Below are 121896 nucleotides of genomic sequence, written 5' to 3' on the forward strand. Positions count from 1 at the left end.
TGCACAAAGCAACACAGAGCATATAAATGACATGGTTTTCAAAAAGCACACAGCATTGGCCCAACCCTGTTCTCATTGAAAGAGTATATGAGTCTGAATAAGGACATAGTATTACCTCTATATATGGCATTTGTGAGACCACTGCTGGAATAGCGTGTGTCTGGTGTCTATACTTCAAAAAAGGACGTTGAAAAACTGGAAAGGGTTCAGAAAAGAGCCACAATAATGATTTGAAGTGTGGAAAACTTGCCTTATAATGAAAGACTTAAGAAGTTCTGTCTATTTAATTTACCCAAGAAAAGGTTAAGAGGTGATTTGATCACAGTCTACAAATACCTAGATGGGGAATTTCTGATAGTAGAATCTAGCAGAAAAAGGGACCTCAATATCCGGTTTTTGGAAGAAGCTAGGCAAAGTTACACTAGAAATGCGGGTTAAACTTTTCACAGTGAAGCTAATTAACATCTGGAACAACTCACCTAGGGATGTGGTGGATGCTTGAAGTCTTTAAATTGTTGGCTGTCTTTCTAAAAGAGATGCTATGACTCAAACAGAAGTTATGGGCTTGATGAAGAAATTATTGGATGAGGTACTCTGTTAGGTCTGGGTTATGCAGCAGGTCACACAAGAGGATCATAATGGCTCCTCCTGGCCCTAAAATCTATGAACTTATGTCTGGACAAGAATATGTGACATAAGGAACAATCAGAGATCAGATAAATGTCCAAAGAGTTGCATGGGATTTACCTCTTAAGGAGATCAGCCTGGTTGCTAAATTCAGAGCAACCCTTCTAAAAAAGCAGGTGTCCAGAAGTGAAAAATCCCATGTCATGCTTGCTAGTAATAACACAGAAAGAAAGAGATCCCCTTTATGTTGACCCCACCCGGAACTGTTAGTCATCAGAACACAGCTGCAGATAGGGCAAGCAAGATTGCTTAATTAATGCCATTCACATCAGATGAACAGTGTGTCTGTGAGAGTTTCCTCATGAGTGTCACAGTTAAAGGTTGGGATTTCACACATACACAGAGATGCAAAACGGGGGATTTTGGGAAAGAAAAGGAAGCAATACATTGATTTGATAGTCTGGAAATCTAGGGGTTTAACAACAGTATACAACATGCTGCAGAATACGATGACTAATTAGCACATTAGAAATGACATGCAGCGACAAGTTTCCCTGTTGTGCACACAAGACTACCTAGCAGTTACCTGTTCCCTCCATATTGTATGGATTATTAGAGGAATAATGGAAGCAACACAGATCAGCAACGTCTGTCCTTCAGAAATATATTAGGGGTGGGATTTTCAAAGGTTCTTAAAGGAATCAGGTGCCCAACTCCAATTAATTTCAGAGGTAAAATTTTCACAAGTGCTTAAGTGACTTAGGTGCCTAATTCCAAAGTCAATGGGAGGCTCTTAAGTGCCTGTGGGTCATATTTTGGAAGGTATTTAGGTACCTAAAGATGCAAACAGGCACCTAATGGGATTTTCAAAAGCACCAGACACTTAATTCCCATTGAAATCAATGCAAACTAGAAATCAGTGGGAGTTAGGTGCCCAGGTGCTTCAGAAATTCCTACTAGGCGCCTATCTGCACCTTTAGGTGCCTAAATACCTTTAAAAATCTAGTGCTACCCCTCTTTTGATATGAGGACTTTGGTGCTTTTGCAAATGTTACCCGACCTTTAGGTGCTTCTCACAATCCCAGCCTTGGCTGTCAAGTACCCATGGCTGACATGGATTATAATTGTCCCTTCAGCAACGCTTACGCATGCAGCTCATTACTGAAAGTCAGCGACATTCTCCTAGCCCCATCAAGAGTAGCGGAACTGGGAAAATGTCCTTCAATGTCCATCCACTCCACAGCCCATACCAAAATGTAGCTTCTTTCTAAATGTTACTGTTTTGAGTGAGAAAGGATTAAAATGAGATTACTCACCTGAGTCAGGGTTCAGCAGCATAAGGCAAGGATGCACAATCAGGGCCACAGTATGTACACTTCATTACAAGCAGGGTCGGAGCACCACTTGCTTGCAGTGCACAATGAGATGTATAGTGGGACATAGGGGTGGAGCTTGTTCAGAAAGGGCAGGTGTGGGGACAAACTAGAGGAGGCATTGCATTCTACATTGGGAATATATACACTTGTTTTGAGGTCCAGGAGGAGGTGAGAGACAAACCAGTTGAAAAAGTCTCTAGGTAAGATAAAAGGTGGGGGAAATAGGGGTGATGCTATGGCAGGGGTCTACTATAGATCACCAAATCAGGAAGGGGAGGTTGATGAAGCATTTCTAGAACTAATAGAAATACTCAAAAACACAAGACCTAGTAACGGGCGACTTTAAGTACCCAGACATCCATTGGAAAAGTAATATGGCAAAAATTAAAATGGCCCCAAGTCCTTCGAATGTACTGAAGCCAACTTTTTGTTTCAGAAAGCGGAGAGAAAAAACAGGGAGACCGCCATTTTAGATCTGATTCTCAGCAAAAGGGAGGAATTGGTTACAAATCTGAAGGTAGAAGGTGACAGGGTACATGAAATTGTAGATTTCACTAATCTAAGGAAAGGAAGGAGTGAGAGCAACAGAATAAGGACAATGGACTTCAAAAAGCAGATTTTACCAAACTCAGAGAACTGGTAGGTAAGGTCCCATGGGAAGAAAATCTGAGGGATAAAGGAACTCAGGAGAGCTGGCAATTTCTCATGATGACAATATTCAAGGCACAACTGCAAACTATCCTGATGTGAAGGAAAGACAGGAAGAACAGTAAGAGGACAACATGGCTCCATCAGAAAGCTCTTTAATGACCTGAAAATCAAGAAAGAAACCTACAAAAAGTGGAAACGTGGACAAATTTGCTAAGGAGAAGTACAAACGGAGCGCTATGGCACAAAATGAGAAACATCTAGCCAGGGACATAAAAGTCAAAAAGAGAGGTTCTTTAAATACCTTAGGAGCAAGAGAAAGCTGAAGGAAAGTATAGGTCCCACCTTAGTGGGGAAGGAGAGTGAATAACTGATGTCATCAAAAAGCCTGAGATGTTTCATGCCTCTTTTGCTTAGTCTTCACTAAAAAAGTTAAGAGTGACCAGACATTTAGCACAAATAATATCAATGAGGAAGAAGGAACACAAGCCAAAAATAGGGAAAGACAAGGTTAAATAATATTTAGATAAGTCAGATGTATTCAAGTCAGCAGGGCCTGATGAAATTCACCCTAGGATAACTAAGGAACTGGCTGAAACCAATCCTGGAATCATTAGCAATTATCTTTGAAAACTCCTGGAGGATGGGTGAGGTCCCAGAGAATTAGAAAAGGGCAAACATAGTAACTACTTTTAAAAGGGGGAACAGAGAAGAACCAGGAAATTATAGGACAGTCAGTTTAACTTCGGTACCTGGAAAAATACTGGAGCAAATTATTAAACAATCAGTTTGTAAGCACTTAGAGGATAATAGAGTGATAAGGAATAGCCAGCACAGACTTGTCAAGAACTAATCACACCAAACTAACCTAATTTCTTCCTTTGGCAAGGTTACTCGCCTAGTGGATGAGGAGAAGCGGTAGACAGGATATATCTTGATTTTACTAAGGCTTTTGACACAGTTCTACATGACTTTCTCATAAGCAAACTAGGGAAATGTGGTCAAGATGAAATTACTTTAAGGTGGGTGTAGAACTGGTTGAAAGACTGTATGTAAATTGTAGTTATCAGTGGTTCTCTGTCAAACTGGGAGGATGTATGTAGTGGAGTCCCACAGGGGTCAGTCCTCAGTCGTGTACTAATCAATATTTTCATTAATGACTTGGATAACGGAGTGGAGAGTATGCTTATAGAAAGTGCAGATGACACCAAGTTGGGAGGCGTGCAAGCTCTTTAGAGGACAGGATTAGAATTAAAAATGACGTTGAAAAATTGGAGAATTCATCTGAAATCAACAAGATGAAAATCAGTTCAGACAAGTGCAAAGTCCTGCACTTAGGAAGGAAAAATCAAATGCCCAACTACAAAATGGGGAATAACTGCCTAAGCTGTAGTACGGCTGAAAAGGATCTGAGGGTCATAGGGGATCGGAAACAGAGGAAGAGTCAGCAATGTGATGCAATCAATAAAAAGGCTGATATCCCCTCTGTTCAGACTTGAAGGAGGCCTTCGCTTTGTCTCTGCATCATCAGATGTTTCCTTTAACCCTCCGGTTTCTTTTTTTAGTATCGTTTACTCTGAAGCCTGCAAGAGTTACATGAATTGTGGCTTTACATGTAGTCTTGACATCAAAGCGGTGACAAGCAGTGCAGCCAGTGCGCCACTTCTCAAAGCACAGCAAAGGTCAGCTGTTTCTCTCTGAAGCACCAAGTAAATTCCCAACTGGCCTGGCACTGCTCAGGAATGCTTCAAACCACCAAAATCACAGTCCTGCCCCCTGAAAATGTCATTTCCAGAAGCAATTATTTATTTGGAGGTGGCACATCTTAGTAGTTAGAGCAGGGTAACAAGAATCACGACACCTGGGCTCTTTTTCCTACTCTGCCCCTGGCTCACACTGCGACCTTGCACAAAAACACTTAACCTGACTTTGGCTCAGCTTCCCCATCAATAAAAAATGGAAGGATACTTACCCACCTTTGTAAAATCAATTAGAAATCTTTGTAGCAAATGCTCTGTCTAAATACACAATGCTATTGCCTTTCAGGAATGATAACATGGAGTAAAAATATTGCAACATCTGTATATTTACAGTATTACTGTATATAACCCTAGCCAGTGTGCAATATGATCAGTGTTTTGTGCAGCCACTGTGCAATATTACCCTGGCTGGGCTCAGCAGAGGTGGAATATTTGCCAGACAGCATAGTGTAGAGGAATACTATTATCCCCCTCTGCATATCAGGGGTGCAGTTTTATTCAAGATAGTACTGAACTTGGGTGCAATTTCTCCGGTTGTATACTGCAAGGCTACAGCATTTATTCCCGTGCTGCATTCCTCAGGTGTGCAGGACCATACATGATGTACTGCAGGGGTATACTGTTTCCCTAATGGCAGTATTTTGCAATGCATGCTGCAGGGAGCAATATCGCTGGGTTGTAGCATACCTCCTATGAACAGGAAAGTTCTTAGAAGATTGTGGGAAATGGAGCAGAAGTGCATGAATGACTTTTCAGTAACATTCTTTCCTTCCTGAAACTGTCTTGTTGGCAAATGTTAAATCTATTTCCTAAAGATTTAGAGATACACCCACATCCCTGGACATTCATTCATTCATTCAACCACCACGTAGTAGTGCGCAGTGAATGTGTTTCCATAGCACTAGGCAAGAGCGAGTCAGAGTGAAACTGCACACTCAAGGTCTCAGATGCAAGGCTCTGCAAAACGGAAACCCAGGTAAACACAAAGCAGCATTTCACACAGAGGAGCTAGTTTCCTTTATGAAATGGACAAAGCACAGGCTCGTCCTGCAATCTTTGTACAAGAGGCCAAATGCTGCTCTTCGTTCCAACAGTGTAAATCTGGAGCAACTAGAGGTCAACCGTAACTGGGGGTAGATCTTCAACTGGTGTAATCAGACACAGCTCCACTGATTTCAATGGAACGGTAACAATTTACACCAGCTGAGATCTACCTCTGCCCTTTACATACCCATTAAGAGGCTTAATCCTGTTCCCATTGAAGTCAAAGGTAAATCTCTTTGTTGGTTTAAATGGTGCAGAATTGGGATTCAGACCTGCTCAAGGTCCCATCTCTAGGTAATGCTGCACAAAGAAACTACTAAAGAAAAATCAATAGGCTAACTACTTCCTCTGGGGCTCATGATCTGAAGCTAACCCGGACCTGGATACAGGAGACTCTCTGGGGCAGAGAAGCCTGTATTTGATAGAGTATGCATATAGTTAGGGCTTCCACTGAAATAACTAAATCATTTTTAATTCATGCCTTTTTGTTATTTTCGTGCAAGTACCTATGTGGACACTTATTCTGCAAGACTGCCCATACCCAGACTTGCACCAAACCAGCCATTCATTTCAGTGTAAGTTTTGCATATAAACCAGCCCTGAGACATTGTCTAAATCAGAAAGTTGCACTGTTTACCTTAAGGTGTAAATTTAAATTGATTCAATAAACTGGTGTTAATTCCCACACACTCATGTGTGGTTTAGCTTCAGTGGATTGGGAACAGGTTTAAGCCATCCCTAAGTAAGCTACTCAGACTGAAATATGAGTATCCACACAGGGGGGCTGCATTGGTTTAATGAATCAGTTCAAAAAGCTCTCTCCTGTAGGCAACATCTTAGATGCTGGTCATTTCTCTGTCCTCGTCAGCTTCCTCATTTCGTCTGTCTCTGGCTACGTCAGACCATGACTGACCTAAGAGATGATTCAGATTATGTCCAATGTCCAGGGCCATGATTCATTAGAAATGCCCCTGCTCTTGTCTTTTGAAAGTGTGTCACCCATTCAAAAAAACCCACAGGCATAGGTATCATCTCCATTAGAGGGGAAATTGGCAATCTTCCAATTCTCTGTTTCATTCCTAGTCAGTCATGCCCTGGGGCCAACAATCAATCTGCTTCCTTCATATGAATCTCCCTGAATTGCACAGATATTAACCTTCATATATAATACTTCTCATTAATAATTCTTTGGACTTCTCTATCATCTTTGATTTAGTCTCTCAAAGGGGTTTTCCAGCACAAACTAATTGCACTTCATAGAGAACTGTAGAACAGAGAGATGAAGTGACTTACCCAAGGTCATGCGATGAGTCAGGGCTCAGTAACAAAGTGGTTTTCAACCTTTTTTCATTTGCAGACCCCTAAAAAATTTCAAATGGAGCTGCGGATCCCTTTGGAAATCTTAGGCATAGTCTGCAGTCCCCCGGGGTCTGTGGACTACAGGCTGAAAATAGCAAATTGCTTCAAAACAACACCTGCCCTTAAAAAACAAAAAACAGATGTTAAGGTTATGTCTACTTTCTCTTTCCTGAATACAAATACAAGATGCTCAAAATAGTTGTCAGAACCTTTCTTGCAATGACTCAGCAAAAAACAAAAAACCCAACCAAAAAAAAAAAACAATAACAAAGAGAGACACGTCCTGGTAGGAAAGCGGAAACGGAAAGAAGTGTCAGAGGAAATATCTTCAGCACCGAAATGGTTATTTTTCTAACTGCCACTGTGATAATTTTCACGATGTGATGCCATTACACCCCAGTTCGTACAGCCAGCACGGAGTCACCGGTGTAAGGTTATTGTAAGGGTGTCCATTTCCAGGAAGCCAAGCAGGACTAAAGCAAGCCAGAAATGCAAATACACATAGCTATCAATGCATTTTAACCCCACACCTTAGTGCTAAAGCACAGGCTTCCATGACACATATGCCCAGTTGGTCCCACAGATGCAGCTGCCTGATGAGAAAACACTTGGGTACCAGCTCAATCATAACAAACAAATGTGATTCCTTACAGCCCATCTATGAAGCTGGTCCGGTTAGAATAAGACAACCCCACAATCCCTAATACCAAAGGTGCCACCTATTAGCAGCACCACAGTTGCAGTGCTGTTAATCTGGAGCCCAGTGGTGTTGGCAGTTCTGGTCTCTGAGCTGTTTTGAAGGTAAGTGTGTGACTGTTTGCAATGAAAGAAGCCATGGGTTATATTTATCCCTGCCATGAGCGCCTTGCAGGCAGTCCTCTGTACCTGCAGGGAGCCCCATTGAAGTCAACATGACTTCTCCCCTGTGCTGGATTGTAGCCTTATATTGGAAGCTTTCCAACCGAAGGAGCCATATTCATCTCTGTGTCTGTATGGCACACAGTGGAACGGGAGATGAATCCTGTGACTGTGGCCTTTGGAAGCAACCACAACAATGATGATTTGGATAATCTGGACACTTTACCTACAACGGCTCCCGAACTATTAAGAGTGGATTGATACTATTCTCGGCTCAGCCACTGACTGTCTGGGTGACCTTAGGCAAGACGCTGCCTCGCTCTGTGCCTCAGTTTCCCCATATGTGAAATGGCAATAATTATACTTTGTCTTCCTTTGTAAAGCTCTTTGAGAGCCTCAGGTGAAAAGTGCTCTAAGTGCTGTTGTTATGTTGGTGGAAATGAGAAACACGTCTCTAGTGCCTGGGATGCTCAAAATGTGTGACCCTCAAATAGCCACATTGGCAGCTAGCCAGGAGCCCAATAGTTGCACCTTAGCAAAAGTAAATGCAAGACTACCATCAAATGTCCTTTACAGATCTAGAGCTTTATTGAATTAAAACAAAATGCCATGAGCCAAAATTCTAACCCCCAAATAAAATCATTTTTATAAAACCAACAGAGTCTCCATTTATTCTGATCATGTGAATTTGTTCAAATGTATTTTTCCTGGGATGTCAAGCCATATCTTAGAGTACAGAAATCAGATGAGGTATTGTACTAGGATGGCCTTCCATCGGATATCCAAATCCTATATTTGGTCGCTTAGATAAAAATTTAAGTGCACAAATTGGACAATTACTTACCAAAGTGAGGATGATCCAAATGTACAATCTGGATGTCCTGAAAATAAGGCTCTATAGGCTTAAAGTATCCCTGGTATAACTCATTGACGTCATAGAGTTATAGCAGGGATCGGTTTGGCCCTATGTTTCTTAATTTTGCAAACTTTCTTTCTTTTTTTACTGTTGATTGAAACAGCATTTGAATTGCCAGATTGGGTCAGACCCATGGTTCACCCAGCTCAGTATCCCATCTCTGACAGCGGCCAGCACCAGATACTTCAGAGGAAGGTGTAAGAACTCCTGTAGCAGGCAGGTGTTCCTGTCATGTCAACTTCTTCCTCTGCAGATCCATTCAAAGCAGTGAGCAGCTCTTTATTTGTTCTTCAGTTCCCTTGAACTTCGCAGACACTATTTACATATCCCTGAAAAAAAAAAGAGACCAAAAACTGGTAGGTTCTTGCCAGTTTGTTCCCCTCATTTGTTCTTGTCTCATTAAACTAGTTTCCTAAAAGCTTCTGAGATTAAAGTATTTGCATAAGTCCTATATGCTTTGAGTGATAAATTTAAAACAACACAGAGCAGTGGCTTTAAAGGTGAAGGAGGAGTTGTCTTTAAATGTCAAAGAAATAAAGTTAACTAGAAGGAAAAAACATACATTTGTCGGTGGCATCTACAACAGATCCTGCATGACCTGCTACATGGTATTCCTGAAGTCTAATCACACATTTACTTGACTACCTCTGTCTGTATATTACAGATATAATGCAGCTAGGGTAACGGTATATATTAGTGACTGGCCCACACTATAAAAATAGGAACATAAGTATTGCCATACTGGATCAGACCCATGGTCCATCTAATCCAATATCCTGCCTCAGACACAGGCCAGAATCAGATACTTCAGAGGAAGGTGAAAAGAAAACTAGAAGTGGATAATTCTGAAATAGCCTGCTGTTAGGGTAAGTTTCTTCCTCAGCTGTCTCAGTTAGAGGTTGACTTATTCAACTCCAAAGTTGGAGGGTATTCATAACCAGGCTTCTGGTCCAGACCCATCTCAAATAACCTGCACATACTGAGAGGTTGCACCCCATAATGCTTTATGGAAATATGCTTATGAGTGTAAAGATGACATAACTGGAATAGATTTATGCTAGATATGCCGTGTAACATATCTTTGCAAAGGTTATGTTCTTCTGCATGTAATTCATCCTATTTGTATGCATGTATCATTTTTGTATTCAAAGTTATGAATACAACTGTGTACTTGTTTAATTTTAAGTAGCCTCAGTGATGCAGTTGGTCAGCTTCCTGAGAAAAGACTATTCTCAGTAAGTGTCCAATAAAGAAACACTTAAGCTAACAATAAACTATGAGACGCCAATACACATCTGAGCGTTCCTGGGAATGTGGCCTGGCTTGTAAGGAACTGAGTCATGCATGGACATGTGACTTGCCCATGTGACTCCAACATTCTATCTTGGAGCTGGATTCTGCATAGGAGAGGAGAAGGGGTTTCCACCCACAAAAGGAAGTCTATTTAAGCCCCTGGAAACCTTTCCATTTTGTCTTCAGCTGGCTCAAGAGATATCCTTTGGGGTGGAGAGGCTACCTGAAAGAAACTGGAACAAAGGCCAGTAACCACAGGGGTGAGAGTGATTGCTGGACCCAGACTGGAAGGAGCTTAGTCTGTAAAAGAAGCTTACTGGAACATCTCTGAGGGTGAGATTTCATCTGTAATCACTTTCTTACTGTATTAGGTTTAGACTTGTGTGTTTTATTTTATTTTGCTTGATAATACACTTTGCTCTGTCTGTTATTACTTAGAACCACTTAAATCCTACTTTTTATATTTAATAAAATCACTTTTTACTTATTAATTAACCTAGGGTATGTATTAATACCTGTGGGGGCAAACAACTGTGCATATCTCTTTATCAGTGTTATAGAGGGTGAACAATTTATGAGTTTACCCTGTATAAGCTTTATACAGGGTAAAATGGATTTATTTGGGGTTTGGACCCCATTGGAAACTGGACATCTGGGTGTTGAAGACAGAAACACTTCTTAAGCTGTTTTCAGTTAAGCCTGCAGCATTGGGGGATGTAGTTCAGACCTGGGTCTGTCTTTGTAGCAGGCTGGCGTGTCTGGCACAACCAGGCAGGGTTCTGAAGTCCCAAGCTGCCAGGGGAAATGGGCTCAGGGGTAGTCTCAGCACATCAGGTGGCAGTCCCAAGGGGGTTTCTGTGATCAAACCCGTCACACTTACCTCCTACAGGTTTTGCTTGAAAGTCTGGAAGATGTCAAAGTTATACAGGTTCAATGGCTTCATTCTTTGTGCGAAAAGCAATAAAGAAACTAAAAATGAGGTGGCTGAAAATGAAATAGCCTAAAGGTATGAGGAACATCCTTATTTTAAATGAGCAGAAAAGGGAAAACTATGAAAAATTTTAAAAGATTAATGGGAATAGCTGGTATTTATAAGCCTCTTTCACCCAGAAGCTCTTAAACTTTAATCAAATTCTCTTCAGTGACCCACACCGCAGTTCTTCCTTACAAATGCTGCGCTTATATAGAATTTGGGAATTGTATCTGAAGATTAGCAATCAGAGCCACTTCCATATTGATTTGAAGACAATAGGAAGACTTCCATTGACTTCAGTAGGCATGGGATCACACCCTAAACTCCCATGATGTTAATACTACTAAAATTACTATTACACATATTTATAAATTGCACATCACTGTGGTATCTGAGCATACACCAAGGGCCTAGCTTAGGGGTGGTGCAAACTACGGCCCGCGGGCTGGATCCGGCCCCTCGGGGCTTTGGATCAAGCCCGCAGGATTGCCACCCCCGTGGTGCCGTGCCGCTCTGGGAAGTGGCCACACCACGTCCCTGCAGCCCCTGAGGGTGGGGGGGCAGAGAGCTCCGCACACTGATCTTGCCTGTGGGTACCTCCCCCAAAGTTCCCATTGGCCAGGAACAGGTTACCGCAGCCAATGGGAGCTTCAGGGGAGGTACCCACAGGTGAGGGAAACAGGCGGAGCCCTCTGCCCCCCACCAGGGGCCGCGCAGGGACGAGGTGCCGGCCACTTCCCAGAGTGGTGTGGTGCGGTGTGGTGCGGTGCGGCATGGCGTGGCGTGGCACGGCATGGGGCCGGGGCCGGCAGGGAGCCTGCCCTGGCTCCGGTGCACGCCACTGCCACCCCAGAGCCGCTCTAGGTAAACGGCGCAGGGCTGGAGCCTGAACCCCTCCTTCACCCTGCACCCCAACCCCCTGTCCTGAGCCCCCTGCCTGCACCCCAACTCCCTGTCCTGAGCCCCCTGCCACTTCCTGCACCCCAACCCCCTCCCCTGAGTCCCCTCTGCACTCCACACCCCTCCTGCACCCTAACCCCCTTCCCTGAGCCCCTCATACACCCTGCATCCCTCCTCTGCCCCAACCCCTTGCCCTGAGCCCCTTCCTGCACACCGCCCCCACTCCCACACGCGACACTCCACCCCCGCACCCCAACCCCCTGCAAACGATTTCCCCACCCAGATGTGGCCCTCGGGTCAAAAAGTTTGCCCCCCCGGCCTAGCTGAATCCAAGAGGAGAATATTGTTGTAGATTGTCTGCATATGTGTAATAAAGACACAGGAGTTATTCCAGACACCCCTGCCATTCAATGCCCTGGAAGAGAATGTGGCAGCTATTTAACAGTGCACAGCAATGCTGCACAAAAGATGGTGCAAAGTGAAGAAGGTTACTATAAAGAATACTCTGTTCATTTGAAACAAACTGGGTAGCATATCTGAATGCTGAAATGGAGTTTTAGCAGGTTGCAATTACTACAAATATTGGAATTTAGCCAGATCATGAGTGCTAACATACTTTTTCCTATGGAAAAAGTCCGAAGGGGGGTTTTTAATTGCTCTGTATGGATTTCCATAAACCCTAGGTAAGACTTTATTTGTTATTTCCTCATAAGAACTTTTATTTGTTTATTGATAAAAGGATTATTTTCCACATTGAAATGTCCCGGAAATGGGAATTCATACTTCTTGGTGATAAGGGGTGAATATTTCCCTGTTCAAAAGGCTCAAATCCATTAAAATGACATTTGCTTGGTGGTGATGACCTAGAAAAATTCTAAAATTAGGTAAATGCATTACAGAGATTTAAAAATGGAAACACTTCCCCCTTCCCACACAGGTCTTTCATGTAAAAATAGAAAATACCCATGAGAATGCAGAAGTGTCCTCCATACCGCACCTTTTCATGTTCAAATTCTTTAGCCACATTCAAATTTACAAGAAACAAGCTACGTAAAAAAATGCAGCGTCTAACACAAACGATTTGATGGGGTGTGGAAAGGGGAGGGGGGCCAGAGCACAGGAAGCCTCTTACGGGAAACTCTTGTGACCTTTGGTTTTAATGAATGTTTTAAAACCCCAATATTAGTCCCCAGGAAATGGGAAAGGAAATTGAGAGCATGTCTGGAGAGTATAAAATCAGGAGCGCCATCAAGGTGAAGGCATTCAGATCTGGCTTTTTGCCTCTTGTGAAATTGAACTAATAACTGGACCACAAGAAAGAAACTCAGCTGAGAAATGAAACTTCTCACAGCACTCATTTTCCTAGCCCTGATTGCCAGCATCAAACATGCCAGCTGCCAGCTCTCTGAAGAAAGCTGCACACATCTCGCCAATCTCCTGCCCCTTCGGCTCAAAGACCTGCGGATTGCATTTGGTGAAATTAAAGATTATTTTGTGAGTATGACACCTGTCAAAGCCTGTCGCCTTCTGTCTACTGCTTTTGCACTTTCAGTGACTTGGCATACCCACACACAGGAGACAGGTTCCTTTGGGCAGAAAAGGTTTAGATGCAGGCACACTGTGTTTTGTGTTTGCTGCTGCAGGCGAAATAAATAGTTTAGTTTCATCACTTGCTAAGGGGAGAGAAAATGTGCAAAGATTTTTTGTTATCCAGACGCAATTACAGGAAAATCAACTGCTTTCACAATGAATTTTAAGGCATTTTAATTTTTTTGACATTGCATTGAAAGTTATTCCTTTACTGATGGGGATAAATTCAATGCTGGTGTAAGTGGGTGCAACTCCATTGCAAGTTAACGATGGATGAGATGGAAATATTTCACTATAGCTTTCAAGTTGTGTTAAAAAACAAACATTAAGATACAACCAAAGCCAGAAAAAAGTTATTCTGTGTCTAGAGAATTTACTGCCCATTTCCCTCTACTGCATGGGAATGTGGTCTGTGGATAGATTGCCAGGGTAGCATTAAATCTTTGTGGTGGGAGATGTATTAGAACGGTCTTGCTGACAGCTGAGCAAAGTAATCATGCAAAAAGGGATGCATAGCATTCGTAACTGTATTTGTACCAATATTGCCTTAAATGTATCTAAATTGCAATATAAAATCAATGGCATTATGTACTAATGATATAAAAAATTGAGATGTCATCCCTCTAGGTTAAATCACTGAATAATGGCATTGTGTTTGTATTATCAGCCAAATTAACATGACAGTTGGTAGGTATATAGGATTTAAGACTTTAAATCAAAGTTTGCTACAAGTCTCTGAGTGAAGTGCTGGTAACAGGATCACGTAGTTCCTTAATAGACCTGTTATTATATATCACAGTAATTTTGGTTGCTGTTATATGCACACTATCTGAAGTCAGAAGAAAGCAAGCAGGGTTTGAAAGGCAGGCTAAAAAAATTAAACGTGTCAAATAAATCACCCACAAATGTGATTTCATTTTTCCCTGTCTTCTTTTGACTTCAAACTAATTGCACAGGCATGTGGGACAGTATCAGCACTTGAATGTTATTACACACACACACACACACACACACACACACACACCCCTTCTGTATGCTCAGATGCTTTTATTTCCAATGTTTGCCTTAAGCCGACAACACACGTACTCAGGCAAACCAGACAGTTTGATGAACTGAAGTACTTTTACACAGTAGCAATGAAGATATTGTAGGCTGCCTACCTTGATACAACTGACACTTCCATTGCATACTTTTACAGCAAGCCAAAGACGATGAACTTGACATCTTATTGCTAAAGGAGGATTTACTGGAAGATTTTAAGGTGAGAACTTTGCTGTGCACTGTGAATCTAATTGTAAGCTAATGCCATTCTAACAGAGGCAGCTGGAAGTACTATACAAAGTTTAGGGTGTTTTTAAAACTGGTAGTAGCATAAGAATATCATACCTATAAAACTGATTTCATTGTATCTTTGCCTGTCTAACATCTGTCTGAGATAGTCACTCCCTTTGAGATTGCTCTGCTTCTGTTTTCGAGCTTGGTGTGGTCTAGTGGTCAGAGCACAGGACTGGGAGTCAGAACTCCGGATTTCCAGGATGCTGTTGCTGTCTGTGGGCTTGGGCAAATAGCTTCACCTCTCTACATCTCAGTTTCTCCATCTGTAAAGCAGGGATAATAGTGCTTATTTACCAACCTCATAGGATGGCAGTACAGCACTGTGGAAAGCACTCTGTAAGGTGCACAGCAGAACCCATAGAACCAAACCTCTGGCCAGTGATGACGACTGAATCTGACAGCTGCTTATGCCGTGTCCTCCAGTTGCGGTGGCGTGTCATTAACGCAACTCACTCCTCTTCCGCCAGGGTTATTTGGGCTGCCAGTCAGTGTCAGACATGATCCGATTTTACCTGGATGAAGTCTTACCGAAGGCGATCAACAGCAGCAAACACATCAAGCGGAGCGTGGGCTCGATTGGCAACATGCTGCTGGACCTGAGGCAGACACTGAAGCGCTGTGTAAGTGTTGGAGCTTCCTTTCGCAAATCACTTGCCAAGTTCCCAGGGAGCTGAGCACAAGCAGATATCAATATACGTATCCCAAGCAAAGCTGCAGCATGAAACCTCTGCAGCTTCTTGATGGAGAGCTTCTTAAAAGTTCTTTGCCACAGGGGCTGAGGGGCTGCAGTACCGGCCAACTGTGAAGAGAGGGGTCTGCAAATCCATCGGTGCCGGGACTCAACAAGAAGCTCAGGGTGGTGTTATAAGGGAGGAGGCCTACAAAGGTTTTGCCAAGCCACCTTCAGTCTGATCCTGCACCACTGAGGTTGATTGGAGCTTGGCCATTGATGTCAGTGTAGATAGCACAGCGACAGGCCCATTAAAAATACAGTCCAGCTGGATTCTGAGGACTGACATCCTGGTCATTACAGAAAAGGGAGGCAGAATTTTACTCATCATGGGGAAGGTTTCACCATATATAGACCAGAGATAGATAGACACACACACAGAGACTGCAGAGACTGTGTGACCCAAGCAGTCCCTTCAGGCCCCTGCTATCTAGGAATCTATGATTTGTATCATCAAGATTCAGCTGTAAAGTTTTAGAAATAATTATTTATTTTTAAAGGCCAGCCCGCAGCCCTGTAATAAACACTGATCAAAGATTAATTTAAAAGGGTTCATCTGAAGCCCTTACCTGAAAGGAGCTGCTCTCACAGGCTGGGGCGGCAGAATGAAAGCTGAATGCAGCCTCAGCTCCTGGAACTGCCTGGCGGTGGTGTCCTGACTCTGTCATCTGGTTGTGAAATGACTCAGTCAGTGAGCAAGCAATTCAGCAAAGAGGAGGGTGAACCCTCCCTGAGAGAACATCACACAGGCTGTTTGCTGAGCTGGTTACTAGAACTCCTCGAACATAATGGCTATGGGTATCTGCACAGGGGTAGCATCTGGAGGTCCCAGAATGGATCCAGCCATCTTTGTGTAGGCCATGGTAAAAAGTAGCCGAAGTTCCTGCTCCAGAGAGCTCACAATGTAAAAGACAAATGACGGCTGAGGGGAGGGGGAAAGGATCCAACATCCTCGCAAGGGGGCCACTGGGCTAGGCCCCCTGAGAATAAATATCTGTGAATGGATTTCATTTATATCTATCACAAAGGCTTAGTTTTGAAGGGCACATGTGACTGACATGGGGAAGATGGGTGGAATTTTGAAAGAAGTGAGTGAAATGGATGAGGGGAGAGGAAAGCTGGTAAAAAGGGGGAAAGCACAGCCTTGGTGGGGGAGTGGGGCTGGGGAGCTGAGGGGCTACTGTGGCAGGAGGAGTGGGGGTAAAGGACTCAATCATAGTTTCCCTAGCACACACCTGGGCTGCGGCAGCCTGTCTCTCACCCATCCAGAGCTGTACCGTAAAGGAAGGCTGTTTTGTTAAAAATCCCTGGTTGCTTTCCTCCACAGCACAGATTCTTCACCTGCGAGAAGAGGAGCCAGACCTTAAAGCAGATCAAGGAAACATACGATAAGGTAACTCTCCCGTCCAATTGCTAACCAGCCCCTGAAACCTGGCCCACTACTGAAACCAGGCTTTTTTTTTTACAAGGATCATTTACTTTTGCATTTCTGGCCTGGACTGGGACCAGAAATGCTGCAACACCATAACAATGGTCCATTTGAGCTCCATACTACACCCCCTCTACACACACACACACTTTTTCACATTCAAGAGAGTTAGACTTTTTGGATGAGGGTCACAGAAGTATCAAAAGTGACGGCTGGTGAGCCAAACTGAACCTGGACTCTCAACCTTCTCAGGTTTGGCTAACACCAATGCTAAAGCAAAGGACATGTCGACTCTAAAACAGTTAACAGATAGCCCCGCCTGGGATTTTGGAGACACGGGTTCCAGTTCCTGCTCTACTACAGACTCCCTGTAGGACCTGGGGCATTCTCTGGGCCTTGATTCCCTGTCTGAACAATGGGGATAAGAGCACATCCCTACCCCACCATTGTTTTGCCAGAATAAACACACTAAAGATTTTGGGGCACTCAGTAAGTGCATGACTATGCAATGGGGCTGGGTCAGATAGATAAAGTAACTGCACTAGCCAGAGCAACTTCAGGAAAACAGCTTAAATTGCAGATGGAATTATAATGTGTACAAATTATCTAAACAAGTATCTGTATGGTATATTATACATCCACAAATGAGTTAGGAATGAGTCTATCAGTTCACATTGTCCAAAAGCTGGTATTATGATTCCTATTGCAGCTGGACAAATGTTACGTTAAAAAAAAATCTGTAGAAGTTTATGGTTTTTTTCAAAACCATAGTTTGCTTTGAGTATGTTTGCATTACTTCTGTTTCTTGTCCTTGAATATTATGTCAAATGAAAGTATTTTAAGCAAGTCAAGCAGGATCATTGTGGGAAGCCAATTTTGAATTCCTAATCACAAGCATTCCCCTTGGAAATTGATCCTAAAAGTTACATTCAGCCAATCAGAGAACAGAAATATATCGTAAGAGCTACATCTCCAAATAAAGCTATTCAAATTTGCTTAATGAACTGCTTGCAAACTACATATCAATTCTCCCATCACTTGTGAGTTAGCTGTGATTCAACATTTGTGGTTTAATGAGAATCTGAGTAACATTTCCATGCGCTCTATGAACTGTGCATCTAGGCTTAACATGCTTTAACTTAAATTATCTTGTGATTTATTAGACACTTAATTACGAATGTGTAAATTAATTGATATTAAGTAATTTATTTTCTCTGCTCCTCCCCTTCCCCTAGTTACAAGAGAAAGGAATCTATAAGGCAATGGGAGAATTTGACATATTCATTAACTACATTGAAGAATACCTGATGACGAAGATGGGAAAGTGAAACCCAAAAACAAGGAAACTGCTGTTTTATAAAAGTAACGTTAGACTCTCCAAACACATGAGACATAGAATAATCTTATGGTTTGGGCCAACGGTTATGGCTGAACAGTATTAATACTGTACTTTAAAAAACATATTATACCTACCATATTAAGTATTTATTACCTCCAATACCTCAATGTTTACATTTACAGATGCCTTTTTTTTTTAAATAGGAAAAAGCAATGTCATTTTTAAACTATTATTTATTGTTTGATATTTGTACTTTGTATGATTGTGCTATTTTTACACTTAGCTTGGAAATACCAAAACTTATATTTCAGGAAATACTCTTGAGGGAGTAGATAATGAGTCATACTCATCCCTGGTGTAATTCCGCTGAAGTCAGGGTCTGTCTAATCAGGAGTTCTAGGCCTCAAATCCAGCAAAGCATTTATACCTATGTGCTTAAGGTTAAGCACATGCTTAACGGCTTTGCTGAATCAGGGCCCTACTCTCTGAGCTAAACATCTGTAGGCATGGTCTCTGTTCTGTAATTCAGAAAGGGAACTAACCTGTTCTCTAGAATCATAGAATATCAGGGTTGGAAGGGACCTCAGGAGGTCATCTAGTCCAACCCACTGCTCAAAGCAGGACCAATCCCCAATTAAATCATCCCAGCCAGGGCTTTGTCAAGCCTGACCTTAAAAACTTCTAAGGAAGGAGATTCTACCACCTCCCTAGGTAACGCATTCCAGTGTTTCACCACCCTCCTTGTGAAATCAGGGCTCTCAAGCCTTAAAATAGCCAATTAATCATAGCTAAAACAGAGGGCTTTTTCTTTCTTGAAAAGGCTTTTTGGTCAGCTTTTACATGAAATGAAATTTGGGGGTGCCGGGTTTATATTCATAACCTTGAATTTCTCTAGGAAACACCAGCAGATGATGTAACAAACAACAGACTCTGATCAACCTGACCTCAGTTTAAACTTAGCTCACTATCATAAGAAAAAACAGTATTTGGAATGAAATGCTTTGGTTCTAATAGAACTTAACTTTTAACTGCTACTAGCCATTTAATCACCTGACTTTCAGAGCTGCTGGGGCATCCACAGTAGTCCTTGAAGCCCACGGGAGCTGCAGGAGCTCAGCACCTTTGAAAGTCAGGCCACAGTGTCTTATCCTTCAGCCTTGGACGGGGATTAACTCACTGACTGGTTAGGGTTGCGGAGGATAGTTTAGATTATTACCCACCATTTTAAGGTGGATTTGGTAATTTGCATTCAAATGCATGAAGCTGCACATAGGGCTGGCAACGGTTTGTTTTGCTTTACGTCTCACATTATGAGCCAGGAGCTGCAACCGGCAACTGCTACACTAGAAATGTTACAACCAATGCTGGTTCTATATACCCAGAGAGTCAGTATTCTCTGTATGTCAGTATTTGATTCCACCTTGTTTCATGGGCTCAATATGCAGAGAATAACAGAGAGTGAACCGCAGTAATGTTTGGGAGCTGGGTTCTAATATTTAGAAGCACTAGGATGCTCCACTGTCATGAAAAACTGTCAGTTTGTCATGCGTGTTACTGTGCTTTGTAAGTTACCATTACGAAAAGAGGTAAGGAGATTTATACTTAGCTTGTATTTTCAGAGCTAACGCCACAAGGGCGGGGGTCATGTCCCCGTCCTGGGGATGCATTACAATGAAGCTGGTTATGCAACAGAAGTAACCAGCCCAACCGCAACAGTGCTGTTCTGCAACTCAAAGGGTTAAAATTCACTTAGAGATGGTACCTAAGTCAGAGTAAGGGCAGGCTTTGGTGTAAACGGGTCTAAAATTCAGTCAGGCTTCTGCAAAAGTCTGCCCCTTTTTGCATTAAACTCCTGTCAAGCCAACTCTGCACTCCTTATTCCAGCAAAACTCCCTTTGGCTTGAGTGACGTCACAGGGCTGTGAACTGGGCAAACGGGTTACAGCAACAGCAAACAGACCAAAAGTTCCATCTCGCCAGCTGCAATTTCAGTTCTGCAAGACGTGTTGCTGTTCAGAGGGCAGTGCCTTTGCAAGTGCTCTGTTGATGTGTTCATGTGCGTGGCTGCAGAATTTTCATCTGTTTTTATGTGAATGTAAAAATAAACTTTTTATGTTTTCTAACAGCAATCTGATCTATTCTATTCTTTCGATTTATTAATGTGGTTATGAATGTGAAATATTGCTCACCACCTAGAGGAATGGCATTTATTTTGGTGTTGTAAATAACATTCTGTCTTTCTTGAGTGGCTCACATTAGGATACATGATCATAGATAGTCCCTCCTCATGCAGAGGGATCTGACAGGGCACTCTGAATCAGTGGGACTCAGTGTGGACATAAAGGGATGAATCCCTTTGCAGAGCCTTTTTAGTAGCCATTGCGCACACGGGGCTCATACCTGAATTAACATGGTGATTAAAGAAACACGGTCAAATACAGATCCTTGTGTGACCTTGGCCAGGTCAATTAGGCCCTGATTCAAGAAACTCTTTAAGCACATGCTTAAATCATCCCTATTCAGGCCAGCACTCAAACAGGTATTGAATTATAGGCATGTGATTAAATTCCAGTGACTACAATTGGGATCTAATCTACCGTGCCTCCATTACTCATCTGTAAAACAGGGACTTCCTGTGTTTGCCTTGTCTAAATAGACTGTAAGCTCTTTGGGGTAGGGGCTGTCTCTTAGTATGTTTGTACCGCACCTAGCAATGCAGTCCCGATCGTAGCTGCAGCCTCTAGGCACTAGCACAATACAAACAATATTAACAACCCTTGTTGTTTATCTCATTTACAAAGCTACACCCATCGTCATAGCCTCTCAACACCTAGCTATAAAGAATATATGTACGCATACAGACGTAAGCCTCCTTTACCCCTGTTACTAATAAACCCAGATTAGAACAATACATGTCCATTTTGCATTCCGCCATTTAAGCCCAGCTATTTATGGATTTCAATCAGCATGCTAATCAGTTTCACTCTCAATTTCCAGTCACTTTCACTGGCATGAGGCTTCTTGTTTTTAGGCGCACAATGGTTCAGAACATTTAAAAAAAAACACGAAAATATTTGCAGGCAACGAGATAACATCTGCAGTGTTCTACCCACTCATCAACAGGGTTACAGGTCAATGTGGTTGCACAGAATTCGGCCAAGTTGATTTTAATCCAAACTGCATTTTTGGCACCATGCATCTGTGTCAGAGACTCGTTTTTATACTGTGAAGATACAGGAGTGGCCTGTACAGCAGAAGTGCACCTGGTGTGACTGCAGCTCCTGCATTTCAAGCAACTCCCTTATTTCATACTCCTTTAGCTTTGCTCCGGACAGATATTGCTACCCTGCTTCCTTTCTTGGACATATCATTCCCCTGTGATAGAACTTGTCCCTCTTCAGGGACCAGGGAGCGCAATAGGTTAGTGCACTAGCTTTTCACCACTGGGAATCTGGATTCATATCCCAAACAAGGTAGCCCCTGACACTCAGCCCAGCAGGTGATCAGCTTAATCCCTAGTTGGCATTGCTCTGCACTGCAAAACCACTATGCAAAGTAGCAGCGTGGGCAGCTTGTGTGAAGGAGACCCAAGAGGTTTTGCACACCAGTTTTGAGGTGCAATGATGGAGTGGTCGGGTGTATGGCACGATCCAGTACTTGAACAGCAAGGGCTATTACAAGGATATTGAAGTCGGAGAGGCACTGACTGAGATACAGTGGTGGGGACCCCAGTCCTAGGACACTGTGGGGTGCTGGAGATTAGGATTGAGGTATATTAGAGCTGAAGGGAGTCTGAAAGCCTGCACTGGAACCAGAGCCATAAATTAATCCTCTTGGTCTCTAATACATTTGGACTCCTCCCAAATGCGATTTCAGTTCTCCTTCCCACTCTAGCCTATTGGCACATTAAGGCTTTTGCAACCTGACTTGGATTCACTGATATTTTTGTTTAAATTATTAACAAGAACAATTCTGTTTAGCCAGGTCAACCGTGTAGAGGCAGGAGTCTGCCGAACAGTAGCCTCGGGGTGACAGAGATACTGGTGGATTCTCTCGATTGTTGCAAGCACTGAACATTCTGTCCTCTGCACAGAGAATGCCGCTTTTGTCTGCTAGGCTGTGGTCAGTTTTTCGGTAAGACTCAGTCACTATGGTTAAAGTAACCAAAGGAAGGAAGCAGACCGGATGCTTCTTGCTGTACAGATAAAAAAAGATTTCCAGTTACCTGGTGCCACAGGAGTCACTCAATGCAGAACGAAATGGAGACATTGCCATGAGCCTTTTTCGGGAAGGATGGCTGTGTGCAGTGATAGCAGGTGGATTATTGTTGAATGGGAACAGAGTAAAGTGAGCTGTGAGAGAGAAACGGACATACAGACCTCTGAGTTTCAGCCAGGGCCAGAAGCGGAAGTACTCCAAGAGATTCATCTTGCAGGATTCCCAGCTGAGGAAGCCGGTTGGCTGGGTGGATGATGGGAGATGAGCCCTAGCCACAAAATGGAAAAGCTGAGAGCTAAATCTGCATACAAACTTTGTTCCCAAGTTGCAGGGGTGTTTAGATCCAGGGATGATTGGAATATATTAAACACACACACTTGGTAAGCATAAACACACACATATGCATATTTGCATATACATTATCTCCAGAAGATTTCCGGACTGGTATTACTGAAATACAAGAGAAAGCCCTTGCCCTGTCATCTGGGCAGAGGAGGCACTACTGAAAGAAGCATTTGCTTGTGCAGGGTGGGGGGCAGGTGGGTACTGTGTGCCCATTCTGGCTATCCCTTAGGGCAGGCTAATTCAGGATGGGAGGGGACAGCAAGATCCCCGGCAGTCCCTCTTCACACGGCTGCACAGCTTACGGAGCAAGCTGCAAAGCTGACACACTTAGAGCACCATTAGAAATCATCCCCATGACTCACGACACCTACATCAAACCAGAATCACAGCACAAGCGTCTTCTAACCTTCCTTTTGGCTCGCCTTCATCTCACCTAATCTTTGTCTCAATCAGAGAGCGGCTTCACATGCTGGATGCGGATTACAGTTCCGTGGTTCCCGCAGGGCTTCCGGGCTCCAAGTGTGGCCAAGCCCTCTGACCCACAGTATACCTGCTCACACGTACCGAGAACACTAGAGATGAAAACAAACCGTCTCCCCAGCCTGGCACGCAACTGCAATTGCAGTGAGGCTGCGAGCATGCTATCTAGGTTAAGTTTGCAATGACAGCCTACGGAATAAGCTCACAGACAAGAAGGGTGACCTTGGGGTAAAGGCATTAGACTTGGATGGGAGAGACCTGGCTTCACAGTTCCTGGCTCTGTCAAAGACTCTCTCTGGGAATTTAGGAGTAGGGTGACCGTACATCCCACTGTGGCTGGGACAGTCCCTTTCTCAAGCCCTGTCTCAGCCATCCTGACCTTTTTGGCAAAAGTAGGCATTTGTCCCATTTGCTTTTGCCAACTGATCAAATCGGCATATGCCCACTTTTGTCAAAAAGGTGGGGTGCAGAGGAATGTGCTGCGGTGGGGGGAATCAGGGAGCCTCACGCAGGGAGGAGCCAGGGCTCAGGCAAGGAGCTGATATTGCTTGAGTGAGCAGTGACATCAGCTCCAGCTTTTACTGATCCACTGCTCATTCTTCCTGTACAATGGTCAGGCAAGGGGTGTGCTGACATTGCCACTTATTAAGCTAAGCGGGCTTCTTTCACTGCTTACCCCCTCCTCATTTATTGTTTTACCCATCACCGGTGGTTGTCTCTTAGATGTATAAACTGACCTCTCGGTGGGGCAGGGACTGTCTTTTTATTAGTTCTGCACAGTGCATAGCACAATAATCTGACCCCAATGGGACCTGTAGGTACTGGTGCAACAGAAATAATAAAAGTCATAATAATTGCATCTATTATGCTGCATCATTGCATGCAAGTTAAGTTCCTGACAATCTTCACCTGCCTTCCCTTGTTACAGTAACATCTGGCAAGTGTTACACAAATAAGAAATGGTGGTTTTTTATTTTTTCCCACATAGAACATGGTTTCTTGGCGGGGTATCTTCTTCCTGACAGCTAACCCTGCGCATGCTCAACTTCCTGACACTTAACCCCATTGCACAGCCAGCTAGCTCCAATTCATTCACTACATTTTGGCTACCACAGCTCAGCTAAATGGCCTGAAACACACTTGAAATGCTTAAACCCCTTCTGGCCTCTGTTACATACATCCTGAGCCCAACCCTGCAGTCATCACCGAGACAAAACTCCTACTGAAGTACTGCAAGGACTAAGGATTGCAGGGTTGGGCCCAGTTGAATCATTTTGACAGGAGGGCAGATGGGGGCAGGGACTAGGTTTCAATATTAGGGAAAACAGGGGTTGAACATTCGTTCTAGTTTTGCAAACCTAAGTACATAGTTCATGCAGTTGGGAAGCCATTGAGTGCCAAGAAGTTCACCAGTCCCTGCTGAAAACAATGTGGCCCTGGAACAAGCTGCCAAGCAAGGCATGGGTTCACCCACCAGGCTAGAATACACACCCATGAATGACAGACTACGTAGCAAGATCCACCCTGCCATAATGCAGACAGCACTAGACAGACAACCCCAAGAGCGGTCCTTTCGGACTCCAATGGATTGTGTGACTCACAGGTCCATGTGCCAAGCTCTGCCTCCCACCGGACATTAATGCTGAAACACGATTGACGGTTGTCACTCTCTTCTTGCGCATCCATCTGACACTCATTTCACGTATCATGCTCAGTCTGTGGTTTAAGCTGCACACTTCCTACAGCTGAATGTGATGGAACAAGCAGTGGGCTGACCCTGTGGCAGAATCTGGGGACAAGCCTCCTAAAGCAACAACAACAAAGTACAGACTTGCACAATTGTGCGGTCACGCCAGGCTGGGACTTACATGGTGAAGTGCGTGGCTGACATGCGGCGGATGAATCACTGGCGTGGGAGAGCTGTTTGGAAGGGCACGCTGGAGAGAAGGCCACAGTTGAAGTGAAGGGCAGGCTGAAAAGTGCCCTCAGTTAGTCAAACGCTCACAAGGTGTTGCCGCAAAGATAAATGTGTCAGCTGCTCCGTCACCCCTCTCAACATATTGCTCAGTTGGGGTGAAATTCACCCCAGCGCACTGGGCCTGCCTGAGACCGACACACCACAGGTGTCCTTCCTTCGAAGAAGCATCTGATGCTTCGTAGAAAAATAGGGCAGAGGCTCTGAAAAAAGAGGGGCTGCACAAGGCATTTGCACTGATTGAACAACCTAGGTTTCAAAGCTGCTTTTTAAATCACAGCCGACGAAACATCCGAGGACTTACGTAGCGCCTAGGCCTGGTGCTGTCCCTTTGCATGGAAGCATGTTTCGCCCCAAATGAAGAACAGATTAAGAGGGGTCACAGCTGACCATTCCAGTCATTGCAGGAGAAGCGTCTTCTGCTTTTTCTGTGGGAATGTGAAGAAATTTGCTTGAAAGCAATATCTGTCCTCGTACTGAACAACCTGTCCTCTCTGAGAAGGAAGCCATTAAATATCTTCGTCATCGCCTCATTGACAAATGTGGGAAAGGCAGCCAAGTGCGGACAGTCAGTGAAGGTTACGCACCAACCTGGCTGCAGCAGAGGGAAATGCAGCACAGATGAAGGATGGGGACATCCCTCGGCTTGTAGACGATCAGACTCAAAACGCCATCCTCTTCCTTCTTCTGAGAGAAAGGGGAAGCTGCTGCTTTCAGCTTAAACGGCAGATTTATCAGGAATTTGTGCCTTTCACTTAAGGTTATGGGTATTAAAACAAACTGTGCTTTTATTATTACTCTAATCATTAGTTTTCTTCTAAAACCTTAACTATAAACATCCCAGGGCCCCATAAAAAAAATGGCCCCAACTCTCAGTGGACTGTATTTGGCACAGGATAGGGAAGGAGGGCAAAGATGAATTTAAGCAGTGCTCCTCCAAGTCTGGCATTAGGCAGGGGCCTGCCTCAGCCCTCAATGTAAGGTAGAGCAGCCTCATGGCTGCTAGAATTGATGCTTTGCTTCCTATGGCCCCCAGGGACAGAGAATAGCCATAGTGCAGAGTAGTCCAGCTATTCTTCCTTCCTGCCACTGAGACGCCCGTTCAATGCTGGGGGAATGGGAAGCAGGCTTGTTTAGGGCTGATCTGGTAGCTCTATGCCAGCAGAGGAGTCCCATACGCAGCAGGTGTTTGCTGGGGGTCTTCACTTTGACAGAGTGGCATAAAGGGGCCCTAACACAACTGAGGATCAGGTACACGGTCTCTAGCAGCATCAAGGAGCTGGGGCAAGGGGATGGGGTATTCATTTTTTAAAAATCTAATGAAGCATTTTAATATTGCATGTTTGTTAAAATCATATTTATTTCATGGTCGTTTCATTTGAGGTCATTATTGCCTTTTAAATTGTCTGTGCCCCTGGCCCCAGGCGAACCTCTCTCCATGCCCTAGATTTTAATACAACTCTTCGAAAAGGCTGGGGTTTGTGGTAAAGGAGGTTGAGTGTAAAAATGAAAATGGAGCAGACAGTCCTGGTGTGGGTTTGGTGCATTCATTATGGTAACAGAGACAAGAGGAGGAGGCCCCATGCCATGCACAGCTTCACAGACTACCACTTTCCTCCTCCAGCTATGTCTCAGTGCGATGAGCCTGACTAAGATCAGTTGGTGAGGAAACAACAGGATTACTAAAGCCAAGAGTGCTTATGTTGCCACGGCCTCTCACAGCCACATTTACAGAAGTGTTTGCTACTTCTGAGCATCTCCCTTTCTGGGGCCCAGCCTCTGAATGTCCATTGAAATCAACTGAAGTCCATCGATGAATGAAAGAACCTGGCTGGACTATCAATGGAAGCTGGGAGCCTAAATACGTTTGAGGCTCTGGGTGCCCGAAGTGAGACCCCTATGCCTGATGCCCAGAGGTGCTAAGAGTCCCCGAGCAGTCCATCCTGGCATTGAAGGAAGCAGGACACCAGACACAATGGCCACTGTTCTGTTCCAGCGGGACAGGAGACAGGACACCAGATCGAACAATCCTTTGGTCTGTTTACATCTGGCAGTTCCTCTGGGTCTAGAGACAACTCATACCCTCTGCCCCAAGCCTCACTTTCAATATTTTGACAAATGAAAACTGGTTCCTGCACTTATTCATTTTTGCTCCCTCTCTACCCGTAAAGTGTCGGAGCAGCAGCCAACGCTGTCTCATAGCGAGACAGTAACACAGGTGCAGTACCTAGCCACAAGGTGGGTTCTGACGCATGTGAGGTGTGAGTGAGCAGCCAACCACAGAATTCTCTACCCCGTCTCAGAATTACTAGGGCTGTTTGCACTACCAGTTATAATCAGTCTCCATTTTAATGGATGTGATAATATTGTATTCTGGGCCCTAACGGCTTGCATTCTATGGTGACGGTCAAATAAACAACCATTTGTATTACTATAGCTCCTTGGAGTCCCTGTCATAGATCAGGACTCCCACTACGCTAGGTGCTGTACAAACAGCACAGAACAAAGAGACAGTCCCTGGCCCCAACAAGCTTATCACAGCAGCATTGACTTCACCTTTTTTCCCTCTAATAGCAAGACAGAGAACTGTGCAGTTTGCAGCATACATGGTTTTGTGCTGGGATCTTAGGGGGTGGGATTTCGAAAAGCTCCTAAGAGAATTATGCACATAACTCCCATAAGAAAGTCAAGGGAAGGTGGGTTCCTAACTTGCTCTAGGCTCCCATGAGAACCACAGTCTAAAAATCTAGCTCCAATCAGCTTCTTATAGACTTTAATATCCAAAGGCATATGATACAAACAGAGATTTGAGCTGGTGCCATAGGGCAAAATTTCCCATTTCTCCCCTTATGCTGTGTGGTGTTCTATGCACTGGTCCTTTTCTAATCTAGCCAGCTTCTCTCTCACACCCATCACTATGGTATCCAAGCTCCTGCTGTCCTTCCCACCCCGTATGTCAGTGGCACGGTAGGTCGCAAAGCACATCGGGATTCTCTGTGATTAAAAAATGCCGTATGCTGGAAAAACCGGATTGTTGTCCAGACACTGTGATGTCACTTATTTTCCACTTCAGTGTTACTGATGACACCATTTACCAATAGCCTTGCATGGTCCCTTTTGTAGCACTTCACAAACACTGAACCTCAGCAGCTGCTTTGTGAGGTCAGTCAGTGGCCGCAGCGGTCCCATGCGGTATCCATTAGATCGGTGCTCCCAACCTCGGAGTCAGACACAGGTTTCAGGATCTGATCTTCCCATAATAAATGGCACAGGGATTTTTGCACACTGGGAAGGGGCTTGTGGAGGGGCCCTGGTATGAAAACAGTGAAAACTACTCCACTCCACTAAGCCACGCTGATCCTCTAAGAACTGGTCGAGAATGAGAACTGAAGATGAATTGCAAATAGTTTGTGGGTCTGGGAAAGGGGCCTCTGGCTTGCAAGGCCAAGCAACTCCAACTAGCTACACCTGCTGCCTGTGAAGAGAGGCCATACAGGGCTGCTGAGACATTTGGGAGGCAAGTGGCAGCCTCTCAGGAAGGTATCTGGTTTCAGTGAAGCTCTTTTCTGGCGCAGTGAGCCATAGCTCAGCCTCCCCCACCCCAAAGACCTTGGAATCAAGCCCTGAGGCTTTGGTCCCCCACCTACCTTAACAGAAAGCAGAAGCATGTTGTGTCTCTCTCTCCTCTGGCCAAGGGAGGTTTCACAATGACTAGGGGAAGGTTACCTCAGCGAAAGGGACCTAGTGCAGCCCTGCGAGGCTGTTATCCCACCAAAACAAGTGCTGCTTGCTTTTCCTTTCATTACAAATTGCTTTATCCAGACATAGTATAAGACTCTCCAAGGACATAAATCCTGACGTCAAAGCTGGGCAACTGGCAGTTTTTAAAAGGTGTTGATTGGAAAGTGGGGGAGCAGATTGGCAAGATCTGCCCAGGAGAGATCCAGGAGCCCGGAGACATTTATTGTTCATATTACATATGTTAATTAATGGAATAATAATATTACATTTTACCTTGTCTTCAGCAGGTCTAATTAGTGCACCTCCATTGACTTCTTTGGAACTACACTGATTTATGCCAGTTGAGAATCTAGCTCAGGGTGTCAAGACCAAATCTGTTTTGGCCAAGGGCATGAATTAGATGACCCAAATAAGTTTTTTCCATCTTCGCCTTTTATGAGCTGCTTCTTTTTTCCCCTTCAGAGGTCTGACCTACCCTTTTATCGCTCAAGGCAGTAATAGAGTATTTCTTTGCTTTCAACAGTTTGCTATTTCCAAGCTCCAGCTACCAGGTTTATTTTCTTTCAGTAATATCCAAGCTCACTCTCCTTATGCTCCGATTTCCATATCCTGAATCTTTTACAATGCCGTCATCAGCCAGCCCCTGCTGCTGATACATCTCAGACACAGTTTCCCTTGCCAATGACGCTTAGAAGTACTTTGATTTCCTCTTCAAAGCAGCGAGGAAAGGTTTTGTCTTCCTTGCCTGAGAAAGATGCTGAGAACGTTTAAAATAGGTTTTCCAGTGGATATATTGTAAGATCTATTCTAGCCAGATGCATTTGGGGTTACCCAGTTTTCAGTGAAGAAAACCTCTACAGTTTTATGGTTTTACAAGAGTAGAATGTGAATTTGGTCCCATTAAAGTTGTAAATGATTTTATTTTATTTTATTTTATTTTTTTTTTTTACTACAAACTCACTGGCATACGCCCTGGTCTAATTCCTCAGAGGGGCTGCAACACATAATCACAATCAAGGGGTTACAGTGGATGAGAAGCTGGATATGAATCAACAGTGTGCCCTTGTTGCCAAGAAGGCCAATGGCATTTTGGGATGTATAAGAAGGGGCATTGCCAGCAGATTGAGGGACGTGATCGTTCCCCTCTATTCGACATTGGTGAGGCCTCATCTGGAGTACTGTGTCCAGTTTGGGGCCCACACTACAAGAAGGATGTGAAAAAAATTGGAAAGCATCCAGCGGAGGGCTACAAAAATGATTAGGGGACTGAAGCACATGACTTATGAGGAGAGGCTGAGGGAACTGGGATTATTTAGTCTGCGGAAGAGAAGAATGAGGGGGGATTTGATAGCTGCTTTCAACTACCTGAAAGGGGGTTCCAAAGAGGATGGATCTAGACTGTTCTCAGTGATAGCAGATGAAAGAGCAAGGAGTAATGGTCTCAAGTTGCAGCGGGGGAGGTTTAGGTTGGATTTTAGGAAAAACTTTTTCACTATGAGGGTGGTGAAACACTGGAATGCGTTACCTAGAGAAGTGGTGGAATCTCCTTCCTTTGAGGTTTTTAAGGTCAGGCTTGACAAAGCCCTGGCTGGGATGATTTAGTTGGGGATTGGTCCTGCTTTGAGCAGGGGGTTGGACTAGATGACCTCCTGAGGTCCCTTCCAACCCTGATATTCTATGATCAAGGTGGGAGGATGCATAAGAATGCCTGTAGGACCCCACTTGATTCCCAGGTACAGGCTTGGTAAATCCCATGCGAATACCCTTTGTGGTCCAGTTCAGGCTGTCTGGATAGTAGGGTTGCCAACCCTCCAGGTTTGGTCTGGAGTCTCCCAGAATCGGCATCAATCTCCCGGTGACTATTGATAGCAATCCAAGAGATTTTAATAGGATATTTTAAGAAAACGGCATTATGTCCTGTTGGGAGGGAAAAAAATCTCCCAGAATAGCTTCAGTCGGAGTTGGCAACCCTGCTGGATAGAAGTGCACAGTCATATGATTGGAGTGCACCAGGGGAAACGCTACATGAGGGGGTTTTTCCTCCCTTTTCTCTATCTTTTAAACTCCGGTTTGGAAATTTAAGTTCCGCTTGGTCTGGATGAATCAGCATTAAGAAGCCTAAATTATAGGATTTCATCCACAAATAGCACTGAGGACTTCGAGAAATACCCTGTGCTGCTTCATCAGAGTCATCCTTCACCACTTCTGCCTTTCAGAGAAACTACATTTAATCTAAATAAATAAGATAAATGATAAATGAGATTCATTAAAGAAAACTTCAGCTGGTCTAGAAAGCAGTTACAACAACTTCCATTGCGGGGAATAATGTAGCGCTGGCAAAAGATGCTGAGTTGATCACCTGAGATACTGCAGACCTCTGATTAGGCACAGGACAGGTATAGCACTGACAAGAGCAAAGCAAGCTTCTTCACACTTGTTAAGAGCTGGTGTAAAGAGCCACACAAAGGAAGCTATTTGGAGTGCACAACTTCAGGAAGTTGTACTGGTCCTACAGAACCTTGGCAGTGTACCATAGAGTTTTGAGCACCATCTACCGGTACCTTATTAAATATTTACATATATACAGACATAGAGCACTCTCGTAACATCACCCTTCCGCTACTGAAAACTGAATAATGTCAGTTAACTATATGGTCTTTGAAATTACTAAGCAACCTGATGACTCTCCCATTTGGTGTGGTTTTATTTTGAATCCCTTGCTTCTCTGGTTGATGGCCTTCAACATGACCGTCCTGTTAGATTTTCCAAAATCACCTTTGCCGACTTCTCAGGGTTGCCAGTAGCTGAGCATCCTTCACTATCATCACCACTCTCCCCTGAATCTACATCCACCTAGAGGGACTCATTTGGGTCATCCTTCGAGGGCAACTGTTCCTTACCACCGTTGGCCTTACTACTGTTCTAATGGTGGGGGTTGGGGAGAGTAGGGCAGCCTTGTCACAACACTGTTCAACCAATGTGCCCCAAGACTCCACTTAAGTGCTCAGCTGCTAGGATGACTGGGGAAATAAAATCCATGGACCGTTCAGTCCTTGGCCTCTCTGCCAACAAGACTGGTAATTACTGCCAGCAGTGAAAGACTAGAATTTCCCCCAATTCATCTTATGCAGATCTTAATGAACCTGGGATCAGATGGTAACAAACTGACTATCAGCCTGGGTTGGAGCCAAACCTGTGACCAAAAGCAACAATCTTTCACTGGTAGCGAGAAATGGATATTTTTACTGTGCAGGAAATTTGCTGCTAAAAATAAAGGAGTCGGGTGACAGGAGAAGCTCCTTTTTCCCTGCAAACTATTAAAAATTTTAAATGTTGCGATGAATCTTTCATACATTCCTCCAGAGTCAGCAGGTCACAGGTACAGTCCCACAGGTTTACTTGAGAAGTGCCATGTAGATGAATCACTGCACAGGCACACACCCCCCCAGACCCCTTTACAGAACTCACACTGGTTACATTTGGTGGGACTGGTTTTTAAGGGGCTCCCGTTCTACTGTCTCATTTCCACACCTGCAAGTCACTGTGGGCCCAAATGATGGCAAGTTGTCTAAACAATGCACCAACTATGAGGAAAGAGAGTGGTAGGTAGACATCTTCAAGCCATCATTTGCCAATGCAAAACAGCACCCACAATTATATGTAGGTGCAAAATGGAAGACTGGATCTAAATGCAAGTTTGTAATTAAATGTGGCCTGTGACAATGTGTGGAAAATGTCTTCCTGCCTTTAACGGTAGTTACCTGGAGCCTACTACTCGGCACACACCCTCCTTACATTACAGTCAGTTACTGCTGACCATTTCACCGCAATAAGAAACACTCTCAATTCACATATACAGCATGCCATAGACATTACAATCAAGAGTGTTTAGGGATAACCAAGTATCTCACAACGGAGTTATTTACGTTTGTTGCTTCAATGGATGCTCTGTTTGAGTAACAGTGTCCTAGGATCATTGAAAGCCTCTACTCGACGCACCAAGGCTCTCTATTAAGGTTAGAAACAAGCAACATTATTGAGTATCGCCTGACTTGGAGCTCTCCTTAGAACTAAAGAAAAAACTCACCGAGGGTCTGGTCCCTGTGTGCTCTGGGTCTTGTGCAAAACCTGGGAAGGAGCATTCTGGAGCGGTCTCCAAACTCCGGGTCCAGAACGGAGAGTGGAATGTCCCAATGGACGTTACAACGACCAATAGTCCAACAGCAGCATCACTGAGGCTATATTTGCTGTGCCGGGGGTTGACAGTTGAAAGGAAAAGTCACATCCAGTTTGCATAAATATTCCCAGCAGGAGAGGCAGGGTTTAGGGCGATATGCAAGTATTCCATGTCTCAGAAGAGAGAAGCCTTGTTTGGACAAGGCTTCGTCATATGGTACATGGCAATGCATGGAAGACTTATTCCTGCATTTAACTGTAGTTGCCTGCAACCCATTACTCTGCAAATGCCTTCCTTACGTTACAACCAGACCATCACTGCGCTCTCAGATGAAGTCACACAGGGAAATGATAAAACACAAGAGCACCCTATCACCTGTGGGCGAACACTTTCCTATCAGTCCTCATCCTCAAAGGAAACCCGCACAATGCTTACAAAAGACAAGCATGGGAGCATAAATTCATAACTTTGCTAGACACCAAAAACCATGTTCTTAATAAAGATACTGGATTTATGGCTTATTACAACAATCTGTAACCCCTTAGCCCCCATTTTCATCCTAAAACTAAAGGCATATTAATGGGATTGAATGGTTCTTAGAATATGTGATAAACTATTTATGCTAAACTATCTGTTTGATCTTGTACGCTGGGTACCTTTCCCACACCTGAAGAAGAGCTCTGTGTCACTCAAAAGCTTGTCTCTCTCCCCAACAGAAGTTGGTCCAATACAAGAGATTACCTCACCCACCTTCTCTCTCTCTCTCTCCTTGGACCCACACAGCTACAACCACCAATTCATACAGCATTGTTCACTGTCAGTCTCTTTGCAGAGAGAACCTGTCCTGTGTTGTTTCTGGTTGAGCCTTTCAGACTGGAGCAACAGAGGATGCCCCTTTTAAGCATGAAGGGAGTCCGAGATGAAGATGGTCTCCCTACATAGGGGTCATGGTGGGAATAGCTTTGTTGGCAGTGACTAATTAGTTCCTGGGCCAAGCCCTGAATTCTTCAGAATTGCATTGAGATTGGCCAAGTCACCCGGGCTAGGTAGGAAGGTGCCCATTACCATGTGGGCGATGTGCACATGCTGTGCCCTTCCTACAGAGCCATGCGATAATAATCGTTTATATCACAAGCCAGCATTCCCACAAGCAGCACTTCTCACCCACTCTGCAGAGAGGCCAACGCACTGGAGACCGCAGCGCTGATCGTCTGGTTGTGAAAGCACAGATTATCCTGTGATAATCTTGTTCCAGTCATAGTTGTAGGATAAAACATTTCATCAGAATTATCTGTACAACCACTCCTGGTTTCCAGTTACGCCTGAGGCATTTGCAAAAACAAATGTTAGCAACTGAGGTTGTCATGTTCTTATCTTACCGCCACTGATCTGTGTCTCAGATCGTGAACTTCCAGTTGAAACCAAAAAAGAATGGCTTCTTGTAAGGCCAATCAGAGGTCAGAGCAAACAAACAGGTATATTCATTAGGACTTGCTGTATTGCTATTAATCAGTTAAAGCAGCACAGTAAGCATTCGTAGCACTTGATGTAGTTCCAGTCATCTCCCCTGCTTGCAGGCTTAGGCTCGCTACACTGCAAAGTGAAGATGAATTAAGTTACGTTGACATGCTGCCATTGCTATAATTAAACTGCTGTTGCATGATCCTTGTGTCAGCGGCGCGCATCCACCACAGCAGCCCTCGCATCGACCCAGAAAGCCGTGCACCATGGATCGCTATCCCACTGTGCAACTGACCGCAGGGTGCTTTGGGAAAGGTTTGCAATGCCTCATGGGGGGACAGGTTCCGTGTCACTTGACACTGGTTTCTCGATCCCATTCCACGGGCTTCCTATTAGATTTCCAGCTGCTTTTCAACTGCCCTGGTAACCTTCCAGCCAACCATTGGGTCAGAAAGCCTGGATCCTGCACTGCTCTTCAGCACTGTGCTGTGTGTTATGAACACAAGGCTATAAGAGGAGCTGAAGGGCTGGGGGGAGGGGTCTATTCACCACCACCTTACCCCAGCCAGCCCCCTCCTTGTAGAAGTGGAACGTCTGCAGCTCTGCACCAGAAGCAACTATTTCCCTCCCTTGCCGCCTGCCGCAGCTCTTTGATGTTTACACGGCACAGCTGCGTGTCCCTATTGTAGCCCTTCTCCTCCAGGCCCCAAGCACGTTCCTGAAGCTGGAGCAGGGCAGGGCTGACACAGCTTCCTCTCCCCACAGACCCTCCTGTGTACTCCAGGCAAAGGAGCGTGTTTGCTGCATGGAGCCGGCCTGCTCAGCTGGGCAGTTGCTATGTGAGCTCTCCACACCGAGGAAAACAGAGAGAGCAAGTTTAAAACTTCCTGGGGCTTTAACAGGCTGGGGCGTTCACCGGTGTACCTGGCTGCAGAGCAGCAGAGTTCAGAATGGTGACCAGAGTGGTCAGTGTGGGCATTTGTGGGATGCCTCCTAGAAACCACTTAGGGCAAGGTAAGCAACGTAGAGTTTACACGGACCCTGCGTCGCTCTAACTACGTCACCCTAAGCTCTACACCTCTCCTTGAGGTGGTTTTATGTCGGCATCGCGGGAGAGTTAAATTGGCGGGAGGAGCATTGCAGTGGGCACACCTCCATAGTTAGGTCAACATCAGCTGCCTTATGTCGACAAAACTGTGTAGCGTAGGCACGGCCTAAGGAGCCTTCCCACCATCTGGCTGCCTAACAATTCATATAACTAGACCTGGCAAAAGTATTTGAGCTCCTCCCAAACACAGTAGTCAGTGGAGTTTACTTCAATTCACAGCAACAGACGGGTCTTTGCCAGGAGATCCCACCTCCAGCTGCCGCCACGGTCTGATATAGTGTAAACCCATCTCATTTATAGTAATGCAGTATACTAGAAAACAAAGGGCAAATTCTCAAAGGGATTGGTTTGGGGAACTATGGGGGAAAGTTTAGAAGCGCATCCACGTTTTAAAACATTTGTCCATCCCCCTTTGAAACACCCTCCAATGACTAATGTTCATATTATAATATTATCTACAGAGCCCACTGTGGTAGGTATGGTACAAACACATAGTAAGAGTCGGTCTCTGCCCTAAAGAGCCTACAGTCTAAACAGACAGTCATCATCTCCATTTCACAGACGAGGCATTACATAAGAACGGCCATACTAGGTCAGACCAAAGGTCAATCCAGCCCAGTATCCTGTCTGCCGACAGCGGCCAATGCCAGGTGCCCCAGAGGGAGCGAACCTAATAGGTAATGATCAAGTGATCTCTCTCCTGCCATCCATCTCCACCCTCTGACAAACAGAGGCTAGGGACACCATTCCTTACCCATCCTGGCAAATAGCTGTTACTGGACTTAACCTCCATGAATTTATCTAGTTCTCACGGACAAATTAAGTGCCTCATGCAAGGTCATATGGAGTATGTGGAACTGGGAATCAGAGCCAGACCTTATGAGGCCCAGTTTAATGACTTAACCACAAGACCTCCTTTCCCCTCACATCCCCTCTGCAGGTTTTCGCTAAAGCAGTTATATAGGTTTTGCCTCGTCTCTCCCGCAACCAACCCACTCATCCCATACAAACCAATGCACTGGGGGCGAGATACGATGCCCTTCCACCCACAGAAGATGTGGACAAGGGTATCCCTGAAGACCTGGGCTGGCCCTTTCTTTTCCTATTCTATTTATTTACCATGGTTTTGTTTGCTAGGGATTTTTTTCTTCTTTCAAACCAGGAGGAGAGCGCGATTGTGCCTTGCATGAGTAAGACTCTGTTCTCACCAACACCCACACATTGACACAGCAATTCCTTTTAATAGCTGCATCTTTACAGAAAACAGATCTGTGCTCTTTTTCTGGGCCCCCCCCCCGCAATACATATATATCGGGGCCGGGAGGGGGTGCAAGAATGAGAAGAGAGGCCTATCCGGTGTGAGGAAGGCATGGCCTTCCTGGAGTGATGTCTACACCACCGCTTTTGTTGGTAAAACTTTTGTCGGTCAGGGAGGTGAAAAAAACACACCACAGAGTGACATAAGTTTCACTGACAAAAGTGCTGGTGTAGACAGCACTATGTCGGAGGGAGAGCTAACGCCGCTTGTTGTGGGTGGTTTAATTATGCCGGCGCGAGAGCGGCTACACGAGAGACCTTACAGCAGCACAGGTGCAGAGGTACATGTCTGTAATGTAGACATAGCCAAATAGAGAAGGAGAAGCCAAAGCTGGGGGGTGGAGGGGAAGGAACTAGACTGAAGCTGAAGCTGTGGGTGAAGAGGGCAGTGGTGAAGACCCAGTAGGGTATGTATGGTTGGAGGGCAAATTGAGGGAAGGACCTATAAGACCAGACAGAGCCTGGCTGGAAGTGCCAGGAGGAAGAGATGAATAGAGCCTGGCTAGAGCCTGGGGAAGACAAGATGTTGCTGGGAGATGCAGTAGGGACAAGCAGGATTACATCAGGCCCCGGCAAGTGGCCCTGCTGTCAAGTGGCTACAAGATCCTCCCAGACTATTCCTGCATTTAGAGCAGTCCATCAGCGAGCACCAAGTTCCAGCCCACTTGCTGCAGAACTCACGTGGCCAATAAAGCCTCGGCTATTTCCCTTCGCTTCTTTGCCCCAAGCCTATTCCTCCCCCGACATACTGGAAATCTTCATGCTGGAGTTGAGATTTGTGCAAATGAGCGCTGTGATTTAAAAAAAAAAAAAAAAAGGCTTTCTGTAGGAAATGTGAACCTCAGACTCTCCCCCCAGAGCTGGGGTGGGGTTTTTTATTGCTCATTTGGTATTTGTTTATATGAAATAATTTTCCAAAATGTAGAGTTTGCGCAAGCGCTTCATGCTAACAGCAGCCGTGGGCCGAGACCCTGGAAATACCTGCCTACACTTCACACCTCTCTCTGTGCTGTGCGTTGGTACAGTCCCACATTTCCGCTTCAGTAGAGTAACCACAGCACCAGATCATCATACAAAAAGGACATGATTTACTGTTAGGGTTCGATTAAGGCCTCACCCTTTTGGAACTTAGCGACTAGAGGAAGTGACTCCTCCTCACACGTCTCCTGGGAGGAGCACTTGGAGGAGGTACATTACTGGTGCACTTCCCTTTGGTCCCCTCCCTTTCTGCTCAGCACAGCAGTACTGGCAACCCCTTTCCAGGAACCTGTGCAAGTTGACATTGTGCCTTTATTTCGTTAGCATTGTAATACATAGTACAAAGTGACAGCTAACATGTCCTGCCACCTCCTAGAATCAGAAAGGAACTGAAGGACTGTTCTATGGCTAAAGCCCTGGATGGGGACACAGGACTCCCGGATTCAATTCCTGGTTTTGTCACAAACTCCTTGGGCAAGTCACTTGATCTCTTTGTGCCTCAATTTCCCACTCATAATACTAATTCCCTAGGTCACAAGGAAGATGTAAGGGGAAAAAAATCGATTAAAATTCAGATACATAAAGCACTCGTCACCATTGTCAGTAGAAAGATCACAGATGGGCGTAAGCCAAATCTCAGACTTGGCGTGGGGGGAAGATGCCAAATCCTCATGCCATTCTACAGCCCTAGCTTAGCGCTGCTCTCGCCAATCTAAAATAAATTCCTTGTAACTAAAAGAAAGTCCTGCAACGAAAGCATTAAACTGGAAAAAGTAAGACATATAGCCAGAAGCTGCTGACGAATTCTTTCATTAGCCCCTTTTGCTGCTGGGATGTGAAACACATTCAGAAGATACAAGATACTGAGCTCAAACCACCATTGAATCTGACGCTGTCTGGGGTCTGATCTTTTAATACCACTCTCTCTCTCTCTCTCTCTCACACACACACACACACACACACAAAGCATGAGCATGCACAGGTTGGCATATTGTACATGCTCAAAACTAGACACAGGCATCAATTTAGTCCTGAGGGCACAACAAATAACCTGGTTTTGCACATGGAAAGTGTGCATGAAAAAAATAGGTGAAGACCACCAGCCTCTACTTTGTAACAATCAGGCCCTGGTGTATGCTCCTGGTAGGTCGGTTGCACACCCTACATTCCATAGCTCACCAAAGCAGCTAAAGCACTACGCCGGAGATCAGCGGACACCATAATTAGTTTGAGCGCTTGCAACAGCAAACACGAGGTTTCTCTGGCTGCCTGACTCCCGGGAAGAGAGTTCACTTTTGCACCCGTGTCAGATCTCGGGGTTCAGCTCATGGCCTCTCACTTTACATTTGACACACAGAGATTATGCAAATTTGAAATGTTTTGCTAGCTTCTTGCTTTCCGGGAGTGCAGCTCTAAACCACAATGTTTTCTGACAGTTTTAATATGAGTTGTCATCACAGTACATGGGTGAAACACTCCAAGGCTATCTGTGCAGCATCCGGTCTGCAAAAACCAAAAGCATGGGAATGGGAGAAGGAGATGCACATTGTGAGCGATTTCTAATATTCCCTCGACTTCCACTCCTGTCAGCATCCATCGCTTGGCCTAATGAAATCATTTGTACAGCAGAAAGCTAGGATGAAATGCTAACATGAAACATCACGCCCAGAGATTGATAGAGCAGGTCCTTTAGGGGCTCAGAAGTCACTGGGAGTAAGATGGGGCAGGATTGCTAAGGGAGGAGGTGTGTCTAATGGTTAGAGCAGGAGATGGCCAGTCAGGACTGTTAGGGCCAAGATTTTCAGAAGGCACTAGTAGTTTGGGGGGCTTCACTTGGGACATGTTAAAGAGGACTGACTTCCAGAAATGGCTGAGCTCCCACTCTGAAAATCTGGCCCCTTTCTGGTGTTTTAAGTTGGGCTCCCAAAACTTGAGGCCCCCCCGTAAATCACCTGCCACTTATGGAAATCTTGGACCAGGATTCTGGTCTCACATAGCAGCATTGGCCAAGCCACTTTCTATCTCTGTGCCCCTGTTTTCCCATATGTAAATTGGGGGTACATTTACCAATGGCACAGATGGGTTGTGAGACTTCATTTGTTAATATCTGACGATACTCCGAGGACAGGTGGTATGTGTGACATATTCTTTACACAGCAGGAATATTGCTGCTCATCTTCAAAGGGTGTTCAGTTAATGAGTTTCTACAAAGCATTGTGAGATCTGTCATTGAAACCCTAAGTGGGCCAGGTATGTGCCATCAGCAGCACTTAACGGTGACACCAGCAAGCCCCTCAAGTCAGGTAGAATCCAAGATTGGGAAACCTCTGTCTTCAACTGGACCTAGGTGTGAGAATGAAGCAACATTGCTCAGAATGGAGAAAATGCTGTGAAGAACCACAGTCCTCCCCTTCCATTGACGGTGCGTTGGGAAACTCCCCCCCCCCCCAACTTTCCCCACCCTACCCCCATTTACTCAAAAAGTCACAGGAACCGTTAGAATCCTTTTCAACTGAAGACCAAGCCCAGCCAAAAATGTTTTTCTACCTCCAGCTGGCTAGGAACCTTCTCCTCGCCCCCCTTATTGAGGACCTGAACACAGTAACTCATGATCTCCAGCGTAAGTTATTGCAACTCACTGCATCTGAGGCTGAAGGTGAAAGCAGTGCACCACTTGATAGATCACCAGCAGCATATGTGCTCCAGTCCCATGATGGGCAACCAAGTGGTCCAAGGCCTTGGAGAAATGATCTTCAAAGCCTTTGATGGGTCAAGCCCCAAAGCCTTTGATGGGTCAACCACCAAGACACCTGCCCTCTTCTGAGTCAAAGCAGAGCACAAAGCCCAGTAGGAAGCTTGAAAACTGGAACCATTCCCAGCTGGTCAAACTGGGTTGAAATGACCTCAGAGTAGGTCAGACTAACCCAGAGCTTGGCCATCTCTCAGGACTGAGAAAGATTTCCCCACCGTAACATTTATATTTAGATATGCCAGGCAGAGCTCCATATAACCAGGGAAGGCAGGAGGCTCTGTGGAGTTCACTAGATACCTTGAGCTGCTGATCTAATTTAGTTGGGAAGTGTTTAGTTACCGTGGTGGATGGGTGTAACAGAAAGACCTAAGTCAGATTTAGAGGAAAAAGATTCCATCCGTTATTTAACAGGTGATATCAGAACATATGTCAATCCAGTGGCGGATTAATGATTTTGCCGCCCCTAGGCCCAGAAATAATTGCCGCCCCCCAGCTCACCTCCACTCCAGCTCCGCCTCCTCCCCTGAGCGTGCCGCCGGGTCCTGCTTCTCCCCGCTCCCTGAGAGTGCTTGTGCTCAAAACAGCTTCGGGAAGTAGGGGGGAATGTGGCGCTCTCAGGAGAGGAGGCGGGGCTGGGGCGGGGATTTGGGGAAGGGGACCAATAGGGACAGGGAGGGGGCAGGGAATGAGGGCGGGGAAGGGATGGATTTTGGGCGGGACCGGGGGTGGAGGGCCTGAACCAGCACCAGGGGAAGCGGCCTCTGGCTATTGTTATAAATTTGCCACCCCTGCAAATTTGTCGGCCAAGGCATTAATACGCCGCTGCGTCAATCCCTGCTGGCTGGAACGGAAAAGAAAAAAGTAACCAGTCTCCAAAAGTGAAATCATACAAATCACGTAAAGCCCTTTGCGTTGCTTCCTCCCACCGTGTCTGCTCTCTGTGGTTTGGCAAAGCTCATGGGCAGCCCTTTCATGTACCCACGCCGGCAAGTGCTCGCCCACAACTACAAGACTTGGGGTGGAGACAAAAAACAAAAAATCATGCCAGGCAGGTACTGACGGCAACACCTCCAGAAGCTATGGGATGAGGAAAACGAACATGAGCTTGGCAGGTTAGCACTGAGGTGCAGTGACACAGCTAGCTGTGTTGGGGCCCAACAACAAAACCACAAGGGTGTGTAGGCTTGAATTAAGATGCATTAGGTGTCCCCTGATGACAGCATCTTGTTACTCTGGTCAAACTAGAGCTGCCTCAACCGCAGCTGTGCAAGGACCCAGGAATAGGATGCCAAGGGGTGCTGCAGGTCCAGGATTTAGATGGATTAACTGAGCTGTAGGGGCATTGCGGGTCAGAATCAAGGTGCAATGGAAAAGCCGAAGGGGTGGCCGGGGCTGGATTAGCAGGACATGCTCTGGGTCAGGTGCGAGACGCAGCGGCAGAGGTGCATGAAACAGCCCAGATCATGTTCTGAGTCTCTCTCAAAGTTCAGAGGTGTTCAGATCTGGAGGCTGGGTTTAGTGCCGTGTCTGGTTCGCACAGTGTGGGGAGCTCTCCCTGCACAGGGTCCAGTGTCCTGCACTGGACTGGCTGGGGGCCATTATGAGGAAAACCTCTCAAAAATAAACCCCCCCTGCGCCCCCCAACACTCTTGAGCCAGTGGGAAGCTGAAAGTCAGAGTGAGTGGGGGGCTGTTCTGGCCCATAGCCTTCTGCCGAGCTCATACCCACAGACCTCTGATAGTCCACAGCATTGTGCCAAAGGGCTCTCTGCCCTGCACCACAGCCATTGCTGCTCCCTGCACTCAACTTCTGCTTGGTACCGTCTTATAAAAACCCAGCACTGCCAAGCTGGCCTTTGTCCCATCAGTTTCCTCAGAATTTCCTGATGGAAGCAAAGAACCAAAGTGACAGGTTCAGATTAAAAAGCAAAGGTTGGGAGAGAAATAACCGTGCCTTGCATAGGTCACCCCACGTCCCTCTTAGGTACCTGTGTGCCTCCCAATACCCTAGCATCCAAGCGCCTCACTGTCATACATTTAGCCTCATCGGACTTTTATTGGCCGAAGCCCAGGAGGGTGTTGGTGAACCCCAGGACTTTCTCCTCCTTATGTCATTGGCCGCAGCAGGAGGACGCAGCAAACGCCGAAGAGAAGGGCGGAGAGAGCTGCTGCAAAGGCAGCCCCAGCGCTGTGTGCACGGGGGTGCCTGCATCACAGGCAGCGGCAGAGAGAGCTTCGAGCCGAGCAGCAGCAGCCTCCCAAGGGCTGAGAGTTTCCTAAGAGCTGCATGGCATGAGGGCCACATTCACCCACCAGCAAGGCCGGTCGCTTTCTTCAGACCCCCCTCAGCCCTCTCCCAGCCGAAGGAAAGACCAGCACCAGCTGCGCTGCTAATGGCCTTTTGCTGTCCCGTGATGTGTCCCCTCTCCAAAAACCAATACAAAGAGAGCTGGCAAATGAATCCCAAGGAGGAAAGGAGCTTTTCCCCACAGGATCTGCAGCTGGCCTGCGAGCATCTGAGGAGACCCCCTTCCGGTGCACAGTTAATCCCCCTTCCCCTTTCTATACCCCAGCTTCAGATGTGGCTGAAAAAAATCAAACTAACAATTACAGGCAGCTGAGCCAACATTGGATGAACAACTCCCTCTGCTGGCTCTTCCATGTAGTGCTCGATGCTACTTGCCAAAGCCATGTCCCATCAAGCTGCCACTCCGTCCGGGTCCAGCACCTGTCCCGCCGTGGGGTGGGTGAGCTAGGAAGCCACTTGCAAAGACTTCGTAAGAATGTGAGTGCATACACCTTTCCCCTCCCCACTCCCCCCATTTCACAATAATCGGATCAGAACTTCGCACTGGGCCCCGAGTCACCCAGCCCCCAACCCAAAGGGGTTTGGCAGCGCAATGTTCCATGCACAATGACAGGGGAAGGGGGTGATCCTGAGCTAACCCACCCGTGTAATTCTACTGCTTTGAGCACCAGCCAGGAGGACTGTCCTTGCCTCTGAGCAAAATCCATCCCCACTGCAGAGGGGGAGGGAGGGAGAGAATCAGAGTCCAGGGGCGCAGCATGATGCAGGAAAAAAAGAAATTTTTTTGAACCGGTATTTGTTTAGCCACAGTAAATGGCAAACGAAGACACTTTGGCCTGAAACCTGCTCTGAGCTCCACATGGGGTACTGGAGTCCCACTTGCACAGAGCAGTGGACATGGCCACATCAGGGTTTGATTTGCAGGAAAACCAAGCACCCACACAGCTCCAACTGAAATCAATGGAGTAAAATCCACCCCTGTGCAAACGGCCAGAGCAAGGTCAATGCACACTCCAATCCCACTCAAGTCGTCAAAATAAGTGGTGCATAGGCCCTGTGCCTGGAGAGCTGGAGCCGGAGTCTATGTGTTTTTCCCTGGACTTTACTCAGCTTTGGCTCAAACCCAGGAGGAATCCCACCCAGCATTGTGCTCAGCCCCTCTGTGGGAAAAAACGAAGCCCTGAGTTTTGCACCGTGAAGATCACCAGCAGCCAATCTGGAGTAACAGGCCGCTTGCCACTCTACCACACACGCAAGAAGGAGAAGACTGCACGACGCATGAAGTGTCTTTAATCCGAAAGAGGGAAAAGCAGGCCAGAAGGATTAGTATAAGCCAACAGACAAAAATAAAATAAAATAAAAATTAAAAAACTTGTCTTTAAAACAAATTCAAATTCCATACAGTGCCTAAAATGTCACCTAAAAACTAAACATTTCCATAAAAAATGTTTTTTGTTTGAACACATTAAAACGCAGTGAAACAATGTGACAAGGGGGCGGGGGGGGGGAATCAGACTAAAGACTTCAGGGTAGCTATTCTGCTCCCAGGAGCAGAGACCGGTTGCAAACACCAAACACCACCAGGAGCGGAGAGATGGCGGGGGCGTAGATGAAGTCAGGGACTGCCTTCCCCTTTGGTAGCATGTGGGCAAACAGGGAGGGGATTCAAGAGGGGAGCTCACCGTGAGCCCGGGGTGCCAGGCAGAGAAGGAAGGGAAGGGTCAGTGCTCAAATCCCAGCTGAAGCTCTGAACAAGACTGAAGCCCAACTGATCTTTTAGATACATTCCCCATTTCTCCCATCCATGCCTGAGTCAGCTGGTTTTCTTGGTGGGAGCTTGACCGGCTTCTTCCCATAGTGGCTTCTTGCCACGGGGGGAAGTAACGGCCAAAGAGTTAAGGAAATGCCGCAGCACTGCAGGCACCGAAATCCACAGCAGTCACCAGCCAGATGGCTCAGAAGCGGGGTAGGAAGTGTCCCATTTGACTCCTGCTTCCCCGATGCGGGGTAACTGTGTTTCCCACATCGAAGTGGGGCAGGAATAGGTTAGTTGGGGTAAGTGAAGGGGCTCGGCCTCCCACAGGCTCAACGGTAAGTGCTGGGGCCCCCCTGAGGAGAGAGGGACTTGCAGGGGGGCTCGTCCATGTCTGCTTTCACCTCCGCTGCAAGTTTTGAAGAGGTGCAGCTTGATGCTAAGTGGTAATTCTGGACTGCTGTGCTCAGCACAGCGAGCCAAGAGCAGGAGCCCAGAGAAAGACAGGGCAGGACCCTGCAACGGGCTCGGCCCTAACAGCATGGGACAGTCACGAAAACTGGACAATGGGGCATCTGCTTTAGGTGCTTCTGGTCTAATCCCACGAAGGCTGGGGTGGCTGTAGTGAATTTGTTAGAGGCATCGACATCCCTCCCCCACAAAGCCTCCTGAGATTAGAATTCAATTCCAGGCATGTTACAGACCCCACATATTCATCCAGAAAGAACACCCCCGTGCATGCATGTGCTCACATACAAACGACATGCCCCCCAGACGTATACATACACACAGCCCAAACACGCACAATGGTACTTGAAAATAACCCTGTGCATGCACCATTAGAGCCAAGGCTTTCTGTTTAGTGGGGATTTGTGCCACGACACCTTTAAAAAGAAATTTTCCAGGCCTGAAAAGGTGCTCCAGATCCACAGGCACACCCAAGACCCTCCCTCCTCCCCCGGACCACCAGCCCCTGAAGGGAAATTGTTAAGAAAAGGAGCGTGGAAGGGACTAAGTATATTCCTATCCCTGAGCCTCTTTGCTTCAGCCTGTGTTTACCAGAGGCTCACCTGAGGGGCTAATCCATCAGCACTAGGCAAAAAAGCCAGAAGCCTTCGTCTCTAGCCAGCACTTCGCATGGGGAACATACTGTCTGGGTTTCAGCTTTACAGTAGTTTTAAAAAATATTTATATATTATATACCCTAAAAAGGTCACCACAGGAATTTCCATGTCTTTGTAAGGAAGAAGGAAAAAAATATTTAACAAAAAAAAAAAATCCAAATTACCGGAGCTGTTCAACTCTCAGGCCAAAAATAAAGATGTCTCTCTCACAGGGGTCATCTCCTCACCTGCGCCAAAAAGGCCACAAACACGGGTGGGGAGCTAAGAAACAATACGTCTGGTATAAATGTCGGAATTCCACGTGTTTGATGAAGTCCGTCTTTGTCCTTTTCTTAAAAAATATATATATATATACTATTGCTTTCTCGACGGTCAGGCAGGGCTCAGAGGGGGCCCTCAGTGGGGGAGTGCTGTCGGCTCAGAGGGGTTCGCTTTCTTTCGTCTCTTCATGAGCAAAGGGTTGGAGGAGTCTTCGATTTTCTTTATCTTAATTTGTTCATAATCTACTCTCATGGTGGCCAAGGCACTCGTCATTTCCTCCTAGAAACACCAAGTAAAATACAGGGCCTGGTTAACGATGGGGGCACCTGACATTAGTGCTAAAACCCATGGGCTTGGGCCCATGCCTGTACCCATGTCCATTGTCCATGCCCATACACACGTGTACCCCTAACCAAGACATTCATAAATCCTAAGGCCAGACAAGCCCAGTGTGATCATCTGACTTCCCACATAGCACAGGTCAGAGACTTTCACCCAATGGTTCTATTCATGTCGTTGAACACACACATCATTTTAGAAAGGCACCCCAACCTTGATTTTAAGTCTAGAGATGGAGAATCCACCACGTCCCTTGGGAATTTGTTCCAATGGTTCATTGCCATCACTGTTACAAATCTGTGGTTTGTTTCCCACTTGAATTTGTCTAGCTTCTAACGTCCAGCCATTGGCTCTTGTTCACCCTATAATCTAGGTTTTGTTCCTTGGATCAAATGATTTCACACACCACTAAGCATTCCAACTTAGTGGTCTGTGGCTTGGTTGCTAGTGGACAAGTAGCCCTTTCCAACACAACACAGCGCCAGTCATTCCCCAGCCTGATCCCTGTTACTATCCAGCAGCAGTCTAGTGGTCCACAGCAAGTGAAATTAGGTGGTGGCCTTGATGCTCACATCACAGACAGAAGGAGGGGGAGCAGGGTACAGCTGGCAGGACTGGGGCCAGTGACCTGGCTCCAGTTCCCAAAGGCTCCCTCCCAGCCTTGCCAAGCATGATGTTTATGTCCACCGAGATGAGGCACTTGGAGAGCAGGCTGTACAAGCTGTGCCTGCTGGAACAGAGGTGGGTCAGGGGCAGAAGCGATTCAGAGTTTTTACCTTGACGTCCTCCCACAAGTCTTTCTCTTCTTTCAAGACTCGGCTAGTGTGCAGCGGCGTCTGGGGCACCTGCATCGATTGCTTTAGAGGGGAGGGTAAGAGAGACAAAGGATGAGCCTCCAATAAAATTCCCCGCAGTCCCGTTTCTCAGTTCCAGCTGTTGCCACATTTCTGAGGCTCCGTGGCTCGCCTCTAGAAAGCCGCACACTTACCATGATCCAGGGGTGGTTCATGAACTCCGTTATTGTCATGCGCTGGGTCGGATCTGTCTTCAGCAGGTTCCGGATCAACTGTTTAACTGTTGAGGGAGGTGGGAAGGTGTTAATAAAAAGTAGCACTTAGAATATATATTCTCCCCAAGGGTATGCAAGGTCCTAGCAGCCACCAGAACCTCTGCCGGTCTCTTCGGCCTCATCTCCACCAGGGATTTGCCCCAGTTAAAGCTACTGGTGCTGTTGCAGACGGATAGTATCTTGTAATATCCTCGACAAAACCTTATTAAATTAGGGTTAATACCTTTGGAGTCCATTGTTATTAAACAGGGAATTGTGCGAGTGTTATGGAGAATTGTACGTACCTTCTCTAGGAGGAGAGGGATGCTAAAGTAACACCTCTCCTTATCAGCCCCTTGAAGCCACCCCCATGGAGAGGTGCACCTAGACTAGTCCTGACTGGATTCTCAAGGGACCAAAAGACAAAGAAAGGATTTTTGGATAAATAGCTTCGTTTTAACCAGGCTCAGGGCCTTCCTCCTGATCCAGCAACCAGACAGGCCCCCTGGTCAACAGAGGGCCCCAATCCTTAGTGAAGAGTAGGAAGGACTGGGCTCACTGAGGGCTCATCAGACTGTGTGCTCGTTCTAAACTGTGGTGAACCTGAAACCATTTGGCTGGGGTGCTGGATTGGGGTGAACTCCGCTAAGCTTAATAGTAAGTGTGTGGGGGGAGGGGGAAATTGTTTTTAACATGTTTTCCCTGGAACATTTTTACCTTAAGAATAAAAGAGACTTGCATAACAAGAGCTGTGTGGTATTTCCAGCTCTGGGCAGCCACATTGTTAACCGTCCCTGGAGAGAAAGCAGACAGGTATGCTTGGGCAGCCTATCTCTGGGGGGAATAACATGATGAAGGCAGGGAGCCACATAGCCTGGAAATACCCTAGTCAGGAGGGAGAGAGACGCAGATCTTCTCAAGAGAGGTGTTGGCTGAGGAGCCAGGAACTGGAGAGGGGGTGCCCTTGGAGGACCATTGGGGAACACATTAATGCAGCAGCCATGAATTAACAGGTGCTACCCCTAGTAAAGCCACTATTCAAAGGGGCTATATGGCACCAGTGTAAGTCACAGCTTCCCCTGTCTACACTAGGGGTCTGTACCAGTGCAACTACACCGCTGGCTGCAATAGGGCCAAGTCCCACTTTAGGCAAGGCCTTGTTCTACAACTGGAGATCGCAGACACACACAGGCTGAGCTTTCCCATTGGGCATTATAGCTACAAGCCTGACACGCCCCAGGAAAGGGAAACCACACTGCCAGTATCGGAACCAGTCCTTTGGGATTTCACCGCAGGTGGTCCAGGCACGGCTTCTGCATGTGCCAGGGTATGGACACTTTTTTAAACAAAGCAATATGTTCGGGTAGCGGGGACACACACGGTCATGGAGCAGACACGCTGCCACAGCTTTTACCTTCTTCGGACACTTCTGACCACTCAGGGTTGGGAAATTCGTATTGGCCCATTCGGATCCGTTTTTTCATGCCTGGAGAAATGGCCAGACCATGGTTGGAATAGAAAGGGGGATACCCACACAGCCTAAGCCAAAGAGAGAGAAAGTAATGAAGTGATCTGCAGAGGGGAAATCCTTTACACTGCATTAGTAACTTACTAGATAAAGTTTCCTTGCTTATATTATAATCTGAAGTCAGTTCTGGCTAGCTTGTCCAAGAGCATCCTTGGATAGCTGAAGTGGGTTATCCCTACCTCTATGAGAGGGAGACAGCTGCAAAGGATTACACGGGTGACATCTGTCTGCATAACATGGTGGAGTGACAGCAAAGGAGGGGCAGGAAGGGAGAGGCAGTTAGGGGACTCTAAGGGTAATGAGATCATTCTAAGAAAGGGGAAATTTTAGGCCTAAAACAAGAAAAACGCACCAGCAGGGAGATCTGTTAGTCTCTGCAATACTTCCGCAAAGGACACGCGGGGACCCCATTGCTTTGCAAATAGGCAGGGCTAAGTACTGGACAGACACTGTACGACAGGGAACAATCCTGCACTGGCTTGGACCAGAGAGACTAGAGGCCAGATTTTTAAAGGTACGCCTACACAGCAAACAAACACCCATGGCTGGCACAGCTCAGCTGACTCAGGCTTGCGGGACTTGGGCTACAGGGCTCTAAAACTGCTGTGTAGATGTATGGGCTTGGGCTGAAGCCTGAGCTCTGGGACCCCAAGAGAGGTGAGGGGTGCCTGAGCCCAAACATCTACACAGCAATTGATAGCCCCGCATCCCAAGCCAGCTGTCCCCGTGCCACAGGTCTTTTATTCCAGCGTAGACGTGCGCTACGTGACCCACTAGGTTTGCCCTCATCTTTAATATCCACAATCATTTCACTGCTGCAGAGAGGCATTTGTCCTGGGTAGGACTGGGTCAGTCAGCATTCACTGAACACCAAGGTGGGGCATCCCAGGCTGGTGTCTTTCGGCAGCAGAGGAGGAGGAAGTCAGATGTTCACGACTGCACCTAGTGCAGCCTTCCCAGCATGCTGCTTGGCCAGACTCAGGGAAAAGGGCATTGTGTGCTTCACCCAGGGAGCGCCCTGCAAGCCCGCTTGGGGACAGCTACTGAGAGGGTGGAAGCTGCAGCCCTGGGTTATGGACGAGCAATGCTCATCAGGATGGTACAGGGGAAACTGCTTACTTACAAAATGTACATGATGACGCCCAGGGACCACATGTCACAGGACTTGTCGTACTTCTCCGGGCCCAGCACCTCCGGGGCTGGGGAAAGAAAGAAAGAAGTTCACAAGGCAGTCAGAGACGTTGTGCAAGGAGGCTATGGGGTTAAACACAGAAGTAACACCTCTGGAGGGAGGAGCTCCAATGTAGGCTGAGACCATGAGTTTGATGGACCAACCACCCCAATCCTGAGCCATTTGACAGTAGACACAGCTTAGCACAGTTGGCAGGGTGCTCCAGAGAGGCCCTACTCCTGGAAAGAACCTAAGTCCCCTAGCCATGTTGTGCAGTGGGGAGCCAGGACTAGACTAGCAAGGGGTGCTACACATTAGGCCAGAGGGGCATTCACAGAGCTGTGTGGGGCAAGTACAAGGGAGAGTCTCACGTGCCCACACTGAATTGTTTATACAATGCCCTGATGTGTGCTAGGTGCACTGCAGAAAGAGATACACACATGCCCCTGCCCTGCTTAGCCCACCTGGCACGGCACTTGGGATGGCATTTGCAATACACCTGGTTGTAATTGTCACCATCAGCTCCGGAGCAGGGACCACAGAGGAACAGATCTCCAGGGCATGTGCCATCAAACCCGTCCTCTGGGCTGCCCAGCTGAGGAGTTTGGATTTGAACATGGCAGCTGGGATCAGAACCCACAGCCCTTCCAGCTCTGGAGCCCAGACCTAAATTTCAGATCCGAACACCCCAAAGCAATGGTACTGTCTGGATCAGCGTTCTGCTTCTCAGGCCCAACCCTACACCTCACTACAGCTATAGTTCAAATTGAAGTTATGGGCCTGATGCAGGAATTACTGGGTACAGTTCTCTGTCTTGTGTTATATAGACAGCCAGACTAGATGATCACTGTGGTCCCCTACTGGCCTTACAGCCTCTGAATCCACAGCTCCTGGCCTTCCCTGCACAAAATAGCAGCAACAACAGGAGATTCCGGATGCCCGCAATCCCCATTCCCTGGCAGGGGGCGAGTCAGCTTCCCATGACTTACCCACGTAGTAAGGTGTGTAGCACGGTGTGGCCAGGGAGTTGTGGGTGGTGGTTTCTTTAGCAAAGCCGAAGTCGGTGAGTTTCAGTACAGTGTTGGGCCTTTTTGAGGTGTACAAGAGGTTTTCTGGCTGTGAAAACACAACGAATAAAAAGCAAACTAAGTGCTGGCCAAGTCCTCCGGGCTCCTACCTCCCGCATAGCCAAGGGCAACATTAGAACAGTGCTAGCATGTCAGAGTCACTGAAAATTTGACCATGAACATATCAATGGGAGCCGTGTGGTTCTAAGTGAGCCAAAGAGGATTCGATCCACCCCATTGCAGCTCAACTCTTGGCACCTTGCTGACTGATTTTTTCCCCCCTAGGGCAAGACCTGATTTGAAACAGCTGAAGTGGGTTCTGTACCAGAGATCCCAGAATCATCCCTTCTCCCCCCCCTCGCACCCCTGAGCCTTCCAGATCCTAGCTAGGTCCAGAAGCAGAAGTGTGAAGATATGGCATGGTTAGTGGGACTTCCAGGCCAGTTCTATAAACCCCAACACATAGTAAGGATCTACAACTTCTGAGATTTGTTACAAGCCAGTGAATGAGACCTGGGATATTCTGCAGAGAGCACTGTCTCCCACACCAATTGACACTGAAGAGCTAACAGGAGGGGTGCGGACACTGGCAGTGTGGAGTTGTATAATCATTAGGGAAGGGCAAGTCTCACAAAGCCTGAACCCATCCCTTGCCCCTGGGGCTTGGTACTATTCAGGCAACTTGCACTGATTTTCCCGACACAATTTTAGATCTTCAGTCTTCATGCTTTTGTTGACAGCTCTCTCTCCACCCTCTCCCACACCATAATCTGCTCAACCAGGAAGCTGCGTCTTTCAGGGAACTGCGTGCACCTTTGCAATTTGTAAATCTGTTGCCAACTGGGGGGTGTTTAGCCCCAATATCCTGGGGAAATTCCAATCAAAGTTACTTTATTCTGCTTCTGCAAAATTCCCCGTGGTTTCATTTGGACGTGGGACTCTTCTTCACTTCCTGCCCTAGGCAGCGATGCCATGTGACTGCGGAACAGCTGCTGTGGGGTGGCTGTGTTTCAGAGGTGGATGGAGGGTTTTTGTTTCTGAATGTCACCTGCTCCCCACACTCATCACACCCCAGTATACAAACCTCTTTGGGATGACAGATGCTATATGAAAATACAAGACCATATGAACAAGGAAGTCTTGCCTGCTTACAAGTGAATTCTAGAACAATTCAGACCTCGCCCTTTAAGAATTCTGCTGCTCTTGCAGAAAGGAAATGCCATTTTTACAAGAACTCATTGTTTCAATGGACATCACCCTGTAGGGCAGGGAAAATGATAAGGGCCAAAGGGCCAGGGCCATACACCAGAGTAGAGGAGACTTCAATTTCAGCAAATTATCCACTTCCCCCTAAGCCAAACCAGCCACCATCTCACCGTCTCTATCACAGGCTCTGACTGATCTCTGCAGGTAACCTGCAATGAAACCCCAAGGCCAGCCAGAGCTGAAGTGCATTGGCACTTTCCCCAGCTGACCTCTGCTTTCACGGAGGCCGTTCCCATAGACATGCACAGAAAGATGGTGCCCAGACCAAAAACCTATGGTCCAAACACCCTCACCCTGGAAGGGTCCAGCTCCTTATCCGAAGTGACATGTCCCCATACTGACGGAGGCAGGAGTACAAGAGTACAGCTGTCAGCTCTTGTTTGAAAGGAGCCAACAGGAGCCATGAGCCGCACTATTCCTCCTCCCCATCCCGCACTCTCCTGCCTTTCAAAAAGCACGAGTTACTTGAGGCCGGTTAACCTCAGTGGGCCTCTTAAATGCAAGCTAGGGAGTGGCTGCAGCACGCCTCTGGATTGTACAATTTTATGTGGGCCAGGGCACAGGGGGTCGAGCAAGCAGAGGGCAAAGACCTTGAAAACATGCTCTAGCATCCGCTAGGCACGCAGTACCTTAACATCCCGGTGCGCTATGTTAATCGAGTGCAAGTACTGGATGGCTTCTCCGATGCTCTTCATTATTTCTGAAGCCTCTAGAGGAGTTAAAGAAAATTTAAAAGTATTTAAAATTCAGCCACTCAAAGTAAAGCCACTCCCCCAGGTGATCCAAGTGCATCTCTGAAGGCAAGAGCTGGAGAGCACCACAGAGAGACCCTCTGAGCATCAGAAGGCAAAGAAGCACTTGTGCCGGAAGTCTCTCTTTCCAAGCAGGGTTCTTCACATGGGACCTGCCCATAAAGAGAGTAGACCTGCTACAATCACTCCCAACAAGAGGGATTTGGGGGAGCGCCAGCCACTGGCTTTGACCTGAGACTGTTTAATAGGCTGTCTCTCAGTACGCCTAACTGAGACCACTGCCTGCCACTTTGGGACATGGGGAGAGGAAGGGAACAGCTCAGCTCTCACACTTAGCTGCAGGGTGGCTGAAGAGTGCCGGAGCACACAAATCTGAGCTTCAGGCAGGATTAGAGCTGGCTGGGAAACCATCTTGCCTAGCTTCCCAAGGAAAAATTTCAGTGAAAATGGAATTTTTTTTCCTTTCCAACATTTTTCTGGGGAAAAGAATCAGGTTCTCTTAAAATTGCCCACAATATGTTAGTCAATGTTTGTGTGTGTGTGTGAAAACATTTCTTTGACCAGCTCTTCATTTTTCAGTGAAACGTCTGGTCACAGAAGTTCCAACCAGCTGTAAGGCAACAAGTTTTCATTCAACAGCAACCAACATAAAACAGCCAAGGGGTTAAAAAAGCCACCGGTCCACTCCGTACCCCGTTCCGTGAAGGCCTGGTCTCCCCTATCTTGAATTCGACTGAAGAGCTCCCCACCATCCAAGCTGAAATACAGAAACAAGTGGAGTTAAAGGCGTAGCCGCTACCTCCCCTCCCCCCCCACCCATCCGGCCTCTCCAGCGGGTCTTCAAGATCCTCACTGATCATTCCAAGCCAAGTGCGGCCAGGAGTCGCTGCACTGAGCTTTGGGGAGAAGCCCCAGTACAAACTGCAGGGAATGAGAGATCTTGCAACATTTCTGGCTTTGTTCCCAAGTTCAGGGAGATTAACCTCCCTTCCTCCCACCCCTGACTACCAAAAACACCCTGCCTCCAAGTTTGCCTCTTTTGTGCACCCTCCATTTCCAGCCCTCTCTCCCCTCTCCAGAAAGCAGCCAAGAGAGACTGCAAAGCAGAGGACTCCCTCTGCTGCAGGCAGGCAACGGGCCAGCCGCTGTGGGTTTCCTGGCCACATGAGAACAACTGTACAGCGGCACCTTTACAATAAAGAGAGCAGATTGCTCTGGAAACGCTAGCTGGCCTACTTTTCAGCAACAGCCACTGGAGCTACATTCAACCACAAAAGCAAGGAGGCATTGAACTCAGAGTTCCACCCAGCCTGTGTGCTCAGGTCACACACAGCACAAGCTCATATGCCAGTCAGTCACCTGACAAGCTGGGTGGCTGGCAGTCGGCAAACTTACTGAGCACAAGGGCAAATGGGACAAAGCCCAGCAGCACCCTGGTGCTCCAAGAGGTTCTGCCCCAGGCAGCTCCCACTGATTTCACAAACCCCAGGCCTCAGACCGGGGGCTTTGGTCTCTCTGAAGAGTTCTGGCTTTTGAAGCCACGAGCCCAAGTTATGCAGAGTCAACGATGCAGCTAAAATAGCTGAATACAAAGCTAACTTCTCTGTATCCACCTGGCTGTTGGAGGAATACAGGACGGACAGTCTTGGCTAAGGACTCAGGAGATCTGGGGTCCATTCTCAGCTCTACCAGACTCCTTGAGTGACCTTGAGCAAGCCACTTAGCCTTTCTGTGCCCGCGCTCCCCATCTACGGGAAACAACATTTCCGGGTTATTTCAATGGCAAACTCTTTGGGGTAGGGACTGTCTCTTGGTACGTGTCCATACAGCAATGAGCACAGTGGGGCCCAAATCTCAAACAGGCTTCTCAGCACTACCCCGATACAAATAACAAGCACAGAGCCAAGCTATGCGATCGAAGGTACGGAAAAGGAGAGAGAAACTGTGTCAATGCTAAGAGCTTCACAGCCACGTACTGAGTTACAAACGCCCGGATCTGAACGGAGACACTAACAGACCCAAGTCACAGGGATGTACGTTTCGTGTCTGTTTCCTCTTTGGTTACTTTCCATCTTATACAAGGTCCATCCTGGCAGTATCTCAGCCTATTCCAATCCATCACGCTCAGGCTAGCTTTAAAATAGCAGGTGGCTATTAAAACAATGCTTCAACTAGTTTCACACGCGCATTTGGCAGGATTCCTATTGCTCGTCTCCCCACGTGTACAAATGAGCTTCTCTGCCTGCGGACACCCAGGATCTCAGCACAATTGTCAGAAGCATCTTCCCACACAGAGGACTCAGAAGGCTCTTGTGCAACAGATCAGCAGCCAAACCCTTGCAAACCCTGAACTGCTCCTCCGTCGCCCCCTCCCCGCCCCCTGACAACCCGTTGGCCTCTGCCAGGGGAGAGGTTTTAGCAAGGCAGCTGCATTAAAAATCACAGCTGTGGTTGGGATGTGGTTTCGATACTTTCCCCTTCATTCCTCCCTCCTCGTATCAAATTTCTGAGACTCGCTCAGACGTTGCTGTGAACACCAGCCTGTGTCACCTGCTCCTTGCCAGTGGCGTACCGCTGGCCTGACAGCCACTGCTGCCCAACCACCAGCTCAGCCCCACACTTGACAGCCCGCCGGGCACTTCAAAAGCTACCAACACCTTTTTCGTGGCAAAAGCAGGTCCGGTTTATGAAGAACTCTTTGCAGGTGAGACTATGATGGGGTCTGTTACAACAAGAACAAGGACCCACGGACCATACACCTGCTTACCTAGCTCCAGATTTTCCAAATGACTCCACAACCAGCAGCTCACACTCCGGCCCCAGTTCTGGGTGCCGAGCACTTGGGAAAACCTTCCTACATCTCTCAGTGGCTTTGTTTTTCCCTTATCATAGAAGGCCATTTCCCCCCCTACCAATGCCGCCTCAGTCATTCCAAGAACTCCCCCTACACACTGAGGTTAGAATTCAAACAGCCCCTTCCCACCTCATCTATAACAATGCTCAAGGGCTAGAATAAAAAACATTGTGCATTTCGATAGCAAATTCTGTTTCAGTTCAAAGATCATGAAGCCTTCTACGAACGTTAAGGAATATTTTCACACCGTGAGGTGAACAGGTATTAAAAAAAAACCCATATTACAGATGAGGAAACTGAGGCACAGAGCGGTAAAATGACTTGCATAGAACCACCCGGGGTGTCAGAGCCCAGGAGTTCCTGGCCCTCAGCCACGTACTCTGACCAATAAGCCATGCTGCTTTCAAAATGGTTGAATTCATGTGATGGCAAGGTCAGGGGTAAATCCTGTGAATGCAGGGGACACTGCCTTTCCAAAAGGCACATGGCCTGGCCTTCAGACACCAATACTTAGACGTGTTGGCCGCCAACCATTCACGTGCTCAGAACACACATGGTATGAGGCAGTGGGAGCCTGGGCACCAGCTCTTTCTAGATGATCCCCGATATCCTAAGATTCCCCAGGCATTTCCCACAGGTTGCCCAGCTCTCTAGAGCGACGGTCTCCCCTGAGGGAAGTGAAGCGGTCAAGTGGGAGGAGGGATTTGGCTCGTTTCTCCTCTCACACAACAACACTTACCACTCCATGACTATAAGCAGGCACTTCTTCCCCTGGTACAGGTTTTCATAGACATCAATGATCTTTACAATGTGGGCACACTGCGATGCCCTCCAGTGGAGTTCGACTTCCCTGCGGGCTTTGGGGCAGTCCTGCAGCATCTGAAAGAAAGAAAGAAAATTCAGTCTTTTCTCCCCCCCCTCCATGCAGCAGAATTTCCAGATTCACCATTTTGTCCAAGACACTTGAACAAAAGGTTCTGGATTCAAAAGGTCTGAGATGTTGCCATTAACACCATGATATTCTGCTCATAAAGCTTTAATGTGATCTCTGTTAGACCTCTGCAGATAGATCAGGGAAAGATGCAACTAGGGGCATGAAGGACAAAGTAACAGAGACCCATGCATTCTCAGCCATTATTATTCGGTCTGAGGAAACGGCACATGAGTTAAGTCTAGCCCTCTACTATGCCTGGAGCGGACGATACAGGCAATCCCAGCCATTTGGTTCCTAGCCAACGCAAAACAAAAGCAACAGCTAGTAGAAGTGTATAGTTGTGTCAACAGCGTTAATTCCTGCTTGAGCGTAACTTGGGAAATAGGAGCCCTTAGATTAATCAGACTTGCAAGTAAAGGCCAAAGGCGTCGATACGAGCAGCAGAAGGCCTGCACTTACTACATATCAACTAGGAAATAATAAACAACAGCAGCCAAACTCTCAGGGAAAGCCAGACCCTGTCTGAGGGGTTATTTAATTTTTATTTGGGATAGACACTGCAACCGTTCACACCCAACAAAGGCAGACGACAGCGTTACCCCGGTACGTTCTGCTTTCTCTCCCAACACTTAGCTTTAAAGTCAGGGCCAGAAGTGCCACATCTCAGCCCGGCACTGGGACCCATCGCAGGATGAGTGCAACTGGACCCTTGGGTTCCACATCAGAGTGTGCCCCCCACCCCCCACACTTTGGCAGAGGGATGCTCAATGCTCCCTTCAATGACCCCACACATGCAAGGGGGGAGGGACAGCTCAGTGGTTTGAGCATTGGCCTGCTAAACCCAGGGCTGTGAGTTCAATCCTTGAGGGGGCCATTTAGGGATGGGGCAAAAATTGGGGATTGGTTCTGCTTTGAGCAGGGGGTGGGACTAGATGACCTCCTGAGATCCCTTCCCACCCTGATATTCTATGATTCTATGATGAGGGGAAGGAGGTTTGCTTGCGCACAGTATGCAACCCCCTCCCACCCACCCCCCATCCTTTTGGAGGCAGAGGAAGCTAGCAGCAGACTAAGGTTGGCCAGGAAAAAAAAAAACAAAAAAAAAAAACACTCCCATAACATCAGCACCTGGCATATTATCGGTGTTTACAATCTGCCCATGCGTTGGACTGATGGGCCTTTGGAGCCCATCCCCTCTGTGCAGCACATGCTGCCTAAAAGGAGTCCAGCAGGGAGCAGCTGTTTGCATTTTCTGGTCGATGGTGCCATCTAGCGGCAAAAAGTGGCTGCATAAAAATTCTTGCCATTCTGTGGACCTGAAGTACACACAAGAACATGCAGAGGAGCTGTTCATCTCATCACTCCCAGCGGCTTGAGCTTTGTATTGGTCAAAGAAATCAATCTATATTATGAAAAGGAGGACTTGTGGCACCTTAGAGACTAACCAATTTATCTGAGCATAAGCTTTCGTGAGCTACAGCTCACCTCATCGGAATGCATCCGACGAAGCGAGCTGTAGCTCACGAAAGCTTATGCTCACATAAATTGGTTAGTCTCTAAGGTGCCACAAGTCCTCCTTTTCTTTTTGCGGATACAGACTAACACGGCTGCTACTCTGAAACTAATCTACATTATAAACATCTGCAAAATCCTCTTGACTTTTTTTTTAAAATCACACTTTGCACTCATGCAGCACCTTTCCCCGGAGGACCTCAAAGAGCCATACAAACCAGAACAAGCTACAGCTATGTCTGCACTACTGTGGTCAGTGCACCTACGCTACACAACTCTAGCTATGTGAATAACGTCAGTAGATGTACCTTAGGTCGAGTTACCACAGGGTCTACACCGCAGGGCGTCGACGGGAGAAAATCTCCCGTCGACTTACCTTACTCTTCTCGTCAGGGGTAGAGTACAGGGGTCGACCGGAGAGCGATCTGCAGTCGATCTGGCAGGTCTTTACTAGAGCAGCTAAATCGACGGCCGGTGGATCGATCTCAGAGCGTCCCCGCTGTAGTGTAGACCTGCCCTCAAGCCTCCTCATGCTCCTTTGAGGTATGTCATGATCATCATCCCAGTCTTACAAATGGGGAAACTGAGGCATGGATAAGGAAAGTGATTTTCCCAAGATCGCACAGTAGGTTAGTGATACATGGGGGATGGTTTACACTTCTGACCTTATGAAACAGGTTTTTCTGCTGGGCTTATTCAGTCCATTGGATCTAAATTAGAGCAATGTTACAGACAAATCAACAGTAAAGGCCAATTGACAGATACTGAATCCATCAGCTACACCATTAAACACCTTAAAGAGGGTACAGGGAGAGGGTCAGAGGAGAGTGTTACTACTCAAAGACTTGAAAGGTCATCATGGATTGGTCCATTTAGGATCTTGCTGAGTTGCACGAGTCTGGTTTCCTTAATTACATCAATTTACCCAATAATTGCTCTTAATAAAATAGCTCTCTGGAGCACATTAACTAACTTCCTCATCCAATTACTGTTATTGGAGCACTGGCTATTGAATGACATTGGCTAAAAGTTGCCCTTCGTGCATTTATGAGGCTGGACCTAGAGTGGTGGAGGGCAACTATGCTTTTGGTACGTAGGAAATTGCGCTGGCATTCACTGAAATCAAAGGCAAAAAATGCTCCATCAGTTCAGTGGCAGAAGTATCAGGCCTCTACATAATAATTACAGCTGGTTAGAAACAGCAAAAAATGCTAGTGTGAATTTGAATTATTTTTATTGATTTTTCAAAGTTTCAAAAATACGGCAACAAAATATTTTGATCTCTGAGGCTGGTTAAAAAAAAAAAAACCACACACACACACACACACACACACACACACGCCAATAATGAAAGTTGGCATCTCAACGTTTTCCAAGGGGTTTGTTCTAGTCAAAAATTAAATTTTCCAGTTCCCATGGGACCTTTGAGGATCTGGGCCTATGCGCTCAGTGCTACTGCTGATGTTTCCTGGCTTAGAGGGACACAGGCAGGTTAACCATGCTTTTAAAAAACAACAAGTTATATAGATAAATAAGCTAGCATCACCTCAGATTATTAGCAGAGCAGGGCATAAGACCAAAGCTGCTTTGAGCAGTTATGCCCAGTAACTATTACAGCCTGCTACATTCTCACAGCTAAGTGGGAGGTAGCATGTTACACTGGACTGGGAGTCAGGAAACCTGGGTTCTTCTTGACTCTGTTGCCGTGAAACCTGGGGCAGATCCCTTTGAGAGACGCAATGACATGTACAATCATCTAGTGGAAGTGATAAACACCTGGGCTTTAGGGGTGCAAATGCTGCCAAGGAATGGCAGAAAGAATTAAAAGTTTGGAAGGGGAGGGAAGGATTTAATTTTAATTTTCTGAAGACACTTTCTATTGCAATTACAGAGGGGAAGTTTGAGAGGGTCCATTTAGCTGCTGTGGATCCCTTTAAAAATTGCTAGGCTGGATGTGGAACATTAAATCTCCACAATTAAGAGCCCTGGGATATCCCAACTGGGTGCTACGGACTCCTGAAACACACAGAATTAACGTTGGTTGGGGAACACGCACAGCATGACCTCACACCTGAGCACCACAAAAAGCCCATTAGCAACAAATCCCCCAGAGAGTCTAAAAAACCCATCCCATGCATGGGGAAGACAAAATAAACAAGCTCTAAAGAACAGTTTCTCAGCTTTTCCAGCAGGAGTCAACAGCTCTTTAAGGAGTCCCCTGATTTCCACAAAGGCTGCTCACAGCTCTCGGGTGCAGGAAAGATTTGCTCGTCTGCCAGAGTCTATTAATTACCACGTTTATCAGCATAAACAAACAGCCTTAAATACTGTATGTGCAGCAGTCTCCTAAATACAAGACAACAAATGTGTCTTACACAAAGCCACATACCCTCCCTCCCTGCCTCCAGCAAGTACCTCAAGGCTCGTTGCTGCATGCCTGCTGTTAAGTAGGCTGGATATTTGTCTCGCTGATTCTGCATCCAGGCTCTTGTTGGGGGTCTGCGTTTCAGTTTAATGGCAAAGCTAAGCACCAGGGCTGGGCAACCCAGGTGGAGAGGTATCTACCCACCCTTTCCTAGGGCACTCACCATATTTGACAGGTTTCAGAGTAACAGCCGTGTTAGTCTGTATTCGCAAAAAGAAAAGGAGGACTTGTGGCACCTTAGAGACTAACACATTTATTTGAGCATGAGCTTTCGTAAGCTACAGCTCACTTCATCGGATTTGGGCACTCAAACGCCTACCTCAGCTCTGCTCAGATTTACACGCTGCCTGTCTAATTTTATCGCCTTCGGCAGCACATGGCCTCAGATCGAGAATAAAGGCACAAGCTTCAGGCAAACAGTGGTTTGGAAAGGCACACACCAGAACATCAATGGTGTACTGGCGTGTGCTTAGGTGTGTAGCAACAAGCCAGACTATATTACACCCTTAAGGGAAAAGACTCCCTGTGGGGGATAGAACAAGGGAGTTCCAGCTCCCAACCGCCTGCTCTAACTACTAGGTTTCAGAGTAACAGCCGTGTTAGTCTGTATTCGCAAAAAGAAAAGGGGTACTTGTGGCACCTTAGAGACTAACCAATTTATTTGAGCATGAGCTTTCGTGAGCTACAGCTCACTTCATCGGGACTACTAGGTGACGCTGCCACCTACCTCTCTAGTTACAAGCCAAAAGTTTTCAGTTCAACGTTCTGCACAGAAGCCGGCTAGAAAAGCTTCCAAGAAACCCAAGCTGCAACTGGCAATTCCGTGTCAGCAAACGGCATGACAGCTCCTGGAAAGAATGCAGCACCAAGCCACAGCCTTCCCAGATACGGCCAGCCACCGTGTATACACACACTCAGCACAGAGCTAGGGGCCCCAGCTGAGGCCAGGCACATTCCACAGGCTGTCAAACCGGCATTCCAGGCTCAAAGACAGTCCACACCGAGGGGGAAGGGAGAAGAGGAGGAAACAAAGGAAAAGACACTAGCCTAGACTGGCTATTAGACAGAAGGGCCTGATGCATTCCTGGCTCAGAGGCCAGGGAGCAGCTAAGAAAACAAAAGAATCACTGAGGATTTCCCAGGCACAGTCAGGGAGCAGACAAATGTCACTCTCCTATGGCCAAATCCTCACGGATGTCACAGGATAGGAATCCTGAAGACCTATGGAGAGTGAGATCCTGGTTATGAGTTTTCAAATCATCTTACACAGAGTTCTAGAACAGGAATAAGATTCTCCATTAGCTGTGACAGGACATTTCCTCAAGAGGCAATTATTGTTTCTCTACTGTACAGACAGAGAAGGCAGCAACCCTTGGGCATGTAAACAAATGTGCTTTGGTTTTGTATTTAACCTCTCTCTCTCTCTCACCCACACCCCATATTTGCATGTGCCCTGATAGGTGAACGGGGCCACTCTACAAATATTTGCTGGCATAGCTGCGTCAGACAGGGGTGGGCAGAGGTGTGATCCCTGACTGACAGAGCTGTGCCAGCAAAAACCCCTACTGTAAATGCAGTTACACCGGCCAAACTCTCATTTTGCCTCTGTGGTTTATTTCACGGATGGAGAGAGAGGGGAGGGGTATGTGGAACAAGCTATCCTGCTGAAAGCACCATTTGGCCAGTATAAATGGAGTCCTTGCTAGGCGTGCTTTGCCAGGGTAACATACCAGTCTCCAATGTTTCGGGTTAGACAGACACCTGTCAGGGATGGCCTAGAATAGATAACACTTAGTCCTGCCTTGAGTGCAGGGGACTGGGTTAGAGGACCTCTCAAGGTCCCTTCCAGTCCTACACTTGTACAATTCTAAGAGGTGTGGGTTTTACACCCCCTGACTGATGTGTACATGCCAGTTTAAGTTTTAAATACAGACCAAGCCCAAGAGACCATCTCTGCCCCACTTTGGATTTCACCAGCGTGGGTACTATCTGGAATTGTTTCTAGCCCGGAAATAAAATCATATTGCGCCGCAGGGCCGATTCACAAGCCCCTTAGCACAGAAGCCTGCTGGGCTATAGAAAGGATACCCCATTTTTGCGATAAGCTCACCTTATCCTTGTAGGGCACTAGTCCAAATAACATTTAAAAAAAAAACTGAAACAAAGTTCACAGCTGCTCTTTCTATATGCCAGGCTGCCTCTAATTCATTCATGGAGTGTGTAAAAACATCACGCATGCTGGGGGATTTTAGCAGCAACTGGCACCAATAAAGTTCGCTGCCTCTAGGAATCAGAACACAGGAACGCTCCCCAAAGCATCTCAAGCCTGGGCTGAGCAGATCTCACTTTAAAGAACAGAAATGCACTCCAGCATGTGCTACTTTCTGAAATTAAATTTGGAGGTTTTTTGGTAGGGATTGGGGGAAAACCTCTGCCCATCCCCCTCCTCACCTTGTTCTCCCACACCATCAGAAAAGAAGCGTGCCCTTGCTGACAATCCATATGCATCTCATCACCAAATCCATGGTCGCTGACGACATCATGGCCACAAGCAAGTTCAGAACACTGATCCTCCTTCTTGAGTCAAAGGAAAGTCTCTGCTAGCAGTAAAGGGCCCATGCCAGCGTTCACTTCAGCTGCTCTGGTTCCAACCAGTAGAGGGTGAGAGACACCAGGCAAAACAGCTGTTTTGACAGTTTTTTGGCACCAGCCAAACTGGAAACTCAGAGCAAAGCTCTGGGAGGGGTGCAGGTCGCCCGGGTCAATTCTCATCAGTGGGGTAGTGAGCCCACCCCGATGACACGATACACACAGCTCTGGTATTTGTCCATTTCCTCTCTCTCTCACACGCTCTCTACCAATCCCCTTTATTGAGAAGAAAATCTCCCACACAGCACAGCCGGACTGGACTGGAAAGAGCATGAGATTTCCCCTGTGGGTGACCTGGTACCCTGGAGATATTGGGCTGGCTTGGGAACCTCCAGTTCTCACGTCACCACTGTCGGTTTCCCACAAGCACTCCGATACTGCAACAAAACCCAACTGGCACCTAACAAGCCCCAAGTGACAGGAGGGCAGATGCTGTTTTCTTTGCTCTCGTTTCTCTGAGGAGGCAGCCATGACGTTTTAAAATACACAGAATTTAAGGGGGCAACAGCCCACCCCAAAAAACCGTCATCACTTCCACCCCTCCCCCTTGGCTGCGCTCGCTCGGTGTGGTGCTGAGGCCGATAAAAGAACAGGAAGCACCAACCCTATAAAAAGCAAGGAAATAACAGAGTCATGAGAGACAAGAGGAAGTCATTGCTGAAGCTCCTTTCAGTGTCTGAAATAGATCGGTCCCCACCACCCACCCAACCAAGCCTGTGACCTTTGAAGATGGAGTTGCCCCGTTGCTATTAATGACTTACAGCGCAGAGCTGATCTTACCCTCCCCCCCGGCACACAAGCATGTGAAAACGGTGGGCCTGTGTACGTGCAATAGGGGTATTACAACTGGAGAGGCGCTAAAGAGGATTTGGGTTTTCAAGTTGCCTGGCTCACTGATGGGGTGGGGAGGTGTTCAATTGTGTTGTAGGTACTTGGGATTTTTTTTTGGTGAAGTTTTGTCAAGTGCACCCTGAGCCTATGGTTTCTCTCACATCTAAACACACACACACACACACACACACACACACAGAGGTGGCCGACTGTATCTCACGGTATATTTCACAGGGGCTCACACAAATTCATTTCATTCAATGCAGTTGCCTCGGGGGCAGAACGTGGCAGCCACTGAGTATCAATGCAGCGCAGGGGGTGAGGACAGAAGTGAAGCAGAATATTGTAGGACACTGGAAACACAAGGGGAATTTAAGGAGGCAAAATGAAACTTGGAATTTAGCCCAGATATAGTGTTTTAACAACCCTACGTTTGCAAAAAGGATCTACCATGAGCCTAAGCAGTCAGAGCTCAGAGCACAGCACTTGTATTCCCCTCTATGGCACAGCAAGGGCACCACCAATCAGGATGCTGCCCCTCCCCCCCCCCCCCCCCGCCTGGGTGGAGACACACATCTCTCGGCCTTCTGACCCGGGTATTCCCAAGCTGAACAGGTCCCTGCCTTCACTGTGTTGTTCCCAGCAAAAGACATTTTGCCTCCGCAGACCTGCTTTGCTTCTCACCTCAGACGGCACATAGTGTCACTGTACGAGGAAGCAATGAGAAAACATTGGTCAGCATGGCGGGCTGTGGCCTCAGTAGCCTACCCATAGCCAAGTTTGTGTTTTTTCTTGCAGGCATCACAGGAAAGGAGAAATTTAAGGGGAGATTTGAAGGACAATGAAGTCGTTTTGCAGATGTTTGCAGGGGAGCTCCTGGCCAGTATGAGGAGCAGCCCAGGAGAAAGACAAAGATACATGCGACACACGAGAGAGGGGGAATAGCAAGGGAACCTCCCTTTGAATTCTCCCAATAGTTTATTTCAATAAAAATCCGTCTCTTCTGACATTTTAAGAAACTACTATTTGCAGGACCCACAGTTAGACAGTGTGCTGTCTGCTGCAGCACTGCCACTGTGAGAGATGCTTCAAAAAATAATCTGGGCAAGATCACAGCACAATACAGAAGCTGTGACTTTTAAAAATAAGCTCTGTTCTTTACAGCTGTTCCCAAAAAGCCTGGTGGAGCGGCAGGAAAAGAAGAATCATCTGCAATTGCCAGCTAGAAAAGTTGGACAGCAGGAAATAATTTCATGTTAGTCTGATTATAACAAACCGCGGAGGGTATAAATAGATCTATCCTTTTAAAGCAGCTCAGTGTATTACTAATGAAATCAGAGCCGTGGCCCGTATAACCTGCACAGGTACAGCAAGACCACAGTGACATTTGCCTTTGTAAAAAGAATATCCAGACACCCACACAGGCAAGTAAACAGCTGCTCCGTGTCTTTCAAAACACCCTATCTGCAATTCAACTAAATAAATACTCAGGCCCTTCCTGTTTCCCTGGGGAATGGGGAGCAGTCCATTTCGGGATGGGAGAGGAGCATGATTAACCCTTGATAAGATAAATTTGTTCCATTTCAGGAGGTTTTTCTGACAGCAGAATGAAGGTCAAGCTGGGCCACAGCAGTGAGATGTTTAACAAAGGCCAGATTTAATCAAGTTTCTTTCACATGCAGGCTTTTATTGCTGGGGAATATGCCAGGCAGAGAGAGCAGGAGCCTTGAAACAAAAGGGAACAGCTCTGGTTCTGAGATTCAGGACATACAGAGGCCTTGTCAATGCAGAAGCCAGGCAAAAATCACTCCATGGCATCTGGCCTTGAGGCAGAAAGATCTCAAAAAACTTAGAGTTGTCCCTAATTCCCAAGTGGAAACACCTGGAGAGTAGGAGTATTTGGCAGGCCAGGGAAGGTCAGATTGAGCAGCTGGAAATGGGGGCGGAAGAAAAACAGGAGAGAGCGAGATCAAGGAGGGATACGTATATTACATGTACACTCGCACCGCATCTGCACTGCAAAGGGCTACAGTCACCTTTGACCAGCTGCATAGACCAGGGATATCAACCCATTCTGGGAGAGGGCTGAATTCTATTTTTAATTATGGTCCGGGGTTAAAGCTTCAGTCCCCATACTCCTCCCAACCCCCAGTGATTCTCGGCTGGTGCCAGTAGGTGGTTTGCGCAGAGCTCATGGGGAACTCCTTTGTTTAGTAAATGAACTTGGTGAGTATCATCGCTCGTTCAGTACCTTATTGCTGCCCTCAGCTTCACTCAGTGCAAAAATACGCTCACCTTCACGACAATCACAATTTCTGCCCTTGGGTTCTCCTTCTTCCACCCCCATCCCCCTTTCTGTTTCCCTTCCTCTTCTCCCTGCATTTCCTTCCCTACAGTAATTCTCAATTCCCCCCACTCACAGGTTTCATCCTCACCCATTCCTCCAAATAGTTCATGCTGACTTTTCAAGTGTCTTTAGGCTACGGAGTCCACACCCCAAAGAGACTGGTGACAGACCAGGGGAGTTAACACCTCTCAGCATCCTTGTCTCAGGCCATGTGCAGACTCCGGTAGACCACCCTGCATTGGTTACATTTGGAGGCCTCTCTCTGCAACCATGAGGTTACTTTAAAAAAAGGGAAAAAAAACTTAGATCCTAAATATTCATGTGGGCCACATGACTACGTCAGGCAGGCCATGGGTTTGACAATTCTTGAGGTAAGCACAGCACTGCCAAGATGCACCTATCTTTGGAATGGGAGGGGCGGGGGGGCCAGGGAAACGCGGCAGCACGCAACGTAACAGTAAGGAAAAGGGAGGGAAATTTTGGCCAGTGACAAGGACAATGCCCCCCTTGCATCCCACATACACCCTCTCTCGGGAGGCAGCGTCTCCTCTCCATCCTCCTTCCCCATGCTCCCAACAGTGAGAGCCATCACCATCAGAACCACGAGCCCCCAGCCAGTGCCCCACCTCAAGCGGAGCACCCAGCATGCAGCATTAGACCTCCCCTCTCCAGCCCACTTTCAAGCATGAGAGAGTCTAACACAGTTGGCATTTACATCGTCCTTCAGAATCAGCTCCGCCTTTCAACACTTCGGGAGTGTGGGGGTAAGGAGACAGCAGGGGACTCATTCCCTCCTTACCCCGCTGGCTGTAACTGGACCCAGAAAGGGCAGGAAACTTGCTAATGAGTTTCAGTGCTGTTATCATTCCTATTCTTAGTGTCACGTCTCATGCCTCTTCCCCGGGCCACTTACCCCAGTGCATTCTGAACGTGCACGTCAGGTGACGAATAGCAAACCCAGGCAGAGAGCTTCCATTAGTCTCCAGGCTGCCACCTGAGCACACTCCCACCCACCAGTAACAATTCTGATGAAACCGAGGAAAGATCTCAGGCAGTGACACTCAGATCTCGGTTTCAGAGTAGCAGCCGTGTTAGTCTGTATCTGCAAAAAGGAAAGGAGGACTTGTGGCACCTTAGAGACTAACAAATTTATCTGAGCATAAGCTTTCGTGAGCTACAGCTCACTTCATCGGATGCATTCAGTGGAAAATACAGTGGGGAGATTTATATACACAGAGAACGTGAAACAATGGGTGTTACCATACACGCTGTAACGAGAGTGATCAGGTAAGATGAGCTATTACCAGCAGGAGAGCGGGGGGGAGAGGGGGGGCGACCTTTTGTAGTGATAATCAAAGTGGGCCATTTCCAGCAGTTGACAAGACCCGTCTGAGGAACAGCGCGGGGGGGGGGGGGGGGGGGGGGGGAGAGATAAACCTCAGTGGTTCAGGTGCCAGATTAACAATCAACATTATCCAAAAGAGCCTCAGTAATGTGAACTCACGGTTTCATTTACCATTGACATATATCTCTCACAGCAAAATGACTGATCAAGTATTCTACAATGGGTTAATAACCTCGTAAAAGCATCCTGATTGGTTAATAACTAACTCACACATTGTCTTAATATCAGGTGCTTCAAAGAGCCACAGGAGACATATTAAAGACCCACTTGCAGCTCTCAAGCCTCAGTCTGAATATCACTGCTCTGGTAGGTAGGGCACTGGACTAGGAGTCAGGAGATCTGGGTTCAGTTTCCAGAGATGGCCTACTGTGTGATCATGGGCAATTCACTTCCCCTCTCTGTGCCTCTCTTTGACCCTCTTGTCTATTTATACTGTTAGATCTTCAGGGAAGGGACTGTCTCACCAGGTGCGTACACGGCCCCTAGCACAACAGGGCCCCCATCTCAGCTGGGGCCTCAGATTCTACTAGAATGCAAAGATAAATTAATAATAGATCGTGAGGACAGGGGGATGGGAGAAGAGGAGAGAAGCATGCTATGCCATTGCCCCACTCTCCTTTTACCAGTGATGTGTGTTTTACAGCCTGGGTAAAGGGAAAAAGACAGAGCAAGTCTAACACCCAGGGATGGAGAGACATAAAAGCATTTCTGTCTTTGTTCTGCATTGGCGGGTAGGGGTGCAACCCAAGTGCAGAAAGGAAGGGTAGTCTTGTAGTTACAGTACATCGTATTGTAAAGTCCTGTGGCATTTAAGCGGATGAAGCCAGTGGGTTTCTATGGAGATTACGCTGCAAACTTATAGGATTTGATCAAGAATTAGATCCCTTCTATTTTTAGTTATTTTACAAAATTCTACAGAGCGGATCCAATGATTAGTTTCCATCGGATGTTTCAACAACCTTTTAGAATGCAAGGTGGGTGAGGAAATATTTTTTATTGGACCAACTTCTGCAGGTGAAAGAGATGAGCTTTTGAGCTTACAGGTCTGAAGAAGAGCTCTGGGTAGCTCAAAAGCTTGTCTCTTTCACCAACAAAAGTTGCTCCAATAAAAGATATTCCCTAACCCACCTTGTCTCTCGAATATCCTGGGAGCAACATGGTTACAATGACACTGCAAAGAAGCCTGTAGATATGTTACATTCTACAGGATAATTTTTCCATAAGAGGCAGGGCTGGGAGTCAGGAGATCTGGGTGTGACGGGCTGGACTCTTTGGGAAGTCACTTGATGTGCTGAGATACCACTGAGTCTACCTGTTCTGCCAGCATGGGCCCCCTTTTACCGGTCTTGCTGAGCCAGGCTCTTAAAACCTTAACTAACTAACTAACTAACTCACACGCCTCTCTGAGAATACTCGATTTAAGGGACTTGCTCCAGCACTCAGATGTCCACCTCCCTTGGAGTGCAGATCCAAAGATGTATTATATTCACCTCTTCCCTCAATGTGGAAGAGGGTATGCACAAATTCTCAGCCCCTGCAGTTAAAAATCACATAAACTGGGTTATATTATAAACCAGAAATAAATGTATTAACTATAACAGGTGTATTTTAAGTAGTTAAGGAGGTAGCAGACAGAACAAGGCAGATTACTAAGAAAATAAAACACAGCACGCAAACTAAGCTTAATACACTAAAGAAACTGGTCACGTGTGAGTTCTCAACCTAAATGTGGTTCTAAATCTTCTTCACAGGCCAGATGCCCTTCCAGCCTGGGTTCAGTTCTTTCCCCCAGTTCACTCTTCGTTGTTTCCAGCAGTAGCAGGGGAGAACTGACACCAGGATTACCTCACTCCCTACCGTTAAATAGGATTTGCATAAGGCAGGAGCCCTTTGTTTCCTAGTTTGAACCCCCTTCCCTTACAGTGGAATGTTATAAGAAGTCCCAGGTAATGTTTCAGTATCAGGTGACAAGACCACCTGACTCTGTAGGACCCTCGTAGCCATTCTTCACAGGCTGACCCACAAGTTCACGGGAAGACTAAGCTCTTTTACAGTCCATATTTTCATAAAGAATATGGAACGACACGTCACTGGGTTCCATCCCCAGCTCAGCACATGGCAGGAGGAGTTCCACTAATTGCCGTGGGGATCCGTTTCCCCTCACATTAACAAACAGGGACCATAATACCCTACACTCAGACGATTAAAATCATTCACAATCTTAAGTATTTTGAAACCCTTGGGTGCAGGCTCGGTGCAATTAATAAAACCATCACCCCCTAGCAGGTACAGAGCTTTTATATATACATACTTGTATCAACGCATTTTATAAAAATACCACTTGGCAAAATAGCTTGCCACAGGTCACCCTACAGGTCAGTAAGGCAGAGCTGTGACTTGAACCCAGGTCTCCCAGGTTCTAGCCCGGTGCCTTATCCATTGCTCCCTCGTCACTATTTATGCTGCTGTATCAAGTGTGAATCAAAAATATTTTGCTGTCGCCCACAGCATGCTCTGATCACTTGGACACGGTGCCTAGTGTGTTCAGGTGTGTTGATTAGGAAGCACCCCCCCATGTCCTTAATTTGCAGCCTACAGCTGGGGCAATATTTGTACTTCCTGTTTGACCTTGAGCAGGCTGGCGGGAGGCGAACCCTTTGTGTTAGGTCAGGGTACAGAAAGGGTTAACTGATCACTGCCCACTCCTGTGTTTCAGCAGCACCCACTGACCACAGGAACTGCTCACCTCCAGGGTTAGGATGCTTTAGGTTGCAGGAGGGTTTGCGACCAAGATACAAGCCTTCGAAACACAACTTTGAAGAGAACGGCTGGTGTGAGGAGTAACTTTCCTAACTCAGAGTTTGGGGAAAGAGGAGTAGAGGAATAGCAAAGAGGAAGATAACCAATATGAAGAATGACAATTTGCAGTAAAAACCCTACAGGAAGCAGCTATTTTCACTTCAGCTTTTTCCACCTCTGTCATCTCTGGTTCCCTTTCTAAACTAGGGCTTTGCTAAGATCACACTCCTGATATGTCAAGTGGGAAGCGATAACCGGGGAATCCAAGGGGATCTCGATCATCTTCATAATATCCCCACGGTATTTAAGTTAGCAAGGACTCCAGCCTGCCCTGCCCTGCCCATCTACAAGGATGAAGACACATGGGGAACACATTCTAGTTTGCTGACTCCCCAGGGCTGAGATAAGACTAGAGACAACCAGCACAGCACATGGAATTGGTCTTGATGGCATGCACCAAGCATCAGCACTCAGTATACTGTCTCAGCAATGGGGGTCTCTATGCCCCATGCGCACAGTGGCACAGAACAACCTTCTCTCTCTTGCACTTCAAACCTTTGTTTGAATGAAGGAAGCAATGTTTGGCAGAATTCAGCTGCTCTCTCCTCCTTTTTCAAATCAACTCACAAACATTGGAGCGCTCCCACCATCTCCCGATTCCCTTCCCTAAGCTCAGTTTAATGGTCTCTGAAGCATGAATTGCTTTTACTCACTTCTGCTTTACTCCAATCGGCATGAGATTCAACAGTGGGAAATAGTGAGTAAGAAAGACAGTTGGAATATGCAGAACAAGTTGTTCTAAAAATGACCTCCAAGGTACAGAAGACTGATCCAATTTACTGGGTGCAGGAAGTATTTTTATGGCTAGTGTTTACAACAGAGGCACATCCAGTTTTTAAAAAGAGCCATAAACAGGGAGTGCTGCAGTGACAAACAGCCCCAGAGAAATCTGTAAATCATCAGAGAACAAGACAGTCACCCAACTTCAGACAATCAGATACACACACACAGGGGCATACTCCAGGGGGGAAAGCATGGGCACAGGGCCCCCCAATAATCAGCAGGGACACAGAACTCCTCCAGCCTCAGGGCCCTGGTGAGGAGAGCGAAATCCTCCGGCCTTGGGGCTGTGGAAGGACACAGAATGTGCTCCTCCAAAAGCTGGGGAATTCAAATTCCTGCGCACACGCGCACACACACACACACAGTGTCTCTACACTGGAAAACAGCAGGAAAAGCTCATTGATGGGCTGACAGGCCTGACAGGTTGCAGCTCCCAAAACTATTGGGGAAAGCCGACCGCCCACAGAGCTGTCTGCTGAGCAAAACCCCCAAAAGCAGGAAGCAGCAATGACAAAGCAAACCCTAGGAGGTTTTAGAATCACTTGACAAGAGGCCCTTGCCAGACTATATCAAAGGGCATCAGATAAGATGAAAGGTACAATAAGTCTCAGGAAGACAACCAAACCCTCCCCACCCAGGGCAAAAATAAAAAATAAAAAATAAACATTAACAGATAATTTATCTCTCTTCCTTCCCCAACTCTCTCTCCCCCACCCCTTCCAAGTTTTCTTGGCAATGCCAATATGATGGCTGCCACCTTGGCAGACACATGGGGGACCGAACTAGGGACCCCCCGAGCTAAAAACATAAGCTGGCTATTGCTAGAGCATCCCTAGCTAGAGCTTTAATTTACTCATATCCTCGGACAATTAGGCAGACAGTGGAGCCTCCAACTTTAAGAGACAGACACCCACATCACCTCTACCCTGGTATAACTGGAGGCGAGGTCATATGATCCACTGGGTTGTAGCAAAGCTTGGAGCCAAGCTCCAGATTTCTAAAACCACCATAGCCTTTAGTAAGTCACTTCACCTCTCCAACCCTTGGTTTATTCATCTGTAAAATGGGGATGTTGCCTACTTCACAAGGAGACTTTGTGAGTGAATGCTTGAGGAGCAAGGTTCAGAGCTGCATAGGCTCTTACCCAGAGCCTTTCATCGGAGGCTCAAAAGGGGGTGGGGGGAAGGGTAGTGCTGCGGACCTGTGGGATCGGTTGATGCTACGCACGGCTCACGTGGCGCCTCCTGGTCTCGGACACCATCCGATGGTTCAGGGACATCTACATCGAACACATCACCGGCCACCGACAGCACCAGGAGGCGTGAGCCGGAACAACATCGTGCATCAACTACGAGAAAGGGACTGAGAGACTTTTTCCATTGGACCAAATGAACTGGAACCATAAACTCACTGAACATTAAATCTCACCAAATGAGGGTAAATCCATCCTCATCATCGTATCCACTCATTATACTCCACACCTGAACATGGGCATTATATAAACAACATACCCTCATATCTCAATGTCTGTACTTTGACCCGTTAACCTTTTACCCCCAATCGGGGATATTGCAGATTATGTATCCCTTACGCCACCCGATCCTAAACCGAACTTCACACCCCTTGATAATCTGTACGTTATTGCCTGATAACCAGAAACTTCTATGCTTAAACTCTGTGCCCTTTTTTTTTATTTTGAACATCATCTTAATAAAATTATTAATTCTTCTTGTTCACAGATGGGGAAATTTGGCAGGGGAAGACTCTCAAGAGCTTTAACATCAGGTGTGGGAGTCTCTTCAGTATGAGCAAAAAGGCAGGTGACTGTCCAGCTATCCAGAGTGGCATTTGACATTCACTTGCTATCGAGGTAGGTGAATTCCAGGGCCAGGAGCCACGATCCTCTTTATAGGAAGGGACTGGTAGATACCAGTACTGCACCTTCCATGCCATACATTTACAATGTCCGACCTGGACAATGAAAGTCAATCATGTTCCAGTCTGGAACATTCCTCTGAAGCTACCAATAGGATTTGGAACAGGCGTTCACTCCCATCCTCTCAGAGCAGGCTGCACAAAGCCGGACCAGCAAGTTTCCCTAAACTCTGATATAAGAAGTTACTGTCGAACAACCTTGAAGCCGTACCAGAAAGGCAGGCATGACGTGCAGTAATTGGATCCTGGAGTTATGAAAGCATCTCCTTGATAGAGGACAAGGGCAGTGCTGCAGAGCAGAGGCTGAAAATATAATCATTCTACAGCCACAATGGTCTGAGAAAAGACAGAGGGTCACCAGTTTCTTCATGAACATCATGGTTTAGAGAAAGCCCTTGGCTGGAAGAGGAAATCAGGAACTTATTTGTGAATGGCACCAAAGTCGTACTGGTTTGCTAGTGGAGGTGCTGGACAGCTGGTGTTTGCTCCTTCAGGAGGGGTGGGATTTTTTTCAGTATAGTACGGAATGTCCCTATTTAGGAAGGACCGTTATTTTAATTTTTAGCACAACATTCGTTTTTCCTGATCCATCCTTCCCCCCAAATGCCCATGTCCCATTGAACCTCACTGGAGTCAAAAGGGGTAAACCTGTTTTTTTGCATTCCTGTGTGCAACATTCAGCTTTGTATCAAAAGAAACAGCACAGCACTCTCGTTCTCATAAATTGACCTCTGAAGCTCCATTTTAAAAATAAAAGCGGAAGGTCAGGTCATACTTTGGGACCAAACGAAATTTAAATCAAGGCCTTCAACTAAATGTGTGGACTTCCATGCTTGTGTTTTGCGAGACTACTTACAACCTATTGCCTCCATAAATATCCAAGACCCAGTTAGACAACACCCTCATTTTTTACTCTATTTTTCCTTTTCTACCATTGCAGGAAAGCATCTAAGGTATAAAAGACATACAAATATCTTGCTGGTCACCTTGCCACATACCATCAGAGACATCCAAGGCTAGTGTTCCATGCTGCAGTTTAGTCACACCAGGGAAGCAAAACTCCCTTGTAAAACTCTGGATTGCGGCCCCACTGAAGCAGTCAACCGGGGAAGGAGGAGGAGGCTGATTAGCAAAGTGAAGATGCTTTTATGTATACACAAAATATTTTGAAGAAGGTTTAAAAACAAAAGTAGGAAAGAAAATAGAGACAGATGGACAGAAACAAGTGTTTGCTGAAATACACTTGAAAACTGAAAAGGTCTCTAAGCAAAACCCACAGTTTCAGTAACTTATACCCATTACACAGAAGACACTATGAAAGAGACACTCATGCACTCCTCACATCAAGAATATTCATTTTCTTTGCTATCCTGCATCATCTTTGAAGGCATCTTCAAATCTGGGGTGGGAAGAGAGCTGGGGAGTGGGAGCTTGAAGGACTTCCTGGTACGTCAACCGGTGTGGCAACAGCTAGTTTAAAGAGAAGCAAGCCAGGAAGCCCATCCTCGTCAAAAATGGTTCTATTTTAGGAGATCCACAAGAATCCCTCAGGGGTTTGGCCTCAAACCACTGCTAGCACAAGTAACGCTTCTTGGCCAACTAGCAGCCTCAAAGGATTCAAGTGGGGAAATCCCTGTGCTAACTTCACTCCAGCTCCAATAGGGACTTCCAGCAATAGGCTCCTAATTAGACACAATGAGTAAGGAAGACGCTGCAAAATTATTCAGCCCATCCCACCAGATGCATCCCATCCCAGCAGTGTTCAAAGGAGAAAAAAATGCAGCTATTTTGATTATGCTAAAATTGTGCCAGATACATGGGTGGGGAATGAAATATTGGACAGCAATGGGGAAAAAAGTAGCAGCAAAGGACGACAAGAGATGTGCTCTTTAAAAGGAGTGGTCTGTGGGATAAAAGCAGGACAGCAAAAGACATCATCCCAGCGACAGATGAGTGCCTTGAAATTCACCATACTTACAGGAATTTTCTCATCATGTTCATCTCTAATATAATGCAGATTCCTACACCACTTAATCAAAAACAAATTAGGTTCCTGGTTTCTATCTAGGTATACGACCCCAGTGCTGCAGCATTTGAGTGCCTCCCAGGCATGAATGAATGTATCCTCACAACCTCTCTATCATTATCCCCACTTTACAGATGGGGAACTTGAGACAGAAAAAATTTAAGTCACTTGTCCATGGTCACGCAAGGAATCAGTAGCGGAGCTGGGAACCAAGCCCCCAGCTCTGAGTCTCAGTCCAGTGCCTTAACCACTAAGCCATCCCCTTCCTCATCTAGAAAATATGTACTTCTGGAAAGAACAAAAGATGGGGATGGAGAAGTGCATCCTTTGTCAGCATTAGGTGGTAGAGTAAAGCAATGGCTTACCTGTCATTGTCACACAAAAACACACACAGACACACACACAGTGTGAAGCAGATGGCTTTTGCTGATACTGTCTCTTTATTGGCTCAGTTTAGATCCCTCAGGAGCCATTAGGCAGCATGAAAGAAATTAGTTACACACCAAGCTAAATATACTTGCTAGCTTCACTGAAATCCTCAAGCTAGATGCTGGACGCTTAAATAAGCGCCATTGTCTGAGCTTCGAGACCACCGAACAGCTCAGCCTTCCCAACCACATTTATTTAGCGGGCCGCTTGGCAATGGGAGCTTCAGAGCCTGGTTTCCACAGGGGCCGAGTGCTCGCAGCGCCCGTGATTCCAAAAGGAGCTGTTGGTTCACTGCACCGTTGCAAAAATCTAATCAGAGGCCAACCCTGGCTCTCTTGCAGAGGTAGTTGAGAAGCCCACACATCACACCTAGCCAGTTGCTCCAGTTCCTTCCAGCTGGCCATGTTTAGAATGATGAGCGGGACTGGAGGCAGAGCGTAAGATTCCAGGAGGGATCCAGTCTGGTGTTACACCTGGAGCTCTGCACACAGGCTGGACCAGGCTGCTACTAGACAAAATACAGGCCTCTCCACATGCCACCCTGGCCTCTCAGCATGCTCAGCAGCGATCTTTTCTCCCGCTAGTCTGTCTGCGTGCCTCCCGCATCACTTATTGCCAACGACCGTCACAGTCCCTCCTGTACTTCACAGAACAGCAAAGCAATCTGGGTCTGCCCAGATGGTTGTGATAGAAAAGTATCAGCCCCCTCCCCAACTCCCAGCTATGAACATGGCGCCCAGAAGGGGCGTCCTGCATTAGCTCGGCACTTACCCGACAACCAGATTTTGAGCAGGGTTCTTAAAAGCCAGCGTCCCTACAAGAACAGTGCAGATCCCACCCGGCCCCTTCTCACCAGACCTCCACCGTGCATTTCAGGCACAGGCTGAAGCCTTTGCAATTCTCTTTGCACTGAAATCTAGGCAGGTGGGAAGGATACCAGAGAAGACAGGCAGCTGGGATTACACACAACAGTATTAGGAAATTAAGTGTACATACTCAGACACCACTGCACTGACTCAGTCTCACCTCCTCCTCAGGCTGTGATTTGCCATGAATCACGCCAGGACTCATCCAGGAAGTTTCCACCAATTCCACAAACTTTGATGCTCCAAAATTCTCTCTCTCCCTCCCCCCCCCCAGCACCCCGCAGCAACCCATTCATAGGTTACACTGATCCCACGCCCCATCCCCCAAGAACAGCACACATGATTTGCACAGAGAAGTGGATCAGCCAAGCAGAAGGGAAATCTGTCCTAAGGTCCGCTTTACACACACATGCGGGAACGAAAAGACCCTGACTGGAGAGTTGACAAGTGAAATGCCACTGACAGTCGCAATTTCACTGTGAACACATTGCTAGGCGAGGGGCAGACTGGGTGTGAGGTTAAGACCCATTGCAAATACAGGTTGCAATGGAGGCCCTGGGACAAACTGGGTCTGAGGGGCAGAGGGCTGTGAAGGCTGGTGTAGTGAAAGGTGTTGGTATTTGGCGGGGCATGGGGGAGGTGTCAATCACATTCTGGACACTTTAAGACATTCCCAGATTTCTGGAGGGTTTTACACCTTCCATTCACAGCACTGGCAACTGAGGGGCAGGCATTTCTTGTCCCATCTGGGAACAGAACAAGCCTCTGATTTGCTACCTTGCTCCTGATTGCCTACCTAACACTCTGGCTTCCTGCTGAATCTCAGCGGGGGCGGGGGGAGGCAAAGGTTTACCTAGACCTGCTAACATGTGAGAACTGCAAACTGCCTGTATTCACTTGGATTTTACCTCATAGTTGCTAAAATGAGGTAAGAACACACCTTTTTTCAGAGTGAAGACAAGGCCTCAGAGGCTTGCCTTTGCTAGACTTTACCTCAAGTTAACCAATTGCCAATTAACTCAACATACTTTACACATTAGTAAAGACTAGTTTGCTCTTCAGCTGAGAAATCAGCCGAGAGAGGAAATCAAAGAGATTTCCCGACATGATAATTGAGAGGCGTATTCAAATGACTTGGGCATAATCTGAGTTCTGCTACACGGAGTTCCAAACTGGCTGATGGTGACCAACCACGGAACTGCAGCACACAGAGTTGCAGGGAAAGGGATGGGGAGAAACGAGTCTAGCAGGGAGCCAAAGGGATGGATGTGAGCACAGGCCATGTGGGACAGCTTTGTTAATGATCCGGAAGAGAGCGCCAACTGGACACTAATGAAATTCACTGAGGAGATGCAAACGTCAGGGAGAATGGTGAAAATAATGCATAAAGGGAGCCCAAGAGAGGTTACAAATACAGGCAGGAAATGAAGGCCAGAGAGGGAAACCAAGCGAATACATCTGAGGGGGAATGTTCTGAAGTGAAGGTATTCCGTGCGAGGGAGATACACAGAAAGCAATTGATGGACATGCACACCAAAATATAGGCCCATGGGATTTTGGAATGCATAAACAGAGTGTTGCATTGCATAGCAGGGAAGAGGGGGCACCTCCAGATGGTTCCAGAATGTCCACAATTGGAATATTGGGTTTAAGATGTAGGCTCTGATATATATTCGAAATGAAGAGAGCAAGCACTCAGCCCTCTGACCTGATCCAGCAAACCCTGAACCACATGAAGTCACTCAAGTCAATGGACCTACTCATGCATTTAAACCTAAGCACGTGCTTGATGGCTAGGCAGGGATGGCTAAATATGCAGCTTTGGAAACAACTATCACAGCGTATTCCAGGAAGAACTGGAAGTATTAGTACATAAGCTAAATTATGACTTAACTGGCATAACAGACACTTGGGGGGGTGGGGGAGGGGAAGGGTGACAAATCTCCTAATTGGAATATTGGTATAGAGGGGTATGGCTTGTTCAGGAAAGACAGAAAGGAAAAAAAGGGAGGTGTTGCATTATACGTCAAGAATATATCCGTTTGTTCTGAGGTCCAAGGGTGATGAGAGGCAAACCAGTTTAAAGTCTGTGGGAGAAAATAAATGGGGGGGGGGGAAATCAGTGGAGATGTCAGGGTCTACTATAGACCAACAAATGAGGGGAAGGAGATGGACGAGACATTTCTAGAACAAATAACAGAAATATCCAAAACACAAGAGCTGGTAATAATGGGGGACTTGCACTGCCCAGACATCTGTTGGAAAAGTAATATGGCAAATATCAAGACACGTACTTGGACTGTATTGGAGCCAACTTTTTGTTTCAGACAGTTAGACAGTAACCACGGTAACAGCCATTTTCGACTTGATTCTGACCAACACGGAGGAATTGGTTGTGAATCCCGAGGTGGAAGGCAATTCAGGTGAAAACGATCATAAAATCATACATTTCATGATTCAATGGAAAGGAAGGAGTGAGAGTAGCAGAATACGGAAAATGGAAATCCAAAAAGTAAAGTAACAGCTTTGGAGAACTGGTAGGTAAGGCCCTAGAGGAAGAAAAATCCGAGGGCTAAAGGAGTTCAGGAGAGCAGACAGTTTCTCAAGAAGATAATATTAAAGGCACAACAGCAAACTATCCCAATGCGAAGGACAGCTAGGAAGAATAGTAAGAGGTCAATATGGCTCCATCAGGAGTTCTTTAATGACCTGAAAATAAAAAAGGATTCCTACAAAAAGTGGAAACATGGACAAATTGCAAAGGATGAGTACAAAAGAATATCATGAGCAGGTGAGACAAAATCAGAAAGGCTACGGCACAAAAAAATGAGTTACACATAGCAAGGAACACAAAAGGCAGTAAGAAGAGAATCTTTAAATACATTAGGAGTGAGAGAAAGACAAAGGAAAGTGTAGGTCCTCTACTCGGAGGCAAGGCGAGCTAATAACAGATACATTAAAAAGACTGAGGTGTTTAATGCCTATTTTGCTTCAGTCTTCACTGAAATTTAGTGGTGACCAGACACTCAACGCAATTAATATTAACAACAAGGGAGAAAGGAACACAAGCCCTCAGAGGACAAGAAGAGGTTAAAAGTATATTTAGGTAAGTTAGAAGTATTCATGTTATTTAAACAACTAGCTGAAGCATCTCTGAACCTTAGCAATTATTGTTGAGAAGTCAGAGGATGGGTGAGGTCCCAGAGGACCAGAGAAGGGCCAACATAGTACCTGTCTTTAAAAAGGAGAACGAAGAGGGCCTGGGGAATTATAGGTCGGCCAGCCTAACTCTGATACTAGGAAAAATACTTGAATAAATTAAACAATCAGTTCGTAAGCTCCTAGAGGTTAAACAGCCGACATGGATTTGGCAAGAACAAATCATGTTAAACCAACCTAATTTCCTTCTTTGACAGCATGACTGGCCTACTGGATAGGGAGAAGTAGCAGACATGATATCTTGATTTTAGTAAGGCTTGAGACACATTGCTTATGAGAATATCATGTGGGAAACTAGAGAAGTGTGGCCTAGTTCAGACCTCAGTGGCACAGGAGCCAAATTAGCAATCAGCATTATGCTGAAGAGCCACAGCAGTGTGAATTCATGGTTTCATTTCGTATTTATTTATATTTTATTCTCACAGCAAGACGACTGACCAAGTATTCTACAATTGGTTAATTACATAGGAAAAGCATCCCGATTGGTGAATAGCTTTGACTGGTTAATAATTCAGATCACACCGTGTTTTAATATCATGTGCTGTAAAGAGCTGCAGGAGACACATTAAAGAGCCACTTGCAGCTCCAAAGCCTCAATCTGAGTATCACTGGTCTAGATGAACTGACTGTAAGATGGGTGAAAAACTGGGTGAAAGACTGAGTAGTTATCAATTGTTCACTGTCAAACTGGGAGGCTGTATCTAGCAAGGTTCTACAAGGGCCAGCCCTGCGTCTGGTACCATTCAATATTTTCATGAATGGTTTGGAAAGTGGAGTGGAGAGTACGCCTATAAAATATGCGCCCTCCCACACCATGCTAGCACTTTGGAGGGCAGGATTAGAATTCAAAACGTCCTTGACAAATTGGAGAATTGGTCTGAAACTAACATGATGAAAATCAATAAAGACAAGTGCAAACAACCACCACCAAATGGTGAATAACTGGCATATTTAGATTATATTATATTGTACTATATTATATATTTTCTTACCTATCTTGTCGCTCTCATACCTTGGAACCAACATGGCTACAACACTGCCCAGAATAACTGGCTCAGCAGTAGTACTGCTGAAAAAGATCTGGAAGTTACAGTGGATCACAAACTGAATTTGAATAGGCTTAAAAGGATTTGATTTTTCTTGGTAAGTGTCATTAAATGTCAATATCACTGTTCACACAAAAAGTGGCAAAAAATATTTCCATCGGTAATCACTGAAATGTACAGATAGGTGAGGTGAGAAAAATGCTGCTGGAGTATTTAGAGTCTCATTTAACAACGACAGGTTTCAGAGCAGCAGCCGTGTTAGTCTGTATTTGCAAAAAGAACAGGAGGACTTGTGGCACCTTAGAGACTAACCAATTTATTTGAGCACGAAAGCTTATGCTCAGATAAACTGGTTAGTCTCTAAGGTGCCACAAGTCTTCCTGTTCTTTTTTCATTTAACAATATTTACTTTGTGTATTTTGAGGTGTGATGGTGACAATTTGTGTTCTAACAGTTATAAAGCTTTGACTTTTTGAATCTCAGCATCTACTGTCATTAAACAATTGTCTGACCCCCATAGTTTGACCCCTCATAATTTCCCACAATTAAAAATTAAAAAAAATATATTTTAAAGACGTTTTAAAAACAAACATTGATATTAACCAGCAAAATTACAAATCATCAGTCAAATTCTGCCAAGCCGAAATATGACTCAACAATGTGATGCAGTTGAAAAAAGGATCAATATTGAGAGGAGTGTTGTATGTAAGACATGGGAGGTAATTATGCGGCTCTACTCAGCACTGGCGAGGCCTCAGCTGCAGAACTGTTTCCAGGTTTGGACACCACAGTTTTGATGTGGACAAACTGAAGAGAGTCCAGAGGAGAGCTACAAAAATTATCAAAGGCTTAGAAAATGTGACCTATGAGGAAAGGTTTAAAAACACTGGGCCTGGTTAGTTCTGAGAAAAGAAGACTCACGGGGAACCTGATAAGTCCTTTGTCTGAGTTTTCACAGATTGTGAATGAGGCAAGTTCCAGGTCGGTTAGTCAGCAATTTCATCACTCTGGTGTTGCTTTAGAGAAAAGGTCACACTCTGTATTCATTTGTTTTGTATCACAGGGTAAACAGTGAAGTGGCAAAACTTTGCCGATAAGAAGTTATTTAGGTTAGTCAAGTCTTTACAAGACCGTGAGGAACTTCAGAGGCATCTCATGGCTTATCTACACATGGAGTTAATCTACTGGATTACTGCCAGCAGGGACAAGGCACCGTTATTCTGGAGTAAGAGCATCTACACATAGGGCATGGCTACCCTCGAAACTTCAAAGCGCTTCTGCTGCGAGAGCGCTCCCGCAGCAGCGCTTTGAAATGCGAGTGTGGTCACGCGCCAGCGCTGGGAGAGAGCTCTCCCAGCGCTCCTGCTTCTCCACCTCCACGAGGGGATTAGCTGAGAAGCTGCAGCGCTGTAAAGTGCCAGTGTAGCCACAGCCTTAAAGTTATTCAGGAACAGCCAATTCACAGCCTACCTTAGACCATGGGCAGCATGACAGCACAGGACGTGGTGTTGACAAATGCAAACGGTCACACATTGGAAGGAAGAATTTGAATCACGCAGCCACATTCTTGGGTTCTAAATGAATTGTAACCACTCAAGAGAAAGCCCTGGGTGTCACTGTGGATAGACAGACGAATGAAAACCATCGCAATGTGCAGCAGCAGTCAGGAAAACCCAGCCCTAAAATGCTAGCTTGCATACGGAATAGGATGAAGAACACTGCTAATGCATTTGACTGGGCACCAGGTCCCCTTGGTTCAATTTCCAGCTCCACCACTGACCCGCTGTCATTTCACCTCTTGGCGCCTCTGTTTCCCTGCCCACCTTCTCTCTCTCTGATCTCTTGGTGCAAGGAATATACAGTTTGTGGCAAAACAGCCCTCCCCCACCCTCCTGTAATATAAATAATATTTACCTCAGAGCAACTGGGGAAAAAATGGGACAGCAGGGGAGAGAGGCACCTATATAAGAAAAAGTTCCCAAAAATGGGACTGTCCCTTTAAAAACAGGACATCTGGTCACCCGACCCCCGAGGTACATCCTTATATGGAACATTGTTCAGCTTTGGTCTCTCTCAAGGATGTAGGAACAGCAAGGGTAGTTCAAAGAGTGATTAGAGGCATAGTGAGATCTCCATAAGAGAAGAGATTGAAAAGAATGGGATTGTTTATAACTTAGTGAGGAGATGAATCGGAGGGGACATGACAGAAGTATACAAAGTAATGAACAGGATGATCTCGTGTGGATGCTTCTATTCACCTTCCCATATAACACAAGAATAAGGAGACCTTCCGTGAAACTGAGAACTAACAAGTTGGTACTTTATACCCACTGTAGACAACCTGTAGAACTAATTTCCTGTGCAGGGAAATTATTCCACCATTGTCCAAGGGGGAGTTCCTTGCACCTTTCTCAAAAGCATCTTGTAGTCCACTGTCCGAGAGGTAGGAATACTGAAGATCACTATTCCATTAATTTAAAAAAAATCTAGCCCCTCTGATTACGTATGGCAAATGGGGCTTGCGGTTCTATATTTTTATAGCAATACTGCTACAGAAAGCTCCAGACACTGACCACAATATCATACAGTTAAGAATCTCGTCACCTGTCACCACAGTGCAGAGCTAGTAGACAATTTCACAATGAGGCAGCGGAGAAGGGAAACCCGAAGTGGACAGAGAGAAATGCAGCTGTTGCATGAGAATGCTTTCATAAGGAAGTCCGCATCCTGGAGGCCGAATGATCACTTAAACAGGAAGCGGCCCTGAGTCACAATGGTTGCACAATCTTCTGGTACCCTGCAAAAACTGGAGACAGCTTAGGGCCAAGGACACACTGTTTTAAGAAGCTGGCTGCGCCCATGGTTGGTGAAGACTCTTCAGCTCTGTATAAGAAACTCAGTCTCTGCCCTTTCCAGCACCCTGGACATACATTCAAAGCAGTATTTGCATAAAACTAGGAATTAAAAGTTTCCCGCCTTGAGACTTAAAATGGACAGAGGTGCTCAAAAGCCTATCGAGGAGTTGGCTGCAGGAAGACACTAGGTTTAGCTTTCCAGATCTTGTGGGTAAAGCCGGTAGGTAAATATCCCCATTTTACTGATGGGGACGGGGAGACAGAGGTGATGGAACTCTACCACAAACTCAGCGTGTGTGAACCAGGGTGAGTTCATTGCAGAACCCAGATTTCCTAATGCCTAGCCCACAAGATAATTCTGCCTCCTTTCACGTGGCCTCTGAAGAGCCACTTACACCTCCCGTGCTAGTAAAGAATCCCCACTGCACATCATAGGGTCCGGGCTTCCCTGAATGGTGAGCATCACCTGCCACTGACTGCAAAGCAAGTGCACTCACCACCCCACTTGCCGCACCTGCCTAAGAGGCAGCGTGGTCTAATGGATAGGGTACCACCCTGGTGTTCTAGTCCCAGTTTTGCTACCAACTGGCTGGCTGACCTCCAGTGAGCCACTACCCCTCCCTGGGCCTCTGGTTCCCCCTCCCATCCGGTCTGTTTAGACTGTAAGCTATTTGGCGCAGGGACCGCCCCAGTGGAGCCTGGATTTCAGCCGGGGCCACTAAGCGCTGCCAGAATAAAAAAGAAAAGGCGACTGCGAGCAACCCACCCTGATGGATGCTGCCTCCTGCCAGTTCTGAAATCCTCCAAATGACTGGCAGCGTAAGAGCCTGCTGCCGTGCATTTACGCTGGGTGAAGCCTGGAGAGGAGCACCTTCTCGCCAGCACATCTATCGGTGATGCTCTTCTCTCCAGCCAGCAGCTGCCAGGCCGTAAAATTGCATGCAGGCCCTTCCCTTAGATACACGTGGGATGCAGCAGGTCTCTGATCCCTCAGCCAGCCCTCGGCCAAGCAGGGCATCTGCCGAGTATTTATTCAAACACGCCCAAATGGCCGATTTCCTAGAATGACAGATGTGGGCCGCTATTTGGTCCTTTCAGATAGGAACAAAAGCCCTCTCCAAAAGCACAAAGGCAGACAGCGAGAGAGAAAGCCTGAGCTTAAACCGGAGCCACCTGCCAGAGGCCCTCATTCCCCTTCCCTGCACAGCCAAACCTGGGCCTGAGCATTGAAACGGTTTGTGTCAACAAGGCATCACTTCCGCCCAACCTGCCTCTGCTTAGGGAACTCACGTCATTGGGGGGAGGAGGGCAGGGGGGAACCACCCCTGCCTCCCAAGTGCATCCAATATTCCTGGCACATTTTATTTTCCCTACCTTGCTAAAAATAAAATGCACACCAAGCTTCCGACCAGGTAATCAAGAGCGCTTTCCTGAGACGCAGGAGAAAAGCACACAAGCCAGCGAGGCCACAACCTGTGAGCAACAACTTGCAAGAAACGTAATCAGAGGGGGCAGCAAGTGAGAGGGAGGGAGGGGAGGGATTGTGAAACTGAATGAATAGATCAAATCAGGTAAAGGGCAACATGGAGGCAGCACTAATAGTCTCCAGTGACTCACTGTTTCACAGTGAAAACAAACTGCAGGGTTGGGAGGGGTGGGGGTGGGCGGATTATGGTTATGTAGGAGATCGGCCTGAACTGCAAGTTTCTGATCAAAAAAATTCTGGACTATTCAGGCCCAGGGATGTGGTTCAGGATCATCCCATTCAGACTGCTTAAAAAAGTCTACTGACGGGGATTTTGGAGGCTGACTCATTCCTGTTCTTCCCAAAAGGTGGTGGGTTGGGTTGCAGAACTTTGAGAGGACGTGGCTTGGGAGGAAGAAAAAAGAAGTGGGGGGGTGGGGGAAGGCGGGGTGGGGGTGCAGGGAAGATTAAAGACACATGTATACTGGAGATATTAGTGCAGGTGTAGCTAGGCTCATCTAGTCACATCAGGGCTACAACAGTGCAAACCCCAAGCATAGCACACCCTGCACTGGTCTTATACAGGGCTTGCACCAGACACTTCGCCCTGAGTAAGCGCTGCTATACCTACACTGGTACAGATATCCTCATTATAAAGCCCAGACTCTGTCACACTTTCTTACACGGAGTACTGCCTTGCTTCATTCACAAACAGTCCCTCCCATTTCAGTGGGATGTCTAGCACTAATCAGCATAAGGAGAGTGGCAGAATCCACCCCTAAGCGAGCAGTGGGTTTGAGGTGTATTGCTGAGGAGTGGTTTTCTGAAGGCTAGGATGGAACATAGGCCAAGTGACGGCACAATAAATGCAGCAAGGACCAAGAACAGAAAGATCCAACAGGACTTGCAATCAGTCCAAATCAACTACATGCGACTTTTAAAGAATCCAGTTTGAGGTATGCCCAGGTTCACACACACACCACCAACTCCAGCAATTACTGCCTGCCAACCTGCCGTCTGCATGCACTTCCAGCTGGGCAAGTTACTCCCCTTCCTCTCTAACTCCTAAAAAATCCCTCCAGAGTAGGCTTTGCTGCAGCAGAATGCTTATTCCATTTCCACCCATGTGGAGGCTACATCTCTATACACACCACCCGTGAAAACACTTCAGGACTCTCTGGGATAAGAGGTGTTACAGAAAAGTAAGCAATGACCAAACAACAAAGCTCTTCCCCTGCCATTCAACTCTCACATCACAGCCACCGTCCTGCTGGCCAAACAGAACTCCCAACAGACACCCGCTGAGGATACCATTTGAAAAACAGCCAAAGGTGTTGCTGTTGGGATGCTCCCTGAGTTAGGAAGATAAAGAAAGGCAGGGAAATACACAGCCTTTGCAGCCTAGGGTGTCCGAGTCAGGGCACTCTTCTGAGACTGTAAGCACTTCTGTTATTTTAGAAGATTCATCATGCTATGCTCCAGCAACGTGATGAACATGGTATGGATCAAGAGAGACAAACAGGCACGGTCACCCTTAACACTTTGCCTGACATAATGAACATCCCACATGAGGTGTAGAAATCTGAGCAGAGAAGTGGGTGGATTGTGGTGTCACTGCTCCGTGCTTTCAGTTATTAAACGGTGAGAATTCTCCAGTCAGAAATGGATTAATTGGGAATCATGCCACCCTAAAAAATCCCCCTGTTGACCCTCTCACGCACCTCCAAAAAAGGCTGAAGAGGTAGAGTTCATTGCAGCAGCAGATTCAACTCTAAACCCCATCCTGTTCATTCTGGGTCGAGACAGAGAGATTACTATAGACAAGTACTTTTAAACTGGGTTAGGGTTAGAGATCTTCTCCATTTGAGCTAGCCAGCTAACCACAGCAGCCACTGTCATTACTCACTGGAACCGGTTGCAGGACTACATTATAAACTCTTTGGCGGCAAGGACCATTTCTTTGTTCTACATCAGTACAGTGCCTCGCACACTGGGGTCCTGGTCGATGACCATGCACGACCACAATACAAATGGTCGCTCTACGTAGCATTTGAGCTAGGAGGAATGAGACTCCATATATATTTCAGGATTTTCATAAGACTAGTTCTACTGCAAACAAGCCACTCTGGTCTGTTGCCTATTACAAACTGGCAGCGAAGTAGGTAAGTGAAAGTGTCCTGATCATGCAGCAGACAAAACAATTTTTGCAGCGTCAAAGAAACTCAGTGACAACTCCTGGATTTTCCTGAGTCACAGGAAGGAGGACACCCACTGCATCTGTCAAGTTCTTTACTCTTATTATACATGGGAGAGTCCCCTCTTCAGAGTGCACAAATAGCTCCTGACTTCAGAGAACACAGTGTCACCAGGAGATTAGAACAAACTTGCATCTGGCTCCAACAGCGAGTAACACCAGGTGATCGCTTCAAGGGAAGGCCTTATCCCAGCCTCCCACCATAATGCTACTAGCAAAGGTATGGACTGATAGAACTGACCTTGCTTTGTGGCCCAGGCTAGAGAGAAGGGGATGCTAAGCAACAGTGGCCCATGTTCTGTAGTCTCTTCTCTTCTATTCTGCATTCACTACCCTATTCAAAAAGCCCTAATCTGTTTGTCTTACCAAAGTTATTAGACTCAATTATACCATGCGGCACTGACCCATTCAGAGTCCATCGACCCCAAATGGCTCACATTGGGGCTTTGACCCATCGCACCACGCAACTGTGATGACAAACACTTCCAGTGTGCAAGCTACTCTCTGATCGCAGTGGCAAAGGGAGGTTGGTCAGCCCTGGGAAGGTAAAGCTTTCCCTATGCTTTGGATAGTCAGCAATTGGTGTAGCTGTAGTGATGCTGACCCCTATGTGGAAACAAGGGCAAGCTTGTGTTTGCACTGATTGAGGTCCCATTAACACAAGGTCAGACTGATGCACTCCCCCATCTTACCCTTGTCCATACATGGAGTAGCTGCGCTAGGACCAAGCCCTAAATGTTGACCCTGGGCTATTCCTCAGCAAGGGAAAAAGACAGGAGTTTCAGAAGTGGCATGAAAACAGGAGGGTACGAGTCAAACTTCTTCAGAGAAACCATCCAAACCGGAGAGGACATGGCGGCCAGGGGAAAACCAAACGAGAACACAAATCAGAGCTAATGAAACCCCCCCCCCCCCGCCCCCGGAGAGGGGAGTGTGCAGCGAGGAAGGCGGGGCAACTCAGAGAGATACTGAAGGGCTATAAGCAACCAGTTGTGTCAGCTGGTTATTTATAGAGCAATAAGGAGAACAAGACCAGCTGACACATTACTGGGGACATGTGGTGGGTGGGGGAGGGCTACCAAACCTCACTACCTGAGCAACAAAAGCCTCAAGCCAAAGGATGCTGGAAGGAGCGTCCAAGTCCTGTGTGTGTTGTGCAGCAACAGGAGTGACTAGAGCTTAGTCCATCAGTTGTAACCATCAGGAATGGGTGTCCTCTGGCTGTGCTTCCACAGCCCCTTTCTATTTCCTTCCTCAGGCAGAAACTTTTGCAAGAACCATATTCAGCCCCCACTTCCCCCCAGGTGGAAAAAAGCTACAAAATTGCCTCATTATGGTCGGTTTGGGGCTGGTCTCTTCCTGCAAGAGGGCTCAGCCACGAGAGAAGAGAATGGAGAATTCTCCTCTGTGCGTCCACCTCCCTTCCCTTTTCCCCAGGCTGTCTATTGCATTTCACCTCCCATCACTCTGCACGCTTAAGCCATTTGCAAGCCATTCCTTTCCAAGGGGTCTCAAGGTTTCAGCTGGGTGCACAGAAAATACAGCTTCAGCACATGGTTAGCAAGAACCCCTTTTATGTAGGATTATATGGGCTGCAGAGACATGAGCGAGTCTGATTCAGAGACGTTCATGGACTCTTCAGTGCCAACTGGACACACTGACAAATCCCACCACTGAATGCGACAGGGTTAAGAGAAGAGAGGCCTTACAAAAACCCTAAGATGAAATATAACCTTGGCACAAAGCTGTTACCCTTCCAGGGCTGCAAGGTTTCCTCACTCAGAATCATTGCCAATTTCCTCAGGGGAGAAAGCAGATTAGAAAGCAGATTAGAAGGACAGAGCATTTGAAAAGGAAAGACAGGACCCTCTGTAGTTGTTGTCTTGGCTCCTTGCGCCCAATCACCCTACAGCTTTGGGATCCTTCCAATCCAAGTGTGATCTGTGCAGCTCAGGCTCATCTAATACCTTCCAAGCATTCCTCCTTTAGGAGGGCCGTCCCTTTGAGATTTGGACCCATCCCACACAAGCATGGTCATTCTGCCATATTTCCTCCCAACTGCTACTGTGAAATTACATCAAATGCGGGAGGATGGAAATGGGGACTCTAGAAACAGTGCCTTGTTAATCTCATGTCATTTTTAATTCCTGATACCAATGTTCTGTTTGCATCTATTTGGACCTTGGAGAGGAGGGAGGGATGGGGAGATGGGACTCTGGATGAGGCATCCAGCAGGGCTTCTCTTAGGCAGGTGATGGGGTAAGTGGATCACTGTGCTGTTGGGAAAGGAAAACACCACAAACACTTTTCACTGAGTCATGGTACAGGCATTTAACAAGTGAATGCATGCAGCTGGCCATGTGACATGCTCCAGGAAAGCTGTATCTGATACATGGAGGCTCCTCCATGGGGACAGGAAAGAGAATGGCCGACAGATAAATCAGTTCCCGGTTAGGCAGTGTGTTTTGGCAATGCAGATCCTGAGGAGTTATGGAGCTAGCAGGTTACCTGGTGTAACTAGCCAGGGTGCCAGGAGAGAGGTGCAAGACAGACAGACAGGAGGACATGAAACAAGATGTTTCTACGGCTAAAATGCACCGATCGAGCCCATCCCTCCCTTCTGGCGTTTGTGATGTAATTTCCTGTTGGAAACAAACAGGAATCAGAAGTAGCAGGTTTAAGTTTGAAAGGGACTGGCTGGCCTAAGGTGTTAATAACAAGACACAGAGCCTTTCACCTCTAAGGCACTGGGGCGGGGGCGGGGGGGGGGGGGTGTCTCAATCCACTTCCTAGCAAACAGATGCCCACATCACAAAAAAACGCCACAACTCCACAGAGGCATCAGCACACAGATGGGACATTATCCCTTGCTCAGCGAATAGGGGCAGTTATAAGGGCCATGCAAAATCCGAATAAAGAGCGAGCTTCAATCGCCAGCACTGTCACTCCGGCCCCTTTCGTCAGCATCACAGAGTAAAAGGAAAATAAATTAAATATTACCAGAGAAGGGAGGGGTGAATATTTTCAACCCAAAATACACACATTTGGCTGAGGCCAGCAGTCTATTTCATACAAAATTCTCTTAGTCTGGACCCAAGACAGAGCCAAGTCCCTTTGAGGCTCATTTCAGTTCTTCCTTCCAAATCCCATTCCCCTAAGCCTCTGTAGTTAATTATATTTCCTATCAGGGATTTGTGAATGAGCATGTGTATGTGTTTGTACTATAGGAAATGAGTTGATATTGGCAGTCACATTTAATTTAAAGGTAAACACCACTGTAAACCATTAACTCAGCAGTGACCTCCGTACTTTGCACAGTATCGCAAAATACATACATAAGCTTAAAACGAACCCCTGCTTAAATTAATCGTACAGGCTGAATAGTCCATCCCAGGCACCTGCGAGCCAGCTACACGCGAAACAAGCAGGTGTCATTTCCTGTTTTTCTTTGCAAGATGCTTCTAGGATTTCCTTTGCCTATCAGATAAGATTGGCCAGCTTTAGTCTCCATGACGTGACCAGATAGGTCACCTGGTTTGCTGCGATGGTCATAAGCCATTTAACAATAAGTTTGTCCTTTTGGTACCTGGATATGCCAGAGTCAAATGTAAACACTTGCACCACGTCTGCAGGGTTCAGGGCAAATGAGGATGAAGCATGTGTGGGAGGGAAGAGTTAGACTGAACACTCCTCCTCCCCTCTACCCTACCCCCCCCCCCCGCAATAGGTGGAGCCTCGCTCCCAACAGTCCTGCATTATTTTGAATGCCATAGGGTGAATCTGCAGTGAGAGTCCCAGAGGTGCAGGGGCCCTCGGTGAAAGCAGCACCATGGCACAAACCTTGGGTGGGTTTCTAACCAGAGGGCAGGGATTAAGCGTCAGGTTTTCACATACACCTACAGGAGTTCAATGCCTAATTCCCACTGACCTCCTTCAGGCTTCTTTGAAAATCCCAGCCTGTATCTCGACCTTTCAGTTTGCAAAAGGCTAAAGAAAAAAAAAAAAGGGCGGGGGGGGGGAAGGGGAAGAGATCTCAACATTACACCTTTCTGGTACAATTTACCACTTCCCAAGACTGTATCAATAATTCATTTGAGCGGGAGCTTCAAAAGCACAAGCCAAAAGAGCAGCTTCTAATTGAAACCGTGGTTCTTTTAAAATCTCTTCTTTATTTATAAGTGAATTTACCACTGGCAAAAGGCTCTGACAGCCTTGGAGTCTGAAATCCTCTATCCAGAGAAGAGGGGAAGCACTGGCAGGGGCTATGCAAGCTCCCCCCACTCCACCTGTGTGCCCCAGCCATAGCCTGGGGTAACTGCCTCCAGGGGCAGGAGGGGTGGGCACAGCCTCCATGGTCTAATGAACATTTGGCCTCTCCAATAGGACTGCCAACTAGGGGGACCATTGGCTGCAAATGTGGGTAACTTGCCCTTTAGGAACAGGGCTGAGGCCCATCAAAACTCATTTCACACAGGCCAAACAGCCAGCAGATAGTCATGACCAGTGGTTACTATCAACCTGGGCTGGATTTGATTTTACCCCAGTGACTCTTGGTTGGAAGGCTCTGCACCCCTCTACCAATCCCCCAAGCACTCCTGTCTGCTCCACAGACCTGATCCAAAGCCCAGTGAAGACAATGTGAGCCTTTCCATGACTCCCACTGACGTCAGTGGGCTCTGGAGCAGCTCCAAGATGAAGTTCCTATGTTTCCTTCAACGAGGAAAACTATAGGAGTGGCACCCAACCCTATCTAAGGCCAACGAGAATCTAGATTAATGAATTCAGAGATGAAGAAAATTCCCCCTCGGCACACACAATACTGCAACACATCTCTCCAGCAATGTGATCGAATGCGAGCGCATCAAAACGGGTCCCAGCTCGCCACACTGGCTTCCCATACAATAGAGGCTCAAGAGCGCAGTCCCTATCTTTAAAGGCACTTAATGGCCTGCACCCAGCATATCTCGAAGACCCTAAAGCTCCGGGATGAGGACTGTGGTTTATGACTCTGCTCTTCCGGTACAACAGAACTTAGAACCATAAGAATAAAGCTCATCTGTGCCAGAGATGGAGCTTTCTCAGGGGCTGGTCCGCGACTGTGGAATGAACTCCCCCAGGAACTCAGGACATCACAAGTCTCCCCGTCTCCTGCACCAAATACCCAGCACACCTCTTTAACCTGCCTTCTCTATTATAAACACAGAACAACATGGGCATTAAAAAAAAAAAAAACCCAACCACACACAATTCTCCCCCTGGGAGAGAATGAACCACACACGAAAAGATGTTATCCGCATTGCTTAATGCGCTATTAAAAGGTGCTCAGATACTTTGGTGATGAGGTTAGATTAAGAACATATATAGAACAGACACACCTGCCTAGCCCTCTTTTCCCCATGCGCTCTGCTAGCACTTCCACGAAAGGAACCTTCAACCCCCCAAGAAATACAGATAAACAGCAGAGCAGCAGCTCTGGCAGCCTGTAGCCCTTAAGCCATTGCATATTTTTATTCCATCATTGCAAGCTTGAGAGAGGGGGGTTTATTTACATGGCCTTGACGTCCAGTGAAGTACAGCAGAATGGGAGTTCTTAATGTCATTTCGTCCTTTCCTCAGCTATACATTTACAAGGATTTTACCGTCTCCACAGGCCCAGTAAACGCCTCCTTGAAAAAGTCCAGAGAAACACTCTGGACTTTGTGCCTGCATGCAGAGAACCCCAGCTTAACGTACTAAATAAGTGACAGGCCACTTGTTAGAAATTACTTGTCCAGAACCCATTAGACTCAGGCACTCTGCATTTCTTCAGCAATCAGCATAATGTGGGTGCACAGAGAAAGGTGGGCATGAGCAGTACAGAAGTGTCAGATACTCCTCCTTTCTCCTCCTGCTTCCGGGCATGAACTAACCTCTATCTGGGAAACAGGGAGGGAGAAAGAAGCTTTCCTTGAGGGGAGTTTCACCGATTTTAAGGCCAGAAGAGGCCTTGGCAATTGTCTAGTTGGACCTGCTACCCAACACAGGCCACAAAACTCAAATTAAAATGACCTGTTTCAAGTCCAACAACTGCTTGAACAAGAGCACAGATTTTAGAAAAGCAGATAATCTTGATTTAAAGGCTTCTGGTGATGGAGAATCCACCACGTTCCTAGGTAAGTTGCTACAATGGTTAATTATCCTCAGATAAAAATGTGCATTTGATTTCTCGTCTGAATTGGTCTACCTTCAGTCTCCAGCCACTGGATCTCGTAATAGCTTTGCCTGCTAGATTGAAGAGCCCCATAGCTGATGACTGCAGAGTTTCTTGCACCTTCCTTGCAGGCAGCTGGTACTGGCCACTGTCAGTGCCTAGATACTGGACCAAATGGACCCCCAGTGTGACCCAGAATAAGACAAGACCCGTGCTCCTCTGGATTTCTTCATAAACTTGGCAATATGAGGACTGCTTCCTGGAGGGAGATTGATTTTGATGTCTGGGCTAATGGACTGATGTCTGAAATTGCCCCTTCTCCCCCCCCAACCCCCCGACTCATTCACATCCCTCCTTCAAAGAGCAAACAGCGAACACACACTTATCCCACAGAGCCCTTTGAAATTCATCTACCAGGCAGATGACAGGAGATTGCAAACTCTTCAGGGCAGAGCCCTCGCCTTTACAGCAATCTGTAAAGCAGCTAGGTTGGCGTTATAAATAAAAATAATTTACATACCACTATGAGACTAGACCCTGTGCGATCACATCTACCCGACCTGCATTCATTTAGATTGCGAGCTGCTTGGGCTTGTGAGCTCCCCTCTGCACTGGTGCACCACAGAACTATCTCCCCGCAATTTTTCACATGGGAAAATGGAGGCCCAGAAAGGGGAATGACTTGCCCCAGGATGCAATACAAGTCAGTGGTCGAGTTGGGGATAGGACCCGGATCTGACATCCTACCCTGAGCTTGAGTCACAAGATGATCCTTTCACTCTAATGGCACATTCCAGGCTTAATGCTTCACCAAGAGCTGGGCAGGAGTAGCAGACAAGGTGGGAAGTCGCTCCTAGATACTGTTTACACAGATGCCCGGAAGCGAGTGTTGGACATTAAAGAATCCTCGACATTAAAGTGGGAAGGAGACCTATAACACCCCATCTATCAGAGCATTTTCTACAGCATCCATCGCTGCAGTATCTAATCTAGCCACCCTTTGTCGGTGCAGGATTGCTCCCCAAAGAAAGCCAGAAAGAGATGACCACTGTAAAAAGCTCCTGAGATTGCCAGAACCTCAGAGCAGGGACCTGAGTGCTTTTCAGAGTGCTGCATTATATAAACCGCTCCTGGAGCTCCTCTGGCTTTACTGAAAGAGGGTTTTGTTTTTGGGGAGGGGGATAAGAGTAATGTGAAGATTTCATAACATCCTTTTGTCTCCACTGCCTCTCAGGCAAACAGGGCTGACCCATCTCTCCCCTCCCCCAGCTGCACAAACAAATGCAGTTCGACAGATAAAAATCACAGTTTCTACTCTGCTTTGTTCTCTCTACCTCTGACAAAGGAAAAGGGTGCGTGGGTGGGGGGGGGCACAAAAATCAAAGCACATTTTTTGTTTCCCCAAAGACATTTCGCTCTGATGTGGCTTTCTTTCCCTGCTGCAGGGCCCCTTTCAGAAACACAGCTCCTAATTCTCTGGGGGAGAGAGACTAACCTTATGCTTTGTGCCCATCACCTGGCTCCTGACCAAATGGCTGTGAAAGAAGCAGATCTGCAGCAGACACATACAATTAGAACAGACGCTAATGGGGGAGAGGGGGCAGGGCACTGCAAGAAAGGAGAGGCTCAACATTACTTATAAGTTTCTGGGGTCTGCTTCCTGACTAAGGGGATGCTCTTCAACACAGATTACCACACCCCCACCGCTCATCACTGCTATCTATTACTCAGATCTATCCATTGTCTACCAGCAGCGTATGGAACGGTCAATGGAGAGTCTGGATTCCTAGGTTCTTTCCCCAGCTGCCCCCCCCTCCACGAGCTGTACTACCTTTGGCAAGATCATTTTTCACCAACTGCTTCTAATAATGCCCTCGTTTACAGCGGTGTTGTCAGCCTCAAGCGTTTGGTAAAAGCAGCCTCAGAGTGGTGAACACAGTTAGTGCGTCTGCCGTCATTATTAGGGTTAAGAGTTAAACAGCAACCAAAAGACCAGGCCTCTTTGTGCCAATATTTCAGTCCTGCCAGCTCCAGACTCAAGTCCAATATCTACAGCAGTGTAGTCCATTGAACTGAAATGGCTAGAAACATTTTAAATGCAAGCTTAGATTCTGAAGGGACGCAATAAAAAACACTCACAAAGGCTATAAATCCTCACAGTTGGAAGATTTTCCAACCTCACAGATCTCTCTCATCCCTGAAAAGGACTTTGGGAATTGAACGAGGGCTTCGAGACCCCCTGTCTGTTGCTAGGCAGGAGTCAGGAGCGGGAGACTAGATCCTTCCATAACATGATACCAACACATCCAACCACGTATGCACATGCGGACACAGCCCAGGTGATACCAGCCTGGCAAACTGGGGCAGCCCTATTTTATTCTCAGTCAAACTCGGTAATTGATCTGCATCGTATTTCCACGGAACGCACTGGACGTCAGCTATTCCCTCCATTCCCAGGAGGGCAATGTTCTTCTACAGATCCCCCGATTCACAGAGCAGGCAGGCGTCTTTCCCCTCCCGCCCTGCAGACAGGAAAAAATAGCCTCGCTCCTATTTAAAAGGGGAATCAAGGACCTCTTCTCACCCTGCTTGCACTTCTCTATAAGACTCAGGAGACACAGTTGCTAAAACCAGACCGGCATTCAGATAGGTGTTAATACGGCGCACTCTGGTGCCACCCAGACCCTTAAAGCAACACGCTAACACTAATCAGTTAAGCCTCAACACTCCTTTGAGGCTGTTATCTGCACTGTGCAGCTAGGGAAACTGAGGCAAAGCAGCTTGCCCAAGGTCACACAGTAGTCCGTGACAGAGCTAGGTACAGAATCCGTATCCCCAGAGTCTCAGACCAGATTCCTATCCACTACACCATACTGCCTCAAAATATATCACCCGAGAAGCCTGCCAGGTGCTTTGCAAACAAAGAGACAAAGCACCTGCCCTCCCTCCAGAACATGGGGGCTTTTCACCCCCTCCACAAACATTAGCCCCTTACTTTAAGACCTGCTTTCTTTGAGGAACTCTGAGCTCCTTGCATGCCACAAATAGCCCTAGAGCCAGGAGTCAGCTAGTAAACACTCAAATCCCATTTTTTGTAATTAAAACACACACATCAGGAAAGGTTTGCTAATCCTTTTATGTAGCATGCCCAGCGGCCCACTGTTAATCAGTTCACAGCACATGGCTCCCCACTTGTTTACTAGATATCTTTAATAATGAGGGTCTGGGGCGCACAATGGCTCTTTGATTTTAAAGACACACACACACACACACACCCCTCCCTACCTCTGCCACCCCAACCCGCCTGACTGGAATCAACCTCCCCTCCAGCCCCTGGGGACTGTTCAACTCAGACATTTCAACAGCCAATCTGCAAAATAAAATTCGACAGACCTCCTTATGGCTCCCAATTAATTTTGTCCAAGAGAGGTTAACCGCTAGAGCATCCCAGGGGGACAGAGACAGCAAAGGAGGATTTCACCCAGCCCCAAGGCATGGGCTGAGCTAGGTGAAAGCACACACCAAGCAGGCCAGAAGGAATACCAGATCTTGCCTTGCAAGAGTTTAAGCTTCTTCAATCCCACTTATACAGGCAGCATTATGAAAAGAGCTTAGGGCTCAAGGAACAGTGGGACCAGCCAACGTTCAGACAATCCATCCTCTGTGCCTCTCTCCCTACTCCCCAGTTCCAGAAGTCTAAAGGTTTATCCAAATGCAAAGCCAGCTCCCTGAAGTAAGAAGAGGCTAGTTTATGAAAGCACTTAGCACAGCTATCGCACTTCCAGGGCCCAATTCTCCTCTCCCTTACGCTGGCTTCACATCATGGCAGCACCGTCGAGCTCAATAGTCACCCCAGATTTACATAGGTGTCAGTAAGAGGGAAAAAAACCAAACAAACAAACAAACAATCAGGCTCTCAGTCTTCAGAAGTTTTTTTGAATGTTTAGTTAATTAGTCACAGCCCCAACAAGTAGCTAGGTAGGTCAGTATTACTCCCACTTTTCTCCCCATTGGCAAACTGAGGCAGAGAGAAGTTTAAGTGACTTTCCCAACACCACAGAGGACAGCTGTGTCAGAAGCAGGATTCAGGAGTTCCTTGCTCCTAGTCCTCTGCTCAGAGCATCTCTCCTCCCACCACCAAAATGGGGGAGACTTAGGGCTTGTCGACAGAAAACTGTTCCTGATTAACTTCATGTGTGGACACTTATTGCGGAACAATAATATCTTGTTTCTGTTAATGCACTCTTGTTCTGGATTAAGAGTGTCCGCACATGGAGATATTCACAAATAGCTACTGCACTTTAAATGCAAACCCTACCTTCATCCAAATTAACTTTCAAGTGTAGAAAAGCCCTAAGAAAGCCAAAGATCTGGAATGATACAATTTTTCTCTCTCTCTCAAATGATTTGAGGATTTTACTGTATCACTAGTGGACACCCCTGTACTGAGCTTTATAGTTTAGTCAAGTGAGTGTCCCAAATCAGAAGAAGGCACTTAAATACATCATCCCAGGTATACTCCAGATGCTGGATTTATGCAGAAGATAACCACTATGATTGAATGCTGAGTAAAAGCAGCTAAGAACCCATTTTTAGTTTATAAAGCAGTGGTAATCCCAACTCTCCTCTATGGCCGTGAGACTTGGGTGACGGATAGAAAACACCCGAAAAACCTGGAACGCCAGTGGGAGGATCATCACACTAAGGTCAGTGTCCTCAGAGAGACTAATAGCTTCAGTGCTGAGGTCCTGATTATCCAGCACCAGCTGAGGTGGAGCGGGCACTGTGTACGCATGCCTGACGTACGCCCACCAAGACAACTGCTGTACGCCCAACTCACCAAAGGAGAAAGAAAGGGGGAGGCCAAAAGAAACGCTTCAAAGACACCCCCAAGATAAACGTCAAGAGATGTGGCATCGACACCACACACACTGGAAGACAGCAGCCCAGGATCGGGATAAGTGGCAAAGACTTGTCAGAGAGGGAACGTCCACTTTTGAAGAAAATCGCCTTGCCCTGGTCGCAGAAAAACACCAGAAAAGAAAGGAAAGACAACGGTCATGCAGCAATCATGGCCCAACCCTGTCTTCCAACACCACCTGCAACATGTGCCAATGAGCCTGTGGCTCAAGGATCGGACTCCTCAGTCACCAAAGGACCCATGAAAACTAAAACCTCTGAAAGAGACCATCCTCGACCATCGATGATGATGAACCCATTTCACAGCCAACACCACATCTTTTACTCCAGAAATCTGGGAACCCATCTGACCTCTCTTACCAGGGAAACCAGTCTGGTCATTTCAATTAATTTGTGGGGAGATACAAATACAGAAGAGGGTGTATTAGAAAGAGCTACAGGCATCTGACCTGCTGAACCGAAGACCCTAATGAGACCTAGCAGAATTTGCAACCGTCAGAACTGAAACACTCTGCAAGGGCATTAGTTGTCAGGAAAGGAGGAGGATTGTTTGCAGCTGCATAGAAAACAGCCAAGAAACCCTTCTCGGTCTCACTTGCTGGATTTTACAAGGTCAGAGTCTCTTCTGCTCAAGGTAAAATCCATAAACACGAATGCTAGCAAAGAGCACTGCATGCACGCACACATGTGCTAAAATGGCAAGGGAAGCATCCATCATCTTCCATTGAGAAACTTCCAGGAACTTCCAGGAACTTCCAGGAACAGCCAAGAAACCCTTCTCGGTCTCACTTGCTGGATTTTACAAGGTCAGAGTCTCTTCTGCTCAAGGTAAAATCCATAAACACGAATGCTAGCAAAGAGCACTGCATGCACGCACACATGTGCTAAAATGGCAAGGGAAGCATCCATCATCTTCCATTGAGAAACTTCCAGGAACCCTCCCAAAAGCCCTTAGTAGGAGGGTTGTTTTCTTCACTGGCTTGAAAGGTGCTAAGCTAGCAGTCCTCGAGTCTGAAGTCCCTTGTTCATAGGGCAGCAACTTGGCACATCTTAAACCACCCTCTCCCCTTTGCACTGGAGGGAACCGCAGTAGCGGTCACACTCAGCTGCGGCCAGCAAGGGGCCCTTCCGCAAAGCAGACTCTTGCACAATGGAACCAAGCTCACGTGATGACATTAGCACTTCTCTCCTCCCGCTGCCATGCATTAGAAGGGACAAGGGCATGGGCACAGGGCAGACCAGGAAGAAGGGGGAGAAGAAAGAGGAGGAGAATAACTCCCCTAGGGTGATATCAAGATAGCAGTGTGCTGACAAGAGAGGCACAGTTCTAAGATGGCTGCAGCCCAGAGAGTCAGTAACTGGGAATCACACCCGTCACTAACTTGGCTCCAATCAGGAATAGCAATCTGCATGACCCTGCCTGAATTTGTACGAATAACCTAGGAGACAAGCTTCTTCTGCGGGAAGCACCAGCCCCGCCTCCTTTAAAATAAAGGTCAGAAGAGCATCATTTCTTTTGTGTCCCCCACATATACTGCTCCCCAGTGGAGGGAATCAGAGCAGCTCAACGGTGTGTCCCAGGCCTTGTGCCGCTAATGGAGATTCTCCGCAAAGACCTGTACTTCGGAACTGGAGCTTTCTATGCTCACTGACACCATGAGGTTCTGTGTAGCCACGATATGCAACATGCTGCAAAGTCACTATTTCTCTATGATGATGATGTCGTTAGAATAATTATACAAATGTTAACATTGGCAGGCTCTGCCGCAAACCCACACAACAGAGTCTTCAGCGTACAAATTACTCATCCAAAAAGCTGGCAGTGCAGTTCTGATGACTTCTAGGAGACATCCCAACTTAAAAATTACTGGCAAATCCTCATCCCACGAGAAAGAGAGGTCTAGTGGAGGCCAGCTAATGCAGCAAAGACCAAGTGACTTTTGCAACACCAGTCAGTGTTGTCCAAGCAGTCTGCTCTTTCTATGTGACATGGAACGAGAGGGGGCAGGAGAGTCACACTAATGCATGTAACCAGGATTATTGCCAGAAGCAGGATAATAGGCACCGTTTCTCAGGAAACTCCATTTGGTCCAGCTATGCTACTACTGGAAGGTCTTGTCACTGAGACATGGGTATAGGGGTTCAGACTTCTGTTTCTAGCTCGGACACTGACCCGTTGGGTGACCTTGGACAACTCACTCAATCTTTCTGTGCCTCAATTTCTCCCTCTGCAAATAACAGCAAGCCTTATCTTCCTGCGAAGGGGAATAAAGATTTCTTTTGTTATTATTGCTGTGAAGTTTTCAGTTGTTCAGATGAAGGATGCGATAGAAATATTACTACCCCAAAAAAAGTGTTAGCCGAATCAGTATTTCTAAAATCAGATTCAAGTCACATGGATTTTTTGCAGCATAGATGAGGTCCACGGGCCTGGGGTTCTGTAGCCATTTCTGAGCAGCACAGTTGGTGACAGGCCCCTCACCGTCAGTCTCTTGGATTCTGGGAAACAATGATCTGCAGCTGTAGGAATTCCAGGCTGCCGGGATGCCTTGCCAAACTTCCACAGCAGTTCCCAGCTTGAGTTCAGACTGGATTTCCCTGAACACACACATTTTGGCAGCAAGTCAATGGGGCTTTTCAGGAGACCACGAAGGTTGGATGTGTCACTCCGTGACTGAAGGACACTGCAGAACAGTGGGAGTTGGGAGGCCTGTTGCTTAGTTTTCAGACTGCTCAGATATAACCACCCACCCTTCTCTACCAGACACCCCAGGAGACCGTAGCTTGCCAGAGAGCTATAAATAAGAGAGAGTGCAGTGCCTCAACCTCCTCCCCAGATGCATGACTTTGGGGATCCTCAGATCTCTTCTAGCAGGTAGCACAAGTCCTCAGGAAGGGCAAAGGTCACCAAGCCCAGAAGAAAATGGCAATTCAATAGGTGTGGAGAAAGGAAAGAAGGGAAGCACAGATATAAGCAGGCACGAGCAGAGAAAGATGCAGCTTTTTCTCTAACGTAGGGAACAAAACCACCCCAACTTCAGGGCTTCCATTTCAATAACTCCTCTTACAGACTGGACTCCTCCATCCCCCGAATAGATTTATTGCACTAGCCCCAGCTACTCATCCTGCAGTACCAGTAGCTCCTCCCACCTCTCCCAACCTCCAAAATACCCCTGCAGCTGAGGACTTCTGTGGGCTAATTGCTTCTACCTTAGGACAGACTTGGGCCAGGCTCAGAGCACAGACTTCATGCGCTATGCAGAGTCAGCATGGTAAGGCACAGTGTTATCATGATCCCAAGCCCAGTTTAAGTTTGCAGCAGCATGGAAAGGAGACACCATGGAATAAGCTGAACATGCAAGAATGGGACAGAGAGCGTTAGCTGCAGGGGTGGATGGAGGAGCAGCGTAAGGATATGGGGGTGAAGTCTAAAGCCTCGTCAATATAGTACCTTGCGCAAAAAGCAGGGCAAGGATGTCTTGTGCGAAAAGAGCTGCGAAATTCAAGTCTGGCTCAAAACTTCCACAAAGGTCAGGCGCATTCAGATCTGGGATTTCAGTGTGGAGCCCATCTCTAGTTCAGGCTACAGCTTGCTGGACAGCAAAAGTCACCTGCATCCCTTACACCAGAGGCTTAAATAATCCCATTATACAGAACAGAGAATGGCTCGCTGCACGCTGGCTCTCGCTGTTATTTAAGTGCCAACAGCATGCTTGGTACTGGACAAAACAAAGGAAGATGCTGTCCCTGCTTCAAACAGCTCCCAACCTCATTCAGGTCAGACAGCTCTTGTGCAGTTATTGCACATTTCTGTCTGTGCACAGACAAGCCGCACCACACACCAGCACTCCCCGTCACTGTCTCCCACCACAAACAGCCAGGCAGCAGCTCCCACTACCCCCCGCGCACAAGACAGTCAGTCTGCCAGCAGTGGCATTTTCATGCTTCATGGCACCTCATGCAAGATTCAGCCCTGGTATGTTTCAGACCATCTCAGGTCAGTGGGATTTAACAGCGTGTGGGTCTTTAGTCCCTACCTGATGAAGTGAGCTGTAGCTCACGAAAGCTCATGCTCAAATAAATTTGTTAGTCTCTAAGGTGCCACAAGTCCTCCTGCTCTTTTTAATGAATAGAAGATTGTTGGGAGCGGAATTGATCTGGACAAGGAGAAGGAGTCTGGAGATAAATGTGAGAAAGGAGGGACAGGCAGCAGAACAAAAGTGAAACTGTTTGAGCAGCATATTACAGAAGTCTTGAGGTCTTTCTGAGTGTAGCCTTCATCGATTTGAGATCTACCATACCATTCTCTCACTAGACGGAAAAACCTGTAAAAGAGACCCAGTTTGGGAAAAGAACCATTCAAGAAATATATGTTTGCTGATGATGATTTAAAGAAAGTCGAACCGGTGGAAGTCACTTAAGCACTTGGATTCAGAGACTGCTGAAGTGATAATCTCACTTTTAACAGCAGTAGCTTCTTCTGTCGGTGTAGAAAGAATAATTTTCTTCCTTTGGACTAATTCATTCCAAATTGAGAAATGGTTTGGGACCTAAAAAAAAACAGGAAAGCTTGTTTTTCTTTTCCAGATTATGAACAAACAGGAAAACGAAGGTGAAGACGACTGAGTTAGCTGCAGAAGCCAGTATTTTAAGTTTCTCATGTTGACCTGACTGACCTAGTCGATTTAATTTTTGTTTTTTTTTTAAAAAAATTTCATTTAACAATTTTAGTTAAAAGCCATTTTAACAAAAACAAACCTGATTTTAAAACACTTGAATGTTTTACTCAATTCAAAAATTCAGATGCTTGTTGTGTAAAAATATTATATGTTTGCTGTTGAAGAAAAAAAAGCCAGAATACATAACGTTGTCAGTTTAGTTAAATAAAACAATTTAAAATGTCTGTCTGGTGATGTTCTCCTCCTAACACAGCCTGGCAAGAAAATCCTCCAAATATTAATGATTAACCCGTTGAATTGGAGATAGTTCACCTCCCAGTGACTTCATAAATATCTGCTTCAATTACCTTTGGTAAACGAAATAACCAAACAATCATTAATTTTCTGATATAGCTGTAAAACTAATCTGAAAAGTTTTCAAAATAAATCACTGCTTAAAAATGTATCGTGTGTACCTTCTAAAAATGAAACCTACATCTGTCTCTGAGTTGGGAAGAATATGTATTAACGTTATAACAACCAACAAGAATGCACTTTTATGTAGAAATCCAGGATTAAATTGAGTCTTCCTGACTAGTGATTTAAATCATGATTTAAATTAAATCCACCCTGTCGGTTACGAAAACCTTTAACCAAAGGTTGAAACGTTTGGAGTGACTCAACCACCAGGTATGAGAGAACAGAAGCTCCAGTCTCCTAATGCTCCATGTATTTATTCAATCACCCACACCCCACTCTAATCCACTTGAGCTGTTCCCTCGCCACCTCCTCAGGTAAGTTAAAGATCCAAGCCAGAGCCCTCATTAAGGAAGCCTACCTAGGACACAGGGTACAGAAAAACTAAGGAATTTCTCACCACGCATGTGAGGAGTGGATCCGCAGCCCGTGTCAGCGCTGGAAAGGAGTTCATTATGGGTAGATGTGCATGAAAGGAACTGCTGGAGCATCGCAGGACATGACATTCCTTTGGCCCCATCCGTACTGAAGCTCCAGTCAAGGTGAAGAATGATGTTTAAGCACAGTTCCAGCTGAGCCTTGCACACAGCTCCAGCTCTCACGTGGGTTCACCAGCTGATGCGGACTGAGCCGGTGTTAGAACCATGTCCTGCTGGCCTAGGTCCCTAATGCGGTTCAAATGAATTTGTACCAGGATCCCAAATTCATACTGAAAGGCTAGCATAGCATGGTGCTTCTCAAGAACCAGCATTGCTCTAGGGGCCTTGGTTTTTGCACCTGCCTAGCTACTCTGTTGCTTCTGTGGCCCCAGCCCAACCCCTTCCACCTGAGGCCCCAGCCCCGCCCCTTCTACCTGAGGCCCCAGCCAAGCCAGAAGCTGGAGCTGGCCTGCGGGCCCCCTCACCCAAGGTAGGTGGAGGGTTCACGGCTCCCCATCGCTGCCCACATGGCTCTTACCCTGACCTGGCTCCGGCCAGGGCACAGGGCCTCAGAGCCGGAGCCCGGCCATGGTAAGAGTCATGCGGCCAGGCAGCTGTGAGGAGCTGCGGACCCTCCACTTGCACTGGGCGGGGAGCCCAGGTCTGGGAACACAGGCCAGGGACTGCTCTCGGGTCGTCCGTCCCCACTCCCCTGCCCCGTCTGGGGGCAGGTGGAGGGGCTGCAGCATGGAGAAAGGTGGATGGGCCAGGCCTGTTCACTTTCAAAAGGTGGGAGGGCCATGGTCCCCAGCCCCCCTATTCCCACGCCGATGGTTGACAGAGTCTTGTTTCAAACAGAACTACATCAACATGCACTAGGTACCTTTCAGAGCTTACCAGCAGGGTCGACACAGGGCAGTAAGAGCACAGAAGCGTGCAGTGCTCTATAATTCACACCCAATACGTTGTCATGTAGACAAGCTCTTAGGCACAGCCCTTGACATTCCACATTACACAGCCTCAGATATCTTGGGCTATTGTAGCAAGAGACATATCACTGTCAAAGACACCAGAATTTATGACCCTTCCAGGGATGCCAGCTCTCTATGCTGAATCCAGTTGAATAGCAGTATTTACCTCTATGATGTCCCCACACAGTTAGATCCAGCAAAAAGGACTTTGGGGGTTCTTATTCTAACTCCCCATCTAGAAAACAATTTTCCCGCAGTCTTTTGAAAGCGCTTAAGGGGCCTAAGTCCCATTGGAAATTTGGGTCCTAAATCACTTTGGCACTCTTACAGATGTTACCCCACAAGGCTAGTCAGCATGGCTAGCAGGGCGTGTCTGAGAAGAAGAGGGGAGGGGAAGGGAGCTCCATACTGCATTCCTGAACTACACCTGGCTGCAGTCAGTACCAGCAGTCCACGCGTTTTCAGCGCACATGGAACATGCCCAGACCTCACTGACATCAACTGATCAGATCTGGAATAATTTATTATCTTCGGCGCTTCCAGATTTCCTGCTCCCGTCCAGGAACCACCCCTCAAGCCTTTCAGTACCAGCTAGCAGCCCATCCTCCTCCTCCACACCACCCCAGGCCTGGTGCTTGAAGCAGATAGGCCTCTCACCGTAGAAGGAACTTCACCAGCTGAGCCACATTCCAAGCATGCTTCACTCATCCTATAAACATCGCCTGACTCAGACACATGCAAGGGTAGGTTCTGACAACAGGAATTCACAACCCCAGAGAGATGGGGCAAGACTGCCCAAGAAACCCCAGGCTAGCAGATAATTTAGGGGCAAGGGGAGAGCAGATTTGCACTCTAGGGATCAGCCCTTGAGCTGTGTTAAAAATTCTATAGTGAGCCTGGTGGCAGGGCCACCTTATCAGCGCTGAGCTAAGTGGATCCACATCACCCCGAAGAGAAAAACCCTGCAAGCTCATTCTGGCCCTGGAAGAGGCTTGCACCACATTCCCTGGGGAGCCCTGCCTCACATTCTGCTACCTAAATCCATCCCACACAAGCAGGAGAGAAAGACAAAGTGACATACAACCCGTCAGCAGTCCCATTTTCTCCCCATCCCACATCAGGTGAGGACTTCTTGCATTGGGGTTTCGGCTGGGGGCGGGGGGGAAGAGGGGAGCCCTGACTACGCCCACAAGCCTCTCCAAGCCGGATGCTCATGGACGCGGCAGTACGGCACTCTCCTGCTCTGCGGACAACTATGGCAAGGCAAAACAGGAGGCAGCGCAGTATTCTTGGAAGCTGGGAGGTGAGGTCATGCAGTCTGAATGCCGCAACCTGAAGCCCCACACAGGGCCGGCTCGGCTTGGAGAGAAGCCGGCATTAAGAGATGGAGAGAGCCAGACAACAGCTCAGAAAAGACTCTCAGCTGATTCGACTGGCAACAGGGGAAACATTTCTGAGAGAGAGAGAGAGACCCCCTCCCCACTGTGTTCTCCCACCATCACCTTAACACAGAGAGCAAGTCTAGATCAGAGAAAGCCCCCATGGTCTGATGCAAACACAGCCCCGAAGACAGGTTTCAGAGTAGCAGCCGTGTTAGTCTGTATTCACAAAAAGAAAAGGAGGACTTGTGGCACCTTAGAGACTAACCAATTTATTTGAGCATCAGCTTTCGTGAGCTGCAGATCACTTCATCGGATGCATTCAGTGGAAAATACAGTGGGGAGATTTATTTACATAGAGAACATGAAACAATGGGTGTTACCATACACACCATGCATCCGATGAAGTGAGCTGTAGCTCACGAAAGCTTATGCTCAAATAAATTTTTGAGCATAAGCTTTTGTGAGCTTAAGCATAAGCAGGGGGGGAGGAACGACGACGAACGGCACCTTTTGTAGTGATAATCAAGGTGGGCCATTTCCACTTGGTTTCCCCAAGTTTCCTGTCTGAGCCTTCCTTCATATTGGTTTCATGGGTTCTTATCCATCACCCCTCAATTGCATGTAGAGGCCTTGCTTCTATAAAGCTTTCAACTATTGCTTATAAAATGCTTTAAACACACACACAGCGTTTTACAATAGGTAAAGTTCGTCTAACTGAGAAGGGCATGAGCCAGTGCAATACAACACAGAACAAACCAACCAACTCTCTAATATAAGCAGAGCTTTTGCCAGACCAGGTGTGTTGGCAGAAACCTTCTGGAAGGCCGAGTAGTGGCCTGGCACATACAATATGTCAACGGGTTTATCTGGAGAGATTGGGTTGTTTTGTACGCCAAGCCCCTTCCCTACGCTTTGCCTTTTGAAGGGCTTTTGCCAACATGCCCAGAAAAAGTTCTGTCCAAGGGGTTGGAAGTGCTTTTTGTAGCATGGTCAGCCCCTGACACTAGAATGGTTTTGTTGGCGAAGAACTGACTAGGCCCAAGAGAACTGGGTTCAATACCCACCTCTTGCACAGGCTCCCTGTGTAAGCACTTTTGAAAATAATCATAGAACTCTCTCTACTTTGTTGTGTAGTGAAACACAAGTGACCATCCTTCTGGCCGTCTGAAGACCCTGCTGTTTAATTTGCATTAGTACACAATATTTATTCTTGCTGGGGGTCTGGATTTGGATCATTCAGCCACATTCCCTACTGGAGCTGTTTGACCTGAGTTGTCTTTTGAGACAAACACAAGGGAGTCGCAGTTCTGTAAGAGAATGACTCACCGGATCCAGTGCTGAGGCCCATGCATGTCGCCTCAACAAGGTCCAGCTGGGCTTCAGGTGTGTTAAGACACCAGCCGTGGCATTAACTAGGAGCTTCGTGAAAGCCCAGCAAAATGTGCACCTAGTTCACACCTCGCTGGCAAAGCTTACACAGAAGAAAGTTTTGCCTCCCTCCTCTTTGCAACCCACCCAGAAGTCTACAACACAATGTTTCCCAAGTGGCAAGGATTGGAAGAGTACAAAAAACAGCTGTAATTAAGCCCAACATGATAGGGTTCTGGACAGGAGTATAAATCCAGCCCAAGCCAGTAGAAACCAAGTCATCACCATTCAAAAGCAGCATGTAGGCTTATGTATACACATCACAAAATCACCATCTTGCCAAACTCAGAGGAAGAGACCAAAGGGAATGAGCACAAGGAACTACCCCCTTGCTCCCAGGAGTGGCCCTTCGCAAAGGCAGGCACTCGGCTAGGGGATCCTTGCACTGCACTGCGTCGTACTCTTTCTGCAGTGACCTAGAAGATTTCAGGGCGGTCAGTCTAGAACCCAGCACTTATCTCTAAAGAACAGGGAGGAAAGAGTGACAACAAGTCCCCAGTGCCCTAGCCTACGTCAAGTTTGAGCTATTTGCTCCCTTCAAGAAGGAGGGTCCAACCCTACCCATTCAGAACAACTGGCCGAGATCAGTAGGATATTGCACATCTTCTCTTTCACATCAGAATTGCAAAGTAATGGAAGTTTTAAAAAGGGAATATGAGAAAGCAGGAAATTCAGACAAAAGGAAACATGCTGCAACAAAGATCTGTAATAACACAACATGCTCTATGATAACTTTTACGGTACGGTACAAGTTAGAGGAAAGGTCTATTAAATTATCAAGGCCCATCTCTCCTGGACAGTGCAGGACCGTTCCTTAGTGGTGCATTTTCTACTGTTCTGTGAAGTCTAGGTTTAGACGTCCCAAGCATGGTCCAGTGGACAGGGTACTGGCCTAGGAGAGATGGAAACAGAACCTGAGTCTGCTACCAAACTCCTGCATAACCTTGGGAAAGACACTTCACCTCTCTGGGCATCAGTTTCCTTCATCTGCAAAAGGGGGACGGACATACTAATCTTCCTTTGGAGAATGCTTTGAAATCTACCATCACAAAGCACTAGAAAAGAGCCAAGTATTATAATTAAGGGACTGAGTTTTCGCTGTTTCTTTAGGGTCCCAATTCCTGAGCGCAGAGCAACGGTCAACCCCATGGCCTGGCTCTTGTCAGTTTAACTCAGACACTTTCAAAACGAGGACATGAGTGGCTACCATTTATAATAATTTAGAAGGGATATGACAACTCCTCAATTACTCATATGAACTCAGAACCCAAATCAGCAGAAACCTTCAATCAGTGAGGTGATAAACCACTGCCCTGGAAGAAAAAAAAAAAAAAAACCCCAAATTGTGTTTGTCACAGTTTTAAAAAAAGAAAGTGTTACATGATCATATTTTTGGTTTTCCAAACTACACAGTGAGGCAACACAAAAGAAAATTCCCATCAAGGCCAGGGTATCAGAAGTGCTCTGAACTGGCCACCCTGCAGCAGGCCATCAGAAGGGAGATATCTTCACCCATGAGCTCTAGCCCCGGACATTCATATATTCTAAGACTTAGGGGTTTAATAGTTTGGGGCTGGGAGTTTCAAAGGTGTAAACTGCCCAATCCCAATTGAAATTCAAATGGGAACCGGGAGCCTTACTCCCTTCAGCAACTTTGAAAAATCCCACTCTTGGAGGAGGAGAACTTCCACAGGACCATCAGTGGAAACAATATGGTCATTTGCAGTGTCCTGCAGGCAGTGGAAGAGGCCAGGATTCTACTTTTCAGCTTCATGCTCCTTAGAGCAAATAATCAAGAGAAGATCGGGGGGGCTGGTATTATCTATTTTTTAAAGGCGGAGAGGGCTTTCAAAATAAAACCTCTACAAAACAATGTTCAATGAGCATAACATGAAGTGAGGAAACAGCAGAGCATTTTCCAGAGTTCTCCCGATCAAAAGCAAGGCCCAGCAACTCCTTGATAGAGAAGCCCCTTCTGTTAACATTCTGCACAGAGCTGAGCTAAAAACAGAACCTGAGTCCTGCTGGAGGCTAATAGCTTCAAGGGAACTGCTGGATCATGTTCCATAACGTTTATTATATCACAGCATAGGGGGCATTGACAGATTCACTACCTAATTAAGGGGAAAGAAAACACCCATAAAACCCTCCCTGCACTGCAGACAAAGAAAAATCGAGTTGGATCCATGACCACTTTGAGGAACGTCTCAAAGGGCAGCTCTAGGAGGCCAGTAGAAGTTGCTAAGGATCCTGAAAAGTGGAGTGAGAAACTAGGATCAAAACCCTTGTGTGTTGGGGTGGGGAAGAATTTAATAGACATTTCAGCTGAACCATAGTGGAAACAAGAGGAAATGTGCAGCTTTTTCCATTCATTTGGTAATGTTAAGCAATAAACAGCTGGTATACAATCCATACTATTGAGGACACCGCAGCTGTCCCGGATGCTGTTCCTTTAGGGAGAGGAAGGGTGTACAAGGGTCCCAAGAGCCGCGACAAGGCCAAGAACCCTGACAACTCCTGCTCAGGTTTTCTATAGAAGAAGAAAAGAGTTGAAGAGCTGAAAACTGACAAATCGATAGATCTCAAAATACTTGACAGAGAGTGGTGAGTTTCCTCATCCCCACAGCACATAAGGAGAACTGCAGCAGAGAGGAAGTAATTTCCCTAACATCACACAGTCTGAGGCAGAACCTGGACTAGAAACCAGCCTTCCATCACCTAGTTTTCTGCCCTCTCCCAAGACCATGTTGCCTTTGTAAAGCATACCCAGACACTTTGGTGATGGGAATCTCCCAAGTGTAATACCATTAATGTATTTGGACCTTGCTCCTTTCATCCCCAGGGAAGCCATTCCAGACATGTAATCTGATGGAATCAAACTGCACTACAGGTGATGCATTTTACTGGCATAAACTTACTAATGAAGAACTGATCCACTTCAGCCAATTTTCAGTGGGTGTCGGCATTAATGGAAACGGGTCCCACGGAGAAGCTTCCAAAGCACCACAGATGCTAGTGAGTTACCTTTGAAAGCATGACATTCCCAAAGATACTGTTCTGTGCACAGTCTTCATGGCAACAGCCAGCTGACAACCACCTTAGAGTTGACGTTAGAGGTTAGGTTTCATTAGCAGAATCTTGCTCTGCATCCTAGAGCCCCAAGTGAAACACATGGCAGAGAAAGAGATTCAAAAGGAAAGCAATTCACTGATGTCCACCCAGCATTAACTGAGCCTCCAGCCCAGATTACCTGCAATTTCTTTGTAAAAAGCTGCATTAAGGGAGCCAGTCACTGATCCAGATCTCAGCTGAAGATTAGGCTTAAAAGTACATCTCGGAGCGGAATTTACAGTATGCGACACAGAATTAGGTCTTGCCCGCTATCCTACCTCTGCAATCTGCTTCACGTAACACCAGCAGCCCAACTGCAATGGACAAAGCCAAGTAAAGTCAGCAGTGACCTACATACAATAAGACAGGTTTCAGAGTAGCAGCCGTGTTGGTCTGTATCCGCAAAAAGCTACATACAACATGTTTTCCAGAAATTCCAAATCTAATTTTCATCTAATAAGAAATCACAGCGAGCTGAGAAAATATATACCCATATAGACACCACCTCATGTTTCCTTCTGCTGACCACAGCTGCATTGCCCTTCGCTCTCAGACAGCCAGATGTTGATGAGCGAATCACTGAACAATCCACAACGGGCCTCATGCTGCTTGCTGACAAGAGCTTTCCATGAGTTGCTGAGTTCTGCCACTTCTCACTGGGGCTGAGATCACCCAGCACCTTATGGGACTGAACCCCTAAAGGAGAAAGCACCCAAATCTAAAATCCTATTAAGAACCAATGCTAATTCGCCAATTTAAACAATGCTATGCCTTTTTAATACTGGCCAATTTATGGATTCCACTTGAGATGTTTTTCTGCTGCAGTGATCAGTGAAACGCTAATCAATTAGACAGTAACTACTGATAAGTCAGAAGTTAAAGAGTATCGATGGTTTTTAACTAGACAGTGCAAGCAAACAAGACTATAGACCAGTAACTTACAAACATGTGCTAGAAACATAATTTATTTTATTAAGCAATCAAATGCCTTGGCTAAGCACTCGTGTGCTTAGATGGGGAATGAGCCCAAATTACATTTTCTCTATTGTTGGAGTTTATATACCTCCCACTGAACTATGAATGGTCACATTATAGCAGTGCATCTCTAAATGAAATCCTAACATAAAAGTATCGAAGACCTTGGAATAGAGAGGTTTTATAATATGTGGTTTTACAAAATTCCTGAGCACACAGAACCAGAAGTCTTTAATATTAATGAGATTTACAGTTGTTTCCCCATCACTGTAAGATTGCATTAATACGTATGACCTTTTGGACAGGAGATATAAACAGAAAAGTTTAGAATAGAAATGCTCGCCTTAAAACCTAAACACACAGCACAAAGCAATTTCACCTTTGGCTTCTGGCTATGGGCCTCCCTCTTGCATTCTTTCTAATGTCACCAGAAACAGCAACACCTGATGCAATCAGTTCTTTGTATCCAAGTTATTCCGTTATTCCTCTTACACTGATGCAGATAATGAGTCATAAAAACGTAAGATCAGACCACTAGTCCATCTAGCCCAATATCCTGTTTTCAGCAGTGGCCAGCACCAGATGCTTCAGCGAGATTGAACAGAACAGAGCAATTATTGAGTGATCCATCCCCTGTCATCCCCTCCCAGCTCCTGGCAGTCAGAGGTTTTGGGACACCCAGAGCATAGGGTTGCATCCCTGACCATCCTGGCTAATAGCCACTGATGGACCTATCCTCCATTAATTTAACTAATTCGTTTTTTTAATCCAATTATACTTTTGGCATTCACAATACTCCTTGGCAACAAGTTCCACAAGTTAACTGTGTTGTGTGAACAAGTACTTCCTTATGTTTGTTTTAAACCTGCAGCCTATTCATTTCACTGGGTGATCCCTGGTTCTCGTGTTATGTGAAGGGATAAACAACACTTCCTTAGTCACTTTCTCCCCACAATTTGTGATTTTGGACACCTCTATCATTTCCCCCCTTAGTCGTCTCTTGTCAAAACTCAACGGTCCCAGTCTTTTTAATCTCTCCTCATATGGAAGCTCTTCCTCATCGTTTCTGTTGTCCTTCTCCGTACTTTTTCCAATTTTAATATATCGTTTTTGAGATGGGGTGACCAGAACCACACACACTATTCAAGGTGTGGGTATACCATGGATTTATATAGTGGCATTATGATATTTTCTATCTTTTTATCTATCCCTTTCCTAATGGTTCTGAACAGCCCATTGACTTTTTTGATGGACAGTACACAATGAGCGGATATTTTCAGAGAATTATCCACAATGACTCCAAGATCTCTTTCTTGAGTGTTAAAAGCTAATTTAGACCCCATCATTATGTATGTATAGCTGAGATTATGTCTTCCAACGTGCATTACTTTGCACTTATTAACTCTGAATTTCATCTACCATTTTGTTGCCCAGTCACTCCGTTTTTTGAGATCCCTTTGTAACTCTTCCCGGACAACTATGGACTTAACCATCTTGAGCAATTTTGTATTGTCTGCAGACTTTGCCACCTCACTGTTTACTCCCTTTTCCCAATCATTTACGAACATGTTGAACTGCACAGGTCCCAATAGAGATCCTTGGGGGACCCTGATATTTACCTCTCCCCACTGTGAAAACTGACCATTTATTCCTACCCTTTGTTTCCTATCTTTTAACCAGCTACTGACCCATGAGAGGACCTTCCCTCTTATCCTATGACAGCTTACTTAGCTTAAGAACCTTTGGGGTGGGACCCTGTCAAAAGCTTTCTGAAAGTCCAAGTACACTATATCAGCTGGATCACCATTGTACACATGCTTGTTGATCCCCCTCTAAGAATTCTAATAGATTGGTGAGGCATGATTTCCCTTTACAAAAGCCGTGTTGACTCCTCCCCAACAAATGGTGTTTGTATGCCAGATGATACGAAGTTATTCAGAAGTTCTGAACAACACTCTACAGCTTTATAAACAGATCCACCCCCAACTAATAGAAAGTAGCATATAGATCTATACACACTACAGTTGAGCAAAACATCCTATTAACGAGGTTTACCTTTTAGGGCTATATCTTGACAGGAAGTATCCAAAACTCACTGGACAAACCAAGAGTACGTCTCACACACTTGTCAGTGCGAGATGGACAGGGTGTAGTTTGGTCTGCTAAGACCCTGAGCTAACAGCCCAGCACTTTCTAGGGGGCTGGAAGGAGTCGTTTACAGCAGCAGCTGGGCTGCCCTTTGAACTGACACGGACACATCTGATGGCTCAGCTAAGCTTTTTCCTCGCCATACAAACATGGGGAATGGAACATAAAAATTTTAAAACTTCCCAAAGGGAAAATTCAAAGCTGAACTGAATAGAATTAGCCTCTGTGAATTGATTCTGCACCTTCCTCATGCATTGTTACATAGCTCATAAGCAGGGAGATTGGACCACACACATCCGCAACTTAATAGGTCCCTCATTATATGGTAAAGAGCTCAGGAAACTGAGCAGGGGACAAGATCTGAGCAAAAAGTGAGAGTCCGTGATTTACGTTCCATTCTTAATACATAAAAATCCTGTGTTGTAAAAGGCACTTTAAATACACCCATGTAAATAATATATCAAACCTAGATCCTGAACATGTCTACTGCACCACGCTCCAGGACTGACAAGATAATCAGAACTCAGAGGCTATGCTATTATTCTTAGCCAGTATTTTGATATGAGGAGACTGCTGACACAAGCTGTCCCTTTCCATATGCCATACCCTCTAGTTCTTCTTCTTTTGTTATTTCACACAGGAAAGTATTAGCAACTGCTATTTAAGTCGTTGAGTCAACTTTAAATTTAATGGAGAGAAAAGCATGTCTGTCAAAACAGAGGCTGATCCCACTCATTTACAACATAAAGGAAAAATTACCGTGTCTACCCTCAAACATAACACCGCAACGAATGAGAAGCTTCCCTATTTCCAGACCAAAAAGTGAAATATCTGCCATTCAGGATTTTTTGTCAAAAATCTACTTCTTTATTAGTTTAGGATTAGTGACTTGTTGGTTTTGAGCACATGTGTTGGCTTAAAAAGAAAAAACGCAGTCAAAACAGGAGGTTTTGGGGTGTTTTTTTTAATCTTCACAATTAACAGGATAACGTATAGTGTTTCTGAATAGCTAATGTGTGGGAGCAAGTTGTGCCTAAGATACCGAACGTGCAGCTTCGCTGGAGGAGAAAAATTGTACCCATCTTTCCTAGTGCTAAGCATTACCTATGACAATCCATTTAAACTTTCCCCAGGATCCCTCTAAGAGAGAAATACCCACCCCGACTCCAAAAAAAAAAAAAAAAAATTTGAAAACAGGGAAACTGTCAAGTTATTTAGATGCAAAATGTATATTTTAGTACAATATCTTATGTATTGGAAAACCTTTCAAACAAAAACATGTTGTGGACTACTGCACACAGATACAGCACCACAAACATAGCCACATCTGGGGTGGAGAAGTAGCAGCTTGGTGTACAGTACACTGCACAACAACTGGGGAGCAGGGAGGGTAATTAAACAGGGAAAACCAGACAAACGCCTATGTTTACACAAAGTGCAACGAGATCTTTAGTGCCCACACAGAGAACCTTGAATTTTAAAGGGCTTATCCAGAAAACACAGAGAGTAAACGCGCTGGATCAAATCAACAAGTCTGGAGGTTTCAACGGATTTCAAACGTGATGCTAAGGCCACTAAGGCATCCCTTTCCAATGTCATTTTGCTTTGTTTTAAATTAAAATGCCACACAACCTCATTTTGTCTTTCTTAATAAGACTAGTTTAAGGGGAAACTAGACATTCCTCTAAAGTGATGGAAACACAGAGCAGTAACAATGGAGTATAGTAAAGCCAGAAAGTGAAACTGACTATCCCTGTTTCATTGTCCCAGCTGAGTGCAATAAAAACAAACAAATTAATGGTGTATTTTTTTTAATTATTTTTATTATTACACATCATAATATGATTTTCTTCTCTCTATAGAATCCCTTTAAAGCACTGAATTACTGGTGCTGCCCCAGCCCAAGAGACCACTTGTCTAAAACAGATTCTGCTTATTTGTATTTACATGTAACAAAGCACCAGAAACATTCCCTCATTGTCAAGCACTAACTGTTGCTGGTAAATTTCAAGTCCTCTCTTCCTAAGCCCTATCAGCCAAGTCAGACCTCTATAGGGCAAAATCACTAACCAGAACACCAGGGAAATAACTGTTTTAATCATTCCAAACTTGGAATAAAGATTCGGGGGGGGGGGGTGAGGAGGCAGAAATGGGGAAAGAAACCTAAACTAGTGCAATCAAAGACACTACCACAAAAGAGGGTGCCGTTTGTGTTCTCAGAACCACAATGGAAGTTATTCCTCTTACAAGATATACTTTTCCCTGCAGTGATCACTGAAGTGCCCACAGGCTTTAAGGGCAGCTGCAAAGTTACCGGAGCTCCTTGCTCTTTCCTCTCTCCTTCCCGCCACCCTTTTACTAAAATAATGGATCTGGAAAGAAAGCAGAGCACACACACTCTCCTCCCTCTGCAGACACAAACTGCTTTGATCAGTGGATCCAAGGAAACCACAACTAACACACAAACACACACAGAGATTTGAGGGGAAAGAGAGAAGCGGCCCTATCAAACGCAGCCAACGTGAACAGGCCTAGGAGGCTCTGGGGGTTTCTCCTCTCCCACTGGGAAGTCCTGTTTTGCAAGGGGAGGGGAAGGGGTGGGGGGGGGAATTAATTACTGAGTTTCATTTTTTAAAAGGCAGAGAGATTAGATCATCCAACAACCCCCTCCACCCACCCTCCGGAAAAGATATCCGAGGCAGAACTTCCCCAGCGAGCCCTTCGCAGTGAGTAAGTGGGGAATTTGTGCTCACACCGCAGCAGGGGGAAGAGATTCACCACTGGACTCAGCGAGCTCTGACGAGGCCAAAGTTAAAGCACCATCTTGTCCGTCCGTCAGTTTTAAGGTAGCCTGTAAATAATTCAGTCGGTACTTTTACACGGAGCACCCAGGGCTCAACCCGCCCCATAACTGCAGGGACCTTCCCCTTTACTCGAAGAGCACAATGACTTCTGTGTCACTCCTACAAACACAGCCCGAGCCAAACCCGGGGGGAGGGAATGGGGAATCAGAAGAGGAGAGAGGGGCGTCAGTAGCTCCTCGCACGCCCCCCCCCCCCCGCGCGCTTACCTTCAGAGCAAATTTCTCCCCAGTCTTCTTGTTAAAGATTTCCAAAACTTTCCCATTGATGCCCAGCCCCAGCACTTGCGTGGTGACCTTGTAATCATCCGTGATGGCATTTTTCTTGATCTGGAGGCCTGATTTCACGTTGAACTGGGGGAACTGTTGCTGGATCGGGGGGTGCTGCTGGGGCGGCGGCGGGGGCGGAGGAGGGGGGGTGGGGAACAGCACCTGCGGATTGGGGTTCGGAGAGTTGGACAGCATTGCCGCCACGCCGGGGCAGCCACAGCGGCTCCTTCCCTTGGCTCCGAGTCCCCTCCTCCCCCCACAGTGGGAAGTTTGCTCTCAACAGGCGGAGGGGAACTAAATCCCCCAGAGCTTGGAAAGCGGGGGGGAGGGAGAGAGGAAACAGCCGCCCCTTCTCCTGGGGAAGGCTCGAGCCCTCAGGGCTGCTGCTCACCCCACCCCGGGTCTCCGAAGGGGAGACGCTGCTGCCCCCCGCTCAACCCCCCACCCCCTCCCCAGGCTCGTCCCCGCGCCTGGCTCGTTCGCTCTTTGGAACGCGAAGACAGGAAAAGGAATCGCTACAATGTATCAACCTCAGTCCCGCCCCGGGTCAGTTTCACGGCACTGATGTCACAGCCTCGCCTTGACTGGCTGCCTCCCCGTGAAGGGGCGGGCAATCGAGGAGGGAGGGTGGAAGGAAGGAAGGAGGGGAGAAGAGATGGGGAGGGAGGAGTAAAGAGGGGGGGGGGAGAGAAGTTACACTTTGGGATGGAACCTAAGAATTGAGGGGAATGGAAAAAGTCTGAAGAGGTTGGGGTACGTGTTTACCCCCACCCTGCCACCCACAGGCGAGGAGATTGGGGAGAGGATCCCCTCAGTGCCCTCCCCCAGGCCCCCCACAGACCTGCCAGCTTTCCCCTGGCTCCTCCAACATCACCAGATGCCAGGATTCCTTGAGATATCCCTTCCCCCCCTCCCCCCCCATTCTAAGGAATAAAGCATTTGCAATGAGATCTGTGCTTCCTGGAGACTGGCCTTCATCTGATCAAACCATTCCACATCTGAATTGTACCATGGTCCTGATCCTGCAATGAGCTTCATGAGGTCAGACCTCTTGGCCCCATGCTGAGCACCACAGGGATGGTTACAAGGTCATCACTCAGTTGCTGGGATTTGGGCAACAGTGAAAGCTTGGGAAATCTTTAGCAAGAAGACTGGAGAGAAATTTGCTCAGGGGAGGCAGAGAAGGAGGGTGAGCCAAGGTATAGGGGGGCACTGACTTTTTGCCTGTGTCTGGTACTGTGCCGAGCACAATGGGGTCCTGCACTATGACTGGGATTCCTTGGTGCTATGGTAATAAGAAAACAATACACAAAAGCAAACTTAGAATAAGAACCCCTTCTCATATGCCCACACTGCCTTGTCCAAATACAGAGATGTTCACCATTAAATGGACAACAACAAGGAGAGGGTAAAACTGACCCTTGTTCAGAAAGTCTGTATGACTACTGTGCATCAGTTCTGATCTCAAAACAGGACTTAAAGGGGACTTAAGAGGTGCACAGGCTTTGTTCTGGGCCCCGCCACAGGGATGAATTTCACCCCAAAATGCATGAGTGCCATCAATCTTTCATTCAAGTGTCCCCCCAGTGAAGGACCAAAATCCGGAGAGTTGAATAAGGATGAGTTTTTGGAGAGCCTCTGAAAATAAGCATATGTTGATTAAAAATAAGTGACATTTGATATACAAAAAGCCCACAGCGCAAGGAGTAGATGTTGCCCTTACACCAACACAAAGACTGCAAAAGGCAAATATTAAAAACTCTTATGCCATTGCACCCAGGCCTTTTGCATTTCAGAAAGGCCATTTTTTAGACTAGGCTGGAGCAGGTGCGGAAAGAATACCACATATTTGCACACTTGCTATTACAGGAGAAGCTGGAGAGGCTATTGGTAGCTGTCAGCTCGGCTCAGCCTTCATAAACAATGTTGTTCACTTTGTGGCTGAGTGCTTGCCAACAGACATGGAAAGAACAGCCATGAGCACTGAAGATGCTCTGTTACTCCACACAGGAAGCTGGGAGGGTGGAACAACTGCAGGAGTAAAGGTTGTGTATGAAGAGACTAGAGGGAAGAGTCTTTTCTGTGGAGACCAGAGCACAGCAAGCACCCAAAACTGCTAATAAGTGTCAGCACAGAGGCCCAGGACTTCTGTGCAGTTGGGCAGAGCTTCTGCCAATCACCGGGGATGCCCCAGATTTGGGGGAGGGCCCTGCAGCTTATTCCATGCTGGTGGTGGGGTGGCAGGGATCCTCACCAAATGTTGCTCCTGTAGAGGTCCTTTTTGGATCCCGGTCCAAACTTAAGCTAACAGTCCTTAGGGGAAAGGCTTTACATCTCATTTAGTGTGGAAGGATGGTCTAGTGGGCAGAGCACTAATCTGGTCTTGAGGAGATAAGGGTTCAACTATCAGCTCACTCACAGACCTTTCTGTGTGACCTTGGACAAGTCCCTTAATCTGCCCTGTGCCTCAGTTCCCCATCTGTCAAATAGGGAAAGTATTTCTTTACCTCACAAGGGTATTCTGAGGCAGTCAGATACTACAGCAGTGAGGGCCTTATTGTTTATTATTTGTACTATCATATTGCCGAGCACATCATCAGCCATCTTGCCTCCCTGAATGTTCTTTTGTTGTTTTTCTACTTCCCATATAAAGCGGGAAACGAGAAATAGTGAAATCAGGGGATATTTTGCTATTTATCCAATAAAAACAAAACGCACGGTGAGAGTTCAATGCACTGCAGGCTTCTGAATGCTCGCCACGGGGAGCCAGCTAACAAGCTTCACATCATTTGGAGCTTCTTCCCTGTATCCTGAAGGCATCCGCAGCATTACAGATTAAAATGTCAATGGGTAAATAATTGTGTTTGCCAAAACGCCCTGTTTTTTGATGAGCGTTTATCTATAATCAATTCCCATGAAGAGAAGAGACATGAAAAATGGAGCAGGCAGACTGAGTGTCAGGGAAAGGGCAAGAGGTAAAAAACCTGTTCTTCAAAAGACATCCCACAGATAGCAAATTAACCTGCGCTTCCACGATCAGTCCAGAATTCAATAAAGAAACTAACACACCTCAGAACTGGGCTAAACAGATAAGGAGCCTTGCTGAGAGCCAGTTTATCATTCAGCAGCCTGGCATCTGGCAAGAGCCAGTGGAGAGTTCTTTATTCGGGGCTAAGGGGAAGGAAAGCAGAGATTTTTCCTTTATGGATGTGAAATGGATTGTACATTAGCAGCATTTGGTATGTGGCAGCTATAGAAGAGTCACTGCCGAGCTCTATCTAAGAAACGCCTTATCTGAGTCACTAAATAATACCTAATTGTATTTATCTGTTAATTCATTCATAGGATTTACTCCGGCACTCATCACTGTGGTGCCTGATGCTCTCACCAACATTCGTGAACGTACCTAGCTCTGACATAGGGAAGCGTTAATGTACAGAGTGGGGAAATGAGCCAGAGGGCGTTGTGGTGACTTACGTGCAGTGAGAGGCAGAGCGAAGAATAGACACAGATGTCCCTGTCCAGTGCCTTAACCACAACACGATCTATGGTACAGTACTTAGGTGACCCTCATTGGCATAGTCTCTGAGCACCTCACAGTCTAACGTCTTCATCCTCACAACACCCCTGTGAGGCAGGACAGTGCTATTATCCCTAAGACTAAATTTACGCGGCACCTGGGGGAGTGCTTTGCAGCTCATGGAGATGTCCCTGGGCTAGCTTTAACCTAGCTAGCTTGCTAAAAAAAGCAGTGAGACTGTAGCACTGTGGTCTGCACAAGCCCACCTGACCCCCTGGATATGTACTCACTTGTGCAGCCTGCGCAGCCATGTCCTTAGTGCTATTTTTAGTGCGCCCGCTAGATTAAACCTAGTCCAAGTACGTCTTCTACATGTGCTGCAAATCACACCCCCAGCTGCGGTGTAGATGCAGCCAAAACCACTCGCCCCAGGTCACACGGGGAGTCTGTAGCAGAGCAGGGAACTGAAGCCAGGTTTCCTAAGTCCCAGGCTAGTGCCCCAACCCCTGAACCATCCTTCCTGCCTGAG

General features: G+C 46.6%; 2 protein-coding genes across 5 annotated transcripts; one reads left to right on the forward strand and one right to left on the reverse strand.

The window, feature by feature from the left end:
• The first annotated feature begins 13089 nt into the window (after nucleotides 1-13089).
• Nucleotides 13090-18166, forward strand: IL10 (interleukin 10). The gene is made up of 5 exons (XM_074936127.1): nucleotides 13090-13248; nucleotides 14543-14605; nucleotides 15147-15299; nucleotides 16737-16802; nucleotides 18074-18166. The coding sequence occupies exons 1-5, from the start codon at nucleotides 13090-13092 to the stop codon at nucleotides 18164-18166; spliced, it is 534 nt and encodes a 177-aa protein (XP_074792228.1).
• Nucleotides 18167-46248: 28082 nt separating this feature from the next.
• Nucleotides 46249-118057, reverse strand: MAPKAPK2 (MAPK activated protein kinase 2). Of its 4 annotated transcripts, none has more exons than XM_074936105.1 (10): nucleotides 117788-118057; nucleotides 56938-57077; nucleotides 54037-54101; nucleotides 53222-53301; nucleotides 51249-51375; nucleotides 50212-50287; nucleotides 48975-49099; nucleotides 47501-47586; nucleotides 47289-47369; nucleotides 46249-46452 (listed from the first exon to the last, which is right to left on the reverse strand). In XM_074936105.1, exons 1-10 carry the CDS (start codon nucleotides 118040-118042, stop codon nucleotides 46309-46311), a joined length of 1179 nt encoding a protein of 392 aa, XP_074792206.1. In that variant the 5' UTR covers nucleotides 118043-118057; the 3' UTR covers nucleotides 46249-46308. The 4 variants fall into 4 exon arrangements, with proteins under 4 accessions (XP_074792206.1, XP_074792209.1, XP_074792207.1 ...); XM_074936108.1 differs by lacking the exon at nucleotides 117788-118057 and adding an exon at nucleotides 117471-117572; XM_074936106.1 differs by lacking the exon at nucleotides 117788-118057 and adding an exon at nucleotides 85086-85175.
• Between the last annotated feature and the right edge of the window lie 3839 nt (nucleotides 118058-121896).

This window comes from Natator depressus, chromosome 21, assembly GCF_965152275.1.
Source record: "Natator depressus isolate rNatDep1 chromosome 21, rNatDep2.hap1, whole genome shotgun sequence".
NCBI classification, from domain to species: domain Eukaryota; kingdom Metazoa; phylum Chordata; order Testudines; family Cheloniidae; genus Natator; species Natator depressus.

What these genes read in the sequence shown, in the direction of transcription:
- IL10 (XM_074936127.1), top strand. Translation starts at nt 13,090, where the DNA reads ATGAAACTTCTCACAGCACTCATTTTCCTAGCCCTGATTGCCAGCATC. An exon ending in GTGAAATTAAAGATTATTTT is followed by an intron (nt 13,249 to 14,542) that starts GTGAGTATGACA and finishes ATACTTTTACAG; the next exon opens with CAAGCCAAAGACGATGAACT. An exon ending in TCAAGGAAACATACGATAAG is followed by an intron (nt 16,803 to 18,073) that starts GTAACTCTCCCG and finishes CCCTTCCCCTAG; the next exon opens with TTACAAGAGAAAGGAATCTA.
- MAPKAPK2 (XM_074936105.1), bottom strand. Translation starts at nt 118,042, where the DNA reads ATGCTGTCCAACTCTCCGAACCCCAATCCGCAGGTGCTGTTCCCCACC. An exon ending in CCAGGCCTTCACGGAACGGG is followed by an intron (nt 53,302 to 54,036) that starts GTACGGAGTGGA and finishes TAACTCCTCTAG; the next exon opens with AGGCTTCAGAAATAATGAAG. An exon ending in TAGCGCACCGGGATGTTAAG is followed by an intron (nt 51,376 to 53,221) that starts GTACTGCGTGCC and finishes GTGTTTTCACAG; the next exon opens with CCAGAAAACCTCTTGTACAC.